The following is a 144,179-nucleotide window of genomic DNA, read 5'->3' on the forward strand; positions in this document are numbered from 1 at the left end:
AAAACAAAATACAGCACTTGACTGAAGAGAATTTGAGACTTGAAGATTTGAAAATGGTGGAGATGGAGAAGAGAGCAAGTGGAGGCAAGTGGGTTTCACAAGTGTGGTGAGTTAGGGTTCTGAACCCGTTCAGCCACATACCTCTTTCTTAAGTGGGCCTTTGGACTGGTTTGGTCCATTGGGCCCTTTTTTATTTTTCTGGTTTTTCGCAGGTCCGCTCAGCAGAGGGGGGTCCGCCGAGCGGATGACAGAAAACTGAGTTTTTCTGGTTTTTCTCAGACTGTCCCACTCGATTCTTTCTCCACCGACTTTTCAAATGTCCCAAAACACATAAAACAGAGAATACTTACAATGTTGGGGTGCCTCCCAACTAGCGCTTTGTTTAACGTCGGTTAGGTCGACGGTCCGAGGCGGCTTTACGGATCAAAAATCGGAACGGATTCCGAACTTCGATTGACTTCACCACCAAGATATGGCTTGAGTCTTTGACCATTCACAGTCCAACTTTCATTTGTTGTCGGATTTTCAAGCACAACCGCTCCATAGTCTTTTACTTCCTTGATTCGGAACAGACCCGACCACTTCGACTTTAATTTGCCCGGAAACAACTTCAACCTTGAATTGAACAATAGAACCATTTGGCCTTCTTTGAACTCCTTCTCCACAATCTTTATATCATGATATCCTTTCACTTTCTCCTTGTAGATTTTGTTGGATTCATAGGCTTGTAATCGCAATTCTTCCATCTCAAGCAATTGCAATCTTCTCATTTCACCACTTGCCTTAGGATCAAAATTAAGCAACTTCAAGGCCCAAAATGCCTTATGCTCCAATTCCACGGGTAAATGACAACTCTTTCCGTAAACCATTTGAAACGGAGTAAAACCAATCGGTGCCTTGTATGCCGTACGGTAAGCCCATAAAGCATCATCCAACTTGTGTCACCAATCCTTTCTTGATGAAGAAACTGTTTTTTCCAAGATTCTTTTGATTTCTCGGTTGGACACTTCGGCTTGACCATTAGCTTGTGGATGGTAGGCCGTTGTTACTTTGTGCTTCACACCATATTGTTGTAAGACTTTTTCAAGCTGTGTGTTGCAAAAATGTGAGCCACCATCACTAATGAGAATCCTTGGTGTTCCAAACCTTGTGAAAATGTTTTTCTTCAAGAACTTGATTACGGTCTTTCCATCCGCCTTTGGACACGCTATTTCTTCCACCCATTTTGAAACGTAATCAACCGCAACCAAAATGTACTCACAACCAAAAGATGAAGGAAATGGTCCTACAAAGTCTATTCCCAATAATCGAACACTTCCACTTCTAACATATTTGTCAATGGCATCTCATTCCTCTTGTTCACTCCACCACTTCTTTGGCAATTATCACAACTTTGTGCATGCAAGTAAGCATCTTTGAATAACGCCGGCCAATAGAACCCGAATTGGAGAACTTTTGCCGCCGTCCTTTGTCCACCATAGTGTCCACCATAAGGTGAGTTATGACAATGCCACAAGATTCTAATTGCTTCTTCCCTTGTCACACATCTCCTTAACACACCATCCACACCAATTTTGAACAAGTAAGGATCATCCCACACATAAAATTTTGCATCATGAAGGAACTTCTTTCTTGCACTTTTACTCCAATCTTCCGGTATCCATCCCGATGCCTTGTGATTAGCCATGTCAGCAAACCACGGTCTTTCTTCTACCATGAACAACTTTTCATCAGGAAATGATTCCAAAACCTCTTCTTCTTTGTTTGTTACCTCCTCATTCACCAACCTTGACAAATGATCCGCCACCAAGTTTTCCGCTCCTTTCTTGTCTCTAATCTCTAAGTGGAATTCTTGTATTAACAATATCCACCTGATGAGCCTTTGCTTTGAATCCGGCTTGGTAAGCAAATAATTTATCGCTGCATGGTCAGTGTAAACAAAAACTTTCGAGCCAATTAAATAGGACCTAAATTTTTCCAATGCATATACAATAGCTAGTAGTTCTTTTTCAGTTGTTGCATAATTAACTTGTGCTTCATTAAGAACCTTACTAGCATAATGTATAGCATGAAAAATTTTTCCTTTTCTTTGACCCAACACCGCTCCTACCGCATAATCACTAGCGTCACACATGAGTTCAAAATCAAGTTTCCAATCGGGCGCTATGATTATGGGTGCGGTGGTCAATCTTTGTTTTAATTCATTAAAAGCTAAAAGGCATGCATTATCAAAAACAAAAGACTTATCTTTGTTGAGCAAATTGCTCAAAGGCTTTGCAATTTTTGAGAAGTCCTTGATGAACCTTCTATAAAATCCCGCATGGCCTAAGAAGCTTCGAATTCCTTTGACATTTGTTGGTGGCGGCAACTTTTCAATTACCTCCACTTTCGCTCGATCAACTTCAATTCCTTTGGAAGAGACTTTATGACCAAGAACTATGCCTTCGGTAACCATGAAATTGCATTTTTCCCAATTGAGGACCAAGTTGGTTTCAACACATCTTTTCAACACGACATCCAAATTCTTCAAACAAAGATCAAATGAAGCTCCAAAAACGGAGAAGTCATCCATGAAAACTTCCATTGTCTTCTCTATGAAGTCCGAGAAAATAGCTTGCATACATCTTTGGAAAGTGGCCGGTGCATTACACAATCCAAACGGCATTCGCCTATAAGCAAAAATTCCAAAAGGACAAGTGAACGCCGTTTTCTCTTGATCTTCCGGATTGACCGAAATTTGGTTGTACCCGGAGTAGCCATCCAAGAAACAATAAAACTCTTGACCCGATAACGTTTCCAACATTTGGTCCATAAAAGTTAAAGGGAAGTGATATTTCCTAGTAGCTTGGTTAAGCTTTCGGTAATCAATGCACATCCTCCATCCCGTTACGGTCCTTGTCGGAATCAACTCATTCTTGTCATTTGTGATCACGGTCATTCCTCCTTTCTTTGGTACCACTTGGACTGGACTCACCCAAGCACTATCGGAAATAGGATAAATCATTCCGGCTTCCAATAGTTTCACCACTTCCTTTCTTACAACTTCTTTCATTGTAGGATTCAACCGGCGTTGAGGTTGAGCTACCGGTTTAAAATCCTCCTCCATCATAATTTTATGCATACAATAGGCCGGACTAATCCCTTTTAGATCGGAAAGAACCCATCCTATCGCCTCCTTGTTAGCTTTCAACACATGAATTAATTTCTCTTCCTCCTTGTTAGACAATGAACCACTAATGATCACCGGCTTCTTACCACCTTCTTCAATTCTAACTTAGTTTCCTCCACCTTTGGCTCATCTTTCAACTCCTCCATCTTTGCTTCAAAAGGACTTATCTCTTCAAAAACATCAAGATCTCGCAAACACTCTTCAATCTCTTTTTCTTCTTCTTCATTGAGAACATCAAGAGCTTTGGTTAATGTTTTCTCAAGAGGATTAAACACATGATCTCGACTTTCAACTTGCATGATAACTTCCTCCATAGCATCAATTATAAAACAATCACCTTTATCATTTGGATGTTTCATTGCTTCCGAGAGATCAAAACACACTTCCTCATCTTGGAACCTCAATTTCATCAAACTATCATCAATGTCTATCATCATCCTTGCCGTCTTCATAAAAGGCCTTCTTAGAATCAATGGGGTATCCACATCTTCCTCCATATCAATGACAACAAAATCAACTGGAAAGAAGAACTTGTCAACTTTCACAAGCAAGTCTTCCGCTATCCCAAAAGGCATAGTTGTAGACTTATCGGCTAATTGAAGTGTCATTCTTGTATTTTTCATATCAACAATGCCTAACCTCTTGACCATGAATAAAGGAATCAAATTGATACTTGAACCCGTATCGACCAAACCTCTTCCAATATGAATATCGCCAATAGTAACCGGCAAAGTGACTCTTCCCGGATCTCTTTCCTTCCTTGGTAAAGTACTTTGAATGATTGCACTACATTTAGCATCTAGGACAACCGTTTCGGGCTCAGTGTAACTTCTTTTCTTTGTAAGGATGTCCTTCATAAACTTGGCATATTTTGGCATTTGCTCTAAAGCTTCACCAAAAGGAATATTAATTTGTAATTGCCGAAATATGTCCAAAAAGCGAGCATATTGCCTCTCATTATCTTTCTTTGAGGGAGCATGAGGGTAAGGTAGATTACGAACGGGAGGACTCATAACTTTCTTCTTTCCCTCTTGAATCTTTCTCTTTTTCTCTCTATTTTTTTCTTTTTCTACCTCACTTTTTTCTTCACTCTCATTTTCAACTAAAACTCCCTTATTTTTCTTTGGTTCTACTTCACTTTCTACCTCTTTCTCCTTTTCTATCCTAACTTCCTCCTCATCCACCTCCTTCTCCACTTCACTTTCAAGCACTCTCCCACTCCTAGTTACAACCACTTTGCAATGCTCCTTAGGATTAGTTTGAGTGTTTGCCGTGAATGATGGTCCGGTTTGCTTCTCGGCTAGTTGTTTTGCAAGTTGGCCGACTTGAGTCTCTAAATTCTTTATTGCCGCTTCATTACTCTTTTGATTCGTCATTGATGCTTGCATGAATTGATTTAGAGTCTCCTCCAACTTTGAAGGCTTGTCTTGAGAAGGTGGTTGTTGTTGATAAGGACTTTGTCTTTGTTGATAATTGTCTTGTCTCCACCCTTGGCCATATTGTGGTGCATTAGGCCTTTGTTGGTATCCACCTTGGTTTTGGTAAGGAGCTTGTCTTTGTTGATAGCCTCCTTGATTTTGATTCGCCATATAATTCACTTCATTCACCGGTGGACAATATCCGGTAGGGTGGTCTCCACTACAAAGCTCACACAAAGCAATTTGTTTATTCTTGTTAGGATCTTGTAGCTCTTTGAGTTGTTGAGGTAACCTTGCCATTTGTTTTGTAAGCTCCTCCACTTGTTGAGAAAGAAGCCTATTCTGAGCAAGAATAGCATCATTGGTTCCTAATTCAATAAGCCCCGGTTTCTTTTGAACAACTCCTCGGTTATGTTGTACCTGATGATCATTTCTGGCCATTTTCTCAATTATCTCTATTGCCTCCTCTGCTGTCTTAGCCATCAAGGAACCTCCAGCAGTAGCATCTAACAGAAGCTTAGGTTGTGGTTGTAAGCCATTACGAAAAATGTGAATCTGAGTAAGTTCATCAAATCCATGACTAGGACACTTTCTCAACATTGACTTATACCTTTCCCATGCCTCATTGAGAGTTTCATTCACACCTTGAGAAAACACTGAAATTGTTGTTTTTGCTTCAAGCAACCGTGACTGAGGGAAGAACCTATCAAGAAACTTTTCTTCTAACTCATTCCAATTTGTCATGGTTTGAGTGGGTTGGTCTAGATACCAATCCTTTGCTTTGCCAATCAAGGAGTGAGGGAATAATCTCTTAAACACCTGCTCTTCCTCTCTTTCAGGGGCTCCGACTGCTCCGGCAATTTCATAAAACTTTGTCAAGTGTGTATATGGGTCCTCATGATCAAGACCTGCAAAGGGACTAGCATAAAGTAGCTGAAGAATGCCAGTCTTCATTTCAGAATTTCTTGCATTGTTGTCATTTCGTGCAAACTGGGCTGCTCTTCTTGGACTGTTAGCACATGGTGGTCTAGGCGGTGGTGGTGGTGGTGGATCTTGGTCTCCATGCCCTGCCATCTCTCCTTCTATAACTTGTGGTGCTGATGAAGTAGTTGCTTCTTGGGCTAATCTTCGTTCTTTGGCTAGTTTCCTTCTTCTCCTAGTTTTACTATTCAGTCTCCTTGCGGTTCTTTCAATTTATGGATCAAAAAGAAGCTGATCCACTGGAATACTTCCTCGCATAAACCAAAGATGAAACACTAACCAAAAAGTGAGCAAAGACTAGGCAATAATAATAATATTTATACTCAAAACACACAAAAACTATTGCTATGCTTATAATATCTTAACGCCAATCCCCGGCAACGGCGCCATTTTGTTAGAATGTATAGGATAAGTATATCTAGTATCGTCTCCTTAGGGATTGATGCGATATTATCGCCGTTCTACAGCTTAGTGTATCTTGAGTTAGGTTTTGGGTAACAGTTTGGTGACATGAAATAATAAATGCATACAAAGTAAGTAAAGAACATAAAATAGGGTTTGAAAATGATTTGAGAAACTGTGTCAAGATTAGTGTTCATTAGTTTGCTTCATGCGTACTCTAATGATCATATATATGAACCTGTTAATGATTAATACAACCACGTATCCTCTCGATACCATTTATCTCTAAAGCAATATCGTGATTATTATCATATTAACCGTCAGATGATCTCTCATGCCGACAATCAACGTGATAATCTTTAAAAGCTTGATACATGTGATTATCAACTCACAAATCTATCTGTAGAGTTTGTTTATTGATAGATGAATATCTTTTAGGTCTAGCTTTGAAACATATCTCTCAATAGTGATCCAAAACAATAAATGAAACATAAACAACAAGATATTCACCATGTATTACTCATTAACCAAGTTCATACATAATAGATCAAAGAAAGTACATATTTACAAACTAACTACCTCTAATCTTGACACAAGATGAAACCTAGCCCTCCATATCCATGGAAGCTTCAACAACAAGCAACAAACCAAGATTTAGTGACATCAAACTCAAGAAGATTGAAGAAAGATGTTTAGAAATCTTGATTTTCTCTTAAGGAAAATGGTTTTTCTCTTCTTCTCTTGCCCTAGCTTTTTTCTCCAAGTGTGTTTTATCATAAAAACTATCCTAATCTCCTTAATCATCAATTTTATGTGGCTAAGAACAAAAGTTGAAAAAGTAGGTCCGCTGAGCGGAGCAGCCAAAATATCTGATTTGTCTTCAAGGTCCGCTGAGCGGAGCCAACTTTGTTGCTCGTCCCTGCCCATGTCCGCTTCAACTCCGCTGAGCGGACTTGCTGATGGAAATTCTCTGCCTGGTGTGAAGGCAAACTTCTACAACACTATGTTTTGATGAAGACAACTATCATAAGTATGCACCAATAAAGGATGAGCAAAAAGATCAAATAAGCAATGGATCAAGTATTTTTAAAAAAGAAACAAGATTCAAGATTTCCTCAATGGTTTCAAGCTTGGTTGATCTAAGGTATTAAGATTTATGGCAAAGCAAGTCTATTAATGCATAACAAGTGTTCTCAAACATTCATACATGTTCCATAATATTTGCAAGTCATTAGAAAAGCATTCAAATCATTAAAAATAAGTTTTTGGCATCAGAGCAAGTTATAGGTAACTTGTTCCTAAAGATCCAGAATGGCTTCCGCAAATCAGAATCCAGTTTTTAGAGATGGTGGTAGCAACAACAAGCCTCCATTATTTTGTGGTGAATACTTTGACTTTTGGAAAATCCAAATGAAGGCTCATTTAGAAGCAAAAGGAGAAGAAGTATGGGAAGCAGTCCAAAATGGTCCCTTTGTTCCTACAACTATCGTCGATGGTGTTGAATCAACAAAGCTTAAAGTTTCATGGAACGATGATGATAGAAGGAAAGTTCTTGCTGACAAAAAGGCGATCAGTCTTCTTCATGGTGCTCTTAGTATGGATGAATTCTTCCGAATATCAACATGTACAACATCAAAGGAAATTTGGGATACTCTTGTAGAAACTCATGAAGGTACCGCTGAAGTTAAAAGATCAAGATTGAATACCTTAAGCCAAGAGTACGAACTATTTAGAATGAAGCCCAGAGAAACTATTCTCGAATTGCAAAAACGATTCGTTCATTTGACAAATCATTTGAAGGCACTCGGTAAGACTCTCCCTACCGAAGAACTAAATTTAAAGGTGCTCATATCTTTAACAAGAGAATGGCAACCGAAAGTAACGGCGATATCCGAGAAAAAGAATCTATCAAAGATGACTTCCGCAACCTTGTTCGGTAAACTTCAAGAATATGAAACAGAACTCGGAAGACTTGAAACGCATGAAATTCAAATGAAAGATTCAAAAGATATTGCCTTGAAGACAAGAGTCAAGCATCATGATAGCAATCAAGAGGATGAATCCACTAGTGAAGAAGATAATGAGTTTATCAAAAAGTTTGAAAAATTTCTAAGAAAAGAAAAGAAAAAGGAGATCATTAAAGAGGAAGCACCAACAAGGAAGATTAAATGCTTTGAATGTGGAGAAAGAGGACATGTCAAAAGTGAATGCCCTAAACTTGAAAAGAAGAACAAATACTTCAAGAAAAATAAGGATAAAAAATCAAAGAAAGCATATGTAGCATGGGATGACAATGAAATAAGTTCATCTTCAGATGAAGAACATGTGGATCTTGCGTTGGTAGCAACCCACCACTCCGATGATGAAGACAATGAGGTTAGTAATGAATTTTCTCTTTTTGATAAAGATGTTCAAGATGCTATAAATGAATTGTTAAATGAGTGCAAAACTCTCTATAAAACTATCTCATCTCAAAAGAAAATAATATCATCTTTAGAAGAGAAGGTTAAGATAATAGAAGAAAAAGATGACAAGGAAAAAATGATAAGTGTTCAAGAAGATAGTGTTGCATGCAAGAATTGTGAATCATTTTCTTTTGAAATTGTTCAATTAAAGAGAGTCCTTGAAAGGTATGAAAAAGGACAAATTGGGTTGAAAGGTGTCCTTAGGCAACAAAGATTCCCTAATGATAAAAGTGGTCTTGGATATGCAAAGTCTAAACCAAGTACTAGTAAAACTATCTTTGTGAAGGCAAGTGAACAATTCAACAAATTGGATAAGGCACAAAAGGTTCATCATCATCCTAAAAGGTTTCCTAAAAAGAAACCATATGTTCCTAGATATAAAAGCAACTTTGAACCTACTTGTTTTTATTGTGGTATTATTGGTCACACACCCAATGCTTGTTATGTAAGGAACTTTAGTGTTCCTAGTGGACATTATGTATGGGTGAAGAAAGGAACTAACTTTGATGGACCCAAAGCACATTGGGTACCAAATCAAACTTAATTTGTTTTGTAGGTTTGCTTGAGGACCACTTAAAATCTATGGTGTTTTTATCAAGTGGTGGTTCTAAGCTTTTGATGGGAGACATAAACTAACTTTCAAATCTAGTTTTTAAGTCCAAGGGTGATTTCACATATGGAGAATACCTTAAAGGAAGAATTCTTGGCATTAACAAAGTTGGATCACTAACTTTCATATCCATTGAGGATGTACATTATGTTGAAAGACTAAAGCAAAATCTTCTAAGCAAAAGTCAACTTTGTGACAAAGGCTTCAAGATCAAATTCACTAAGGAAGAATGCTTGATCATTGATGAAGTCACCAATGAGGTAAAACTCATGGGTAAAGATTTATTTGTGTTCATATTTTATAATAATTTATCTTTTTCCCATCCTTTTTGATAATGACAAAGGGGGAGAAGATATTTGTGTATATGTGTATGCTTGCTTGTACCTAACATTTGCAGCCACAAAGAAATAATATTTCTCAAGAATCAAGGGAGAGCTTTGATCAAGGGGGAGTTATCAAATTTAGGGGGAGCATTCACATAAGAGCATTACACTTCATATTTCAAATGTTGTCATCATCAAAAAGGGGGAGAATGTGAAGGCAAGCTTCTACAACACTATGTTTTGATGAAGACAACTATCATAAGTATGCACCAATAAAGGATGAGCAAAAAGATCAAATAAGCAATGGATCAAGTATTTTTAAAAAAGAAACAAGATTCAAGATTTCCTCAATGGTTTCAAGCTTGGTTGATCTAAGGTATTAAGATTTATGGCAAAGCAAGTCTATTAATGCATAACAAGTGTTTTCAAACATATATACATCATCTATAAATCTTACATACATCCTAGAATCATTTCAAACCTTTCCATAAAGTTTTTTGAGTTTTTCATTCTTAGGAACCGGGTTCCAAATTGGAGGAACCGGTTCCCCAAGACTTCTGCCAACTTTTATTTGCGCTAAAAGAGTCAGGAACCGAGTTCCAGATTTTGGGAACCGGTTCCCCAGTTCAAAATTTGAATTTCTTTTTAACGTTGGGTTAGGGAACCCGGGTTCCAGATTTTGGGAACCGGTTCCTCTGTGCGCAGTTTGAAAAATTATATTTTTTCCAACAGCTTTTATGTCATACCTCTTCACCCTTTGTATTGGCAACCTTCCATGGATTATGATCTTTTGTAGGGGTGTTTTAGAGGCTATAAAACACAGATTTTCAGATTTATCAAATCACCTCTTTCATTCAAAAATTCATACAAATCTTATACATCAAGAAATCTTCATATAAACACCAAGTGTCATATACTTCAAATTTCATTGAAATCTCTTGCATATATTTTCTTTTAATATTGCAAAGAAACATTTCATACCATTCATAAACACTTGTGTTACATTAAAAGATTTGTTTACTTGAAAGGGAAGATCAATCAAGTGATTGATTAATTGTATCAAAACTTCTACTCAAAATATATTTTGTTATTATTGATTTGCTATCCAGGATTGTTGGAAGCAAGAGTCTTTGATTAGTGAGAGGATTGTTCTCATAATCAAGTTGATAAATCCAAGAGGATTGTTCTTGGTAGTTGTAACCTTGTTGTCCATAGTTTTGGAAACAAGAGGTATCCTTAGGGAGGGTGTTCTCTTAAGGACTTATTGAAATCCAAGAGGATTGTTCTTGGTGGTTTTTGTTAGAAGATTGTAGGAGGAGTCTTAGTCTAGGCTTGTACAAAGATCTAACAATAGTAAAATCTCTTTCGTGTTTGAAAGGGGACTGGAGTACTCTCGGATTGTGAGGGGAACCAGTATACATCATTGTGTTCTTTACTTTTCCGCAATTTACCGCTTTCATCACTATTATCAAGAAAAGAAAAGAACCATTCAAAAACCTTCAAACACTTAACCAAAAATAAGTACAAGTATTCAAAAAACCGGATAAATCTTTGAAAACCTAATTCACCCCTCCTCTTAGGCGCACTCTTAAACTTACACCTGGGTCCGCTTGAACTCCGCTGAGCGGACCTTCTTGCACAAAACTCCTTCTTTTGGTCTTCCAACCTCATTGCAAGCTTGTTTCAACTATTCTTTTCATTCCATCTTGCCCACAAATTGTTAAAACCTAAAGAAAACATTACAAGAGTTAATAAACTAACTAAATTTAGAAAATAAACACAAAGTTATTTATTTACATACTATTATATTAAAAGGTAATCAAATTTGGCACAAGAGTTTAAGAAATACCATAAAACTTATATACAAAATATACACAATTGAGATTCTAACAGATACTAAAGAAAACTTCACCCTTACCAAACGTAGGTTATATTCCAAATACTCGTTACCATACCCTAACTTTTGCCCCTACTATCCCACCTCATTTACATCTTTGTATTACATCAAGATCACATGCTTGGTTACCTTTTAGCTCTCTTTCATATTTGAGCTCACATATGTAGGGATCACCAAGTACCTTATTGTGTATCTTGAACATTTTGTCTTTATATGCCTTATGCTTTACTAACTACTAATCAAGATACAAAAAGATGTATGGTTTTCTGTTGTTTATTTTGCAAGGACAAATGTGAATCAAGTGGATCAAACAAGTTCCCTCAGCTAGGGCTTTCATTTGAACAAAGTCAATAGTGTGGTCAACATTGATTTTCAAGTCTTATTCATAAAGGATTGATCTATTATCTTAAGTCATATCATCTTCAAGCATCATTCAATCTCAATTGGTCAAGAATTCCTCAAAGACTTGATTGCTTGTTCCTTAAGAAAGTCAAGGTTCATGTGTTTATTTACACGCCTTCATCATCAAGCAACCTCAAGCTTTAGCCACATTCAATCAAATCTCAATCAAGAATACATCATACATAGCTCATATGTGCATCAATGTAGCCTGGATTGCAAGCAAAGTTCAAAAGATTCAAGTTTGATCAAGGAAGTTTGACCTAAAAGTTAACATTTCAAGTCTAAGTTCAAAGTATCACAACTTGCTCATGGTTCAACATTTTTTAGTGCTTCTTTTTGAAAATGACTCTCTTTGACATCCTCAACAACTTCTCTTCACAAGTCAAGAGCTAATTATTCATGGAAATTAATCAAAGATGGAGAAACATTATAGGTCATTTTGTTGATTCAAGTGAATTTTTTCCAACTTCCCAAGATCATAACTCCTTTAATATTCAACATTTTTAGTGCTTTTTTTTGCATAATGTCATTCATGATGTTCTCTACAAGTTTTCTGCAAGGATCAAAAGCTAAAAGTGCTTGGAATAACATGAAAATTTTGAAAAGATTATAGGTCATTTTGAGGCATTTTGTACTTAGAAATATTATAAGTTTTAAGCATTGCTTTTGTACCAACTTTCATATGCCATAACTTTTTCCAAAAGCATCCATATGCAACCTATCATACCCTACTTTTTGAGCCTAAGATTCCCCAATCATTTGCATTCCTACCACATATCAAGATCACAATCTTGAGTTTGGCCTTTGGCTTTGAGCTCATCTTACCTTCGGAGGAATCACCAAGCACCCATGTTTGTTTAACTTGTGAATACTTATTTGTTATGCTATATTAACAAAAATACAATATATATATATATATCTTGTGTCTTTAATTGCTTTGTGCATTGTAGGTGTTGAACCAAGTACATTCATATCTGTCATACCCCAAAATTTTCCCATCATATTTTGGCTCACATGACTTTCAACTGCTCAAGACTATACAAGATTTGGGCATACTTACCTATCTCCTAAACAATCAACCCACAATTAGGGTTTTGATTCTCTCAAGGTCAAATCAAGTTCTAAGACCTCAAATGGATCCCATGGTCTCTCATATTCCTCAAAGGATCCTCATGCCAAATTTCAAGCTCTGATTCCCAAGATTGCTCATTCAACTGCTCAAACGGTCAACAGTCGACTAGTTTGACCTAAAAGTCAACTATGGTCAAATCACAGTCAAAACTCCTGATTTTTGGTCAAGATAAACATTCTGAAGTTTAATTCATCATTTGATCAAGGTTTGATCATGATTCATCAAGAAAAGTTTAGAAATCAACAAAACCCAAAGTTTCTAAATTAGGGTTTTTGATCTAAAAGTCAACTGAATTTCTCTACAACTTTGTCTCTCTAAAGCAAAAGCCAAAAACGCTTCATTTGAGAGATATGAGCAAAAACATTACAGGTCCTTCAAGAAGCTCGCAAAAAGCTGTTTTTGTCAGGAGCCATATTTTTAGGATAAAATTATCAAAGGCAAAATATGTTCCAAAGTGGCTTGTAGAGGACATCTTGAGCTTTCCGAAAAGTCCTAGAACATCTTCATATCATAAATATTGAAGGAGTTATGATTTGTTAAGGTGAGCAATTTTGAGAAAATGCACATAAAGCAAAATGAAGAATTAGGGGTTTTTGAACCAATGGGCCTAAGATATGGATTTCAAACTTGACTATGGGCCTTATAATGACTCTTAAAATAATTATTTTATTTTTATAATATTTTTTTTATTTATTTGAATTTTAATTCATTTAAATATTGATAAATCATATAAAATTGGAATCATTTGTTTTAAATCAAAGATTTGATTTCCAATCAGTGACAATCAATCCAAAAGGCCAAAAATATGATTCAAATTTGTGCATGGAAGATTTGGAGTGAAAAGATTGAAATTGACCAATTTTAGGAATTTTTGTCATAACTAATTTCAATCAAGTTTCTATCAAATTTTCCATCATCAAGGAGCAAGATTTAATTGGATTTTTTTACAAATATGTTTACCTAAATCCATCCCATATACATGCTGAATATAATCATAAGCAGGGGAGGATGAATTTTGGAGGACCAGAATCCTATTCTAAGGCTTGCACAAATCGTGAACTAAGAGGAGATAGGAGATCCAATTTCAAGTCGATTCTGGCTGGGCAAAGCATCACAATCAATTCCTTGGAGCTTAATGAACGTGACCCAACCTTCCTCATCAACCAGACCGCACTGCAACACATCTCCATAGCCACAGTTTGCTTCCAGAAATTTTAAATCCAAATTCATTCATATACGCCTCATGAATAAATTTTGAGTGTTTAGTTGTGTTTAAAATCACATTTGCAAGCTATTTGGGCTGTTTAATTTGAGTTTTGGTGTAGATTAAAGGATCCACCATGGTTAGGGTTCATGATCTCCAAATTGGGGAACCTTAGCAAGGGACCGAATTGACCAAAATTAATGGTCCCATCGTGTTCAGAGCATAGCCTTTAATTGATTGGGGTGCTTAATTGGGATTTATTTAGACTATATAATGAATTTGATGCTTGCAGGGATATAGTGATGTTAAAAACCGTAGCTATAGGCTTTAGCAACATTTTTCGTCCGTAGGTAAAGCTCCTGGTAAAAATAAAAGTTTGAAGACGAAGGGGATGACTGCAGCGCGCGGTTAATTTAAATTTGAATTTTTTGTGGTTTGGTATATATAACTTGTTGGTTATTTCTTTAACAGCGAAGAAAAGTGGCCTGGCGGCGAAGGTGTTGGTCCTAAGTGCTTGACGTGCAGGGGTAGGTGTCGCACCCCAATTTTTGACCTACGTATTTCGTTCATTTGATAGTATCACATTCATATTTCATGTGCATTCATAGTTCAATCGTCGCATCGTTGCATATTTTAGAAAAAATAGACTTTTTATTAAAGTCAACAAAAACAGCTTTTACATCCACATCTTTGCCTATCATCCAAGTTTCGTTTTAAAAATATATATAAAAAGTTTGATTTTAGGTTTTAATGTAAATTTTATTTATTTATTATTTCTTGTTTTTAATTAGATTAATGTTGTTTTTTTATTTTTATTAACCAAAAATATACAAACAAAAATGGGGGCTTTGATATTTTGGGCCCAAGTTCTATTCATAAGGTCCATTTACACTCTTCTTTTTACATTAAAAAAATATAATACAAAAAAAGTAATACAAAAAAATAGAAAATTGTTGAGTTTATCTCTGCTATCCCACGCCTCTTGTTGCTGCTCTGCATCTTTCTCCAACCACCACAACAGTCCAAAATCGATGCTGTCCATGCCATGCCAATTACAAAGCTCCAAAAATCTGTCCCAACAAAGCCAAATCTTGCACCAATTTGTTCCTACACCACACCTGCATTATAAAGCATAGAATCAGGATACCATAAAAGTTCAAATTTCATCCAAACTTTCCCCCCTAAAATCCATTCATTCTATCTATAAAAGCTGGCCAAGAAACGCAACAGAGGGGGGCCACAGCGAGAAAAACAGAGGAGAAAAGAAAAAAAACAACTCTGAAAAATTCAAAACCTCCTCTCTGCCCAGAAAACCGAAATCACCACTACACCTTCATACATTCCTCACACAAAACACGCTTCAAATCTCACCACCGTTGCCACAAAACACATAACCTTGAACCCTCAACTTTCAGCCTTCAATCATCATACTCCTTCACTTCATCAATTATACTCAGCGCCCTCACCCTGACTCAACTCAGGCTTCACCAACATCATCTCACGAAACCGATCACCATACACAAAAACCTTCAACTTACAGAACTAGCATCTTCAATCATACAAAATTCTCAAAACCTCCAAAAACCATAAACAAATCCTTTAACCATTCAACCTCACAAACTCCAAGCATCAACCGTTGCTCACAGTCACTTAACCTTTCAAACATTCTCAAACGTTATCCCCTCCAAACTCGAAACACTGTTACAAACTGAGTCAACTCACAACTTCACCAACGCTCATCCAACATCAATCATTACCGACGTCAACGTTTCTCTTAACCTGCAGAAAATTTGAGAAAAAACGCAACCGACGCAATTGAGCACAAAGCAGAATCCAAAACAACAACTCCACGGCAACCACACGCCATAACTTGCATCTCCGACGGTAACGCTTTCCTTTTCAAATGTTTAGTAACCGTTGAAATCGTTGTATTCAGTGATGCTTGAACTATTTTGTCACTGTTGTATGTGATTTTAATCCTTGCAAGAATCCCTTGTTTATCTGTTTATTGCGGTTTGTCTAGGTATGATAGTTTGAATTGAATGAATCTGAGTGATTCCCGAGAGAGGTGAGAGCTATCTTTGTCTTTTGTTCATCGTGAGAGAGACCATGAGCGAGAGAGATATAGCGAGAGAGGCCGAGAGTATTAAGCGAGAGAGCATGCGAGATTGAGTGAGATTTGCAGAGAGATACCGAGAGAAAGAGCCAAGGATTAGAAGCGGTTTATGTGAGAGCAGATTTTGTTGTTTCTAGAAAGAAAAAGCAGAGATATTGAATGAGTAGTGTAGTGGTATGTTCATTTTGATCTGAAATTGTTATAAACAGGGGAGAGAGTATTGAATCGTGAGAGAGAGATGAACAGAGGTGGCCGTTTGAATAGTGTGGGGGCGGACTCCATCTTTTTTTTGTTTAGGGTTTCTAGTTCCAAATACTTTTGTGGGCTTAAGTTGTAGAGCCAGATCTATTGCCATGTATACTCCCAGTGGTCCGTAAAACCCCCTTTTGATTGACAATTTTATTTTTCTTTGGGCTTTGATGTTAGTGGCCCAACGTTTTTCCTTGCTTATCACCATCAGGTTGCAATCCACGCATCCCTTATCTACTTCTTTTTGTGGCCCATCTTGTTTTATTTTATTTCCTTTTACGTGTTTATATTTTAATTTTATTTTACAAATTGTTTTATCTTCCTAACATATAAAAAAAAATATACAAAAAACATATTTTTAGATTAGATTGTATTTCTTATATTAAAAATTCAAAATATTAAATTAATTTTTCAATCCAAAAGAACAATGAACCTTGGTCCAAAGTCAAGGCGATTTCAATAAACTTCTCGATCCAACGTCGAGTTTCTTCTTTTAAAACCTTTTTCTTAACCATACCGAAAGATCGTGTGACAAGGGGTGTACACCTCTTGAATACCTCGATTCTTTTGGACTAACACTTCCTTTTTTTAAACCTTTCTTTAATAAAACCGAAAGATCTTGTGACAAGGGGTGAACACCTCTTGAATACCCTGATCTTTTGAAACTAAAACACATTAATAAAATCAAAGTGATCAAGTGACAAGAAGTGCACACCTCTTGAATACCTTCGATCCTTTGAATCAAACAATAAAAAACTTTCTTAATCAAATCAAAGAAATCAAGTGACAAGAAGTGCACACCTCTTGAATACCTTGATTTTCTTGAACCAAAACTCTTTAATTAATCAAAGTGATCCTGTGACAAGAAGTGCACACCTCTTGAATACCTTGATCCTTTGAATCAAAATACATCAATCAAACCAAGAGATTGAGTGACAAGGGGTGTACACCTCTTGAATACCTTGATCTTTTGAATCTAAAACACTTAATCAAACCGAAAGATCCTGTGACAAGGGGTGAACACCTCTTGAATACCTTGATCTTTTGAATTAAAATACATTAATCAAACCGAAAGATCTTGTGACAAGAAGTGCACACCTCTTGAATACCTTGATCTTTTGAACCAAAATTAATTAATTTGGACAACAAGTGAAAATGGGGCTAGCTCCTGTTCAATACCTTGGGTAAAGACGCGCTAGGTGAACACCTATGCTCAATCCTTTGCTAAACGTCCCTTTAAAACACAACTTCAATTTCATTCAAACATTTTTGCCTTATGGCTTTTAAATCTCTTTTCATAAACGAGACACTTATTCAATTTCAATACGAACATACTTCCACATGTGAAGATTCAATATCTTCCACTCGAATGCGATGATGGCCAAAATCATGTCTTATCTTGATTTAGTCATCCATTCTTGTAGTGATATCATATCCATGTGCGCGTAGTATCTCCATTTGAAAGCGATCGAGTACCTCTAGCTAAAATCAACCAACAAATCTTTTCGTGGTTCCTAGCCCGAACTACGATTGCTCTGACTTTCCCATTGCACTAGGGAATACGTAGGCACAAGATACAAACGTCTTGGCGAGCATAATAATAAAAAATCTTTTCTTTTTTCTTTATAATAATAAAAACGCTAAAAAACATTTCTTTCATCTTTTCTCGATTAATAAGCTAAAGAACACAAACATCATGTAAACACTCAAACACGAAACTAACTAAATGGGTCCCATCGAATACGATGGAAGTGAGGGGTGCTAATACCTTCCCCTTGCTTAACCGACTCCCGAACCCTAATTTGGTTGCGATGACCAACTTATCCTATATTCTTTTTAATTTGTGGGTTTTATCGATATTTCCCCTTTCCTTCTTGGAATAAATAAAGTTCGGTGGCGACTCTGTTGTACTTCGAATGCGTGAAACGCGTCGAGTCACATTTTTACCGCTACAGAAAGTGGCGACTCTGCTGGGGACTATCCTAAGAGAGTCAACCCTAGTTTAGTTTGTTTTGTACTTGAGTGTTTGCTTTTGTTTATTCTTGTGTTTTTTATGCTTATGTTCTTTATGTTTATTCTTGTATTATTTATGTTTCTTTACACTTGCTTTATCGCTTTTTATTTATTTCTGTATATACTCAATTGTGGGTATGGGAATGATATTTGAGTGAAGCTCTCAACCCGAGCTTTGAAAAACAAGAGGAAAACATAAGTTAGGAGGTGGTTGTGTAGTGCTAGTCCCCAAGGTGAACACCTTGAATGGCTAATACGAGAACCCCACTTGGAGGAGACTTAGTCATGAAATTTGTCATAAGATGGTTCGCCCATCGCATGGCAGAAATCTGATTTCGTCGTTAACTCCAAGGACCTTTAGAACCCGTTCCATCTGTAGCGGTTATGTTATATCCAAAAACTATAGAGCTAACCTTGTGAGGGGATTCTTGGGTAAAAGAACATAGAACTGTCTTATTATAAGAAGCTTTCCTCAGTAGGTTCTGTTATCCATTTACATTTATCATTCATTCTTTGTATAACATCATGTTGCATTCCATATCACATGACATTGCATCATTCCTACATGAAAAAATAAAAAGTTCATGCATCTGCATTCATGCATTCAAGCTGTCAATAAAAGACTCATTTCGTCTGTCTTCATCCTCAAGTGGTATGTCTACCGTCATGTTGATTCCTCAACACATTGAACTAGAGGCATGAATCTTAAGACTATGAAAGAACTTCAATGAGGCCAAGATTTGTTAAGAATACAAGTTATCCAATTGAAGAGCCAATATATCAGATAGGACTGTTCATCCTCGTCACTGATTATTTCACTAGGCCATGTTTCCTTACTGTTTGCAATTTACTTGTTTGTACTGTGTGCTGCATTGAATGTTGTTTGTTTCAAAATGTTAATTTTAATGAAATGAGCATTGCATATTTGAATCAATTCATTTACATCCATTGCGTGCTTCTCTATGCTTTATCTTTAAACAAAAAACAGAAAATATATCTCTTGTTCGCTTTCTTCTATCAAACTTGTGTTTTGTGCAAAGATTGGAGGGAGGATGATGAAAACAAAATACTCAATAGTTGAACTGTATGCTTTCAAATAGAACTTTGCTGATGATGTAAAGGCATTGTTTCAATCCCCAAACACTGGAGAAATAAGGAAGTTAATCCCTAGTCAACCCCTTTGAGCCTTCGAAGTTGGAGTTTCTTTTTAAAACGAAAACCCGCAATTTTAACCTGGGGCAGGGTAGTTCTCAGTTAATTTGTTTGTGCATTCAATTCAAGAAAATCATTAAGTACACCTTTCAATAAGGGTTCCGATCAAAAGTGACCAAGATGGTTATCATTAATCATTTTCAAAGCAGTCACTATCCTTCCAAATACAAAAAATATATTCAATGAAAAAGCCCGCTAAGTTAAAACCTACGAAGGAGACTTAGGCAAAATTTGGGCATCCCGCTGGCTGTAATCTCAAATGGAACAGTTCAGGCAAAAGTTAGGGATATAAAGCAAAAAAGAGAAGTCAATAAATTCCTTGAACAACCATAAAATGTTGTGATTATCGAAAGGAAGAAGTGACTGCAATCTCAAAGATTCCCTTGGCCTTTAAACTATCATCATTATCATAGGTGCAATTCCAAAGTCTCTTGGAACCTGAATGCATAATTTGGGTTAACTGAACATAGGATTGAAGTTCATCGCGAAGAATGGGGTGGGTACAAATAAATTTTGAGCCTATATCCTTTGTTTCTGAAACCGTGAACCAAGCCACGTTACAACCTTCAAAAGACCTAATTGAAGCAAGGTTTGTTTTGAAAGCATACTATAACAAGGTTGCGTTAACCTGACTCCTAAAGATCTTTGAAAATCGTTTGTTTTATCATATCTTTTTCTTTATCCATTACTTTGAATGTCTAGACTATCATGTGTGGACATTTGATTCATTTTCTTTACATCAATAATATCATTCCAACAATGATTTTGATTTCAAAATATGCTTTGAGCGTTGCATTGAAATTACCATTTTTGAATGAACATTTTATTTGTAAGTACTCATCTTCAAGCAAGTTCAAACAGTCGAGAAACTTGATTAGTGATCCTATCAGGGGCACGTTACTTCAAGATCCTGTTATTCAAAAGTTATATTGGGTGCAAGTATTACCAACATTCATTTCAAGAACTGAAGCAAGGATCATTTAGCAAGCAGTCAATCAGGGGCAATTTTCTTCAGCGATCCCCAAGAAGTTTATCAGTCCTTCCCAAAAGGATCATCAGTGTGACCTAACAGAGTCAGCGATGTTCTCGTGTTGAGGAATCTGAGTTCCAATCTTCCTTCACAAAAGAGTCTACCTCAGTTGTCATAACCAATTGCATTACATTCATCATTCACATATCATGCATAAAAAATTCAAAAATCATGCATCTAAACAAAATTCATACTCATTTACATCTTACCTTGAGATCAAAGCCCAACTTGCTTGGCATCTACCAAAACGTTGTTTGTCCTTTCATCCGAAGCTAGTCATTGGATTTCTGACCTTTCATTGCCGTCCAAAGCCTGTTATTGGATGTCATAATATTTCATTGCCATCTGAAGCCTGTTATCAGATGTCATAGTCTTTCATTGCCATCCAAAGCCTGTTATTGGAAGTCATAATCCTTCATTGCCATCTGAGGCCTGTTATCAGATGTCATAAATCTTCATTGTCATCCAAAGCCTGTTATCGGATGTCATTGCCATCTGAAGCCTGTTATCAGATGTCATAATCTTCTTTCATCCAAAGCCTGTTATCGGATGTCATTGCCATCTGAAGCCTGTTATCAGATGTCATAATCTTTCATTGCCATCTGAGGCCTGTTATCAGATGTCATAAATCTTCATTATCATCTGAAGCCTGTTATTAGATGTCATAATCCTTCATTGCCATCCAAAGCCTGTTATCGGATGTCATAACCTTTCGTTTCCATTCAAAGCCAGTCATCAAATGTCATGTTTTTTGTTGTCATCCAAAAGCGAGTAATTGGATGTGACAATCCCTAGTAAAGTGTTTTAACCTCATTCAATGTCATTCTCGAATTTATCTGATTTTTGATGTCGTCTAATGCCACCCTTAGATGTTCCTACTATCTTTTTACCCAGAGTTTTATCCCTCGTTTCGAAGCCTCTTCATCATTAGTTTGTCTCTTGTGGCACTATATTCCCCACAGAATTCAGAGTGTCTCAAATCATATTGCATTAAAAATAACAAAAAAGTGTCCATTGCATTCATGTAATAAGCATTGTTGCGGTGATCTTAGGACAAAAATTGTGTACTTTGTATTTAAGTCTCTTCACATCTTCGATAGAAGAAACTTAAATAGGGGCATCTGTCGCACCCCAATTTTTGACCTACGTATTTCGTTCATTTGATAGTATCACATTCATATTTCATGTGCATTCATAGTTCAATCGTCGCATCGTTGCATATTTTAGAAAAAATAGACTTTTTATTAAAGTCAACAAAAACAGCTTTTACATCCACATCTTTGCCTATCATCCAAGTTTCGTTTTAAAAATATATATAAAAAGTTTGATTTTAGGTTTTAATGTAAATTTTATTTATTTATTATTTCTTGTTTTTAATTAGATTAATGTTGTTTTTTTATTTTTATTAACCAAAAATATACAAACAAAAATGGGGGCTTTGATATTTTGGGCCCAAGTTCTATTCATAAGGTCCATTTACACTCTTCTTTTTACATTAAAAAAATATAATACAAAAAAAGTAATACAAAAAAATAGAAAATTGTTGAGTTTATCTCTGCTATCCCACGCCTCTTGTTGCTGCTCTGCATCTTTCTCCAACCACCACAACAGTCCAAAATCGATGCTGTCCATGCCATGCCAATTACAAAGCTCCAAAAATCTGTCCCAACAAAGCCAAATCTTGCACCAATTTGTTCCTACACCACACCTGCATTATAAAGCATAGAATCAGGATACCATAAAAGTTCAAATTTCATCCAAACTTTCCCCCCTAAAATCCATTCATTCTATCTATAAAAGCTGGCCAAGAAACGCAACAGAGGGGGGCCACAGCGAGAAAAACAGAGGAGAAAAGAAAAAAAACAACTCTGAAAAATTCAAAACCTCCTCTCTGCCCAGAAAACCGAAATCACCACTACACCTTCATACATTCCTCACACAAAACACGCTTCAAATCTCACCACCGTTGCCACAAAACACATAACCTTGAACCCTCAACTTTCAGCCTTCAATCATCATACTCCTTCACTTCATCAATTATACTCAGCGCCCTCACCCTGACTCAACTCAGGCTTCACCAACATCATCTCACGAAACCGATCACCATACACAAAAACCTTCAACTTACAGAACTAGCATCTTCAATCATACAAAATTCTCAAAACCTCCAAAAACCATAAACAAATCCTTTAACCATTCAACCTCACAAACTCCAAGCATCAACCGTTGCTCACAGTCACTTAACCTTTCAAACATTCTCAAACGTTATCCCCTCCAAACTCGAAACACTGTTACAAACTGAGTCAACTCACAACTTCACCAACGCTCATCCAACATCAATCATTACCGACGTCAACGTTTCTCTTAACCTGCAGAAAATTTGAGAAAAAACGCAACCGACGCAATTGAGCACAAAGCAGAATCCAAAACAACAACTCCACGGCAACCACACGCCATAACTTGCATCTCCGACGGTAACGCTTTCCTTTTCAAATGTTTAGTAACCGTTGAAATCGTTGTATTCAGTGATGCTTGAACTATTTTGTCACTGTTGTATGTGATTTTAATCCTTGCAAGAATCCCTTGTTTATCTGTTTATTGCGGTTTGTCTAGGTATGATAGTTTGAATTGAATGAATCTGAGTGATTCCCGAGAGAGGTGAGAGCTATCTTTGTCTTTTGTTCATCGTGAGAGAGACCATGAGCGAGAGAGGCCGAGAGTATTAAGCGAGAGAGCATGCGAGATTGAGTGAGATTTGCAGAGAGATACCGAGAGAAAGAGCCAAGGATTAGAAGCGGTTTATGTGAGAGCAGATTTTGTTGTTTCTAGAAAGAAAAAGCAGAGATATTGAATGAGTAGTGTAGTGGTATGTTCATTTTGATCTGAAATTGTTATAAACAGGGGAGAGAGTATTGAATCGTGAGAGAGAGATGAACAGAGGTGGCCGTTTGAATAGTGTGGGGGCGGACTCCATCTTTTTTTTGTTTAGGGTTTCTAGTTCCAAATACTTTTGTGGGCTTAAGTTGTAGAGCCAGATCTATTGCCATGTATACTCCCAGTGGTCCGTAAAACCCCCTTTTGATTGACAATTTTATTTTTCTTTGGGCTTTGATGTTAGTGGCCCAACGTTTTTCCTTGCTTATCACCATCAGGTTGCAATCCACGCATCCCTTATCTACTTCTTTTTGTGGCCCATCTTGTTTTATTTTATTTCCTTTTACGTGTTTATATTTTAATTTTATTTTACAAATTGTTTTATCTTCCTAACATATAAAAAAAAATATACAAAAAACATATTTTTAGATTAGATTGTATTTCTTATATTAAAAATTCAAAATATTAAATTAATTTTTCAATCCAAAAGAACAATGAACCTTGGTCCAAAGTCAAGGCGATTTCAATAAACTTCTCGATCCAACGTCGAGTTTCTTCTTTTAAAACCTTTTTCTTAACCATACCGAAAGATCGTGTGACAAGGGGTGTACACCTCTTGAATACCTCGATTCTTTTGGACTAACACTTCCTTTTTTTAAACCTTTCTTTAATAAAACCGAAAGATCTTGTGACAAGGGGTGAACACCTCTTGAATACCCTGATCTTTTGAAACTAAAACACATTAATAAAATCAAAGTGATCAAGTGACAAGAAGTGCACACCTCTTGAATACCTTCGATCCTTTGAATCAAACAATAAAAAACTTTCTTAATCAAATCAAAGAAATCAAGTGACAAGAAGTGCACACCTCTTGAATACCTTGATTTTCTTGAACCAAAACTCTTTAATTAATCAAAGTGATCCTGTGACAAGAAGTGCACACCTCTTGAATACCTTGATCCTTTGAATCAAAATACATCAATCAAACCAAGAGATTGAGTGACAAGGGGTGTACACCTCTTGAATACCTTGATCTTTTGAATCTAAAACACTTAATCAAACCGAAAGATCCTGTGACAAGGGGTGAACACCTCTTGAATACCTTGATCTTTTGAATTAAAATACATTAATCAAACCGAAAGATCTTGTGACAAGAAGTGCACACCTCTTGAATACCTTGATCTTTTGAACCAAAATTAATTAATTTGGACAACAAGTGAAAATGGGGCTAGCTCCTGTTCAATACCTTGGGTAAAGACGCGCTAGGTGAACACCTATGCTCAATCCTTTGCTAAACGTCCCTTTAAAACACAACTTCAATTTCATTCAAACATTTTTGCCTTATGGCTTTTAAATCTCTTTTCATAAACGAGACACTTATTCAATTTCAATACGAACATACTTCCACATGTGAAGATTCAATATCTTCCACTCGAATGCGATGATGGCCAAAATCATGTCTTATCTTGATTTAGTCATCCATTCTTGTAGTGATATCATATCCATGTGCGCGTAGTATCTCCATTTGAAAGCGATCGAGTACCTCTAGCTAAAATCAACCAACAAATCTTTTCGTGGTTCCTAGCCCGAACTACGATTGCTCTGACTTTCCCATTGCACTAGGGAATACGTAGGCACAAGATACAAACGTCTTGGCGAGCATAATAATAAAAAATCTTTTCTTTTTTCTTTATAATAATAAAAACGCTAAAAAACATTTCTTTCATCTTTTCTCGATTAATAAGCTAAAGAACACAAACATCATGTAAACACTCAAACACGAAACTAACTAAATGGGTCCCATCGAATACGATGGAAGTGAGGGGTGCTAATACCTTCCCCTTGCTTAACCGACTCCCGAACCCTAATTTGGTTGCGATGACCAACTTATCCTATATTCTTTTTAATTTGTGGGTTTTATCGATATTTCCCCTTTCCTTCTTGGAATAAATAAAGTTCGGTGGCGACTCTGTTGTACTTCGAATGCGTGAAACGCGTCGAGTCACATTTTTACCGCTACAGTAGGGGTTCGATCCCTGCCTCTTGCATTATTCTTGAAACATTTCTTTGTATAAACCTGCAGATAGATCCACCGCGCGCATCCTCATCAGCCATATGGTACACCCTCACATCACACCCCTCGGATCATATCAAGACCAGATCCAACGCCCACAAACCTGATGGTACACCATGGAACTCACCAGCCAACCGCACTGAATCACCTCCTGGTTTTAAATTCTTTTATTTCTTTTAGTTTGCTTTTTCTTTTTTCTATTTTCTTTTTTTACCTAAATATTTTTCCTTTAAGCATAAAAATTATTTTTTTAACAAATTAGGTTTTTAGGATAGTTAAATTAATTAGTTTTTATTAATTAGGATAATTTAATTAATTAGGATAGTAATTATATAAAAAAAATTAGTTTAAATAAAAAAAAATTGTAAAAAAAATTTAAGTTTTAAAAAAAAGGAATTTAATTAAAAAAGTTTTTTTTTTGTTTTTTAAAAGGAATGAAAAAAAAGAAGAAAACAAAATAAAAAGAGTAAAAACCAGGTGAGTAGCGCAGGTTCTGTAATGAAGAAAGAAAATACACAAAAATGAAAACAATTTCCCCTAGGTATCGAACCCAGGTTTATATGATTCATGAATATCCCTTTTGCCAGCTGCGCCAGATTCTTTATTCATCAATAGAACTGCCATCAGAAAATAAATACGAAAATGAATCATAAATGGAAAAAGATTCAACGCGTGGGCCCTGGACGCGTTGAATAACCAATCATGGATGGTGAGAGAACTTGAAAGTGCTGACCGGCCAATGACAATGCATGTTTGTGCCACGCGTGAAAATCAACTTCCTCCAAGGCACTGTTCATCTTCTTCTTCGTGGGGCCTGCGGAATTACCTGCGAAATTCCCCATGGATTTTCCTGCGGAGTTTTCCGCATGTGCTTCATTTTCCATGGCTGCCATTTGAGACCTGTGAAAACACGTCAAACAAGAAGAAACAAACGCCCAGGTCACCTAAATTGAGCCTTGCGAACACAATGGTGATGTTTTTTTCCATAAAAACGCCTGTAAGTACGAGAATGAAGGTGCATAAGTTTCATGCCCTAGCCATGGCAAACTTCGGTTTGGGCCTCAAACTTCATTGAGGATGGTTTTATTCTCCCCTAAAACATTCCATAAACTCAAACAAATGGTTAAATCACGTTAAAGCATGGTAGTTTATGGAATACGAAAAAAACAAAATATGCATGAATATGGGGATTTCGGTACCCGAGTCTGGAACATGTTTACATGCTATAAAACATATAAGATTACTCTTTGATACCTTAGGAGTTGAATGAAGCGATATTTTGGCTTTAGAAGTGGCTGCAACTTGTTATCCAAACTTTGCACTTTTATTGAATTTTTTCTCACGAAACCCTAGTGTTCTTGGCTGCCCAACTCGTCCTCTTTGTGGTTGCCATGTTATGTATATATAGTAGGGCGATTCTAGGGTTTGAAACTTGAATGGAATCATGTGATTGGAGATATTGAAATTTGATTGAATTTTCATTTAAAATCTTTCTAAATTTGGATTCTTGAATCAAATCTTTTACCAATCATGCCTTGTACGAATTTTAAATCAATATTTGATGATTTGGTCACTTGATATGATTGAAATAAATCCTTTGATCTAAATCTATTCATCTTATATTTTATTTATTTTGTTTAACATTTAAATGAATGAAGATTCACATAAGTATAAATAAAAGCCATAAAAATAAAATAATATATTTAGAGGTCTTGAATTAGCCCATGGATAAGTTTAAGATCCAAAATTTAGGCCCAATAATCCAAAATATCAAACTTCTCCATTTTACATTAAGTGCATTTTCTCAAAATTGACCAACTTGTGCAAGCTATAACTCATTCAATATTTATCATATGGAGATGACCATATTTTCACCGTTTAAATATAATTTTGCACCGCATCTTCTTGAAACCATGAGAACTCTTTATTATTCTTCTTCAATTTTTGAACGACAAAATAAACGTCCTTCATGAACTATGGCACAGATAAATATGGCAAATTTTGCAGTGCAACAGCTGCCCCTATTCAAACTTTTTAAACCTAACGAGTGAGAAACGAAAGTTCCGAATAGTCGAGTTTGAAGGAGATTGAATACTATAATGAACTCAAAAATTTGCGCTCTTGATAATTAAATGTCCCGACTCTCAATAAGAAGGAACATGCAACCCCACTGGTAGGGGAGAAACTTTAATTGATCTGGGCATCAAGAGAAGGTCGACATCTTCGATTGAGCTGCACATCAAAACAAAATAGACGTCTTTGGCCGATCTGAACATCGAAAATAAGAATGTCTTTAAATGATCCGGGAACATCATGACTGAGCAGACGTGTCTTCTTCTGACGAAAATAAATCGTCAGATGGGTGGATATCCTCAACTGATCGGAACCATCAGGAATATGTCATTTTACTAATCTGGGGTTATCAGGAAGGAAATGGATATCCTCAACCCATCTAGGGACATCGGGAATCAAGACCGTCTTTAACTGATATGTGAACATCAGGATTGAGCAGACATATCTTCTTCTGAACGAAATAAATTTTCAGGGGGTAGATATTTCCAACTGATCTGGAGCATCAGAAGGCTTGCTCTTTTGGAATATATTAGAGATCCGGAGGCGTTTCCTTCTACTGATCTGAACATTAGGATAGAAACAAATATCTTCAACAGATTTGGGGACATCGGGAATAAGAGTGTCTTCAAGTGATCTGGCAATATCAGGAATATCATACAATCATCTTCTGATAAAATAAATCATCATGAGATATCTCCGAGTGATCTGGTGCATCAACAGGCTGTCTCCTTAGGAAGATCTTAGACATTCGAATGCTATTTTTTCAACTGAAGTGGATATAAGGATAGGAACAGATATCTTCAACTGATCTGGGGACATCGGGAATAAGAATGGTTTCATCCGATCTGACGATGTCAGGGATAAGGAGACAAACTTCTTCTGATTTAGGCATCAGGATAGGCGCCTATAATGATTAGGCGAGTTGCTCTTTGGGAGGCATTTGGAGATCTTGATAACTTTCCTGTTGAAAAAAACAAATATGATTTATGCATGATGCATGTATAAATGTTTTATGGAATAATGTTCCCGAGAAGGGAAACACTACACGTTTAGAGAATGCAATGCGAATGATGCATGATTCGGGCGCTGCTAGGGAGACATCGGAGAAGCATCGAACTGTTGGAGAAGTTCCGGAGAGTGTAGAACATTTCTATTTTTTTCGTACTCTTATATGTTGTTAATAATTTAATTTTTTTTTATATAAATTATAGCCAAATGTTTACTTTACATCGCTTCAAAGTTCTCACTCTTCTTCAAATCAACTCTGTTTCTCCGCTATTGTTACTCCTCTCAACTTCTATTCAAAACTGCACATGCCCTTATCTTCTGAATCCAAACTCAGTCGAAAAATCAACACGATTTAAACTTAAAAAAACACGAAAGAAAAGTGGTGTAATACCTACGTCAGAGTAAGAGATTTCCGAGTATTGTAGTCTATTGTAGTTGTCGATTGAATCTGCAGGTTGGAGACTAATGATATTTCTACTTTGCAAAATAGAAATCACGATTGATTAAATGAAGTTATCGTGGCTGGTGCAAAGGAAAGCTATTATGTTATTGGGAGTTATTGTGTAGAAGGTGATTAGAAGTTTTTTTTTGCAGGTTGCAGATCTGAAACAGATGAAGGTTATTGCATGTTTTCGGTTCGTTGAAGGTGTTGTTATGATGTAAGTATGCGGTGAGAGTGTATTGTATATTTTTTGTAAGTTTCCAGATGTGTTTCCATTGCGATTTTGCGGTTCTGCAGGTTTTGGTTGTGATGGAATTTGAGATTCGTTGTTATTGTTCTACTGCGTTGAAGGTTGTGAGTTGATGAACGCGATTTGATGTGAATTGATGAAGGTTGAATTCAATAGATGTTACATTTTCTTTTTAAAATGTACAAACGAGTATTTCTAGGGATCAAATCAACCAAGAAAGTAAAGTTTGACAAAAGTGCGGTAATTTATTTCTAATTTACATTTGCTGTTAAATATATTTTATATTGTATTTTTGTTTTTTTTAATATTGATTTTGATATTGTGAGTTTAAAATGGACAACAATAATGATACACTATTAATATCAATATTGTGAATAAGATGCAATCAATAATGATATCAATATTGGCATTGTATCTACCTTGAAAATAATTGATTTATTTCAATTTATATTCATTCCTTTAACTTTTCATTAACTCACATATCTCATGCACCTTCCCTCACTATATTGGAATTGTATATTTCATTTATTGTCTAAAAGTATTTCCCTCACTATATTGGAATTGTATATTTTATTTATTGTCTAAAAGTATTTCCCTCACTATATTGGGATTGTATATTTCATTTATCATCCATTTTTGCATTGTTTTAAAAAGTGGGTTATTGAATTTGTGTGGAAATTCCAAAAACCAAATAAATTTTGTAGTATTGATTACATACTTATTATACCTTGGTTCCAATATCGTAGCCGTAAAAATGAAATAGATTTAAATAGATTTACTAATGATTTTATGTCACAACCCCTACTATTATGTTGGAATCAAAGTGGAGCTGTAAAAAATCTCGTTATTCAACGAATTTATTTATTGCAACAACCAATATTAATGTTTAAGAATCATAGCAAATTTTTTTCAAAGTGTAGGAAGTCTAACAGATATCTAACATTTAAATCGAGATTAATTAGAATAAAATAAAATAAAAGATTAAAATAGAGATTAATCATTAATTAAATATTAAAATAAATTAAAAAAGACTAAGAAAAATATGATAGTGACACGTCAGACTCAATAAATGCCAAATGAATGAGAGTGAAACAATAGTTGAATAAGTCACATATAACCCTGAAATCAAAAAAGTTTAGTCATTTAATCAGAAGAGTATACTTGGTTTTTCCAGGTACTTTACTTTTTATATATTTATATAATAGATTAATTACTTAATTTAATTATGTTAATGGGAAATTTAATGCGACAGGGGTTGTGCCCCATAGTATCCACCCTTTGTTTTTTTTTGTTTATCACCACCGGTTTAGTCCGGTTCGGGGGTCAGTTCTAACATCAAGTGGTTCCAGCTCCCTCCCGATCGCAGTTGCGGAGGGCTGAACCATGGTTCTTCCTACCAAATCTAGCGCCAATCACCACTAGATTATAATCCTAAAAGTTCTTCCTGCCAAAATCTATAATAAATAATAATAATAATAATTATTATTATTTATTAATAAATAATAGGGTTAATAGCCATTTACCCCCTGTCATATAGGCGAGTTTTGATTTACCCCCTCTTTAAAAAAAAGTTTTGGATTACCCTTATAATATTAAAATTCTAAGTCTTTTGCCCCCTAAGAGGAAAAAGTACCCCCTTGTAAAATATATATTTTTTTGATTTACCCCCCTGATTTTTACACGCTTACGGGGTGCCAAAAAATTATAAGGCTGTAATCCAAAACTTTTTTTCAAAAGGGGGTAAATCAAAACTCGCGTATATGGTAGGGAGTAAATGACTATTAACCCTAAATAATAATTAGTTAGTTAAATTAATTATAAATCAATAAAAATATCCATTCACAATAATCCCACTAAGCCCCAACATTAAGTAACTAACTCAATATTAATTTTTTTACTCCTAGAAAGGGAGCACATTCACACGTTCCCTTCAATAAATCAATGCATTCTTTCTGTTTGTTTTTTTTAAACCCATCAAAGTTCCACGTTTAATAAAGCCTAAACCAATACTTCTATTTTATGACTTTATAGTATAAATAAGAAGTTTACATCTTCCCTTTTATAGGCAACTCCAAGAATTTCTCAAATTCCTCTAAGGTTGGGGTCAATTGAAAGTCTTGAAGCAAGGAACATCAAAGATCGGGATCATAAAACTGAGCTAACACAGTGATAGTGTAACACCCAGTGGCTCAATTGGTAGCAGGAATTGCTATGAATATGTACTTAACCCCTAGGTACATGGTTCGATTCCTGCGGGAGGCAAAAACAATATTTCCTGGGCAGCCGATAAGCGGACCTAGGGGGGATTATTGATTAAGCCGGTAACATGCTCGGTTGGCCGACACGGTTGATGCGTGCAGCGGATATCGGGGTGTTACATTAAAAGGCGCCTTTTTTTAATGTAACACCCCAATATCCGCTGCACGCATCAACCGTGTCGGCCAACCGAGCATGTTACCGGCTTAATCAATAATCCCCCCTAGGTCCGCTTATCGGCTGCCCAGGAAATATTGTTTTTGCCTCCCGCAGGAATCGAACCATGTACCTAGGGGTTAAGTACATATTCATAGCAATTCCTGCTACCAATTGAGCTAAGTAGCTCAAGTGGTAGCAGGAATTGCTATGAATATGTACTTAACCCCTAGGTACATGGTTCGATTCCTGCGGGAGGCAAAAACAATATTTCCTGGGCAGCCGATAAGCGGACCTAGGGGGATTATTGATTAAGCCGGTAACATGCTCGGTTGGCCGACACGGTTGATGCGTGCAGCGGATATCGGGGTGTTACATAACACAGTGATAGCCTCATATTAAACTGTGGTGGATAGGAGGTCCAATATCTTCCCATATTTTCCTTCTAAAGCTGTCCGGAGGCGATTTGATCATTTTCTTGCAAGCTTCTTCAAGTCGGGCAAATTGGCTATGAACTTTAGAGTTTTCCTCTAGTTTGGATTCATCTTTACTTTCTCTGTCATGCAAACGACTTCAAGTAAATATAATCCATGAAGCAAACATATATGTTTGTAAAAACATTTTTCATGATGGCATGATGTTATGCATAAGAAAATGTACGAGATGATAACAGAACAAATTAATTGGACAAGTATCTTATAACGGGATAGTTTTACATATTGTTTACCCACGAAGCCCACTCACAAGGTTAACTCTAGAGGTTTTAGATATAAGGGCTCCTAGAGTCATAGACCATAATTAAAGTTTTATCATGAGACAGCGAACCATCTTATGACAAATTTCACGAACAGACCTCCTCTAAAGGGGTTCTTTGTATTAATCATACTAGGTGTGCTCCTTGGGAATCAATACATAACCACCATAGTGTTTACGGTGATTTCCGGTAAACAACCGCTAGTCCTCCAAACTATGAATATACTTTGGTTACTTGCAGGATCGACTAGATTAATCCTAGGACATGTGTCAAAAAGTTGTCTTTTAGGATGACTTGTTTCATACTCTCTTGGTTTTAGTTTCTTTTATGATTTGATGGTATAAATCTATGAATAACTACGAACTAAAACTAAGTAAAAATGCAACGAAACATAAATTGGTTAGACATTAATCATAAATAAATTTCGACGAGAATGTAAAGGAAATTAAACTACGAATATGAAAAGGCTTGACAAGAAAGTAAAGGAAATTAAAGATACTTCGATCTTATAATAGAAAGACAAACATATATAAGGTGTTGGTGTTACACATACATTTCTCAGCGAAAACTCTTTCTCTAACACTTGATACTTGAGTGATTTGTGAGTAATTTGTATAAAATGAACACCCTGGATCCTACTACTAAGACCCTTATTTATACTAATTCGACCCTAACGGTCCTACACTAACGAAACGCCACGTTGTCTGTATGCATGCGCTTTGAATCCCTGGGGCTCCACCTGTCCTCCTTGATTCAAACGAAACTTTTCAAATTTCAAACCTTCCCGCTCAAACCTTATTCGATTCGTGACAATGTATCTTTCGTGAGAATGTATTAAAATACCTTAAGTCTCAACAACCTTTGTATTTCGAAGACTACTCAAGGCTTTGAAGACTATCTGTCTCGATTCAGCTTCGATTTAGGAACCTTCATAATACATAACATTCTCAAAAATAGCCATTCAAAGCCATTCTTTCTCCGAAACTTACATCTTTGAAGAATATACACATTATTCAAAATCTCCAGCTAACACATTGATCGAACGGGTTCTAAAGGTCCTTAAAGTCATTGACCAATTCGATTTTTGTCTTGCAACAAGCTAGCCATTTTATGATGAATCAGATTTTTGTCTTGCAACAAGCTAGCCATTTTATGATGAATCTCATGAGAAGGCCTCCTCCTCCAAGTGGGGTCTTGGTATTAACCATTCAAGGTGTGCTCTTGGGTACTAACACTACACATTCACCACCTAACTTATGTTTTCTCTTTTTTTTCAAAGCTCGGGTGAAAAATCTTCCCTCAAGTATCATTCCCAATTCCATAAATGAATATATACATAAATGAATGAATAAAAAGCGGTAAAGCAAGAATAAAGAAACATAAAAACATAAAAACATAAAAATAAACAAAAAAAAGCAAATAGTTTAACACAAAACAAACCAAACTAGGGGGACTCACATAGGATCTAGTAGAGTCGCCAGCTATCGTGGTTGGCCAAATCTCACACCGCGAGCGCATCGCATGCTCGAGGTACAAAAGAGTCGCCACCGATCTTTATTGATGGCAAATGGAAAGGAAAAATTTCAAATAAAACCCACGAAATAAAAGAAATGGATAAGATGGTCGTCGCTACCAAGAGCGGGTTCGGAAGTCGGTTATGCGTGGAACGGTATTAGCACCCTTCACATCCGTTGTATTCAACGGGACCCATTTAATTAGGTTATGAATGGATGTTTGTGTGATGTTTGCATTCTTATACTTCTTACGAGAAAAAAGAAAATAAATGGTTTTAGGTTTCTATTATTGTGCTCGCCAAGACATCGCGTATTGCGCCTAAGTATTCCCTCGTGGAATGAAAAAGTTAGAGCAATCGAAGTTCGAGGAACTAAGAAAGTAAACAAACAAAAGGAAAGCGATAAAATTATTTACACTTCATGGGAGTGGGGGTACATTTGTTCAAATGGAGATAATGGTAAGCAATAAACACACAAGCCCGCAGAAGGTGGCGTGGATAAGCTAATTGAATTTAATCATCAAAATTAATCGATTTAAAAATTAATTCGATAGATTATTCAAACTAATTAATTTTAATTATAAAATTAAATAATTAAACAAATATTTAATAAATTAATTTGATAAAATTAGAAAGAATTAAAATGAAATAGAAATAGAAAGGGATATGGAATTAAATGATGGGTTTGCAATTAGAAAAGAGATAGGCCCAAAAGAACTAAAGTCCAAAAGCTAAGACTAAATCCTAATTTGAATTACTAAAAAAAAAACACATAAAAAACAAAAAAATATGATGAATTTATAATAATAATAATAATAATAATAATAATAATAATAATAATAATAATAATAATAATAATAATAATAATAATAATAATAATAATAATAATGGGGAGAGAAATAATGGCACGCCTCCCAACCAAATTTCTCTCTAATATAGTTTTTACTTAAAAAAAAAGAATAAAATAAAATAAAAAACAACTAAACTAGTAACAATTAAAAAAAACTAATTATATAGGTTTAAAAAATAACCAAAAAAACCATTTTTTCTGAAAATTTACTAAAGTGTGACAAAAAATTTAAATATTTAGGTTTAAAAAAAATACCAAAAAAACCAGTTTTTCAGAAAATTTACCAAAGTGTCTAGGTTTGGCACTACACCATGAGGTATGCGACAAACCAAATGGCGTATTGGTACAAAAGTTTGGTGAATGAGCCATATGAAATTGCGCAAATGTGGAAGCCACATTAGGTTAGCCATATCAAATGGCGCCTATGTGGGCTTCCCTTTTTTTTTATAAATAATAATTGGGGACCCATTTGGACTACCAGAATCAGCAATTGAAACAACGATTGAAATAAATAAAGCCGGAAGTAAATATTTTTATTGATTTGAACTGAAAGATACAACGAAAACAACAACTGATAAACGGAAACTTAAAAAACCCTAGTGTCTGTCATCACCATAACGCCCTCCCGTTCCGCATCTAGGTGCACGTGTATCACGTCGAGGACGTGTATTACCGCCGCGAACCCTAGGGCCAACCCTACCCCTTTCCCTTTGTGGTTCTTGTTGCGTCTCTGTAGATGGCCATGGAATTGTGTTGTCCCGGATGTTACTGTCAAGGAATTCGTCAAGGCCACCATAATGTCCGAGAAGCCGGCTGTTGTAAAGTCGGTTACCCAAGCCCTCAAATGTGCTAAATGGTGGAGGGGGAGTAGTTTGAGATACGAATTCCGGTTGGTAGCACTCAGTGGCACTTGAACTACCTTGATAAAAGCCAAATTGATTGGTTGGTGTCGCAAAGCCAAATAGGGTACGGTGGTGAGATGATTGTGATATTAATGGGTCGCGGGGGTCATACTCATCAGGTGGACCATCATCGGGATTCTTGATAAACCAACCTCGTTGTGTTGGCTGAATGACCTTGAGGAGCATGCCTCTTGGTATTGGGAGGGGTGTCTAAGGCTTTGGCGAGGTGGTTGACTACGAGGTTGAAAAAGTGGTTGGGAATGGATCTGATATGGGTTATCATCTTGGTATTGGTTGTCATGTTGATAGAGTGGTTGAGACTGAGTTTGGAACGGGTTCAACTGTTGGTAGTTTTGTTGTTCGGAGTGGTAATGGTATTGGGGGTATTGTTGTTGTTGTTGTGTGTATTATTGTTGTTGTTGTTGTTGTTGTGTCTATTGTTGTTGTTGTGTGTATTGTTGTTGTTGTTGTTGTTGTTGTTGTGTGTATTGTTGTTGTTGAGGTTATTGTTGTGGGATGATATAATTTTGACGGTGGGGGTCTATTAAGTAGAATGGGTCAGCCAAAAATAAATCCGGGGTGGTAACAGTTCTGTACCAACTCATGTATTGTGGTGATGGTTTCATTTCATGAATACTTACAGGGAAGTCGAAAACATATTGGGCACGATCTTTCCATACTTGGCGCCATTCGGGAGCGAAATCCTTCCAATTTTGGACATTCCATTGATGGTTGACTCGTTTAAGGTGTCATTCTCCCAAATTAGTTGGAGGATCAGGGATACCTTGATGCATCCCGAACTAGAGTTTCACTCGGTCACTTTGATGCATCTCGACGATGTTGTACCGAATGATGGTTGTCTTTGTTGTCCAAACATCGACATCTTCAACTCTAGGTCCATGATCGCATTCCAAACATGGTCTCCATATAAACTGCATGTATAAAACTTATAAATTATTTCGGTCATATGCTAAAATAAAGGATTGATAAAAGAGGAAAGGATTAGAGATTATACATCCTTCGGTCGTAAGTGATCCAGAAGCTGGTGGTACATCGTGATATTTGACCTCGGATTCTTTGTGTAGTCCATCCCTTTTACGCAAAATCTAAAATGCAGTATATATATATACATATATTTGTTAGTTGAAGTAAATCTTAAAGATTTTATTTGAATTAAAATATGATTAAAATACTTAATTTGTTGCGTAGGGGGACGTCCACTGGGTTTTGTTTTCGGGGGCCAGTATAGGCATTCTCCACCACCCCACATTTGAACTAAGAGAGCACATCCATAGAACGTGCAAGAATCCATCTTAGCATTCTTACAAAGGGATTGATACAACATAGCCAGGACAGCAGGCCCCCAGCTATATTGGCCCACTCTATTAATGCCCATAAGCAAACGTAAATACATAAAATTTACTGTATTGTCAGCACTGTCTGGAAATAACACGTTACCAAAAAAGCAACACCAGGTAGCACCTTGTTTTCATTAGTATTCTCTCTTCAAACGAATTTTCGTCCAAATGAAACATACTATAATATAGCTTTAGGGCTTTTAGGTTGACACCCTGGCCCCTAGAACCTACAACACCTTCTATCAGATTGATGCCCAATGCTTGTTTGCAAAGGGCATTGGCTTGTAGTACAGCCCCATTAACAGCCTTACCTACTATCGGAAGGCCCAACAACATGTACACATCTTCCAAGGTTATTGTGCATTTCTCGGTTGGAAGATGGAACGTGTGAGTCTCTGGCCTCCATCGTTCTAACAAGGCCATCACAAATTTTAGAGCAATGCTTGTTTCTGTGATGCTGATGATGTGTCTGAAACCAGCCCTTTGTAAATATGGTATTATAAATTCATCAGGAGCGACGACAGCGTGACTACGGGTACGGAATTGGGCAACATCCTGAAAAAATTAACACAAGATTAATATGCAGTTAAAATAAAATAGAATGATAAGCATGACTAAAAAACTTACACATGTTTCGATGTTTTCTTCATCCTCGGTGCTTGTTTCCCATTGTTAAAAGAGACATACTTGGTATTTACAGACTGAAAATAATTAAGAAGCAAGATGAAATGAAATTTGGAGACTGCAAATTTGATGAGAAAGATAAGGAGAGATTGCAAGTATATATAATGAGAAAGATGAAACAGTAACATGCTGCATGCTGGACATATCACAACATGTAGTAATGTTAGGTGTTGCTTGTGTAGACTAGGGTGGCATGCATGCAATATAGGTGTAGGATAGTCTAGGGTGGCATGCACCTATATTGCATGCATGCCACCCTAGTCTACACAAGCAATACCTAACACTACTACATGTTGTGACATGTGCAGCATGCAGCGTGTTACCGTTTCATCTTTCTCATTATATATACTTGCAATCTCTCCTCATCTTTCTCATCAAATTTCCAGTCTCCAAATTTCGTTTCATCTTGCTTCTTAATTATTTTCAATATGTAAATACCAAGTATGTCTCTCTTAACAATGGGAAACAAGCACCGAGGGACGAAGGAAAACATCGAAACATATGTAAGTTTTGTAGTTATGCTTATCATTCTATTTTATTATAACTGCATATTAATCTTGTGTTAACTTTTTAAGGACGTTGCTCGATTCCGTACCCGAAGTCACGCTGTCGTCGCTCCTGATGAATTTATAATACCATATTTACAAAGGGCTGGTTTCGGACACATCATCAACATCACAGAAACAAGCATTCATCTAAAATTTGTGCTGGACTTGTTAGAACGATGGAAGCCAGAGACTCACACGTTCCATCTTCCAAATGGGATATGCACAATAACCCTGGAAGATGTGTACACGTTGTTGGGCCTTCCGATAGCAGGTAAGGCCGTTAATGGGGCTGTACAACAAGCCAATGCCCTTTGCGAGCAAGCATTGGACATCGATCTGATAGAAGGTGATGTAGGTTCTAGGGGCCAGGGTGTCAACCTAAAGGCCCTAAAGCTATATTATAGTAGGTTTCATTTGGACGAAAATTCGTCTGAAGAGAGAATACTAATGAAAACAAGATGTTACCTGATGTTGCTTTTTGAAAACGTGTTATGTTGCTTTTTGAAAATGTGTTATTTCCAGACAGTACCGGTAACACGGTAAACTTTATGTATTTACGTTTGCTTATGGACATTAATAGAGTGGATCAATATAGCTGGGTGTCTGCTGTCCTGGCTATGTTGTATCAATCCCTTTGTAAGAATGCTAAGAGGGATTCTTGCACGTTCTATGGATGCGCTCTCTTGGTCCAAATGTGGGGTGGTGGAGAATGCCTATACTGGCCCCCGAAAACAAAACCCACTGGACGTTCCCCTACGCAACAAAGTAAGTATTTTAATCATATTTTGCATTTTAGATTTGCATAAAAGGGATGGACTACACAAAGAATCCGAGGTCAAATATCATGATGTACCGCCAGCTTCTGGATCACTTACGACAGGAGGATGTATAATCTCTAATCCTTTCCTCTTTTATCAATCCCTTTTTTTAACATATGACCGAAATAATTTATAAGTTTTATACACGCAGTTTATATGGAAACCATATTTGGAATGCGATAATGAACCTAGAGTTGAAGATGCCGCTATTTGAACTGCAAAGACGGCCATCATTCGGTACAACATCATCGAGATGCATCAAAGTGACCGGGTGAAACTCCAATTCGGGACGCATCAAGGTATCCATGATCCTCCAACTGATTTGGGAGAATGGCACCTTAAACGAGTCAAACATCACTGGAATGTCCAAAATTGGAAGGATTTCGCTCCCGAATGGCAACAGATGTGGAAAGATCGTGCCCAATAAGTCTTCGACTTCCCTGTAAGTGATCATGAAATAAAACCATCACCACAATACATGAGTTGGTACATAACTGTTACCACCGCCGTCAAAATTATATCATCCCACAACAACAACAACATCAACAACAACAATACACACAACAACAACCACAATACACACAACAACAACAACAATACACATAACAAAAACAATACACACAACAACAACAATACCACTCCGAACAACAAAACTACCAACAGTTAAATCCGTTCCAAACTCAGTCCCAACCACTCTATCAACATGACAACCAACACCAAGATGACAACCCATATCAGACCCATTCCCAACCATTTTTTTTTACCTTGTAGTCAACCACCTCGCCAAAGCCTTAGACACCCCTCCAACTACCAAGAGGCAGGCTCCTCAAGGTTATTCAGCCAACACAACGAGGCTGGTTCATCAAGAATCCCACTAAGTCTCAACGATGATCCACCTGATGAATATGACCCCCGCGACCCATTAATATCACAATCATCTCACCACCGTACCCCGTTTGGCTTTGCGACACCAACCAATCAATTTGGATTTTATCAAGGTAGTTCAAGTGCCACTGAGTGCTAACAACCGGAATTCGTATCTCAACCTACTACCCCCGCCATTTAGCACATTTGAGGGCTGGGGTAACCGACTTTACAACTGTCGGCTTCTGGGACATTATGATGGCCTTGACGAATTTCTTGACAGTGACATCTGGGACAACACAATTCCAGGGCCATCTACACAGACGCAACAACAACCACAAAGGGGAAGGGGAAGGGGTGGCGCTAGGGTTCGCGGCGGCAATACACGTCCTCGACGTGATACACATTCACCTAGATGCGGAACGGAAGGGCGTTATGGTGATGACAGACACTAGGGGTTTTTTAAGTTTCCGTTTATCAGTTGTTGTTCCCGTTGTATCTTTCCGTTCAAATTAATAAAAAATGTTTACTTCCGACTTTATTTATTTCAACCGTTGTTTCCATAGCTGATTCCGGTAATCCAAGTGGGTCCCCAATTATTATTTATAAAAAAATAAAAATAAAATAAAAAATAGGAAGCCCACATAGGCGCCATTTGATATGGCTAACCTAACGTGGCTTCCACATTTGGCAATTTCATAGGGCTCATTCACCAAACTTTTGTATCAATGCGCCATTTGGTTTGGCGTATACCTCAGGGTGTACTGCCAAACCTAGACACTTTGGTAAATTTTCTGAAAAACAATTTTTTTTGATATTTTTTTAAAACTAGATATTAATTTTTTTTCACAATTAAACAAACCTGAAATAAATAGGGAGAAGTAACGTGGGAGCCTCCTGCCTCCCCATAATATCTCTCTAAATTATTTTCTTATTACTATATTATATTCAACGAAAGAAAAAACCAATTAACACATTTATTTAATTAAAAAAAAGAAAAGAAAATGGGAGAGAGATATGAGATGTCCGCCCTTTCCCTAAATTTTCTCTACATTTGTTTTTGTTTTTTTATATTAAATGAAATTAATAGTAAGTAGGTGACCAAAAGATATAAGAGAAAAAAGAATATACACAGAAAGGTCTAAAATAATTTTAGACTATCAATCAATCACGATTAAGTGCCAAATCAATGTGTTATTTTTAAAAAAGTTATGTGACATGACTGATTGGTGAATTCCAATTGATTGACAGTATAAAATTATTTTATATTGTTAGTGCACTACCTTTAACCTCAGGATATAATTAGTATTTAATGAAATAATAAAAGAGGTTAAAGATAGTGACCTCATAGTGTCATTCAAATTATTAGAGTTCATCAATAAGCTGTGTCACATAACTTTTTAAAAAAATAACAATATAACTTGATACTTAACATAATCGTGATTAGTTAAAAAAATAACAATATGATTTTATACTTAACATAGTCGTGATTGGTTACCAGTGTAAAATGTATATATTTTTTTCATAATAAAAAAGGAATGGGGAGATAATGAGACGTCTACTCTTGAGTTAGTTTTTTTATTTATCATTTTTTTAAAGTTTAATTATAAAAACTAAATAAAGTAAGACAAAAAGAGATATGCACCGATAGTGTAAAATATTTTTACACTGTCAATCAATTACAAACATGTATCTAATTAAAACACAATTTTAATTTAAAAAACTAATATAACATGATAAGTGTAAGGATTTTGATTGGTTGTATATGCAAAGTTAATTTACACGGTTAGTGTATTACCTTTAAACTCATAAAATAAATTATTTTAAAAAAGAATTAAATATGGGAATAAAGAATAGGCCATTAAAAAACAAAATAAAAGAATTAAATAAAATAAAAAATAAAAATATATGGGGATAAAGAGATTTATTATATTCTATTTCAATTAATTGCCAATAAACCCGTTTAAAGCTTAATTAAAAGACTAGTATCTCTCATGAACCGTAGTCTCTCTCTTATCCTCAAAGTTGCTCTGCAACTTACCTTATCAGAAGCACCGCGCCTCATCGGCGAAGACGGTGGCGAACCGGCCATGGCGGCGGCGCCACCTCTTATACCAGCGGCTAACCTCATCAAAAACCAAAAGTTCTAAAGTAGACTCCCCTTAAATTCCACGCTCGTTTCAAATATGCCCTCAGAGTTTCTCAAATCACGACGAAACCGTCGGATCGGAACCTCAAGTTCCGAAACCAAAACCTCAACGATCCACGGCCAAAACGGACTTGAAATCCCTCACCACTAACACGAAACCAACTCCAAAATTAAGCAAATACAGAGCAAGACCAAAGAAAATAGAGCATAGATTTGCAACGTAAAAAATGTGTGCGCAAATTAAAATATCACTAAGGCTATGTTTGGGAGTTGGAGGGGAGGGGAGGGGAAAGCTTCCAAAAACAAAATTTTTAAAAAATGTAGGAAAATATTTGACATTTTTTTGAAAAAATGAATTTGTTTAGAATGATAAAAGAGTTATTATCATTACTAAATTTTTAATTTTCAAAATAGTATAACAACCTAAAACATATTTGGAAAATTTATGTAAGCCCTTCAAAATCCTCGAAAACCCTCCTTCAATACAATTTTTGAGTTCCCCCATTTTATGGGGTTTTTGGTGTTATGAATAAACTCAAACCCTCCAAAACCCTCCTACCCAAAATCTTTTTATCTTTTTCACCCAATTCCTCCTATTTTTCAAAACCCTCCCCTCCCTTCCCCTCCAAACTCCCAAACATAGCCTAAAGCTTATACAAGGTTCACCTATTCTTGCAAACAAAAGCGACAACTGACATGGTTTAGAGTCATAGCAATCACATTCAGAGGTTAAAAGCGTTACCTATCGGTGACCTTCCGACGAGGCTTCAATGAAGGTATGTAAAGAAACCCACTGAGATGTATATTATGTATCGTGAAATCTTCTTTCTACTCCTTATGTAATGTTGTGCTACAACTTGTTGTTTGTTGTGATCTTCTGTGTGCAGGGTAGTCTAGCTCACCTCTATCAGAGTTTTAGTGTGAAACTCTGAAGAGGTTTAGGAAAAGAACTTTGGTAGGGTTTAGAGAGTACTCTTGCAAATGCTGCTCTTTGTTGTTACTGCCCCTTTCAATGAAATAGTAGGGGAATATATAGTGTGTAGCGTTGAAGTGATTCTAGGGTTGGATGGGAAGTTGTTAGATTCTAGGGTAGCAGTCTGTCTTTCATGTGGCAGTCTGTATTTTTGTCATTTTCTTGCTATTTCTCTTTCTTTTTTTTTGCTTTTGTCCTCTTATGAAAATTTGAATTTTTTGCCCTTTTATGAAAATTTGATTTTTTTTGAATTATGTTGATGGATCTTAGACCACCTCAAACAGGAGATTTTTCACATGAGTTTGACAGCATGGCCATTGAAAAGTCTAAAAGTTGAGTAAGGGATTCAAATTGAAGGAGTCCTTCAATAAAATATAATATTTATTGTATCATTTAATTTTGTTTTGTATTAATATTTCATTATGCTTTTTGTTTGTGTAGAAGAGTGCTAGCAACACTCTCTTTTCAACATTCTCTCTAATACTCGCTTTCTTATTTGTTGAAACATGTGTCAGTCTCTCACTTTATAAATGGATCCCACATGAAGTGGTAGGACCCACACATGTTTCAACCAATAAGAAAGTGAATGTTGGAGAGAGTGCTGAAAAGAGAGTGTTGTTAGCATTTCTAAATTACTCTATGGAATAAACATATTATGATAGCTTCATATTTAATGCTTAAGTTCGAATTTCAACTATATGATCATTAAAAATTATGACCGTTGTACAAGAAATTAATATAGTAATACATTTTTTTAAGCTTTATAAATTCTTTTTGTTATAAAATGTGATCATTTAGAAAAGTTATCAAAACATTCCTATCACAATTTCATCTCTTCTCTTTTTGTTTCAAAATAACACTAGTTTATTTGAAATGGATCCAATCAATACAATTATCAACAAGCCTTCTTGCATTTCATGCAAAATCATTAACATGGTGACTCTCAAAATTTCCAATTTTTGTCATCGACAACAAATCCTGCTTTATATCAGTCATCACCAAATTCGCTCTTCGTCATGAACATGAAACACCGATTGGTTCTATGTCCGAATGCCAAGTGTCAGAATTTTCAACTCAAGTTGGTATTGAAAATATTGCACTTGAAGATAAAGAAATGTCATCGATTCAAAAAAAATCTCGAGAGCTATTTACAAGGGATGAAGATACACTTCTTATTCAATCATGGCTAAATGTTTCAAAGGATCCTGTTGTAGGAGTTGATCAAAAAGCTGAAAGATTTTGGATAAGAATTGCTGCTAATTACAACTACTATCATGGACACTCAAGAGAGAGGCAGTCTGGTCAATTAAAATCTCGATGGCATCAAATAAATGGTCCGATTCAAAAATTTGTTGGGTGTTACAAACTAGTTGTTCATGGATAGAAAAGCGGCACCTCAGAGAAAGATATAATGGCTAATGCACATGCTTTTTATGCTCAAGATGAAGGTGCACCATTCAATCTTGAGTATGCATGACAATTGTTAAAAGATGAACCTAAATGGATGGGAGCATCAAATGAGAATTCTTCCAAAAGAGCAAAGACTTCATCTAGTGGAGCATACTCATCATCGCCTAACCTTGATACACCTTTAAGTTATGAATATAACTCAACATCTCCACTAAAGCGTCCAATGGGACAAAAGGCGACAAAAAGGAAGGGCAAGGCGGAGGCAAATGCATCTGAATCACCTTCAAATGTTGTGCAAGATACATGGAATAAAAAAGTAGCATGCATGGAAAGACTAACTCAATGTAAGGAGGACGAGATGGAGTTTAAGGCAATTCAATTACTCTCGAAAGACACTTCTATGATGAATGATAGTCAACGAGATATTCATGAAAAATATTGTAATAAGTTGAACAAAAAATATGGACTTTAGTCATGATGAAAAGTTCAATTTAATTTGTAATAAATATTATGTTGTTATTCAAATTAGCCGTTAATAAAACTAGCCGTTATTCAAACTAGTCGTTATTCATATATCACTATATATATGACCACTCTTCTCATTCTTCTTTCATTCTTCTCTCATTCTTATTTCATTCTTCACTCACTTTAATGGATTCAGACAGTTCAGATGATCTCTTTTGGGACTTAATTGAAGAAGAATTTATGGACAACACTGATGAAGAACTACTAAAGTCAATGCTCGAGAAGGAACATCAATCTGGGAGTTCCTTTAGGCCAAAGAGAAGAACAATGATAGATCAAAGTCGTGAAGCACGGCACAATCGTTTATTCAATGACTACTTCTTTGAAAATCCAGTATACACATATGTTCAATTTCGAAGAAGGTTCAGAATGCATAGGCATGTGTTTCTTCGAATTGTAGCCGCCCTTGGAAATCATGATGAATATTTCCAAATGAGGGCCGATGCAACTAGTAAAATGGGTCTTTCACCATTGCAGAAATGCACATCTGCTATTCGTATGTTGTCATATGAGTCTGCCGCTGACAGTGTAGACGAATATGTTCGAATCGGTGAAAACACTTCAGTTGAGTGCTTAGAAAGATTTGTCTAGGGTGTGAATGTTGTATTTGGGGAAGAGTATTTGAGAAAGCCTAAAAACACAGATGTTGAACATCTTTTACAAATGGGAGAGTCACGTGGCTTTTCAGGAATGTTGGGTTCCATTGATTGTATGCTCAGGGAATTGAAAAATTATCCTGTTGCATGGAAAGGACAATTTTGTGGATGTGATCATGGTAAGCCCATAATCATGCTTGAAGCAGTGGCATCACAAGATTTATGGATTTGACATGCATTTTTTGGTATTGCAGGTTCATACAATGACATTAATGTGCTAAACCAATCCAATGTGTTTAACGATATTTTGGAAGGACATGCTCCCACTATGAACTATACAATCAATGGAACACCATATTATATGGGATATTATTTAGCGGATGGTATATATCTTGAGTGGGCTACATTTGTCAAGATCATTTCAATGCCGTAGGGAGAAAAGAGAAAACTATTTGCTCAACATCAAGAATCAGCTAGAAATAATGTGGAGTGGGCATTTGGAGTGCTCCAATCTCGATTTGCAATTATACGTGGCCCAGCGCGTGCCTGGCATATGGAAACCCTCAAGCATACCATATATGCTTGCATCATATTGTACAACATGATTGTTGAAGACGAACGACACACATATGAAGGTGATTTTGATTACTCTTATGATAATGTAGATGACACGTACTCAACAACATAAACATTTAACGGTCCTCATCCGAATCTTGCAAAAAGACTACAAAGAAGAGCAAGTCTTCGTGAAAAACAAGTTCATCGCCAACTTCAAGGAGATCTAGTCGAACATATTTGGGAAAGTTTTGGACATGAGAATGATGAAAATTAAATTTGAGTAATTCTGTTATGTTATTTATTTTTATTATTTTTAATTATATGTCATGTATTTGAGATTAATTTTAATTAGCATTTTAAATTTTATGTTTAATTTTAATTTTATTTATTTTATATTAATTTTAATTTTAAATTATTTTTTAAATCAAATAAAATTTAATTTGAATAAAATATTAATATATAAAATAATGATGTGGGACCTAATATGGGTTCTTTACAGTTGCACCATTGGAATGAAAATTGAGTGAGTTGCTTCAAGATGATGTGGCTAAATGGGTCCCACAAAAAACCCAAAAATGGGTTGCACAATTGAAGATGCTCTTAGTTGTGAGACTAGAGCATCTCCAATGGAAGAACATCATTTGCTTGTGTCATATTTTGTGGATCCAAATTGCCACATTTCATTTAAGCAATTCATAAGCAATTGTTATCAATTCTACTCCAATGGTGATTATAAATAAGCAATCTAAAATTGTCCCCACAAATTTATATTATTTTATTTATTTTAAAAGAAAAATATTTTTTTTTGTGTAAAAATAATTCACTTTTTCATGAGAAATAATATTTTAACGACAAGCAATGTGTCCTTGTGATTGCTTATTTGGGTAACATTTCTTATTTTAAAGCAAGCCTCCATTGGAGATGTTGTTATTACTGCCAAATTGTGAATGATGTTGATGTTGTGTTGGGATTGATATCATGTAATGGCTTATGGTTTTCTTTTGGAAATTTGATGTTCCTTCTGTTTTTTTATATGAATTATGACTACCTAAACAACTTAATGGGCATGTAATTGTTGTAAGTGCCATGTCTGTTGCATTGATGTCATGTGAAGAAATGCTTGATATTATGTGCAATTAATTCATGCAATTTTTCTCATGGTTTTATTTTCTTATTTGTTGGTTTTAAAAAATAACTCATTTGATTCACTCTTGTTTCTTTCCTTGATTCAAGGTCTTGTTTCATGGAGATAGTTGGATGGACTTAGCTAAAGCTTGAGCAACAAAAGACAATCCGAGCCAAGATGATGAAGAAATGATCATGGAAATAGAATTTTGATTCATGCATCTTGGCATGTGACCTTGAATGGATTTGGTAGCTTTTGGTTTAAGCCTTTAGGAATTAGCACTTTAGGTAGAATTGGAATGTATTTTTCTTGTGTAATTTGAACTTGTAAAATGGAAAAGAAACTTGCAATTCTTGTCATAACTCTTTCCATTGGAGGATTAAATAGAAAATTAAATTTATAAATCTTTGCTTAACCATAACATTTTTGCAAGTCTTGAGAAATTGGATGATGAACAAATCTTTGGCCATTTGTAAAGTTCTTTGACAAATTCTCCTTTAAAAATCTCTAAATCTCCAACTTTCTATTCATGTGCAAAAGTTTGAAATTTAAACTTGAATTTTCCTTGAAAATCACGTGACTTCACCACAAATGCATTACTTGAATAAAAACTCTTGAATGGAAGATGGAAACCTTGATGATAAATCCTGTTTGATGGTAAATAAGTTGAAATGTCTTGATCAAGAGAATGTGTATCATCTCTAAACTTCTTCCATTGAAATGTGAGCAATAAACCCATCTTGAAATCAAATTAGGTCAAAACCAATAATACCATGCCTTGTCTTCTATTTCAAACACACAAAAAGACCTAATCTTGGGCACACAAGGAAAAACAAACCTAGTTGACTAATGAACATTGGGAAAAAACCTAGTCTTGATTGAGATACATGCCATGAATCATGTGGAGAAATCTACTTCAATCTCTCCAAAACCCTGATGAATGATCTTCAAATTTTATATGCAAAATACACGCTTCCACATACACCAAAATCATAGCTTAAAATTTTGCTGAGAAAACGTTGGTCATAATTTGCAACACAAGAAACAATGATCTATCCTTTGTGGTCAAATGCAGTGTCTTAATTAGCACCAAGCCTTGGCCAAGAAACCCTAATCGCTGATTCAAGCCAATCATACCCATGCTTTGAGCTGTGCTTGAAACTTAGCATAGAAAATAACCTCTTGTGCAAAAACATCAACAAAATCACATGCAAATGAATGTCAATGAATAATTGATGAGAAATATCAAGGTGGTATCTTAGGGGTAAAAATTAGGGTATGACAGATAGTAGTTCAGATGAGGGGACTACTATTGTGTTGCCAATGCATGTTATTTACGGTCAGAAGAGGGGCCATAAACATTTTTGTTGGTGTTACATTGACTTGAATGATATGCATCATATGTTGCTGTTGTTGTGAAAGAGGCGAGTCACGGATCAGCGTCGCTAGGCTCACAGCCATCTGTCTATGCCGAAGCTGAATGAATTCTCTAGCATGTTCTCTCCTTTTCAAGTTGGCTCTCACCTCCTTCTCCAAAAATACACAAGGGGGCATAGGGACCTCAGAGAAAGTTATTCCTCCCCTAACATTCAATATTAGGGCATCTAATGACTCAGAAGAAAAAGTTTCTTCCTCTAAAGAATTCCAAGATATTCTTTCTGACCCAAAATTGTCAAATACAATTATGATTTCTGGTCATATGTCATCACTACTAAGAGAGGGAAATGTAAAATCGGGAAATGTCCCCATTGCAGAAGCAGATGCAGTTTTAACTTCAGAATCATTCACTAAGTCGAAAGTATTATCACTCATCCTGACTAGAAAACAGGAAATGCGAAAGAAAAAGCTTGAGTTAGAAAGGTACCTGATGAGGGGATATTGATGAAGCAGGAGGAATGAAAAAAGGCGAAAGCTCTAAGTGAAGCAACAAATCACTTCTAATGATACTCTAAGAAAAGAAGGAGTGAAGACACTTTTTTATAAAGTAACTGTAAGCTTGAAAGGTAGAAGGTTGCAAACATTTCCAAATACTCTACTCACTCTGTTTTATGCAACAACAGGTGAAAGATGATGACCAACTAGGGAAATAAATGACAAGATCAACGACTGTATTTCCATTCATGGATCCACGCTAACTCGAGTGCACTCAAGTACTTTATAAATTGCGTCATACCCGAACAAGTTATGTCAATACATGTGCCAAAAAGGATGATGAAGCGTTTTGATGATGAGACTGCATTAAATGTGTCTGTTCCCCATTACTTTTTCAAATTTGATCCCAAGCGATTCAATTACATTCTGCACCGGATCAAGACATGGAGGTCGTTCAATAATACTTAAGGCTTCCCCCAAAAGTCTTGGGGGAAACTGTTTTGGATCGACCAAAGGCCCAATTGACCATGGCCCGATCCATCTCAAATCCACTTTACTTGAACTAAATTATAAAAGCAGCTCATATGCTAAGAGTAAGGTAGAATCTCTGATCAACACTTTCATTATACTCATCTTGAATCTCGAACTGACTTAGGTGTTGGAGTGTTAACCATGCAAGTTCATCCCGCGCTACTATAAAGGAGAACAAAGCCACCGTTCAAGATCACCAGTTATCCAACTATCCTCATTTCTGGTTTATAAAGCAAGGTTAGAGCATCCATTTTCGATTTTCAAAAGGAACAATAGGTAAATAGGAGCATAAATGTTAGGTTTAACCAATGAATGGTTACTACATAAAACCTAAGTAAAAAAATGAAATACATTGTTTTCTCCTTGCATGCATTCTATCCACTTCTTTAAATGAAAAAGATGAACAAAAGTAATCTATAGACGTTGACACACAACGACGACATGGTCTCTAAGTGGACAGAAGCACATGTTGAAGAATATGCTAAAGGTCATTAAATATTTTTTCAATTTAAGAAATTTCAAGTTTGAATTTATTATTTTTATTTTATTTTTTATCAAGTTTTTTTAAGATCTTTTTTAAAGATCTATGTTTGTTGTTAATCTTTGACTCGATTGATAATGATATGTAGATTTGAGCTGTGTTTGAAATAAAAAAGTTATTTGAGATTTCTTTTTTTAGGTTTGTATTGATTTATGTATTATATCAACCGTTAGTTTGATGAAAGGACCAAAACATGTGTGGCAAAGGCAGTAGTATACATAAAGCTGCTAAGGATCCAAACTCTTTATCTTTAGGTGGACAGTCAAAGGAACTAGATCAAGCGCTGCGAAGAAAGGTCTCCACATGGTGCCGTTTTAGTCATTTATACAAAGGACCACCAGGAAATGACACATCCACCATCGTTACGTCTCTTCCATCTCCAAAGGAGACTGATAATTCTATTGTACATAATGCACGAGTCATAGAATCGTTGAATGCCTGAAGATCCATGTCTTTGTTAAGTGATAGTCTTCTTTTGTCTAGCCATAACTTCTTGAAAAGACTGGCGTACATGATGTCGCATGAGCTTCCTTTGTCAATTGGATTATTGAAACTACATGAATTTATATTGTGGTGTTTATCACTAATGGAACCACTTCATTGGAGACTCCATCCACCTTTTCTTTATCACAAAATCCAAGGATTAGACTCTCGTCTTTTGGCTCTCGTTCATTCCTCTACAATTTTGAGCACCTCTCTTCATAAATATCTTGGGTGGCTTCTTCAAGTTGGGTGATATTTCGGTAATCAATGAGATGATGAATCTGGTGTTGGGATAGAGGTTGGTATCGACGTGGCAATTATGATAGCAAGGTCAAAGCTTGTGGTTGTCAATTGAAAGAATGAGCAGCAAAAACACTGCATCCAAAATATTTGATGATTCGACGTGGAGTTTTCTGAGATTCATAAGAAGTTTCCCACAAACAACATCATTATTTTGGTGTGGAACATAATATCAGTGATATATGGACAAATACTTTTTTTGGTACGATGGTACATGCCTCCGATGCAGTGGAGTGAAGGTGTGCTTGCAAGGTTAACACTCTAACGCTCATGTTTGTGAGATCAAGAGGTGTAACTTTGCAAGTATGAATGAAAAGTACTTGTTAGGTGCGTATAAGTGTTTTTATATGATGTGTGGTTAAGTTTGAAACCTCAAATTTCTTGGAAAAATAGAGGTTGAAAACTTTATAAGTGAACATATCCATATATTTAATGTCTTAAAGTTTTTGGTGAATATGTGGTGTCTCTCAACAAGAAGATTTTTTTTTTATATGATGGGTAGTTAAAACCGCTTCTAGTTGGCCCGACACGTAATACGGGAGACCGTCTGATTAGATCACTACTAGAAATATTTGAATTTCCTGCGGATTTACCTGCGGATTTAAGCTTAATTTCCGCAGGAAACACGTTACCTGCGGACTTTCCTGCGGTTTTGCGTCCCCAGCTAAAACCTTCGTGGGTAATATTTTCGGCAGGAAATTCCGCAGGTGATTCCGCAGCTAATTCCGCAGGAAACTATCCGCAGCTAAATCCGCAGGTAAATCCGCAGCAAATCTAAATTCGCAGTTAAATCTGCAGGAAATTTTCATCTTAAAAAATGAATTTTTAATTTTAAAATATTATAAATTGTATACTAAAATAACCATAATATAAAAATTAAAATTTAAAATACTTTGAATTTAAATAAGACAATTTTATAGAACAACTTGTTACTATAAAAAATGCTACAAAGTTAATAACAAGTACTTACATAATCACATTACTAAAAATGAGTCAAATAACCAAGCTACTAATGATCATTTGTCCACCCAAGTTAAAAAAAATACACCAAGTCAACAAGAAAATACTAATGATCATTTGTCCACCCAAGTTAAAAAAAATACACCAAGTCAACAAGAAAAACAGTACAAATCAGAATTTATTTCTAAGGTCTTCTTCATCTAATTCATCGACGCCATCTTCATTTGTTTGATCACTTTCATTAGTGGACTACTAGCTTCGTCCTCTCCCGGAATAGTTGGATTTTGAGAAGAAATCCCCAACTTTGCTCTGAGATTCATATAGGCAAGTTGAGAAAAAATCTCCAACTTTTCTCTGAGATTCATATAAAAGTTGAATGTTCATTTCTGAGATTCTACAACTCAGCCATCATCTGCCTTTGACTCTGCTCAAGTTCTTGAATAAAAGCTTCAAAGTAGCACTCCATCTGGTCCATTTGTTGAATATAATATAAGAAATAATTAACAGATATGATGAAATCTGAAGAACTGGCCCTTTAAATGTGCAGTCAGCTGGCAGTGTACTATAATGTGAAATACTAAAAGCGACATACCCCTGTAAATGTGCTGAAACCTCCATTCCAGGTTATGCAGATCAATAGCTACAAGCTCTTGAGAAGGTCTCTTGTAGTCTACAGCCTGTAATCGATTATTAGCCTCACGATTAGTCTTCCAAATGAAAAAAAAAACAAAATACTCATTACGAGTCAAGATTTTGTAACCAACCTGCTCAATAACATCTTCAGGCTTTGCCCATTTCCACTCTACGAATTCTATATGAATTTTATTATCATTACTAATTTTATTGTCACTTAATTATCAAAGTATGGTCAATGGATTCATATGGTGTAGCGCTAGTCTCTTAGAGAGGGATGCCGTATGTAATAAAAATGTCATGCCTATGACGTAATATACACCACTCGTTTAAAGATAATATTCAAACTTGGCATAATCCATAAGCATGTACTATATAAAGACTGACTTTGGAGTTTGTGAAGGTACTAAACCTTTGTTACTTCACCAAAACCAAATAACATGTCTTCTGCACCAGAAATAGGAATATTCAAACTAGCAAACATGTACATAATGCCAAAGCACAGTGACCACCCCCTGTTTACAATTACTCCAGAAAGACAGTCATATTATTGGTCACGGTAATATATAGGAACCAATATTTTCGACCAGAAATATACATTGAGCAACAAATGTCAAAATATTATGATAATACAAAATATTATATAACAATATGAAAGATCATGAGATACCTCTAAATTAACAAGCCAGCTGTTTGCTCCCAATCCGAATCCACGGTCGAAATGATAAGCAGGCAATGTTCCATCCAAACAAACTGCCAAAAACAAATACTCATATTCAGCCAAATCAAATTGAAATGCATGGATTCAGTTGCTGGTTATGAAAGCATTGACATTAGTCATCTTTGAAATCTTGAAGCTCTGGATGTTCGTCGAAGGATCCCAAACGGACAGAAGTGACATAATCTGTAGGGAAATGAGCTAGTACTCCTGGGAATGTCAATCCAACAAACCTGAACATCACCATGAACCAATTCTGTTTATAGTCTTTACCTACAAAAAAAAGGTAGTAGGAAACCTCTAATCACCTCCCAAACTGCATTCAACACCTTGGGTATCACCCATAACAGAGAGTAATAATTCTTGTTTGGCTCCTCCTCTAGAACCTGTATTTCAATGCATAAAAGACCACTCAATCAGGCTATAAATGTAACACATAAAATAACATAATCAATATTCAAATTTCATACCTTCCCTTGGTACAAGCTATTGTAATAGAGGCAAGGGCTGAAGTGCTTATAAAAGAGGGATTGATCATCATAAGTATGTCAAACCATGAGATATCTATGTCTGTTTTCCATTGCTCAGCATCAAATGGAATTGTTCCTCTAAATGCAACCAGAATCAAGTTGGGTTCAGATTTTGTATCTTTAATAATAACCAGCAACATAAACAACATAAACAATTATTGAGAAGCACTAAAGCATGTGTCAACAAGTTTCATCTATGAAACAACATAAACAATTATTCTTGTTTTCCACTTGTCAATATCAGTTGAAGAACATATTAAAGGAAAAATATTGACCACAACTTATGCTGAAAACTTAAGCTTATAAACATATTTTCCTAGTTTGGCATTAAAAAGTTCTTCATCAAAACACCAAATAAGTCCACCGAAAATAGAGAACAGTTAGAACACCATGCATACAACAAGAGCATAATTATAAATGAACTTTGACTCTACCACTCTTTGAAGCTAATAAAAAAACTAAAACCACATGTGCATAAATAGAACTAATTCTTATAAAATAACAAAACAAACTACTGTTTACTAACAACCATCACCTTCAACTAACAACAACACAAAAATCCAGTGTCAAAAGAAAAAGAAGGGACTTGGTTGAGAACTTTTATCAAACACTATGTGTGCAAGATAAAAGCTCCATGTTTCAAGAGACTTTTACAACAATCATGTCGAAACAGTGACAAAGCAAGAACATCTGAATCAGAAAGGAAGAGAGACCCATCGCAACACCATACTACTGCCTAGACCATCAAGCTCCGACGAAACCGCGACGCTTCAGCCAAAAAACGCAACAACAACTGCCGTAGCCGCAGCCGCACCTCCTCTGGCCTGCAACCAGTCGCACCACCGCGACCTCCCTCCCACGATGACCGCAATTGTTACCACCTATCAACTTTGATTTTTGTGTTTTTGCATTTTCGTTCTCCTTACGCTTCACTGTGTTGCTTTCTTTAGTTTCATACTTATCTGTTTCGTTCTCCTTGATGTGTGGTTAGGTTACAATACTATGTTTATTATTTTATTATTATATCACATGTGGGTTTATGGTCATCAACAATAAACTATATAATTATTATTAGATACTACCACTCTTCTTAATTTATCCTTTTAATTTTTTGTGTGGTTTAATTAGACTAATCTATTTATGTGAAATTGAGTCTATTTACTAGTAGTTACTTAACAACACCATTATTTTATTTTTTAATAATATTGTAAGCATTAAAAACCTTAGAATTTAAAAATAACACAAATCACAGTAAAAAAATAATTAATATAATAATATTAAATAATTAACCATTAGAATTTTATTTACTTTTTTATATAGGTTTTAGGAAAAACATTAAACAGATATATAAATTATACTGATTTTTATTCATACACACACTAATCTATTTATAATGAATAAATATTTTTACACTAAATAATTATTAATTTAAAACATTATTACCTTTTATTAAATCTATTAATTTTTTATTTATTTTTTGCAAAAAACACATTTTATTATATAAGAAAAATATTTCACATTATTTTTAAATTAAAAATAATATTAAAATATAATAAAAACAAAATCCGAAAAAAATATTTCCTGCGAATTTTCTCATATATATTTTCTCATATATATATGAGAAAAAATATGTTCTCATATATATATATATATATATATATATATATATATATATATATATATATATATATATATATATATATATATATATATATATATATATATATATATATATATATATATATATATATATATATATATATATATATATATATATATATGGATGGTGCACTAACACTCTCAATTCTTAACCAAAATATATTTAATTGATACCCACAAAGATCTTTTTAAAAAGAGTCCTTCCAAAGATGTATCTTCGGAAGTTGGGGGCATAAATGAAATTTTGCGTGGTGCCTAAAAGATCTACGAGATGCATTGAGAAATCGTCAACCATGTTTGGAGGTGTTTTTCACCTAGTCGTTATTCCATATGGCGCCACATACTTTTTAACAAAAAATTCTGCAGGTAAATTTGCAGGTAAATCCGTAAGTAACAGTAAATTCACGGGTTATTGAAATTTAAAAAAAAAAGGAAGCGCAATATAGAATGGCCAAACATGATTATTAAGATAATATTTTGAAATATGAGTTACTCATGTATTTTTTAAAAAAATTGGTTATTATAAAAAAATCTTTGATACCCATTCTCAAAATTTTTAATACCTTTTATTTCATTAAAAAATTAAAATGAAAATTTAAAAAATAACACAATTCACATAAAACATTATATAATAATATTAAATAATTAACCATTAAATATAATGATTAAATTTTTTTAAAAAAATTTAGACAAAAATTACTATTATTTTAAGAAAATAGTTAAATTTGCAGCAAAATCCGCAGGAAAGTTTCCTGCGGAATTACCTGCGGATTTTGTATAATAGTTTGGTTTTATTGAAATAGCTTTCCGCAGCAAAAGTCGCAGGAAACTTTCCTGCAGATTTACCTGCGGAATTTGCATTACAGTTTCTTTGTCTGTTTGAAATATATAAATCGCAGCAAAATCCGCAGGTATTCCTGCGGAATTTTCTGCCAATTATGTATCCGCAGGAAATCTTATTTCACTTAAGAAATTCCCAGGAAAATCCGCAGGTATTCCTGCGGAATATTTTCCGCAAGAAATTCCGCAGGTAATATGTGTATTTCTAGTAGTGGATCCAATAACTGATAATGGACAAGCGGTCTAGATATGCACCATCTTCCAAAAAGGGTCTACCTATTCGTCGCTTCTCTGCGAGAGTATTTTGAATTAGACGTTGGGCCAACTTTGCTAGACTGTTTGGCCGGCCTGAAAGAGTTAATTACCAGGCGAAAACATGTTGAGAAACTTCAGTTTTAAAGGTTCAACGTGAATTATTTTAGAATCTCTTCAATATATTTATGTATCAATCATCACCTAAATATGTACACAATTTCAAAGTAGCAAGTACCACCCACGTCCATTGCCGCGTAACCCTTGTCACTTATATCATCAACATTTCTTGGTAGGTTCAAGTCAACCTCTATGAATAAAAAGGCAAACTATATAATACACATTTTCCACATTATTCCTAATCTAAAATAAGTTTCATTTGTATAGAAACTACCACTATAGGAATTTTTAACCAAAAATGAGATATTTTTAGTATTCAATATGACTCTAACTTTCTATAGTCAACTCTTGTACACATATTATCAAAACGTGTCTTTAAGAACCATAACATTTAATACTCTATCATTCAAACACAAATTTCACAAACAAAAATAGTAACAAAATGTTGCTGGTCACAAAAAACCATTACCAAACCTTATTTTCGTTTGCCTGTTTGTCATATATTCAGAATTCTCATGTGCCGCTTCAACTTCCAGAACTAGTATTAAACATGGTGATTTCATCAAGGACAAAGAAGGTGAAGCTTTAGTCTCCAATGACTTCAACTTCGTGATGGGTTTCTTCGGTTTCCAAAACTCGTCTTCTCGTTACGTTGGTATTTGGTACTACAACATACCTGGACCCCAAGTTATTTGGGTTGCTAATAGAAACAAACCCATCAATGGTAACAACGGTTCCTTCACTATATCAACAAACGGCAACTTAGTTATCCTCGACGAAAACGAAACACAACTCTGGTCTACAAATGTTTCCATTGCTCAAAACAACAAAAACAACTCCCGAGGTTGTTCTTAGAGATGATGGTAACCTTGTTCTTTCAAATGAGAAAATGGTGTTATGGGAGAGCTTTGAAAATCCAAGTGATACTTATCTACCTGGCATGAAAGTTCCTGTAAATGGGAAGAGGAAGAGTTTTTTCTTCACTTCATGGAAATCAAGTACAGATCCTTCATTAGGGAACCATACAATGGGAATTGATCCAGCAGGGTTACCACCACAGATAGTTGTTTGGGAAGGAGAGAAGAGAAAATGGAGATATGACAGGTAGTTTTCTTCATGGTTTTGTTCTTAATTGGGATACTAATAATGGAGATAGGTATATGAAGCTTAGGTGTATGAAGTTACCCGATTTCGCGAATGTGGTTGTTACTACGGATTGCGAAGGGGATTGTTTGAAGAATGGTTCTTGTACTGCTTATGCAGAAGTTATTGGAATTGGTTGCATGGCTTGGTATGGAGAGTTGGTAGATCTTCAAAAGTTTGAACATGGAGGGAATACATTGCGTGTTCGTCTTGCTCGTTCGGATTTAGGTAAGATACTCCAAAAAGTCCATTTAGCTTTGTTTTTGTGTAATGTAGTTCTTTGATTTTGAATCTCATTTATCAGTTAAGTACTATTTTTCAGGCGACGAAAGGAAAATCAAGAAGATTGTGATAATATCGGCTGTTCTCGCAGGGTTAATCTTCTTAGGAATGTTTGTATGGTTGGTATGGAGGAACAAGAGAAAACTCAAAGGTGAAATATTCATATTCATCGTATCGTACCTATTTTTTACTACAAGATGATAGAAAAAAATGTACCTGTGAATTGCTTTTCTGATATAAGTGTTAGTAAAAAATCACTTAAGCATGTTATTCAAAGATTATAAAATACGTATATGAACACGAACATGAATATAGGATCATTTATCATGTTGATCCATTAAAGATTAATGAAGAGTAAGGAATCAAGGAATACCTGGATCCATTGTAGAATTACTCGTTGGCTATAGCTCTTCCTCAATAAGTACTCCTCACGCCTCAGTACTCTTCAGATGGGGAGAAGAGTGAATATGCTTTTCGTACTGATATATTGGGGACCATAGCCCATTATATAGGTGATGACCCATTAGGGTTCCCATTATCCCGAAATGGGCCATCAGACATCCACCCAATTTGGCCCATATCAATTAATTAATAAATAAATAATTATATAAATAGAAAACTAATTAACCTTATTACATAATTTTGACCACTAAATCAATTAAGGCTTCATATTGATAAATAGCTAATATAATCAATTTAAATACATATGCCCACATAATATTATTGAAATATTTTATTTAATTAAATATTCTAACAATCTCCCACTTGGGCAATATATCTTAATGATTATATCATTATTCTTTAGGCGCGCATCTGAATGCTATTTATCCTTAGATTTCTCCTTTACAATCTAGTTCACCTCATTCATCAATAAGGGACCACCGCGGCTATCGTCACTAACTTAAGACGTGAAAGAACCCCGATGACCACCACATCAATGCATTTGATAAAATAGATCGATATGGATGAGTGGCATGGAAATTTCATGCAATGTGATCTCTTTATCATGTCTATTTCCAACTGGTCCAACTAAAGTCTTTAGTGAGATCAAAACTAAAGTTCCTAAAGTGTAATTTAAAACAAAATATTTACACATAACCAAAACATAATGTTATAACAATAAAGATTAATAAACTTTATTTCTGCAGAACTTCAAATATATCATAGATTGTTCCGGAAAAAAACTGAAACCAAAGTATAGAACATATAACAAAAAAGAAGTAAGACTCCCACTAGTCCAAGGCAATATCAAAACCAAGACCCATGTGAGAAACATGCCCATGAAAAGACTTAGGCGTTAAGCCTTTGGTTAGTGGGTTAGCTAGCATTAAGTCTGTCCCTATATGTTCTATCAAGATCTGTTTCTCCTGAACTCTTTCTTTCACAACAAGATACTTGATATCAATAAATTTTGATTTTGTAGCGCTCATGTTGTTGTTTGAGTAAAGTACAGCTGCACTATTGTCACAATAAATCTTCAAAGGCCTCTGGATGCTCCCAATGACGCGTAGGCCCGTGACAAAGTTTCGCAGCCAAGTTGCATTATTTGATGCCTCAAAGCAAGCCACAAACTCCGCTGCCATGGTGGAAGGAGCCACTAAAATCTGTTTTGCAGACTTCCAGGAGACGGCTCCTCCAGCCAAGAGGAAGATATAACCAGATGTGGACCGTTTGCTGTCCGGGCATCCTACAAAATCAGAGTCAGAATATATGATCTCCAAGTTATCTGACTTCTGATAAGTGAGCACAAAATCTCTAGTTCTCTTCAAGTAGCGTAAAACACGCTTTACTGCCGTCCAGTGCTGCATACCAGGGTTGCTCAAATATCTGCCAAGAACTCCTACAATGAAAGCTAAGTCGGGACGAGTGCAAACTTGAGCATACATGAGACTCCCTACAGCTGAAGCGTAAGGAATCTTATCCATATCTTTCTTTTCAAGATCCATAATGGGGCACTGTTTGAGACTAAATTTGTCTCCTCTAGTAACGGGTGTGTCTCCTGGTTTACTATCTTTCATGGAGAATCTATCCAGAACTGTATCAATATAGCTCCTTTGTGATAATCCTAAGATACCTAGAAAGAGGTCTCTAATTATTTGGATTCCTAAGACAAAGGAGGCGTCCCCAAGATCTTTCATCTCAAAATTTGTTGTGAGAAATCTCTTAGTTTCGTGCAATAAGCCTATATTGTTGCTTGCCAAAAGGATATCATCTACATATAATACCAAGAAAATAATTTTACTCCCACTGAACTTATGGTATACACAATCATCAACTGGATTAGCCTCAAAACCACAAGAGGATATTACTTGATGAAATTTGAAATACCATTGACGAGAAGCCTGTTTAAGGCCATAGATGGATTTCTTAAGTTTGCAAACCATAGACTTTGGATCTCCCGACACAAAATTTTCTAGTTATATCATATATATCGTTTCTTCAATGTTTCCATTTAGAACCACTGTTTTAACATCCATCTGGTGCAGCTCCAAATCAAAATGAGCCACTAAAGCCATTATGATTCTAAAAGAGTCTTTCGATGAAACTGGAGAGAAGGTCTCTTTGTAATCGATGCCTTCCTTTTGAGTAAAACCTTTAGCGACAAGACGAGCTTTATATCTCTCAACATTACCCTTTGAATCCCTTTTGGTTTTAAATATCCATTTATAACCAACGGGTTTCTTTCCTTCAGGTAATTCAACAAGATCCCAAACATCATTGTCACCCATCGATTTCATCTCATCCTTCATGGCATCAATCCACTTGAGAGAATTAGGACCCTGCATAGCTTGATGAAAGTTGATAGGATCTTTTTCAGTCAAGCCAATGCCATCCTCATGTTCCTGAAGAAATACAACATAATCATCTGGAATTGCACTTCTCCTCTCTCTAATGGATCTTCTTAATAGTGGCTGCTCTTGAGGTTGTTGAGTTTGAACTATAGGTGGTGCTTGAGGAAGAAACTCAGTGTTGTCTTCTTCTTGAGGGATGTTAGGAATAACATCTTGATTTGTTTCTGGATCCATTACCGGTAGAATGACAGGTACAAAGACTTGTTCATGCTCAGTAACAATTTCTTCATCAAAAACAACACTCCTTATGCTTCCTTCCCCTCCAAACTCTACATCCTCAAGGAATCTTGCATTTCCCGTTTCAAAAATTGTTCTAGTGATGGGGTTGTAAAATTTGTGCCCGCGAGAGTATTCAGTGTACCCAACAAAGTAGCAACTAACAGTCTTTGCATCCAACTTACCTTCATGAGGCCTATAAGGTCTCGCTTCAGCTGGACATCCCCAAATGTGTAAGTGCCTAATGCTGGGCTTTTTTCCAGTCCATAACTCATAAGGGGTTTTAGCTACTACTTTACTAGGTACTCTATTAAGAATATAAACTGCAGTTTTTAACGCCTCTCCCCAAAGTGACTCTGGTAGGGAAGAATGACAAATCATACTTCTCACCATATCCTTAAGAGTCTGATTTCGTCGTTCTACAACTCCATTCATGTTGGGTTTCCCCGGCATTGTATATTGCGGAACGATTCCACACTCCTTAAGGAAACGCGCGAAGGGCCCAGGACGTTGTTCTCCTGATCCATCATATTGACCATAGTATTCACCACCACGATCTGATTTGACGGCCTTAATTTTCTTTCCAAGCTTAAGTTCAACTTCAGCTTTGAAAGACTTGAACATGTCTAGGGACTGAGATTTCTCATGAATTAAGTACAAATAGCCATATCTAGAGTAGTCTTCTATGAACGTAATAAAATACTTTTGTCCATTCCATGAACCCGTAGGGAAAGGACCACATATATCCGTATGAATTAGTTCTAAGACGTCTTTAGCTCTATCAGCATCAAAATTTCTTTTGTTTGTTTGTTTACCCTTAATTCTTTGTATGCAAACTTGAAAATTTGTCAAATCTAAGGGTCCAAGAATACCCTCTGACACAAGCCTTTGAATTCTCTGTTTAGAGATATGTCCTAATCGCTTATGCCATAAAGTGGCAGAACTTTCATTTAATTTTCGTTTTGTACCATGTGACTCTATTTGCATTATTTTGTTATAAGGACGTTCAATTTCAAGCATATAAAGATTATCATTTAAAGACCCGCAACCAACAACACTTGAATCAAACGAGAGACTAAATTTATTATTTCTAAATGAACAAGCATAACCAGATTTGTCCAAAACAGAAATAGAAATTAAATTCCGCCTAATAGAAGGTGCAACATAAGTCTCAACCAAATCCAAATGAAAACCAGTCTTTAACAATAATCTAAAAGTCCCTATAGCCTCTACTGCAACTTTATTGCCATCGCCCACATAGATGAATCTTTCGACATCACTTGGCGGACGGCTCCACAGGCAACCCTGCATGGACATACTAATGTGAGTAGTAGCACCAGAATCTACCCACCAAGTATCCTTAGGTACATAAACTAAATTAATTTCAGAACAAACAAAAGTTAGAAAATTACCCTTCTTTACACGCCATGCGGCGTACTTGGAACAATCCTTTTTCATGTGTCCAGATTTCTTGCAAAAGAAGCAAGTGGACTCCTTAGGTTGTTCCTTTGCCTTCTTGTTTTAAGAAGAATTCCCTGCAGTTCTTTTCCTTTTGAATTGAGAGTTAGTAGCCAAATGAGCACTTTCAGTCTTATCTTTCTTCAGCCTCTCTTCCTCTTGTACACAATGAGATATCAGCTCATTGAGGGACCATTTGTCCTTCTGAGTGTTGTAGCTCACTTTGAATTGCTCAAAGTGTGCAGGAAGAGAGATCAAAACTAAGTGCACAATTAAGTCCTCAGGAAGTTCTAACTTCAATGTCTTAAGTTTTGAAGCAAGATGAGACATTTCCATGATATACTCTCGTATGTTCCCTTTACCTTTGTAACCCATCGAAATTAGTTTTAACAAAGTAGTGCTTGTCTCAACCTTATCATTTTTAGCAAAAAATTGTTCAATGGTTTCCAAGGAACTTCTTAGCACTCTCACTTTCAGCAATCGAGCCCCTAATAACTTCAGGTATGGATCTTTTGATCATCATGAGGCACATTCGGTTGGAGCGGTCCCACTTTTCAATTTTTGCTTCATTTGGATTCTCATCAGTGGCGATCGGGCATTATTCCCTCAAGGATAAATCCAAGTCCATGCATCCAAGAACAATCTCAACAGATTCTTTCCAAGACTTGAAGTTCATCCCATTCAGCATAGGGATGGAGTTAATTTGAGCAACAAAGTTGGGAGCGGTAGCAGCAACAACTAAATGAGTGAACAATAAACATACAATAACATTAGTAGACATGTCAAAATAACCGTAGAGACATGCACAATAATCTTTATATGAAAATTAAACAAGACCTTAACAAGATACCAAACGCACCATTAATTTTCAATCTTTGGATTGTAAAAAATTAATTGCAAACGGTACTCTCAATGTAACGATCAAATATTGATAATAAGTCCGGTCAAATAATGGTTACCTTAGGGCAGCCCATTATCCACATGGAAAATAAATTTATAATTATCACATATTTACCATCACAAGTATAAAATTACACGGCCAAATTGTGTCATGCTTCGGGCCGACTACAACTCGCATGAGTAATTACACACTTCATCTTTTGTAAACTCAATTGAATTAATATTATGCAATAGAGGTTACTTCGGCAACATATTATTTAAACTAATTCAATAAAATTTACTAGATAAATTAATAAATTAAATGGGAAGGTCTTAAAAATTTTCATGAACAACACTTGCAAAATGCAATGCCAATTGTATGTTTATATTATATTATTATCTAACGATTGTGTTTATGTCATGTACATACCAGAATAATAAACCGATATTATTAAATAAAATAAACAGTTTTATTCATAATTATAATATAAAAAAAATTCATATAATAAAACGTATAATAAAAATCATAACGTATTGAACAATGAATTCAAATAAATTTTTATAAATTTAATTATAGAATTATTATATTTTAATGAATGAATACGTTACTTTTAAATTATTTGTGAGAAGATGGAAAAAAAATATAATGTCATCAATTAGTATTAATGACATAGCATTAATGATATGTATTTCTTGATGAACCCGTTGGTATCGTCAATGTCATCAATTAGTACTAATGACATTAGTATCAATGTCATCAATTGTAGTATTAATGAAATTTCCATGCATAATGACATAGAATTAATTGATATGTATTTCTTCTTAATTAATTATCGTACTGAATGATGAGAAAATGAAAAAAATAAATAAACAAATTCATTCCAATCTAAATAGCATACTGTTAATTAACTCACGGAGACAATATAAAATTAAAAAAAAACTTTTTTTTTCTCAATTGAATAAAAGATGTATAATAACAACATATTAAGCTTGGAAAGCTCTGTACCGATTATAATATCATAAGGGGGGGGGGGGAATCAAAAGCTAACAAATAGGACCATCAAACACAATTAGCCTAATCTCCATAATACAATTAATCCCAATAAATCAATCATGATAGTGGCTCTGGTACCAATTGTTAGTAAAAAATCACTTAAGCATGTTCTATACAAAGATTATAATATATAATCACTTTAGTGCGGAAGCTATAAAATACGTATATGAACACGAACATGAATATAGGATCATTTATCATGTTGATCTATTAAAGATTAATGAAGAGTAAGGAATCAAGGAATACCTGGATCCATTGTAGAATTACTCGTTGGCTATAGCTCTTCCTCAACCAGTACTCCTCACGCCTCAGTACTCTTCAGATGGGGAGAAGAGTGAATATGCTTTTCGTACTGATATATTGGGGACCATAGCCCATTATATAGGTGATGGCCCATTAGGGTTCCCATTATCCCGAAATGGGCCATCAAACATCCACCCAATTTGGCCCATATCAATTAATTAATAAATAAATAATTATATAAATAGAAAACTAATTAGCCTTATTACATAATTTTGACCACTAAATCAATTAAGGCTTCATATTGATAAATAGCTAATATAATCAATTTAAATATATATGCCCACATAATATTATTGAAATATTTTATTTAATAAAATATTCTAACAATAAGTTGTATATATATATATATATATATATATATATATATATATATTTTATTCTCTTCTTGGCAGTTTCTACAACTTTGCATCGTAAAAGTCGCAAAAATAGTGATGTAATACCGATGTTTGATGCAAGGAAGAGCAGAAAGGTGTCAGCAGAAATTTCAGGATCAGGTGAACATAGTTTGGAAGGAAATCAACTAAGCAAAACTGAGCTTCCATTTTACAATTTTAGTTGCATGTCAGCAGCAACCAACAATTTTTCTGAACAAAATAAACTCAGAGAAGGCGGTTTCGGTCCTGTCTACAAGGTGAAAATAAAATTCTTCTATATTTAAAACCATCCTTCATTGATTCAAGGCCTAATAAAGTGATTTAATATAAATTTGATGTTTAATTTATCAGGGAAAGCTTCCGACCGGAGAAGAAATAGCTGTCAAGAGGCTTTCGAGACGGTCGGGCCAAGGTTTAGAAGAGTTCAAGAATGAAATGATGTTGATTGCAAAATTACAACATATAAATTTGGTTAGACTAATGGGATGTTCTATTGAAGGGGAAGAAAAGTTGCTTGTATATGAGTTCATGCCAAACAAAAGTTTGGATTGCTTTTTATTCGGTATGTTTCTTCGCATTAGTCCTGCACATTTTCTTACTGCATTTTTATGATTAGTATGAAAATAAATTATAATCACATTTTCTGGATGCAGATCCAATTAAGCAAGCACAATTAGATTGGGCGAGACGTTTTGAAATCATTGAAGGAATTGCAAGAGGATTACTCTATCTTCATCGCGATTCAAGACATAGAATTATTCATCGTGATCTAAAAGCAAGTAACATTTTGTTAGACAAAAACATGAACCCAAAAATATCTGACTTTGGCTTGGCTCGCATATTCGGTGGAAATTAAAATGAAGCCAACACAACCAGAGTGGTTGGTACATAGTAAGTATTATTTACTTTCGTTTCTATGCTCATTCTTTCCCGGTGTTGGCTAATATCAAATAACTCTACCACCAGCAATGGTTATATGTCTCCTGAATACGCTATGGAATACCTATTTTCAGTCAAATCAGATGTATATAGTTTTGGCGTATTGCTACCAGAGATTGTGAGTGGCCGCAAAAACACTAGCTTTCGTCATTCAGATGATTCGAGTCTCATAGGTTATGTGAGTATCTCCAATAGTCTAATATATCAAATCACTTTTTTAATTGAAATGCGAAAAGCTAATGTAATTGTGATGGAATGGATGTAGGCATGGCATCTTTGGAAAAAATGGAGAGCAATGGAACTTGTTGATGGTTGCATTCGCGATTCTAGTCCTGAAAACAAAGCATTGAGATGCATACACATAGGAATGCTATGTGTACAAGATTCAGCAGTTCTTAGACCAAACATGTCCAAAGTTGTGTTGATGCCTGAGAGTGAAGCAACAACTCTTCCTTTACCTGTGCAGCCTTTGATTACTTCCATGAGGAGATCTGAAGACAGAGAATTTTACATGGATGGTATTGATGTTTCAAATGATCTCACAGTCACAATGTAAGTAGGGAGATAGAATTAAATAATACACTTTATGAGTCATTTTTGTTTGCTTACGGCTCATAGTTTTGTTATTTTTCTTCATTTTTGCCTCTTGAATTGAAACTAGATAGCCTTGAAAGTGAATACATTGTGTATAGATTAAATTTGTAATATTTTTCTATAGAATATAATCAATTTGTACTTTGAGACTTTTCAAATTCACATGTCTTTTTGGTTGAGTTTCAAACATGGATTTTCCAAATCAATAGGTGGCTCATTCTACCAATATCATAAACCTTAATTCAAAAATATTACCTTAATTTTGGCAATGGTGCCATCATAGAAGCAGCCAATATCCATTTGAAGCTTCTGAATTTTGGATCCACATCACCTGTCCACACAGGTTTCTTTCTTACTCTCGGGTCTGAATTTGGCTAGTTAAATTCCTAGACCCAGTCCACAATACTTTCTGCCACCAACTGAGGAACAAAAGCACAAAAGCTTCCTTATTGAAGATAGCTTTATTCTTGGTAGTCCAAATACTCCACAACATGACACAAACTAACTGAGTGCAATAAGGGTCACTGACATTCAACCACTTAAAGTATTCCTCTTACAAGCAGGTGATATGCCGTTTTAACCGAATAATCCTCATCTTTTTCGTAATGCCAGATCAATTTATCATCGGGTTGGCTCTAGGAAAATGGGATACTTGTGATTATGGCACCAACCTTGGGATTAAAACAAAATTTTATGAGATCATGCTTCCAGCATCAAAGGTCCTCATCAATGAACTTATACTCACTACTGTGTCTCTGTCAAGTCCTCGAGCAGGACCGTGGATCTTAAATTCAGCAGCATTGGAGAGCCAGTTATCATACCAGACTTTCACTTAGAGGCCATTACCACTTAGAGGCCATTACCAGTTCTCCATCTCGAGCCTTCTTCCACAAGTTCCTTGGAGCTAGCCTAAGATACTTCTCTAGGCATAACTAGGAGCGAATCCCAGTTTTGATTTTCTGATGGTGGTCCTTGGTTAGTACCTGCTATTGAAAACCCTTTCCAACGACAAGGATCCTTGATCGGGGTGGTGATATAAGGTTCGAGTTTCTTTTTAGTTAAACAAAATAAATCGGGAGTTTTGAATTGGTTTTGATCGAACAAGATTAAATAACAACAAAATTAAAATAAAGTAGAAAATAATATGAGTAAAGCATGCTAGGAATTAGAGTTTGATCATGAACGCAATAATAATCCTAACTTGTCCTTGTATCAACTTACTTTATCTTCACAAATTACCGTTCTCAAGTGTATCTACTCCTAAGTCCTAAGTGAGTAAAACTTTAAACATTCAAATTAACTCTTATGTCCATAGTGAATTATAGATGAACTTAAGCATTCAATTATCAAGAACATATACTATAGTCTATCAAATCATATAGGTTTCTAAATTATATCCTGAGTCCTAGGTGATATCTAAGATAGAATATTTCCATCAAGCGTTATTGTTAACAATCCTGCCTAACAGATACCTATAAATCATCATCAATTAGTCTGAGAAAGAAAGCATTAAACTCAGAAAAGAAATAAATATATTAGAAAATAAAGCATAATTCAATACAAGGATCAAATTTGAATTATCAACAGAACCAATCTCAGGTACCCATCCCTAGCTCAAATGAGCTTAGCTACTCATACTAATGAAAATAAACATCATTAAAATGTCAAACATTACAAAAAGAGGAAGATGAAGAGTCTTCAATGGCAAAAATACTTTGAAGATGATGCTCCACCTTGATCCTCTGTGTTCTTCAACTCCTAATTCACACTTAACCGTCAAAAATCAAGTCCAAACCTCAAAAACCGTTTCTTGGCGTTAAATATTAAAAAATGGGCTTTTTTGCGATTCTGGGCGCATGGGGGCTGTCATACGTGTATGTGGGCTTTTATACACGTATGCGTGGTGTTTTGGGCGTATAATAGGCTCCCATATGTGTATGGTTGGCTGTTATACCTGTATGGGCAGAAATGCAAAAATTTGTAGATTTGATACGCGTATTAGCAGAAATGCAAAAATGCAAAAAATCGTCTTTGGTGTCTTCATGAAAGTTTGTGCTCTTGATGTTAGCTTTTATTTTCTGTCAATCCTACATCATTTAGAGTTACGACACTCTAGTTATGATCAAAATACCACACATCTATCATGATGTAAAACATGCTGAAAAATAGACTTTGTGAATTCTTCTAAAAATTCATCGTGTCCCTTTTCTGGCCATTTCTTTGACTTCCTCCAACCTATCAAAAATACTAAGAATAATTTTAAAAATATACAAATTCGAAATTAAAAAAATTTACATATAAACCACTCAAACATTATGGAAAATGCAAATAACTCGTGTACTTTATCCTGTTAAAATGATAATAACTATAGCAGAAATGGTGACTAATCACAACCCCAAAATTATATCGTTGCTTGTCCTCAAGAAACTTTAAGAACTATCTACTCATGAAAACTCAGATAAAGTTTTTTTTTTGAAAATATCAACCTTTGGGATATTCTATGGTCTTCTTTTACCATGGCCTTAAGCTTTGCCTGTTTACTGTGGTCAATTGATCTTCACCATTTTCACTTGATGATCCTACTTCACTTGTCACTTCATTGCACAGTCTCACCAAATCTCTCAGGTGTTTATGCGTTTTCACTCAAAATTCATACTATGCAACATTATATTGTATACTTGAATAGATTCTAACTAGATGACAATATGCACAATACACACAGTTTTTGAGGTCTTGCAGGTTGTAATAGGGATGGGGCTCTGGTAATATATATTAGGAGAGTAGATTGATACTTGGAGTAAGGAGTATTATTCTCATTGACATTGTCTTCTTAAAAACTAATAGGGGGTATTTCTTTCAACTAAGTTCTCTTTGACTTTTGATTTTCACTTTTCTTTGAGTACTTTGTTATAATTTTTTAAATTTTTTCTTCAAGTTTGTTGATTTCATACTCACTTCTTCTTTTTTCAAATTTGTACTTATATTTGATTCCTTCAATTTCTAATTGATACCCCAAACTTATTGGTTGTTATTCCAACAACAACCTCAAACTTAAATTCGACGCATCTTTGAGACGTAATGCTTTTACTCCAAACAAAAGGGAAACATGCTTAAAGGGGTTATGCAAGGGATAAAAACAATTAAAAATGGATGGCTGAAAGGCTCAGGGCTAAAACAAACAATGTGCCTCAGTGTGTGTGATCATGAAAATGACATCAGAAAAAAATGTACACAAGTTCTAAATAATAGATACATACTGAAATACTCTCTCATGATGAAACAATATATTTGATTTTTTCTGTCCTCACCATGTTGGGTAGAGATGACAATCTATAAAGTACCTCTTGTTGGATGAGGCTTCTCAACTATTTACAGTAAACCTGCTTAACCTTCAGTATAGCTCAATTAAACCAATCAGATCATTCAGAATTATATTAAAAATAGTTTGACGAGTTAGCATGCGCAGAGGACACATAAGCATTTAGTATGGGTACTTTTTCACACAACAACTTCAGCTATAATTACCTTATCACTATATAAAAGTAACAAACCAGAAAATGAACCAATTGAAAACAAAACAAAACTAAAAAAATTAATTTAAAAAAAAACCATAAAATAAAAAAGTTTTTCTTCTAGTAATAGCTAATGAGTCGACACCAACCCAGACGTATTTACATGCCAATAACTCCCCGCAAGAAATCACAGCAAGCATAAAAGCTTTTTCATGCTAAACAAACCTATATCGCAACGAACCAAAATTGAGAAATCATAAGCCCAGTATGAAAGCGATAAGGCTATGAAAAAGAAAAAGAAAACATTGTTGTGATGGCATCAACCCAAACATCTTGAAAACTCCGTATCTCAATAAATCTAGTTAAGTCACACCTCCACCAACCAAAAAATTAAAACAAACCCTTGCATATTTTTAGGCCGAAAAAACCATAAATGCTCTGAAGTAGATCGAAACAGACCCCAAAGAACCACTCAAATGAAAATAGCGAACAATAGTCCGTTGGAGAATTACCACAAATTCGATGCCGGAGGCAAATGAAGTAAAACCTTCAACGGAACAAAAGGGTGGTGTAGAGGAAGGAACTAATCACATCACCAGAAGGGAAACTACACCTAGGGATGAAAAACGGGTCCGCCCTGTCGGACATGTACGTTTTTCCCACACATTTTTGCAGGCACGGACCAATGTTTTAAGCTTGCACTCTCTAATGTGTCCGGTGGTATCAACATAATTTTTTTTTTACAATTTTAAGTTAAAAATGCACAGCACCCGCGTGTTTGCCCTACCCCATCCTCAATTTTTTGCCGGAAAAACCCCCTTGAGTATGATTGTCCCGTTCATTTATTTTTTGTGGATTTTTACGAGATAACCCTAAACAAAGTGGGTATATCTGTTTTCCACCCCTACTTACATGAATAAATAGAAATTTTGAATTTTAGAAAAGAAAAAAAAAAGTGGAGGCTAGATTAAAGTAAGGGGGAGAAGAGAGAGAACTAAAACACTTAAAGGGCTGGTTGATGGTGATAATTTGATGCATCACAAGGAAATTTGTTAAACTTCAATTAAGCTACTAATCAATGCTTAATCTTAACACATTTTATTTTTAAGTATAATTTTCTTTTTTAGTGGTCAAGATTAAATTTTATTTATGACAAAATTTAGTTTAAATAGTAATAAAATGTGCTATTATTATCATAGTTTTATTGTAATACTCGTCATGTTTTTATGAGGAACACTTGTAAATTAGGCAGTTCATACTAAAATATAAAAACAAATATAGACTATATAATAGGACAGTCAAAATATAACTAAACTATCGAAAAGGACATTTGCGGACATATTTGCTTATGTAGTCAATTAATGCACATGTAATTGAACTTTCTTTTGTGACTTAATTTTCGTTCATGTTTTATGTGGGTGTTTTCCATTCATATTACATGGTTTGATCGTGAATTACCCGTCAACAAAAACTCAAAATTCAACAAGGATCTAGAAACCACCACCAAAGTAAGAAAAATTTGGCATTTAAGTCAAATATTATTTAATGAAATGGAATATGTAATCAAGTCAGTCTACCATTATTTAACTTGACCGTCGTATCCTTTACTCAATATGTGTAGAATAAAATAAAATCAAAATTTTGCAAGGACTTATCACTTGTTCCCACATCATTTTCACTAATAGTATTACTACGATTTCATATTCTAGTTCTAGCTCTACCGCACCTTTGAATGAGATTAAAAATACTTGCAAAAGATATTTTGATGTCTAAGTTAAACATTTAGTAAGTAAATGACTGAGTTAATTATGCAATTGACTCTAATATGATGTGAGAAATCACATACGTCAAACAAACCAAACACGCACACATACATACAATTCTCCAACATGCGAGGAGGTTACTTCTTCCTCTTCTTCTTGTTCATCACAATCTCAACCTCTACAGTCACAGACACGTTAACCTCATCACAAATTCTCAGAAGAAATCAGACCCTTCAGTCTCTTAAAGGATCATTCGTTCTTGGTTTCATCTCACGAACATCTTCCAACATTTATTTAGCCATATGGTACAAAGACATCCCAGACACTGTTGTTTGGGTCGCTAACAGAGACAACCCTCTTCAAAATTCAACAGACAGCTTTCTCAAAATCACTGACGATGGAAACATAGTACTTCTCAATTCATCATCAGTTTCCAACAACAACAACAACAACCTCGTTTGGTCTTCGAATCAAACGAATGCGAAAAACCAGGTTCTTGTTCTTCAGCTATTAGATACTGGAAACTTAGTACTCAGAGAAACAAACGTGAATGATCCAACAAAATATCTATGGCAAAGCTTCGATCACCCGACAGATACTTTGTTACCAAACATGACCATGGGTTGGAACATCAACGACAAAACTGAAAAGTACTTAACATCATGGAAGATCACAGGTGATGATCCTTCATCAGGAGATTATTCATTCAAAGTTGATTTTCATGGTTTACCAGAAGTTTTCCTGCGGAATGATGATACCATAATATACCGAAGTGGACCTTGGAATGGTGAAAGATTCAGCGGTGTACCAGAGATGCAAAATAGCACAGATTCAATAGTTTTTAGTTTCACATCAAACAAACACGGTGTGAACTACTCATTTTCGATTGGAAATAAGTCGACTTTTTCGAGACTTGTAGTGAATTCTAATGGTCAACTTCAACGTTTAACTTGGGTTCAGAGTAACAAAACATGGACAACGTTTTGGTATTCACCTAAAGATCAATGTGATGAATACAAAGAATGTGGTCCTTATGGTGTATGTGATTCCAACGCTTCGCCAGTTTGTAAATGCATGAAAGGCTTCCGTCCTAAGAATAAGCAATTTTGGAAACTGAGAGATGGATCTGATGGATGTGTGATGGATAAGGATTTGGATTGCGACAGTGATAAATTTTATCGAATGGAGAATGTGAAGTTGCCTGATACAACGTCGGTGTTTGTGAACAGAACAATGGATATTGATGAATGTGGTGAATTGTGTCATAGGAATTGTTCTTGTACTGGTTATGCTAATATTTATATAAGTAATGGAGGAAGTGGTTGTGTTACGTGGAGTGATGAACTTAATGATATTAGAAGTTATCCTGATGGTGGACAAGATCTCTTTGTTAGATTAGCAGCTTCTGAGCTAGGTATTTTTCTCTCTCTTTCTTTTAACTATTGTAGTAAAAGTTTTCTTTTTTTTGAAAGCCAAGAAATAATATCATTAAAATACACAGGCATAAGCTATGCCTGCTAATTACAACACAATTCCACCAAAATGCTGGACAGATCAAATGAAATTAGAGGATATTACAACTCCCACCCAAACCCATACATCAATAGCAGAGTAAAACAAGTACAAACCAGAAACAATAACAGCCCATTACAATAGAACAAAGATCAAAAGCAGAACTAAAAATACAGCTAGGAATAAATAGAACCAGCAGCTATGAACTAGAAAAGGATGGTCGCAGGCTACAAAAAGGCAACGAAATCAGAATGAGACAGGGCCAGAACCACTCCTATTCAGACACACTGCCGGATTAGTCGACCAATGATAGAAATCGTAGCTGAAACCCGCCGCCTTGCTCTTTAACCATTTCCAGACACCCTAAAAACTTTCCTGTTTCAAGACCTCCACAAAGCCCAGATGCACGCAAACCAGATAACGCTAAGTGACGTCTAGATGGTCTTTCCGCCGCTAATTAATCTCCGGAACTGATATAAATTATGCAAAACATTATTATGAAAAACAGAGGAGAGATTAAGCCATCTTAGGATCTCGCTCCATGTCGAAAAGGCTATCGGGCATTCGAAGAAAATGTGCACGACATTCTCTTCCATACCGCAGCCAAAAGAATATGAATTTTGAGAATCAACTAAAATGCCTCTTTTGATAAGATTATCTCTTGACAGAATTTTGTTCTGCAGAACCTTCCAAACAAAAATCGAAACTTTTAGGGGAACTAGTTTGTTCCAAGCAATTGCGTAGACCTTATCTTCATTGTTTACAGCAACAACACTATCTAGGATATGAGGATAAGCTTCTCTAACAGAGTAATCAGCCCTGAACCATCTCCACATATCCTTAAAGTTCTCTTTTAAAGCGATACTCCTCACTATTTCACGAATGCAATTTTCTAACTCTTGGTTTCCTTCGTCTAACGGGACGGACCTGCCAGCAGTCCATGTACTAACTCCTCTTTCACTTCTTAAGGATTCAAATATCGTTTCTTCCTTAGCGAGAGCTAAGACAAATAAGTTTGGATAAACGTCCTTCAACCTTTTCCCGTCCCACCAAGGATCTAACAGAAAAAAGACTATTTTCCGTCTCCTATTTCTTTAGACAGCTTCTCTTCAAACTAAGAAGGCTTGGAACCCCCTTCCCCGAGTTCAATCGATAGGATATCTCGCCACCATAGAGAACTGAACCTTTCGCTTTTATACGACTCAAAACCAGCCCCCCTGTATTTACACTCTAAGATTTTAATCCATAACTTGTCCTTTTCGGTAAGGAGCCTCCACTTCCACTTGCCTAACAGAGCTAAATTGAAGGCCTTGATATCTTTTAGGCCTAACCCCCCAACTTTCTTATCTCTACACACCTTATCCCATTGAACCCAATTAATTTTTTTACTTTCCGATCCCCCGCCCCATAAGAAGCTTTTGAAATTGTAGTAAAAGTTAAAAGAGATAAAATTCCTAAAACCAAGACTTAAAAAATTGAATAAGATTACCTTCGATATAAAATGTTTTGAAAATCATATTAATGCATAGTTTATAATACTACAAATAATACTGTTTCTTTCGTCTTACAAAAATATCTTGTTTAAAATTTTTATACTTTTTAAAATAATTAAATGATTAATTATGTTGATTTTAACGATAAAATGAATATCATTTATTAAAATAACTTTATTAATAATAGATAGTAAAATATTTACTTGTTTAAAATATAATAAATAAGAATAAAAATAAGAATAAGTTTGAGAAAAAAATAATAAATATATTATTATTTTAAAGAAACAAATAATTTAAAATAAATAAATAAAATAACACCTATTATGAGATGGAGAGAATATCGACCGATTAATGAATTCCCAAATATGGTTGGTTATACTTTGATGAAACACTACCTAAAAATTTACAAGGAAGTCGACAAAAACATGTGCAAGTCACATTCACTTTGAAAAAAGAGAGAGAAGTATTCCTTTTGTCGCATAACTAGTGATCAATTTGATCATTTTCCACATATTAAGAAAAAAATTAGATAAATGAAAAAAAAATAGTATTTTTACTAAAATAATCTTAGTATTATGTATTTTGATTTTGTTTGGCAAATTTTATTTTGAACTTATAGTTTATAGCTTATAAACTCGTATGATTATAAAATATCTGTTTAGTAACAATCTTATTATTACGAGCTTATAGTTTATTTTATTAACTTATAGCTTATTTTCTAAAGGCTATTATAAATAATGTTTTAGTTTATAGCTTATAGTTTATCATTTTTTCTTCCATTATTACCTTTATAAATTTTAATTATTCTAAATATATATATATATATATTTAATTATTAATTAAGAAATATCTTTTTATGTCATTTCACATTTATCAGGTAATTAAACCGCTAATTTAATCAAACACTTTAAATAGTTTATCAGCTATCAATCATCAATCATCAACTATAAGCTATAAATTATTAATCATCAGTCATTAGCCATAAACTATAAGCCATCAATTAGCTTATCAATCAACCGCTAATTTTACTAAACATAATCTTAGAATTATGAAAGTAGTACTAATAATTTAAGAGTACTGTCAATGTTCAGATAAGAAGAAGAGTTGATAGTATCAATGGTGAAGAATAACAGTTTTTTTTCAATGGTGATTTAAATAGAAGAAAGAAAATTGATACAAAATGGATAGGGGGACATCGACCAAAATCCTATCAAGAAGAAACAAACCTAAAGAATGGCAATCCAAGCCGATTCTTTATAAAATCTTCCCTTAAACAAACAGGGATAGAATCAAAATAATAAGAGAGAGATTTAGCCCTATGTTAGCAAGTGCATCTACACAACTATTACCCTCTCTAAAAATATGATAGACAATAAAATTCTAATTAGATATTATGTTCATACAATTCACCCATCTATTCCTAATATGCCAAGGCACCAAAAAAGGAGGCTTAAACGCCTTGACTACGGCCATTGAATCTGATTCCAACCAAAGGTTATGCCAATTTTTCTCATGGGCGAACTCAATTGCAACCATTGCACCAGAGAGTTCGGCAATGAGGGAATTGGACATACCCAAACCAACAGCAAAAGCATCCAAAAAACCTCCATCACTATTTCGCGCGATTCCACCACAAGCAGAAAAAGAAGAAATTGCAGCCCCATCACAATTAATTTTGATCCAATTTCTAGGAGGAGGTTTCCAAAATACCTTGATTATGTTCGGTGCTTTAGGGGGCGTATGACCACCCTAAAACCCTTAAGGATTTCAAACCCCTGCATATCCAGAAAAGAGGAATCTGCAGCGCTAGCAGCGAGAGCAACATCCTCCATGATAGCAGAAATTGAAGAAGAAATAATGAAGCTTAAATGCTGAAATCTAACCTTGTTTCGAGCAGACCAGATGACGTTGAAAACAAAAATAACGGCAGCGAAGAAAGTGATTCGATGTTGACCCGTACCATAGCGATTAAGGAGGCTTTCAACATCGGGCCAGCCAAGAATACGACCATGGAACTTCGACTTGTCTCCTAACCAGCGCCACAAATCAATAGCAAAGTTATAGTCAAAAAATAAATGATGCGTAGATTCTTCAGCGAGAGGGAAAAGTAGAGTTTCGTCGTTTCCAATGGTGAAGAATAACAGTTAGAGGATAAGAAAAATGATAAAATCTGTTATTCACACATAAAATGGATATATATGTTATCTGTACAAAGATTCAATGACTAATATATGTACACGTGTCTATCATCTAAATCTAAAAACAAAAACAAAACTATATATATAAGCTAATAAGTACAATTAAAAAAATTATATTATAAATAAAAATAAATCATTTATTTTAGAATATATAGGATAGGATTAGAGGGAGAATTTGCAAAGAAAAAACTAACGTCTCTTTATTAGTGATGCAAACACATTAAAGAGAGAAAGATTATAGTTGAATCTCACCATATTTTGTATTGTTCTCATTATAGAGAAAAGAAAGAAAAGAGAAATGTTTAATTTTTTTGTTACCAATCAATACCCTTATTTTATAAGTTATGTTTATTTTTCTAATGATAGCTCAACAAAATCAATTTAATACAGGCTTTGGATTACTGTGGTTTACATTTGCCCAAAGTTAAAGTTATTGTTTTTTTATTTTATTACATGCTAGCCTATTTGCTTTTCTTAAAAACAAATAAATTTTATAATTTAAATAATTGATATAATAAAAATTAATTAAATTTAAATTATTAAATTTTATTAATTTTGATTAAAATATACATTAAATAGATAGTGATAAAAAATATAGTTTTTGATAACATAAAAATTTGTACCATTATTATTTTTTAATTTAAGAATTCTTTTATACTTTCAAAATTAGTTCAACTATTTCTCTCATAACAAACAATACACTTTTTCTCTCTTCTATCTCTTTTAAATTTTATCACAATCAAACAGACTTTTAATATATAAGTGAGAGACACCACTTATTCATTCCAAAATTTTAAAACGATAAGTGTATAAATAATTTTATTTATAAAGTGTTCAACCTCCACTTTTTTAAATAATATAGAATTTTCAACTCATACTTATATACAACACATTTAGTCTATGCTTGTTTTCGCAGTAGAAACTTTGCAAATGTGGGTTTATACGTAGCTACTATTTATAACTTTTAGATTTCCCAATATGCTATTGAAAAACCGATAAAAATGTGCGGCGGTGGTGGTGGATAGAATTGTTTCCGAACATACACTCAATACGAATTAAATTTTCAATCCGGGACTTAATATCTCTATATCCTCTACAAACCACTTAAATTTTCAATCCGGGACTTTTTTTTTTGAATTCGAACATCTTATATATTAAGAACAAGCCAAAGAGGCCAAAGAGGCCAAACATACATCAATGTCCATAGCATTAGGAATGCTGCCTAGCCATGTTCTAGCACCAGCGACCTTCCCAACCTTCACCATGTGGTGGGCATCAGAATTGAAAGTTATACAAAGATACAATAAAGAAGCATTTCTAAAAGTACCAAGAAAATTTCTACAATCTTTAATTATTGAATTTAATGCAGCATTGACATCGGTTCCGTTCACACTGTCAACTATGCCCATTGCGTCCGAATAGAACAAAACCTCCTCAAGCTTTAACTCCTTTGCCAATTTCATTCCCCATTGAATGCCATTGAGCTCTGCAGAGGCAGGATCCTCATGACTGTTATACTTTTTGCTTGCTGCCAGATGAATATCCCCATTCGGTTCTCGAATTACACAACCCAGAGCCACAACGCCATCATCAAAACACCCAGCGTCAGTCTGCACCGACCAGTGACCAGTAGCTTTTCCTTCAATCCGGGACTTAATATCTCTGTTTACAAACCACTTGTACTAGTAGTATTTATGGATCACTCTTGACCATTCTTATTTAGTTAGAATTTACGTGGTAACATGTACATATAATCTATAACAATATATTTATATATAAAGGGAACTTTATTTTTTTTTAAGCTTATTTTCTTTACTATTTTTATTCTTATAATATTATGTAATTTACATATTGATATTATTTTTAACTTTCACATAATTTCTTATATAATTTTCTGCTATTAACTTTCACATGTTATATTTTTTAAAAATTAAATTTAAATAAAAAATACCGCTTATATATTCACTGATGCGCAATAAAAAAAGCAGATAGATTGGACGCTAATAATATTAATAATAATAAAAATAATAATTTTATAACTAAGTAAATTGAACTATTATGATGAGTTTATGAAGGCAAGCATCTCTCTAGTGCATGGATCAATAGGATTAAAGATGAGAAGTAAGTTGTTCAACAAAATGATTGTCATGTTTATGGTATTTTTGGCCTAACTTGAAGTTGTTATATTATTTTATGTTATACTATATGTTTACATAATTTACTCTTGAACTTAAGGTTAAACAAATTGAATTTGAATTAAACCTTGTTATCAATTGTAAATACAGATGAGAATAGAGATGTAAAAAGAAATGTTAAAGCAATCATCATAGCTACGGTCATAGCAGCAACATTTATTGTTGTCATTTGTACCTATTTCTTATGGTCACGAGCTTCTAAATATTCAGGTATTTGTATTTCTAAAATTCTTATGTTCTCTACACGAGAAATACTAAAAACATTGTCTTTTGAACATTCTCTTTTAACGTTTATTTTTTTATTGAGTAAAATGCATGTGTCTTATCACTTGATGTAAGATTATTTTTAAAGTGAAAGACTTGTGTGTATTTAACCTAATAAAAGAATGAGTGTTAGAGAAAATATTAAAAAGAGAATGTTCTTAATATTTATCTTTAATCATTACTAGCATATAATTTTATATTACAACAACATGAAATATACTTTTTATTTACCACTTAACATGCATGATCAACATCAATATAAGCCTTCATAGTTATACTTCAATCTCTTTTAAACAACAGTTTTCTCCCTATATTAGATTTCAGAGTAGAACACAGTCTATATCTTATAAGTGTCTCATCCTTAGATCATTTATCATTTAACTTATCATATATTGATTTTATATGCCAAATCCTTTACTTGAATGAGCTACCTCGATTTCCAAAAAGAATTTGAATTTTCTATGCTCCTCCATCTTAAACTCTAAAAATAATTTCCTTTTAGTAGTTGTGTCTCAATTAAATCATCTAATGTAACAATAATATAAACTTAGAGTTTTTAAAAGGATATGTCCACAAACCTCCTTATAGAAGGAAATAAAATTTTAAGGCTAACAACGAACAAAGCTTGCAATGGTTATCCTCTAAACCAAACTGAGATTTTTTACGGGCTGATCTCAAACTAAGATAGAGTTTTGAGTTATTATCCTTTGAATAGAACTGGAGTTTCGCACTGTCTCACCAAGAACCGAGATGAAATTTTCCCCAAGCTAATATCGAACCAACTAAGACTTTACTAGGCCAAACTCAAGAAACATGTGATATTTTAATTAGGCTAATCTTGAATAGATAAAGCTTTTAACTGTGCTAAGCTTAAGAACCATGTGAGATTTTAACAAAGCTAACCTCGAACCAATAAAGATTTTAATTTGGATGAGCTCAATAACCGATAAAGATTCTAACCTTGAACAAAATATAGGTTTTCTTCTTGAAGAAACTCACAAATCAAACAAAGACTTGAACAAAATATAGGTTTTACAATTAAGCCCTCACCCAGAACAAATATCCTCACTTGAACTCAAGAATAGTCTAGAAGGTTTTAATTTTGTTGTTACCAATCATTAAGAGTCTCTTTGAGTTGATTTTAGTATAAACTTAGTGAAAATAATCAATTAGGTCATTAGGTAAAATTGATTATTAGGTTAAAAAAGGTCTTTCAATAAAACATGAGAGGTTTCTCAACTATTTTCAGTGTGTGTGATTTTGCTATAGTATTTTCAGAAACACCATTGTGTCTTTACAAGACATTGGTCACTTAGAGGGACATGACCAGGTAAGCTTTTAAACTTACTCTCTTTTACAACTCTAAATCTTCAAGTCTGGGCATCATTATCTTTTACTTTAGCATCACACAAAAGTTTCGAATATTCTTAATGAGGCTTGAGATATCTTCATGTTGAATACCATCATTAGAAAGTTGAGAGGTTAAACCACCGGTGACCTTGAAACATAAGTCTTCACCTAAATTTCGTTTGACCAAAATGTTAACTTGTCTTAATCTTCAAGAGGATATTTTGATTAAGGAGGATATCTTAATCAACCATCTTGAGTATCTTTGACCTCTTGAGATATCTTCACCAAATAAAGACTTCCCCTGATATCATTTGCTATTAGGTGTTGTCATCATCAACACTAAATAACTATTTAGATGACTTGCAACTTTTCTATCCATAAATTTCAGCATACTGGATGAAATTGACAATACCTACAAGCAAACAAATCCATAGATATGTATCATCGTAATCAATGCCATATGTTTGAATATGATTTTTTTTCCCACTAGTATTGCCTTGTAACGATCATGTTTTCCATCTTATTTATGCTTTACAACATATTTCTATCTGCATATAGTAACCTTCTAGTCTCCCTTCCTCTCAACAAGTTCCCAAGATATTTTGTCTTTTCCCAAAGCGATTAGTAAATAATTTTGAGCAATATCATAAGTATAAGAAAATTTGAAAGTCATTTACAATACTTAGCTTCAACTCAGGTTATTGAAGTTTCTTATGTAGTATATCAAATTACCTATATCTTTGATACATTATAATTGATGTTGAAGGTGTTGATTCCTGTAAAATTGAAGGCAATGGAATAGCCAAAATATGACCATGAGTAGACTCAAGACTATGATTAGGAGTAGGGTTTACTCATAATAGGAATTAACTCATATTTAGAAGTTGTCTTGAAGCTAGGAGTAAACTCAATATGACTTGGAGTATATTCACTCAAAATAGGAACTAAGACATGTATTTTAGGGAAGCTATGACTAAGGATAAAAAAATTGGATCAAATTCAGAGTCATTCATTTTCTCCAACTAAGGTCGATGAGTGAATTAAGACATATTTCACTACTACAAAGTATATTTTAACTCGGGCGCAAAAGAGATTTTACCTCAGTTACACAAGTAAGGTAACGAATGTGAGGGTGTGAAAAACACCAGAAAGGGGGGGGGGGGGGTTGAATAGGGTTTTTAATAAACAAAACTTGATTTAAAAATCTGCCCTCTTAAACAGCAAACTTTTTACTCTTGATAATAACTATAAAGTGCAAGAAGGAAAGAACAATGTATGTTTATAGTAGTTCACGTGAGAAATTCTCAAGCTAGTCTGGTCCACCCGCCAAGGTGATTTCGCCTCTCTCAATCGAGGTCATAATCCACTATAACCAAATAGATTACAATTACACAAGAAAACCCCGGTGACTAACACTGCACAAGCAACCGCAAGTGACTAACTACAATGCACAAGCTACCCGCAAGTGACTAACCCTGCACAAGCAACCGCCTGTGACTGACTCTGCACAAGCAACTGCCTGTGACTAGAGCTGTCAATATGGGCTACCCGGCCCATATGGGCTTTGGGCTTTTTAGGGCCGGGCCCAAAAAACCCATTTTTAAATGGGCTCTAATTTTACTAACCAGGCCCGACCCTGTCTGGGTTGCGGGCTACCCGGCCCTAAATGAGCTTCGGCCCTATACGGGCCCATTTCTATATAAAATTAAATTTTTCTCCTTATTTTTATAAGTAACCATATAATTGCATGCAAGAATACATTATATATATATATATATATATATATATATATATATATATATATATTAAATTTTATATCCAAAATTATAATTTCTAAATAATCCATATAAGTTAATAATTAAAATATAAAACAACATTAACTTAATTTAAACTATCCAAAATACATCACGAATTATATAATGTAGCACAAATAGTTAAATAACTTGTTCCGAAAAATTTTAAGTTATAAATATTCATGACAATTATAATTTTATGATAATTATAACAAGAAAATGTTATAAATTTTAATTATATTAAAAATATTTAATTTTTTCGGGCCGGTGGGCTACCCATGGCCCATACGGGCCGGCCCATATTTTTTAGGGCTTTTTAGGGCCGGGCTAAAAAAGTCCCGGATGTTAATAGGCTCGAAAAATGAGGCCCGGGTCCTAAAATTTTTCGGGCCAAATGGGTCGGCCCATGGACTTCGGCCTATTTTGACAACTCATGTGACTAACCCCTGCATATGTAGCCGCCTGTGACTAACAAACTTTAAGATTCTCTAGTCCTAAACTTCCCAAGACTACTGACCAAAAGGTCTCTTGAGGCAAAAATGAAACAACAGTTTGAATCAGAGTTATTTACAATATGAATGCTTATGCACAAGCTGAATGTAAACGATATATTTCAAAAATAGACTAAGATTATAAGCTATGAACAGTCTTATCTAATTGGGTATGATCGTGAATTAGCGGCTTTCTTCTTAGTCTTCAAGCTCTTTATATAGCCAATATAATAATATATCCGTTGAAGGGCAATCTTGGAACTTCCAAAAAAATGGCGGATTGAACATAGTGGGAGACAAGATAGTACGCAACGCCTTTCCTTTCTTGGTAGTGGAACGAAACATTCGTGTGTACCTTGTACCTCGTACTACATAACATTATCTTTTATTCTTCTTGAGCTTAAGAAGCTCACAACATGAGTTGGAAGAAAAGAAAATAAGCTTTGAATCTTTAGAGCTTCAAGTCTTCAGAGTCTTCAGAACCAGGTCTTCAGAGTCTTCAGAACCATTTGTCTTCAGAAACTTGAGTCTTCAAAACTTCAAGTCTTCAGAGTCTTCAGAGCCACAATTTTGATGACACAATTTTGTACATAATCATAAAAAATTTCAGAGTAGAGGTTAATAAATACTTGTCCTTGTATGTGTACTCCCCCTGAGTCTGAGACTTGAGAAAGATCAGATATCCTGATTATGAACCGATATGGGTGTCTCCCCTGGTTCCAATAAATCAAATACTATCTTTCGAAGTCTTGATACATGAGATCTTCTCATATTCAAAGCCTAATTGATGATTTCATTTCAGAGCCTGATTTCCAATCTGGAAAGCTCAAAGCCTAAATGAATTCTTTCAGATCCTGATCTATTTTGTCTCAATAAGATCTTTCAGAATCTGATTGCTTAAATGAGATTTTGATGAACATGGAGTCTGCTTGTCAATGTCTGATTTTCAAATTGATATTTGTAACTTTCATAGTCTGAAGTCAATCAGAGTTCATGATATCCTGAAACACGAAGACATTTCAAACACAAATAAAAGTTTATATAAGGGGTTAGAAAATCACATAGTCTGATTGTCAACGTCTCATTTTCAAATTGATATTCGTAACTTTTAGAGTCCGAAGTCAATCAGAGTTCATGATATCCTGGAATACGAAGACATTTCTAACACAAACAAAAGTTTATATAAGGGATTAGAAAATGTAACCAGTTTTTATTTCAAGAATCTGATTATTGATCATCAAAAATTTGACTTCCAAATATTAGCTCCCCCTTTTGGTCATACTAAAAAAGTGTAAATATGTGTGAAAAACATAAGACATAGGAGTCAATAGCAGAATCAAATCTTAAAAACATTGTCAACCGAAGTTTTAAATTATCATAAGAACAAAAAATAATAAGCCATAGAAGATCCTAGGGTTCAGATAGCAAAAGAAACAAAATAAAGTATATCCTAGGGTTCGGAAAATGAAGTAGAGGGCAACCTGGCAAGAATCTGCTGCAACATGCTCTGAAGAGTTTCGTTTGCAGCCTTTTGCTCTGAGAGGCCCTTTCTGAAAACAGTTTGTTCTTCTCTGATTTCACCAATAGCTTGTTGTATGCTCATGAGGACTGGAACAGTGGGAGTAGCAATAACTGCAGCGTTTTCGACTTCCTTTTTCTTTCCTTCAACATCTTTGTGAAGCTTTGCTTCTTCCGCATCTTGAATAGCTTTGAGCCTTTCTTCCTCAGCTTCTTTGGCTTCATCCTTTTTTGATTAGCAGAAAGTAAATTAAGACGTCTGATTATTTCCCTCTTTTCTTCTTCTTTTTCCTTCACAAGTTAAACACCTGCAGTCCTAGACGCTTCTAGTAGTCTTATCATTCTTTCAAACTCAGATGACATCCATTTCCGAAGATTCTTCCATGAGTCATCCAGAGCCTGATAATCACTACTAGTGCTAGTCTATCCTCTAACTTTAACAATCTTTTTTTGAGCCTTTATATTGAACATTTTGACACATTCATCTAAGGTTTTTCTTAAGGGTTTCTCATAAACTATGAGAGGCATGTTTGATGAAGGATAAGAAATTGGTATTTCAGAGGATGTTGATACATGTGGAATTTATGGTGTAGGATTCTGTTCAGAAGGATCAATTATTTCAGAAGATGTGAAGGTTTCAGACATAGAAGTTTCCAATGTCTCAGAATTAGTCTTCTCAGACTCATTACCAAAAACATTCTCTGTTGCAAAAGGAAAATTTGAGAAGATTCGAGGCATTGGATAACATAGGTATTTCATCACTAGGAAGCATTTCAGAAGCTGGGACAGATATATATGGAATATATGTATGAACATTAGATGGGATAAGGATAAGCGAAGTGGTTTTGAAAATAAAAGTTTGAGAAGAGAGGTTTAAAGGAATATATGGTAAGCAGGATGTTTGTGGTGTTGAGGTGGATGATAATGAATTAATCAAGTCAGAGACACTATGGACATGTCTTGTTTCATAGGCAGACTTACTTGGAAGTCTTCACATTCTGATATTGATGGAATTTTAACACCTGAAACCTTATTCTTTTGTTTCCTTTTCTTTTTTCTTTCAAGCTCATTGACTTCAAGGTCATCAAAAGCGTCCATCTTAGCTTCTAATAACTTCCTTTTTGTGACAACAACATTATAAGGAGTATCAGCTTCTGCCATGTCTTCATATCTAAAGCAAGAGAAATCATTACCTTATGTCGCCATCATTATAACATATTCAGCTACACACGCTTGAATATCGCCTGTGGTGAACAAGGGAAAGTGTTCAACATGATATCTTTTCTTAGGAGTGTTAATGGCGGGTACCATGAAAGGGAAAATTGTAATATCCTTGATCATTCTCATATATTTGAGAGTTTTAGCATTCAGGGGTTCCCAAATGCTTGGTTCCAAATCTTCTGTAAACTTAGCTTTTTCAGTCAGATACTTGATCAAGCCACTTTCAACAAATATATCAGATAAGAGTCACCCGAATGGAATGTATGTTGGCTTTTTCTTTGTTGAGCTAACATACTTCCTTTTCTTTATGATTGAATCTCTCATATAGCTGAATAGAATGAAGGGAAGACATAGTTTCTGATTTTTCATCATGTAGTACATCATGTACTTTTGGTCGACGTTGAAATAATCTGATGAACTTGCTAGGGGTCTTGGATTTACACAACCCAAAATGATTTTGTGCCAGATTCTAAGTTCATTGAAAAGATCCATAGTCTTGTATTCTTCCTTTTTTGAGGAATAGGTCTTGTAAATAGTTTTGCTCAAAGGTCCTTTTACAAATGGAGATTTCTTATCCATTCCGTAGAATCTTTTCTCGACCAGATGTTCCATACCTAGAAAGTCTACAATTGATTTCTTAGTGATTACTCTTTTCTTACCCAGAACGTGAGAAACAATATGCAGGTTGTCACAATCTGCTTGAATCCAGAAATCTTTTACTAGATTCTCAAACACAAGACCATGCAATCTCTCAAAGAAATGTTCCCAACCTTAACTGTGTATAGTGGGTCTAAGATCATGACCATTGGAAACCAGATTGTTAAAATCAACCAAATTTTCATGAAGAACAGTCAACTTTTGTAGAGGAATATCGCAGTGAACTAGAGTGGGTTTCTGAGTGACATGATTCTCATTAATGACTGGAGCAGTTGAAGATGAAGGAGATACGATTGCCGTTGAGAGAGAAACTGTAGATGATGAAGATTCAGAACAATTCAAACTTAGTTTGTATTCCTGTGCAAACTTAATAGCTTCTTGTTGTTGATGATTCATGATGATGTTGTAGGAGAAATTGCAAAGCTTGATGGAGTCGAAGAATAGTTCTTTGAAAAGAGGATGAACAGTGGAGAGTATGGGGGTTTAGGGTTTCTAACAAAAATGTGTGGTGGTGGAAAGTGAGATTATGGGTGAACATGTATAGTGGATTTTGGAAGAGAGAGAAAACATAAGGTAGTACAATCATTAGGGGAAATAATTGATAGTCATAATTTTAATTTTAATTTTAATCAATTCCAAGAAAATACATTACTCAAGTGTTATTAAGTAAGATTAATGATGAGTATAACTAGAGTTACACGCGTTAACCATGCCATGTGACACGTTTTAATATACTCAGAGTCTGGAAAATCTACCAATTTCCCTCTGATTAGAGACGTTTCTGACCGAAGCATCTTCTGATGATTGAGGTTCTAAATAAGATAATATAACAACAACATTATCACTATGAAATAGAAACGACTGTCATACCTTCTTACTTACCTCTTCAGAATGCTTATTTGATGCATTGAAGCCTCTATTACTCTGCACTCAACCATGTTGAGCTTCTTCAGGAACTTTCTGATATGTTGGCTTCTAATGAATGTAGATGGCTTCTGATCTTTGATTAACATGAAATTTCAGAAGAACATTTACCTATTTAGATTTCTGAACAAGATCATCATACTTTGAAAAGTTGCAATTCTAATATTCTTTCTTTTGTTCAGAGAGATCAGAAGGAACAACAACAGACTAAACTAAATAAACTTTTCACAAACTGTGTTTATTTGTTTTAGATTCTGTAGTCTTTTGTGCTATTACAACATCCTTAACAACAAACACTTTTTACCTTTGGTTTCAGAGTCAGTAATCTTGTCTTTCTAGTTACCTCTAAAACCAACGAGATCTCCAGGCCTGAGTTCCAGATTTTGGAACGTACGCATTTCTTCTGTCATATGTCACGAACAACCATTCTTCTTGATTGTCAGAATCTGATGCATCTTCAGTTATCAGTTCTTCCTTTGAGATTACTTCACTTGTATTGACTTTATCCATGAGTGCCACATTGGCTTGTTCTTCATAAGAATCTTCTTATTCTTTTATTGACTTTATCCATGAGACCTTTCTTAGCTTTTAACACTTTCTTAGGTTTGTTTTCTTTCCTAAGTTTTGGACAATCATACTTGTAGTGTCCAGGCGCATTACACTCATAACATATAACTTCCCTTCCAGAACCTTTTCTTTGATCAGATGATGACTCAGTTCTGTCTTTTGATCTTCTTTGTCTTTTGAACTTGCTCTCTCTATGTTTCCATAGTTGATTTAATCTTCTGGATATTAGAGAAAGTTCATCTTCGCCTGAGTCTTCTTCAAATTATTCGGACTCTTCTTCTACTTGAAAAGTCTTTGTATTTTCAAACTTAGACTTTAGAGCCACAGATTTAATTCTTCTTTGAGGTTCATATTCATGAAGCTTAATCTCATGAATTCTTAAATAACTTATCAGTTCCTCAAGACTGGTGTTGTTCAGATCCTTTGACAGTTTTAGCGCAGTTACCATTGGTCTCCATTTCTTAGGAAAACTTCTGATAATCTTCTTAACATGATCTGATGTGGAGTATGCTTTGTCCAGAACCTTAAGTCCTGCAACAAGCATTTGGAATCTTGAAAACATCGTTTCCACAGATTCATCTTCCTCCATCCTTTAGGCTTCATACTTTTGGATTAGGGCAAGAGCCTTTGTTTCCTTAACTTGAGTGTTGCCTTCATGAGTCATTTTGAGATAATCAAATATGGACTTAGCAGTCTCTTTATCAGTGATCTTCTCGTACTCAATATGAGAAATAACAAATAAATAAATAGACCTAGCTTTGAAATGATTCCTGTAAGCTTTCTTTTGGTCATCTGTCATTGCACTTCTTGCAATCTTGAGACCATTCGCATCTAATGGATATCTGTAGCCATCAACTACCAGATCCCAAAGATCAAAATCAAATGCCATGAAATACGTTTCAATTTAATCCTTCTAATAGTCAAACTTCTCTCCAACAAACATAGGAGGTTTAGCACTATAACGCTCTCTATCGGTATTATCAACAGTAACATTATTAGTTAGAGTTTCTGTGGAAGAAGCCATTGTTTTTCACACACTCTGGATCAGTACTGAACACTGTTAAGTGTCTGATAAAGATTCAAACTCTTTATCACCACTAATAACCGGAGCTCTGATGCCAACTGAAAGTGTGAAAAACACTAGAAGGGGGTTTGAATAGGGTTTTTAACAAACAAAACTTGATTTAAAAACCTCCCTTCTTAAACATCAAACTGTTTACTCTTGATAATAACTATAAAGTGCAAAAAGGAAAGAACAATGTATGTTTATATTAGTTCACTTGAGAAATTCTTAAGCTAGTTTAGTCCACCTGCCAAGGTGATTTCGCCTCTCTCAATCGAGGGCTTAATCCACTATAGCCAAACTAATTACAATTGCACGGGCAACCAACGATGACTAACACTGCACAAGCAACCACAAGTGACTAACTACAATGAACAAGCTACCTGCAAGTGACTAACCCTGCACAAGTAAACTCCTGTGACTGACTCTGCACAAGCAACCGCCTGTGACTAACCCCTGCACAAGCAGCCGCCTGTGACTAATAAACTTTAAGTTTCTCTAGTCCTAAACTTCCCAAGACTACTGATCAAAAGCTGTCTTGAGGCAAAAATCAAACAACAGTTTAAATCAAATTTGTTTACAATATGAATGCTTCTACACAAGCTGAATGTAAACGATATATTTCAAAACTAGACTAAGAGTATAAGCTATGAACAGTCTTATCAGATTGGATATGATCGTGAATTAGCGGCTTTCTTCTTAGTCTTCAAGCCCTTTATATAGCCAATATAATAATATATCCGTTGGAGGGCAGTCCTGGAACTTCCAGAAAAATGGCGGCTTTAACATAGTGGGAGACAAGATAGTACGCAACGTCCGTCCTTCCTTGGTAGTGGAACGAAACATTCGGCTGTACCTTGTACCTCGTACTACATAACGTTATCTTTTATTCTTCTTGAACTTCAGAGGCTCACAACATGAGTTTGAAGAAAAGAAAATAAGCTTTGGATCTTCAGAGCTATAAGTCTTCAGAGTCTTCAGAACCAGGTCTTTAGAGTCTTTAGCACTTGGTCTGCAGAACCATTTGTCTTCAGAAACTTGAGTCTTCAGAACTTCAAGTCTTCAGAGTCTTCAGAGCCACGTCTTCAAAGTCTTCGGCACTTGGTCTTCTGAATGGTTCTTCAGACTTCGTATCAGAGTAATTACTTCAGATGCTTCTGAAGCTTTGCTAGTGTTCATCAGAACTTGTGTAGCCCGGAAACATAACTTGTTTGTTAAGTACTCAACAAAACAAACGTTAGTACAAAAAAATTGTTCATACAAACATACTCATTGTTATCATTAAAACTCAGAGACATATTGCAGAACCAAATCTTGCTCTTACAGAAGGGCGTCATGGAAACTTGTTACTTTACCCCTCGATTTATAATTAACTGAGGAGATAGTTTAATGGTCATTGGTTTGATCACCAGCTACAACATTTTTATTATTTTAAAACTAGCGCCACATACCTCTCAGTTTCTGTCAAAAACTAAGGGAAAACAACTTTAAAAAAAAAATAAAACTACATTGTTTACATAGAATATTTAATTGCATTGTTTTGAAATATCCTTTTTTTATTAAATTACAAAGTTTCTTATTCTTGGAGAATATAGTAAATCCATATTTTGACAAATCTCATTCATTATCATCGCTCTTAATCTTGGAGAACAACAAGTCCATAATTTTTTGCATACCCATTTCTTTTCAAGTTCAATGGTTTTGAATGAATCCAAGTTATGATACAACATAAATTAAGCTAGATAAATAACACAAAAATCCAGTTAAAAGATAAGATACTATGTAAGAACACCAACCTTGGAACAAATTTTTTCCTGCACTTTCAATCCATCCCAAAGATTTATTCTAAGCTTTCATTATCAATGTTTTCATGACAAATGCTTCCACTATCAATGTTTAAAATACACAAGATAAGACCCAGGATATATAGCGGTGGTGTTTGTGTTCTTATTGGATGTAGTAAGTTTCTTGTGGATTGATTTGCTGGCAATATCTTGAGTGTTGTTACTTTACGATTATATGACATAAATTCGTTATAGGTTAACTGAGTAACAATATCCCTCGTTTCTTTAATAAATCCAATGGAAAATGTTATATCTTTTTTAAATTAAAATAAAATAAAATAGGAACTTCCCCACAATTTTATAAAATAACCAAAGTAATATATTACTTGCAAAAAGATGGTGAATGGTAAAAAAAAATTGAAAGTAACATGTATTGTTTCCTTTTTCAATTTTTTTTACCAATCACCATGTTCTTTGTGTGTTGTTCAAACAAAGAACTTGTATTGTGAAAAATTATAATATTACTTGCAATTTATAGTATGTTTAGAAATAAATCTCTTAATATTGTCAATCCAGGAAAATAATAAATTATGGAGTGTTTTCTTTGATTGACAACATAAGAAAGGTTATTCCTAAATATATCAATGTCCTTGCAAGAGGTGGAATCAACAAGAACCACAACATAATTATGTGAGATAGATTGTAAGTGAAGGAAAATGTTTTGTTCAAAGTGGATGGTAGAAGAATAATATACAACACAAAACCTTATAAGATTTTTTTTGTCTTGCAATCTATCCCAAAGAATGATGTGTACGAGTTTGGAACGACTGCCGATGAGTTAGATTTAAGGTAAAACTTAATTAACAAGTGTTTTTAAATAGAATCTAATTATCTAATCCCTCGTTTATTAAAGAAACCAAAGTAATATATCATTTCTCCGATCAGGCGTTTTACTCTCTCTTTATCACAATAATGATGACCTACAAAACCTAAGTATATAGAAAATGTCATTTGATCACACACAATATGTGGAAAAAAACGTCTTAGTTGGTATAAGAGTTACTCGGGGTCTAAATTTTCCGATCAAACGTCTTAGTCTTTCCATATCTTAACAAAGAGGACTTTAGAAACCTAAATATCTAGAAAAGGTCTTCCTATCAATCCTATCTTGGTTGAAAACTTTTTGGTGTCTTTTCTTGTTCACCATGTTCATTCACGTCTGATTAAAATAAAAGTTACTCGAGAGTTAAAATTTCTCAGATCAAATATTTCAATCTCTCCTTATCATAATAATATTGATTTAGAAACCTAATTATCTAAAAAGGTCTTTCATTTACACTTAATGTAAAACTATTTAAATTTTCTCGTTCATACCTGTTAATAATTCTAACTCCCCATATTGATTCTCTAATAACAATATCAAATTAAAACTGAATTAGCTTGCAAGAGACACGAAGGTGAAGAAAAAATTACCTTTAAATTTAAAAATATTTAAATTTGATTCTATTTTTTAATAAAGTAACATGATTTATATTAAGTAAAAAATAAAATTTAATTATAAAAAGTATTTAATTTTATTTATAATAATCATTAAAATCACATATAATTTTTCTAGATAAACCCCAAGAGTTGGCATATATTGGTAGGCATGGAAACATGGAGTGGGTTTCAGCATTAACACCCCTGCCCCGCCTCTTTGTACTAGCCCCACGTCCGCCTTCGTCCCTAGTTAGTAGTAAAAAGTGACCACCCACCCGCGCTTCTTCAAGGAACGAGTTTTCCTGCTCTGCTCCGCCCCACCGCAAAAATAAAAATGCATACTTTTCCATAGTAAAAAACTTAATAATTAAATAAATATTTGATCATTTAACTACTAATGATAATATTTGAAATTTTTTATTTGATTTAAAATTTCAAAAAACGAAGATTAAGAAAAATAAATGGATAGTAAAATTATTAAAAATAATGATAATAAAAATGAATTTAATATGTCGATGTGGGGTGGGAGTGGGTGCGGGGTGGGACTAGAATTCCCCGTCCCCATAATTAAAATTGAGTGTTTGAATTTGGGAGTGTGCTCATCTCAAATTCTCATGTTTAAATTAGATACTAACAATTTCTCCTTATAAGGTTCTAGCTTTAAATAGGTCCCGCAAGTGGACATTATGATTAAAAAAAAAATCAATAATAGTAAAAAAAAAAAAAAAAAAAAGAATATTATAAAGACTATAAACAAAGTAGTGAAAAATAACACAATTTAGTTTATACATGCCTCCTTGTTATTTTGGACTTGGGAGCAGTTTTAAGAAATTAACAAAAATAACACAGTTTAGTTTTGCTAATTTTGTTAATAAATTTAGCAGTTTTAAAAAGTTATATATATCGCAGAGAAAAATAAATTGCATTGGTGTTGTACACAGGGAAAACCAATCAAGAAATTGAAGTTAAAGTTGAGGACCTTCCTATATTTGAATTCAAAAACATTTTAACAGCAACAAATAATTTTGATTTAGCTAACAAGATTGGCCAAGGCGGTTTCGGTTCAGTGTATAAGGTACACTAAACTTTGTGAAATTTTAAATTTTATTAATATTTTGTATTATATATATTATAATCTTTTCATTCCTTTTGAAAAACATTAATAGGGAGAATTGCCTGATGGATTAGAAATAGCAGTAAAAAGGCTTTCGAAAGCTTCAGGACAAGGACAAGAAGAATTTATGAATGAAGTGATTGTAATTTCGAAGCTTCAACATCGAAATCTTGTAAGACTTTTAGGTTGTTGCATCAAAGGGGAAGAAAAGATGTTGGTCTATGAATACATGCCTAATAACAGTTTAGACTTTTATTTATTCGGTAAGTACTTCTTAAATTGTTCTTCCTTGTTTGTGATTAGGGTGAAGTAATTTTGAATATAAAAAAATAGAAATAGTAGTAACCCCAATGAGTAGTAATTACATAAAGGAATTAGTTATAACTACCAAACCACTATATTAACAAACTTTTACACAACTTAAGATTGATTAACTAACAACATGCTCCCTTAAATAGTAATTATGCAATATTTTTCATTTCTTATCCTTCATATAAGAGAATTATGGCGTTTTTTCCCACGGCTAAATTGAGTGTATAAAGTGAAAAGTATGAAAATAGTTTTTAATTTGAGCTTTTTAAAATCATGTTAAGTGGCAAAAGTGGAATTAAACCTATTTTTAAATGTTTTTCTAGATCCAATACAAAAGCAGGTTTTAGATTGGCAAAAACGATCATACATAATTGAAGGAATCTCCCGAGGATTGCTTTATCTTCACCGAGATTTAAGATTAAGAATAATACATCGAGATTTGAAGCTAGGTAATATTTTATTGGATGGGAATTTGAATCCAAAAATATCAGACTTTGGCATGGCCAAAATCTTTGGAGGCACCGAAAATGAGGGAAATACAAGAAGAATCATGGGAACATAGTAAGCATACTTTTTATATATGTATATAGTTTAAAAGCCATATTATATTACATTATGCCACGGTATATAGTTGTTTTGATACTGAAATTAAAATGCAGTGGATACATGTCTCCTGAATATGCAATGGAAGGATTATTTTCAGAAAAATCCGATGTATTTAGCTTTGGAGTTATGCTCCTCGAAATAATAAGTGGTAAAAAAAATACAAGTTTCTATAATCACGAAGAAGCAATCAGCCTTTTAGGATACGTAAGTCTTTCCAAATTAAGTAATTTCATATTTTGATTCGTATTAAGATAATGATAATAACCTTCTTTGTTTGATTTTTTTTAGGTATGGAAACTATGGAAGAAAGGGGAGATAGTATCTTTGATAGATTCAGAAATATATAATCCAAATAATGTGGATCACGTTTTAAGATGCATTCATATTGGACTTCTTTGTGTGCAAGAAACTGCAAAGGAGAGACCTACCATGACAAAAGTTGTTTCAATGCTTAATAATGATATTGATAAATTTCCTCGTCCATGTCAACCTGCATTCGTTGAAAGACAAATTGAGGATAGAGGAGAATCATCTCAACAAGTTCGTGTCTTGAGTTCGTTGAATGATGTCACTGTCACAAGCTTGCATGGCAGGTAATTAGCGGACACATACGATGCCATGGTTGAAATAACTACATTTTTTAAACAATAACAATATTGGTTCCTTAAGACTTTAAACTAATATATAAATTTCTATGGTAAATATCTCTGAAATCTACCTGCCTAAGCAACAAGACATGTACGCTTGGCTGTAGTGTAGAATGATTATTACTGGAAATATGAGTGTGGCATTGAATAGAATGAGGAAGAATGATTAGTAATCATTTTCAGACTAATATACTCACTTTTATAAGTCCATATATAGGATACTCCTCCATCTGTCTTTGTTAAAAGTTCAAACAAATAGATTGCTTATGGACGGTTCATATGGATCTCTAATAAAAGCCCAAAGCTGTTCGTAGAATATCTCAACTTAATAAACCAAAAATAAAGTAAATTGGTCCATGCGGTTTTCCTAAGGGATATTACGTTATTCTTTTTCTAGTAAAAGACACATTAATTGACACCATGATTTTAAATTGTCGTTGTGGATACAATTGTGATTGCATATGTTATGACTTATGATTGTGGCTATTGTTGTTGTAATGCCCATTGCGGATATTGCAAGGTAATTTCTAATTGAGAGGTGATTGAAATACACAACTAAGAAATTATTAAAGTTAAGGTTTTTCTTTATATTAGAGGAAGATTGAGATTTGGAATAACAAATTTTAATTTTTGATGAGAATTTTTGAACAGAGGGTGGATGGAATTGTCTAATGATATTTCTTATGGGAATCACACATAATATTTTAAATCATAGTGCAATTGTGGCCTGATGTGGTAGCAGACGCTATTGGATCAACAATATTGTGACCACAATTGCTAATGTGGACTGCAATTTGACAATGTACTTGTAAAAAAGTAAAGGAGTGTATGGTATCTCTATGCGGGTATAGGATAACTAGAGGCCTTTGTAGTTAAGGGTAGTTAGGGCTTGATTATGATGACGAGTGACCATATTTGGTGATGTTTACGGTGGTATGAAAGAGCCAGCTCAAATGAGGTGAGAGGTTATGTGTAATGCCCTAGACTGCTTTGAGGATTACTGACCAACCCACAAACCAATATAGGTCTTTTCAACATGTTTTGTCCTAAATCATAAGCATTACAAAAAACTGAAGGATAGAAAAACACTTAGAAAGGGGGGTTTGAATAAGTGTAGCTTTAAAACTTGTAAGATAAAAACAATTTACACGATGATTTTTATCCAAGTTCGTTGTTAACTAAACTACTCCAGTCCACCCCCTTGGAGTGATTTACCTCACCTGAGGATTTAATCCACTAATCACACAAGATTACAATGGTTTTCCACTTACACAACTTCTAAGTCTTCTAGAGTATACTGATCACAACCTGATCACTCTAGGAACAAACTGCTTAGATACCCTCTAAGACTTTCTAGAGTATACTGATCAACAACCTGATCACTCTAGTTCTTACAACTTAATGTAAACAAATTCTTTTAAGAGTTACAATGCTTCTTATAAAGCTATTATCACAACTGTGATTTTCTCTTAAGTTTAAGCTTAATCTCACTAAAGTATTACAACAGCAATGTAGTGAGGTTGATGATGAAGTTTGAGAGCTTTTGATTTGAACAGCGTTTGTGCAAGTTGGTTCAGAATTCGCAACCTTGCTTCTCATCAGAACTTCATATAAATAGGCGCTTAAGAAGATGATCGTTGGGAGCATTTAATGCTTTGCGTAATCCGTACAGCATTTCATTTAATGTTTCACTCTTTTGTCAACTACCTCGAGCCTTGCTTTCGCTGTGTCTACTGACATTGCCTTTAATAGCTTCTAACTTTCCTTTTGTCAGTTAGCGTAGCCCGCAGTCTAGTACTTGCTTCTGATCTGATGTTTGTGTAAACAACGTTTGAATATCATCAGAGTCAAACAGCTTTGTGCAGAGCATCTTCTTGTCTTCTGACCTTGAAGTGCTTCTAAGCGTGATACCATGAGAACTTCAGTGTTTCTGCTTCTGATCTCAAGTTCTTCTGATACTTCCATAGACCCATGTTCTGATTCTGCTTGACCATCTTCTGATGTCTTGCCAGACCATGTTCTGATGTTGCATGCTGAACCTTCTGAGTCAGTGCTTCTTGCGCTGATATTGTGCATACTCTTTATATAATTCCTAAAATGGAAATTGCATAGTATTAGAGTACCACATTATCTCATACAAAATTCATATACATTGTTATCATCAAAACTAAGAATATTGATCAGAACAAATCTTGTTCTAACAAAAACTTCCTAGAAGGTCACCCATCCAAATACTACTCTAAGTCAAGCACGCTTAACTGTAAAGTTCTTATGTGTTAGGATACCAAAAAGAAGATGTATCTTATTGATATAGGTATTACCAATCAATCCTAATAAGCCTTCATTCAACTATGTATTCCCTTCTCTTCATAATCTTAGAGTCCCTCTCATTCCGATGTAAATTTAATGACCACTCCTCGCTCTCTTTGACCTTGGGAGTATCTCATTGTCATGCCTCGGGCCCCGACAACCACCCATCGCCCTCGTTGGACTTAGGTGTTACATGCCCATCAGTTTCTACTTGGTTCATCCCCAAAACCACATCGTACTGTGAAAGGTATGCTCTGATACCATTTGTAATGCCCATGCTGCTTTAAGGATTATCGGCTGACCCCATAAACTAATACGGGTCTTTTTGAGAATGTTCTGTAGTCACTCACATGCATTCTAGAAAACTTTCCATAAGGTTACCCATCCAAATACTACTCTAAGTTAAACTGTGGAGTTCTTATCTGTTAGGCTACCAAAAAGAAGATGCAACTAGCTGGTATTGGTAGTACCAATCAATCCTTATAAGCCATCCTTCAACTATGTAATCCCTTATTTGCACAACCTTAGGATCCCTCTCATATTGATGAGATTTCGGCTACCACTCCTTGTCCTCTTCGACCTTGGAAGTGTCTCATTGTAATGCCTCGTGCACCGATAACCACTCCTTGCCCTCGTTGGCCTCAGGTGTTACAATATGCGTTTATGCATTATGTTGGGTCAATCGTGGTCTATCCTTGCCTTCAAAGGGTAAGATATTTATAGAAGCTCGTGGGCGTAAAGTTTACAAAACCTTAAGAGGTGGTAACCACTCCTCCTTGGCTGCGGAATAATATTGACTACCTATTTTTTAAGGAGTCATGATATGACTCCGTTCATGTGAGTAATGAAGGGATAAGATTATTTTACATGTCTACCCTGAAGACGAGCTCCCCGTGTCATATAAATATAGCACCCAAGCAATTCTTCATGAGGTGGGGACCCATGTGTCACCCTATTTAGGACTCTCACAAATATATCACTCCATAGTCCCTCAAGAATGATGACTTTTAAAGGGAGAAATGTTTTCAGGCTTCTTTCGATTTATGCTTTGTGGTTAGGGGCGAGTCCCTCATTTGAAGTTAGTTTTATTGATGGGAGGCGAGTTCCTTAGCTTGGGGGCGAGTGACTCAACTGAAGGAGACTCCTTTTAAGGGTGGCGAGTCCCTTAGCTTGGGTCGAGTCCCTCAAATGAATTTGACTCCTTCGATGGGAGGCACGTCCCTCAGGTTGGGATGAGTCATCCCCTCCTTGTCAAATTTCTACTAAATAGCCTAAATGTCATTTAGGAATGTCAAGCATCAATCACTCAGATGGACACACATGATTTTATTTAATGTAAGCAATGATGATTTATTCTCGAGATGCTAAACATGAACGAAACATGATGGAAATATGTTGAGTGTTGCACTCCAAAATTTAAGATCATGTCAATCAATGATTGATAGTTATTAACAACAAAGTAGTTTAAAAATAATTAAAAGTAGTTACTTTAATATAAAGTTTTATCAAGGATGAACATTTTTTTAGAAACATGATAATATCACATGGAATGCAAAATAGTCCTCCATTCAAGAACAAATTAAGTTCCTTCCGATTTATTAAAAATATTGTGTGTCTCGAAATTCGACATGACGAGGGGTAACAGTCAGACCCTAAAAAGACATGTGAATAAAGGCATCAGTTAATAAAAATGATAAATTTATATAGATATATTGCACGCCATAATCTATATGTATATTAATAAAACAATAGAGAAGGAATTGAAAATCACAGCAAATATTAATATCTACCTCAATATAGATGTGTAGTGGTGAGAATTGAGACTTGAGAGAGAGATCATTAACTAGAGATTAAGCTGAATAGAATTCATGTAGTTTTTGAAAGATATAAAGTAAAAGAAAACCTTGCATCCCTTCATCAACTCGAACTACAACAAAATTTCCATGGTAAAAAATTGAACGAAGAGTTGGTGAATCAATTCTAATCTCTTACAAGTCCTGACATCCAACGATTGTCAATTTTCTAAAATGTTTATTTTGTTTAGCAGATAAGATCATTTTATTAATCATAGAGAAATGAATTAAATCAATAGTTTGAATCATTTTATAATTCTCAATAAACACATTAAACACATCTTCAGTTATATCGAGGTTACATAGATTTAATTTTTGCAGAAATTGTAATCCACTTGGAACCACTAGTAATTGGATTACACAATTAACGAATTTTAGTGTTTTTAACTTTTTGTAGTGCGTTTAATACACTAAATTCTATTGTAAAACATGATTGGAGAAAATGCAATTCAAGATCTTTTAATTTTTTTTTAATGCATATTTGTAACAATCTCCTAATATAATTAATATGTAAATGAAATATTTTAAATTCACCACCTTTCTGCGAATTGAATACATGGTCAATTATTGTTGTCAATTTCAGTTGATGGTATTGTAAATAAAAATCTATACAAAACAATAAACAACGATTATAACACCAAGATCTTTTGTACTTATAGTGGACAAAACTGACGCAACTGCATTTTTGATAAACAAGAGAGCTAAAATAGATTGAATGAAATCCTCTAGAAAATTATTATATGATTGATTTTGATTTTCAAAAATGACCATTACTAATAAGACTAAAGAAAATATTGATAAAAAAAATATGAACAATCTAGGAGTGTTGAATTTTATAGACTAGAATTAAATTGAAGAAATGAGAAGATCATGTTTCTTATAATTAGTGTTTAAAACAACGATATTTATTTTTACTTAGGATATTTAATTATTTGGAATATTCTAGGAATATTGATTATTAGAAAAATATTAATTTTTTTGGTTTGAGAAGGAAATAAAAATCTCACTATCATTATTTGGTCAAGATTCTTAATTTTTTTTAGCTAATGATTTCTAGATTCATGAATATTAAGCGGATTTCACCATATTTTGTAACTATTTTAAAAAATTAATATTGCCAACAAAATAAATATTTATAAATTAGCTAAAGTTATCCTTTTTTTGAAATTATTAAAAATATTAATTTTAATCTTTAAATGAAAATGTATTTAATTATTATTTAAACAAGAATTTTTAATAAAAAAATACACAAGAATAAACCAATCCAAATAATAAATAAATGATTAATTAATTAAAAAAGCCATTTAATTGGGCTGATATTGTTGACCATGTAAAATTATGAACATAAAGAGCCAATATAAATAAAAGCAAATTTATATAAAAATAAATAAAAGGATAAAGCTAACATGTGCCCCAAGGACACATGTTAAGAAACCTAAATATAGTAAATTTGTATTGGAAAACTCAATAAACACATTAATTACAAATTTTTTATAAAAACAATGCACAATTTCTAAATAAAAATTTCATATTTAGTTCTTAACATGTGCTCTTAGGGCACATGTTAGCATGACCCTAAATAAAATATAAAAAATAAGAAAGGTAATAAGTGATGTGACATTTGAATCTTAAATTAAAATTGTATTATACCTAGAGGTATTTGAGATTTGGTGTATAGCTGGTTAAATTTGTAGAGTCAAGATACTAAAATCAATATCTTAGTGCTCAGTCTCTTTTCAAGTTTTAAGTTTTTCTCAAAGGGTAAAACTTCGTGCTTTAAAGAAGGATTTATTTGGATCACAACGGTGTAGTATATTGGAATATTAGAACTTCATTATTTTCAATAATGAAGTGGGAGATATTAATGAAATGGTGTTTAAAATCAAGATGCATTTATGTGGTAACTCCAAACTGATTCTAATCGATTAAATTATAATTTTTATAAGTGGTGTAAATATCCTTTTGAATATATTTGATGCTTCTTTTAGTTGGATTGCAGGTGTTTTCCTTTTTATATTCGAGTTCGACTCGAAATTTAAATATAAAGTTGTTTATAAAAAAATTAGTGTTTTTCTTATATTTTCTTTCTCAGTTATTTGAATATATACTTTTGTCTAGTTTTGTTTTAATTTACCCATAAATTAGTTTTGGTATGAGAAAAGTGTTATAAGTACCATATATATGAGGTTGTTTTACATTTGATAATAGAAACCATGATGCATGTACATTAATTGATTTAATCATTTAGTTTTCTTGATAATTCTAAGTTAATTGTTTTAATGATAGAAGGTATATGTGTTATAAAAAATGTTACATGTTTATTGTGTTGTAATTGCCAGTAATCAATTTGCGGATATAACTCTAAGGCTCTGTTTGGTAAGACATATTTTCGAGCTTATAGCTTATCTCTTATGTCTTATAAGTTCATATGATAATTTAGACCCGTTTGGTAATAGTCTTTTCATCACGAGCTTATAGCTTATTTTACTAGCTTATAGCTTATTTTCCAGACGTTATTTCAAATAGCGTTTTAGCTTATGTCTTATAGCTTATTACTTTTTCTTCCTTTTTTATCCTTATTATTTCAATTAAAATCCATTTTTAACCCTTATAATTTAATTTAATTTAAAATAAAATAATTATATATTAAATATCTTTTATGTCATTTTACATTTATAAGTTAATTGAACCGTTAATTTTACCAAACACTTCAATGAGCTTATAAGCTATCAGCTAACTTATCAGTCAACCGCTATTTTTACCAAACAGACCCTAAATGTTATTTGTAACTATGGTTTCCATTATACTGCATTTGTTTGATATTTGTTTATATATTTATTAAGATATTGAATATTGTTAGATATATTAAATATACAGGTTTGTTGACTGTATATATGGTGTAACGGTTTCAGTTAGTAGTTGGTTAGAATATGCTTAGCTGGCATAATGTGTATGGACCTATATATATATATATATATATATATATATATATATATATATATATATATATATATATATATATATATATATATATATATATATATATATATATATATATGTTGTAATCTGTACACGTGCAATGTAATCAATTCACATACAGAAAATCTTATACTTTACATAGCTTCTCTTCTTGCATAGTAATAGAAGGTACAATCACCTTCAACATGGTATCATTCGCCTACTAATTCAATGTGCTTCCGCTCCGTCTTCTAGTTCCTTTCTCCTCTTCGTCTTCCTCGCGCTGCCGATGCAACATGGATTCATCTGAACCTGCAACTTCCGTGGGCAAAGAATCCACCCAAACGAAAGATTTCTCGTCAACCTTGGGTGCGTCCAAAGTTAACAATTCCTTTGGTCCCAAGCTCTCGATCAAACTCCAAGAAAACAATTATCTGCTATGGAATCAACAGGTTGAAGGAGTGATTCTCACTCAGAAGATGCACAAGATGGTGGTAAATCCGCAGATTCCTCAGAAGTTTCAATTGGATCAAGATCGTCTCACAGGTACGATCTCCGCTGAATATGAATCGTGGCTTGTCCAATATCAAGCTGTCTTCATCTGGCTGCTATCCACGATTTCTGAATCAGTGTTACCTAGGGTTTTGGCTTGCAAGCATGCGTTTGAAGTTTGGGATAAAATTCATCAATACTTCAATGCTCAAATGAAGGACAGGGTTCGTCAGTTGCGTGTGGAGCTCAAGTCTACCAAGAAAGGGAAAAAGACTATCACTGAATTTGTGTTGAGGATCAAAGACATCGCTAACTCTCTGTTAGCTGTGGGTGACCTCATCACTGAGCAAGATCAAATTGATTCAATCTTGAATGGACTCCCTAAGGAGTATAGTCCATTCGTTAAGCAGATGTATGCCTGCCCAATTACACCAACCTTATGTGAAGTTGACGCTCTCCTATATGTGCAAGAGGCGCAATTAGAAAATTTTCTCCAAGAATTGGCTACCTCAAGTGTTGCTGTGAACATGGCTCAAACAAGTGAAGAAGCTGGGAGCTCCGGAGGAGCTTACTCAAGTAACAAGGGCTGTAACAATCGTTTCACGCGTGGTCGGGGCCGTGGCAGAGCCACCAATCCCACCTGCAATCGTCCTACATGTCAATTGTGTGGCAACTATGGGCATTCAGTCATGTCATGCTGGCATAGGTTTCACGAAAACTTTGAACCACCTACTGCTACCAATAATTAGTCGAATCATCCAAGTTCTTCATGACAAGAGGCCATTAAAGGTGCTCCTTAAAGCTCTCAAACTGTAGCCATGATGGCCACCATGAACAAATCCTCTGCCTTCACTCAGGAGTGTTCCTTGCCATCGGAGCTGGAATCTCAAGCCTGGTTCGCTGACTCAGGTGCCTCACATCACTTAACTCCTTATGAATTCTATTTGCATAATAAAAAGCCTTATCTAGGATCTAATAGAGTGTTTGTGGGAAATGGTCAAACCTTAGAAATTCAATATGTTGGATCATCTCAGCTTTATTCAAAGAGATTTCCTAATCATAATCTTGTCCTTGCTAATATCTTACATGTGCCCCTTATCACTAGAAATCTCTTGTCTGTTTCGAAATTCTCTAATGATAATAATGTTAGCTTTGAGTTCCTGCCTGATAAGTGTTATATAAAATCTCAGGCTTCTAAACACATTCTAGTTGAAGGCACACTTGATGCAAGTGGACTCTATTGTTTTCCTCAACTATTGCATCAATTGAAGCAATCAGATTCACAATGTCAGAATAAAGCCTTGAGTACTCCTTTTGGTGTTAAAAGTTATGTTGCCTCTCCTATTAATTCTACTATTCATTGTAATTCTAGTAGTAAACAAGTTTGTGATACTAGTGTGCTCTGGCACAATAGGTTAGGGCATGCTAACTTCAATTCTGTTGCTCGAGTACTCAAACTGTGTAATATCTCTGCTTCTAATAAAAATAGTTCATTTTGTTGTATTGCTTGTAATCTTGGTAAGGCACATAGAATCCATGCTCCCTTGACTGATACTGTCTATTCCAATCCCTTTGATGTTGTATATACTGATTTGTGGGGTCCATCTCCCTTACCATCTAGCTCAGGTTACAGATACTATATTGCCTTTGTTGATGGCCATACTACCTGGCTATATTTACTCAAGGAAAAATCTGAAGCTTTACATGCATTCAAACTTTTTCATATGTTCGTTAAAACACGGTTTCTAACCACCATAAAGGCTGTTTAGTCTGACTTTAGTGGAGAGTTCAGACCATTTACTAAATTTCTAACAGACTTGGGCATATCACATAGGCTTACTTGTCCTTATACCTTTCATTAGAATGACACAGTTGAGAGGAAACACAGGCACATAGTTGAAATGGGACTAACCCTCTTGGCACATTCATCTCTCCCATTGACCCATTGGGATCACAATTTCTCCACTACCACACACTTAATCAATAGACTGCCTACTCACACTTTGCTTAGGCACAGTTCACCTTTTTATGCTCTATATGGTTAACAACCAGACTATAGAACCTTAAAGGTCTTTGGTTGTTCATGTTTCCCATTACTAAGGCCTTACAACAAACATAAGCTTCAGTTCACAAGTCAAGAATATGTTTACTTAGGGGTGTCCACTCAATATAAAGGCTTCAAATGTCTTAGTAAAGATGGCAAGATATATGTCTCTAAAGATGTCACATTTAATGAATACACCTTTCCCTTTTCCACATTGTTCCCTACTGAAGTGACAAGTGAAAACAATTCTGCCTAGAGGTCAGTACCTTGTCCTAACATTACTTCTTCAGTACCTATGATAACTGCTCAACCTATTGTACCATTGCCTGCACCCTTGTCATACCCTAATTTTTGACCCCCCTGAGATGACATATCTTCAGGATTTTTCATCAGGTCAAGACAAGTACCCAGAGCAGTCATTTCTCCATCTGGTACCCAATCGAGGATGCTCAAAGACAAGAAAGCTCAGGCAAAGGATCAATCAATACAAGGATTAGTCCCTAATACAATCATGAGGCTCAAAGACTTCATTTTTCTCATTTATGATTGATTAGACATCCAGTCATATAAGTACAGGTTTACTCAGGTCGCCAGACTAGGGTTTTGAGCCTATCAAGGACTAAAATCAGGGATCACATTTGGGAAACCCTAAAAAACCTCAGAGGGTCATTCAAAGACATCAATCATCTTCAAATAACTCATATTACAAGGTCTACTGGACATCACACTTCAATTCAAAGTCTACAGTCATTACTTTCACATGGTCGACAAATTAGGGTTTTTGACCTAATTCATCAAGATAGTTGACTTCTGATCAGGGCATGAATCCAAAACTCAAGACATGATTCAAGGATCTCTACTACCTCCATATAATCCATTTATATCATCCATTTGTGGAGAAGATCTTATTTCTACACAAAAGCCCAAAAATTCACTTTGTCAGGAAAAAGTCAACTGTGAAGGATCATCATTGACTTTTAAGGTTTTTGGTCAAAAAATGACTCTCAAAGATCAATATCATCAATATATGGATGTCAAAGTCATTTGGCCAAAGAAATCCAAAGAAATTCATCAAGGAGCGAAAAGTCGGGAATTAGGGTTTTTGAAGGCATGGTGAGATCTCAAAATTTCACCTACACAACTCAAAAAACTTCCAACATGAAAGTTGTAGATCTTGCAAAATAAAACAACATCTTACAAAGGAACTTTTTTCAAAAGATCAACCATTTATGAAGTTTTGGAAATTTTGAAGTTTAGGTCATAAACACTTAGAAATTTTTCTAAGTGTTTTAACCTAGTTTTCATCCAACTTTGGGCTCATTTTTCACAAATTTCCTAAATGATTCTGAAGAAGACATAAACTAATGATTTGAAGTAGATGTTTAGGGCTTTCCAAATTGTGTTCAACCTTCTCCAAATTCAATTTGAGCTAGGAGTTATGCTTGTTCAAAGTTGGCCTCATGAAGTAAAATTATAGGTCATGGGCACTTTTGGACTTTGCAAATTTTGTGCAAATAACCTCTCTTATGGATGCTACACGACCCATAACACATCTGAAACCATGCCATGCATTCATTTTCACCATGCCATAAGGATTGAAGAAGATTCTAAAAACAAGAACATGTGATTATGTAATGATTACATTTGTGAATTTATGGCAAATTGATGAATCACCCAAGGAATCTTCTCACCAACCAATTAGAGCTCATTTCTGGCTCAGAATTGTCCCCTAAGATCAAGCAAAATCGAGGGCTAGGGGATTGATCAAATGGAATCAAAATTCTCATCATTGCATAAGAGATATTTGCAAAATTCCTTCATGGCTAAGAAAGCAAATCAACTTCACTAAGGAAGCTCACTCCTCTGCAGCTATACTGATCCATTTGCCTATAAATACAGATGCATTCCTCATTCAAAAACACACCAAAGCAACCATATTACTTGCTTTCTCTTTCTCTCCTCTTGTTCATTGTTTTTCAAAGTTCTTTGGCAAGAAGAATCGATTTCTTCAAACCAAAGCTTATCTTTGGGAAGTGAGCATTCTAACATCTCAAGGGAGGTCTTTTGAGGTGATCCAAGCACCTGGATCACTTCTGTAGGTGGAGGAACACCATTGTTGCTCTCACTTTGGAGCATTTGCAGTTGGAGGTCCATGGAGTGATTCAGAAGGTTTCAGGGCAAGCCAATCATCCAGACACACTCCTCAGGTCATAGTGAAGCTAACCAGATGGCTGCAGCTCATCTGTAACTCAGGATTCAACAACCTCCATGTCCACTTGAAGCTCAAATCGAGGGAGGTCCATAGAACAATTCAGAAGGATTCAGGCTACAATAAGCATCCAGTTAGCATCATTGAGTCTCAGGGAAGCTATTGAGATCATTCATTCAAACCCAGGTGCTCTCAATCATCCTCACGATCTCCATTTTCAGAGGTAAGTTTCTGAACTTCACCTCTCTAATTTAAGTACCTTTTGTGAAATAGCTCGATTCTATTTTGTTCAGCATCATCAGAGGATTGAAAACCCTCTATCATCATCCATTTATCTTTCAGTATAGTCATTTAATTTGATTTTGAAATTTTAGGGTTCTTCACGATTTCTGATAAATTAGTTAGATGTAGTTAATGATAGTTCATGTTAGTTACATATTTAGAATCGTGAGTGAAATTAGAGCAAGTTTCGTGTTTACATCATGACAAATGGTTGAGAAACGAGTGAGTTCAGAAATCCAAAAATGGAGAGCTTGAGGTTGAAGACGAAGATGGTGGTGGCGCGCAAATTTGAATTCTCAGGGCAGGGTTTATTTTATTTTGAATGGTATGCGTTTTATTAACGACTAAACAACTTGCCCTAGTGGCCACACATGCGCCCTTAGTATCATCATGCCACAAGTCTGGGGTTCGAATCCCCCTCGCCCCAGACTTTTTCATCCTTTTATTTTTTTCAGATTTTTCTAACTTGCTTTAAAACAAAACCAAATGCGCGCGTGTTATAGTCACCAACTGGCGTTTGGCTCAGTGGTATTGTTTTGAGTGTGTGGCTATAAGGGCGTGAGTTCAAGCCTTGCTAGGACCAAAACCTTTTTTTTTATCACTTTTCTAACTTAATTCCTTTACAACTTTAACCAATTATTTAACTTATCAAATTAATTCATTTTGACTTCATTTTTTAAACACTTGTTGATTAATATATATATTTTATAAATAATCAAAAAAATCATAAAAATATTATTTATTTCATGTATTTTAATTAGGTTTAAAATAGTATGTTTTAAATGTTTTCTTAAATACTTTAAAATATATATATTCATTTTGTTTTAACCTAATTACTTTGTGAATAATGTTATGATAAAAACCCTATTTATTTAGGTCTTAATTAGGTATAGATTTCATCTTTGCCTTAATTAAGTTGACTTTTGTCAATCTACAAAATTGTTTTCAATCTCCGATTAAACAGACGATTAAGGTTTTCAAACAACAAAACCTTATATCATTTCAATCTTTTCTTCAACTGTTTTCATAAACAGTAAATCATTTTTAAGTGGGCCTCTAATAGAGTGTAAGTCCCAAAAACCTTCTCTTCTTAGCTTGTTTTCAAAACTATATTTTCAAAATCTTCTTTCTGTTTTCAAAACATTCTTCTGGTATTTGAAGGGCATTATTCCCGGTGAAACTCTTCAGATACCTATGTGACCTTTGTCCATCTTCACTTCTTCTGTTTTCAAAAACCATTAACTGTTTATCATATACATTCAACTGTTATCAACAAAAACAACAAAAATTACTGTTGAGGCTCTATACATACTTCTTCAATGGCCTCCACTCCATCCAGGTTAGGCTTTACAAGCTTTCAATTTACAGTCTTTATTTAAATTACTGTCAAATATAAACTGTGCATATATTAGTTTAGAACTGCGTTTGAGTATAAACCTTAGGACAGTTAAACTATATATATATTATAGGAATATGACCTAGGATTGAGAATGTCTTCCCGGTGAAGGCTCTTTCCTAATTAGAGATCTGTAGTTCAAACCCCCAAGATGAATTATTCCCGGTGAAACATCTTGGCAAAAACCTTAGAATCCAAATATAGGACACATCCACCCAAAGAGGAATTATTCCCGGTGAAACCTCTTACCCATTTGCTTAGAGCCAAAATAAGTTCAAAGCTACATAAGCTTTCTCTTGTGCTATAACAAGGACCCTCGATTAGCCTCCTCTTGGGCTTTGTACAAGGACCCACAGGCTTCTTAAAAGCATTTCCAGCTTCCTCTTGAGCTTGTATACAAGGACCCATCAGGTTTCTTATAAACATAGGAACAGGTCTTTAGTCACCTTTTAGCCTACCCTGGTGAGTTTCTTCCAATTTAAACCAGACTTAAAACAAGCTAAGTTTGTCTCAATTTCACATTGAGTACATTTTTGGAATGAGAGACATGGACAGTCTCTGTCACCCTTATCTTCATCAATCCTCCTTAGTAGAGTCTAGGATCTATGTTTTGGTCATCCTCAGCATTGAGTCAGCCTTCATCTTGGGCTTTAAACAAAGAGTCTCCACTAGATAATCTTTCTGCCATCCACTTTTCAATCATAAAACCCCTGGAAAGGGTTAGCCTCCAACATCTGTCTAAAATGTCAAAATCCCTGGAAAGGGTTAGCTTCCACACATTCCTTCATTTTAATTAAAAAACCCCTGGAAAGGGTTAGCCTCCAACATCTGTCTAAAATGTCAAAATCCCTGGAAAGGGTTAGCTTCCACACATTCCTTCATTTTAATAAAAACCCCTGGAAAGGGTTAGCCTCCAAAGTCAATTAATAAAAAGTCAAAAAATAAAGATTCATTTCTCTTAGGAGATAATTTCCCCAAAAGAGTCAAAACCCCTGGAAAGGGTCAGCCTCCAAAAAACATGATAAAGTCAGTCTTTTAACAGACAAATTCACCACCTGAGTCAAAATCCCTGGAAAGGGTTAGCTTCCAAAGAAAAACAGTCTTTTAATAAATAAAATCTCCTCAGTAGAGTCAGAACCAACAAAAATAGTTAGCCTCAACCTTGGGCTTCATACAAGGCACCCAAACAATAAAACTCCCATGTCAAGAGTCAGCCTCAACCTTGGGCATTGTACAAGGCAGATAATAGAGTCTCCCCAGAGAGTTCTTCATCATTCAGTAGCCACAACCTTGGGCTTTGTACAAGGCAGATAAACCATATTTTCATGTGTCAAAGATTCCTAACACCTAGGATCTTTTCCCCATAGAGTCATCCATACTCAATTCATTTAAGAGTCCGCCACTACCTTGGGCTTTGTACAAGGCAGAAAATAATGTTTTCCCTAGCTAAAGTTAGCCACAACCTTGGGCTTTGTACAAGGCACATAAATAGAGTCTCCCTAAGTAGAGTCAGCCTCAATTCTGGGCTTTGTACAGAACACAAAAATACCTTGTAATTAATCCCCAGTGGAGTCATCTCCCAGAGTCAATAATATTAATTAATCAATCAAAAAGCCTCAAGCTTGGGCCTCATACAAGCCAGCTAAAGTCAAATCTTTTATACAGTAGATAGACATAGCTTATCTCTATAGAGAGATATTTTTACTACTCTACCACATTCAAACAAACAAACATTTCAATTTCAATTTTAATCAAGTCTCCCATTTAGGATTTTGAAAGGCATGAGCTGGCAGTAAAACCCAGACATGTGGTAACTTTCCCTAATTTGGATGAGCATCTTTCTTTCATTTAAGAGGCATTTGACTGGTATACTTGCACATACACAAGTAAGGCCCCCCTCTTGAATGAAATGAATTCAGTTATTCTGTCACTCCTTTAAATGTTTGTGGTAGAATAGTACAAATACCTCTCTGTAGAGATAATTTCATGTCTCTTTACTGTAAACAGAGATTTAATTCCAAGCTTCAACCTTGAGCTTCAAGCAAGGCACCAAAAACAATTAATTTCCCTAGTTAGTTCCCCGAACTACATTAAGCTCTGACTTCCACTAGGGATATGTAGGCATGAGGTTCACAAGGAATCTCAGCGAGCTAATAAAATACCAAAAATAGTCAGTCTGTCTATCTGTCTGTCTTTTAAAATCAATTCAATTCCTTCTCCTAACACAAAGGAGAAACTTTCCCAATCATTAGCAGCAAACACAAACACAATGACACAGAGAAGGTTCCTGTAGAGTACTACAGATATGTAGGGTGTTTAAACACTTCCCTATGTATAACCGACCTCCCGGACTCCAGAATTTCTAGTCTAGGTGTAAATCCCCACACTTAGCAAACTCCTAGGGTTTAGTTGAGATCTTTTTTCCCCTTTCCTACTCGTAGGACCAATAAGAAAGTTCGTGTGATATCGTAGGAAGAACTGAAATAAAATTCATCCCACCACGGGCGCATTCTCCTTCCAAATTTCGCGTGAAGGGTTTAGCGTGCCGTCCTCCCAAGTGAAACGGGGAGGTAAAAGAAAACGACACCACAACCCTTAGCAGTTGTCTCTTCAAATGATCAACACTCATCAGAAAATACCCCATATGTAACTCATGTATCTGAATCTGTCCATATCAGTCCGCAGGCCTCTCAGCATAATGTCAGTTTCCCTAATGACTCCTCTTTAAACTCTCAGGCACTTCATTTATCCACTGAGTCTTTACCTGTTCATAATACCTCTTCCCATAATTCAGGGGAAACTTTGTCCTCTTATCCTCAGGATAATTTCATTCTTCAGTCTCCAAACACAGTTCACAACCCTGAGGGAATTCATAACAATCAAAATAATGAACTACAAAGTAGTTCACCTTTAGAGCCTAATGTTATAGATTCTTTCACTCTACCTCACTCCTCAAATGAACTCACTATTTCTTCTCCTATCATTGGCTCTGCATCTTCAAATTCACCTTCCATCAACACTTCCAACAACTCCATTCCTTTACTAGTCAATGATCACCCTATGCTCACTACAGCTAAAACTGGGAAGTCCAAACCTAAAGCTTTTGTTGCTATGTCCACTTGTGAACCTACTAGTGTTAAACAAGCCTTAACCACACCTGAATGGGCACAAGCTATGCAGCATGAATTTGAGGCACTTCAGGCTAATAATACCTGGACTTTAACTCAACTTCCTCCTGATAGAAAGGTTGTGGGGTGCAGGTGGGTTTCCAAGCTAAAACAAAATGATGATGGTACTGTAAACAAACACAAGGCCAGGCTTGTTGCCAAAGGCTTTCATGAAGAGAAGGGATTTGAATTTACAGAAACTTTCTCCCTTGTAGTCAAGCAAACAACCATCAGGGTGGTTCTAACTCTTGCTCTGACTTATCAATGGGACATTCAACAAATTGATGTCAATAATGCTTTTCTGAATGGTGTGCTTCAAGAGGAAGTATGTATGACACAACCTACTGGCTTTGTTACTACTGATAAATCCCTAGTGTGCAAACTTCATAAAGCTATATATGAACTCAAGCAAGCCCCTAGGGCCTGGTATGAGAAGCTCACTCAAGCACTCTTGGAGTTTGCTTTGTTGCTTCAAGGTGTGATACTTCTCTTTTTGTATACTCTAAACAAGGTATCTCCCTATATGCCCTTGTTTATGTTGATGATATCTTGCTATCTGGTTCTAATGCTACTCTTGTGCATGAGCTTATCAATAATCTTCATCACAAGTTTGCCCTGAAAAAGCTTGGCAGACCAAGCTATTTTCTAGGAATTGAGGTCAAGTTTCAGGTCAATGGCACTCTCTCCTTAACACAAACTAAATACATCAAGGATCTCTTATCCAAAGCTAAGATGGTTAATTCCAATGGTGTTCCTACTCCAATGATGAGCACTTGTAAGCTGAGCAGACACAGTGCTAATCTCTTCTCAGATCCTCAACTATACCGGTCCATAGTAGGAGCTATTCATCATGTCACATTAACAAGACCAGATATCTCCTTTAGTGTTATAAAGCTTTCCAGTTCATGGCTAGACCATTGGATTCACATTAGTCTGCAGTAAGACGAATTCTCAGGTACTTAAGTGGGACTGCTTCCTATGGTCTTATCTTAGCACCATATGTTTCTGATTCAAAGTTTTCCATTCGTGCCTACAGTGACTCTGATTGGGCCAGTGACCCTGATGACAGGAGATCCACTTTTGGGTCTTGTCTTTACTTTGGTCCCAATCTGGTAGCCTGGAGTTCTAAAAAGCAATCTCTGGTAGCTCGTTCTAGCACAGAAGCAGATATCGTGTGTTAGCTCATACGACTTCAGAATTGTTATGGCTGGAATCTCTTCTTGCTGAACTTAGTATACCCTTTCATACTCCTATTTTACTATGTGATAATCTTAGTGTTGTTCTCCTTTCTCATAACCCGGTTCTTCATGCACGTACTAAACACATAGAGCTGGACATACACTTTGTTCGTGAACGTGTTGTTGCCAAACATATGCTAATACAACATGTCCTAGCTGCTGCTCAAATTGATGATACTTTAACTAAACCATTTGGGTTTGCTGCCTTTGAACAGTTGAGAGACAAACTCAAGGTTTTGTGTTCACAATCCCCTTAAGTTTGAGGGGGGGGGGGGGGGGGTGTTAGATATTTTAAATATATAGGTTTGCTGAGTGTATATATGGTTTAACGGTTTCAGTTAGTAGTTGGTTAGAATATGCTTAGCTGGCATAATGTGTATGGACCTATATATGTTGTAATCTGTACACGTGCAATGTAATCAACTCACATACAAAAAATCTTATCCTTTACATACAAAAAATCTTATCCTTTACAGAGCTTCTCTTCTTGCTTAGCAATGGAAGGTACAATCACCTTCAAAAAAATGATGTCTACATGATTACTATCTTCTTTTTTTAATTTCACTAGTAATTATATCTAAGTTATTAAGTTTCATATATTATATATTATTTCAAGATGAGGATGTAATATTTATTGAGTGTAAAACAATTAAATATAAGTATTTTCTATCATTTAATATACTTATAAGCGTCAAATCTTATTTTTTAAATTATTATTTTAAGTATTAGCCGTGATTTATATTTATGTGTTGTTATTGATGTCATGAAATAATATTTAATTTTATTTAAAATTCTTTTAACTTTTACAAAATTGGTGAGGTAAATTACAGTAAATAATATTGTTATTTTCTTTTGCATTGAAATTGTTAAGAATGATGTATGTATTTCATTATTTTGATTTATTATGTTAAAATATCATGCTATGTCAAATTTCTTTTCACATGTTATGTTTTAATGAGTGTGAATATTTAAACTATTTGCGAAAGGTTTGGTGATTTTTTTCAATTGATATGTGATTATTAGAGTACGTGATTCTAAAGGGGTTATACTTCTCGAAGATAATAATCTCTTAACTCAAATATTAATGTTGACAATTTTATTAAACCTTTTGTTTTGGATTGTGATAAAGTTTAAGGTTTGTATTCATGAGATTTAGATGATAACTTTGAATTTATTGTGAACGTTGCAAGTTTTGGATAAAATGATATGAAAGTGTAAGTATATATTTATGAGGGTTAGAAATAGATGGAAATATATGTGACTCAATACTTAGATAAATGATACTTAAAATTTTAAGTACAAATTTTTGTGCAATTTTCATAAGAAGTTGATCTAGTAGATTGACTTATAGGCAATGAAAATTGGGCTAATCAATGATGTTAGAAGGTGTGGATGTAGTAAGAATCTCAATGTGATTGTGTATGACAATTTATTAAAAATGAAATAGATACGTGATATGAAATGGTGTATTATACCTCGATAGAAGTAACCAATGACTAAAATATCCTTTCTTATGGAAGAATAAGATGGTTTAGTTATAATATAAACTGACCCTATTGCTGTAAATTATCAACAATAATTAATAATATGAGTGCTCAAAAGTTGACAACACTTCATGAAGTGTTGCAGAATGAAAACATGCAACTCTTGGTAAATGTTGCAATAGGTCAAACAATGTAACTTTTAGAAAAGAAATTGTTTTACCGAGGATCGTTACCTTATGAAACAATATTAAAGTGGTCTATAAAAACCTCATTCTGGATTCATAAATTCAATAACAAAAATGTACATCTAATAAGCCTATCATATTCACTAAAATTCCAGACACTCTTTGTTACATCCGAGTTTTCGTCGGTCTTACGCAAATTCGATAAAAGGCTGAATTATCCTGGGTATTCCCGCGTTCCAACTCTAAGACATATTGAGAGCGCTTGAAATACGTATAAGAAAAGTAATTTCGTTCACGATTCTAGCCTCGATCCATTTGATTGAAATTAATTTTTTAACAATCTTATAAGTATTTCAAAGATGTAGAATTTTGAGAATCTTATAATTTTCTAACAATCTTATAAGATCATTTAAAGATGATTCATAACGAGATGTAAAATTTTGAGAACCTTATCGCGGAGGATAAGGAATTCGAATTTCCTACAAATAAGAACCTCGTTAGGAAGGTTCTCTATGGATTGTTGAAACATAAACCGAAAGTTCGTCAATGATTATTGAAATACAAATCGAACTTAAAATAAGGAGAAAGTCTAAAAGGCTAAGGATCTAGGACTGAACAAAATCAGTTGTCAGCATATTTCTTGTATCCAATAGAAGAAAAATGTGAGAATTTTGTTTGTAAGATTCCTATTATTCTTCGAGTGGAAGATGATCCAAAAGAGTTACAATGAAGATGTAATTTCAAGGGACTTTTCTTGGAATGAAGTTATCCAAGAAGAAATAAATTCAATAATGTCAAATAACACTTGGGAACTTGCCAATCTACCTAAAGGATAAAAACCCATCGGATGAAAATGGATGTTGAGAAGGAAGTATCATAGTGATGATACACCTACAATGATAGATTAATGGCCAATGGTTTTATACAAAGGGAATATGTTTATTATTTCAACACATATGTACCACAAACAAGGATGGTGATGATTAAAAGTATCGCTTAAATTAGTTTCTTTACATGATCTTATTGACCAAGTAAATGTCAAACGACATTCCTAAATAGAAATCTCAATGAGGAGATTCATATGGGGAAATCGGAAGGTTATGTACTTCCTACTAATGAACAAAAGGTGAGGAAGCTTGTCAAAGCTTTGTAGAGATTAAAACAAGCTTCGAAACTATGGCACAACAAGTTTGACTCTATCATTGCAAGATTTACAAATTCAAGGGGAGACACACAAGTTAAGGGGAGAATTTTCAATCTTATCTAAATAAGAACGCAAAGAGTTTGCCATCATCAAAAATGGGGAGATTATGAAGAATATATATCTTATATCTACTTTTGATGAAGACAAAGACTATCAAAGAAGAAAAATGATCAAAAGTGTCATGCACACCAATGATGAAGTTGATCAAGAAGGTTAAACATATAAATTCAAGTGAATATTTGAGACAAGAGAACTTAACTAAGGTACTCATTGCAATTTATACTATACTACTTTAAATTGCTCATAATTTTATCTCTCACTTCATCTAAAAACCTTCTTGCATCATCATGCATGATTATCTAAAAACCTTCTTCATCTACATTCTTCTCACAAGTGTTTGTACACAAAGTTGTGTGAGAATAGTGTGATAATTCGTTGTCTCTATGTTGATTACATGCTAATCACTAGCAACGAGATGAATGAAATCTTAGAAATAAAGAGGTTTCTAGCTTCCACATTCAAGATGGAAAATCTTGAAATAGTGGACACTCTTTTCGATCAAAGTGAAGCGAAAGAGTGAGGTTTAAAAACATATTGAAAAAACTTTCACATTCAAGATGAAATATCTTGGACTAGTTGACACTCTTTTGGGGATCAAAGTAATGCTAAAATAGTGGTGGTTATGAACTTAGTCAAATACACTTTGCTGAGAAAGTTCTTGATAAGTTCAAACTGTCACGTTTTAAAAAAATGAATATTCAATTTGATCGTAGTGTCAAAATGATGATGGAAGAGTTATGGCTATATTAGAATACACAAGTGAAATTGGTTTTCTAATGCAATGTACTATATGCGATATAGCAGTTGCAAATAGTAAATGAGTAGATTTACTAGCAATCCAAATTGTGAGCATTGGAAGACCATCACAAGGATTTTTATTATCTTTTAAAACCAAAATTTTGATATTCATTACGGTAGGTTTCCTACCATATTAGAAGGATATACCAATAAGGTTTGGATATAGAATGTTGGAGATCATTAATTTGGAAGTTCCTACCATATTCGTGGATATTTACACTAGCTAAGATCTAATTTCTTGGACGAGCAATAAATAAACACGCATCACTTTTTAAACCATGGAATTAGAGTTTGTGGCTCTCGCTTCCGCTGGTCAAGAACTTGAATGGTTGAAGGATCTTAAGCTGGAAGTTCCATTGGCTAAAGATAATGTTTCAAACGTGTTAATACATTGCAAAAGTCAAACTAAATTAGCTAGTGCATTCAGCAAAGTGTATAATGGAAAGTCTAGGCAATGGGGCCTTAAACATTCTTTCATGAGAAAATTGATTAAAGATATAATCATTTCACCCACATATATACGATTGATCTATAATTTGGGAAATTCATTTTCTAAGCCACTGGCCAGAGACTTGGTAAAAACAACCTCGAGAGGTATGAGGTTGAAACTCCTTGAGTAAGAGTTCTGACAGCGGCGGCAACCCAATCTTACGTTAACAAAACATTAACCTCAAGATTTTTCAATGGGTAACAACAAGTCGTCGATTTGGATAATTGTCAAATATTTCGTGATAATATTGACCTTAAAACGAGGGTTGAGTTTTATTTCAAACTCTTAATGAAGTTTAATACCGAGGGTACGTGTCTCGTGGAAAAGTATACAATTTGAACTTCACCTATGTGACTTTCGAGATGGTGCCGTCTCAAAGTGAGAGTTGGAGTTTCTCTCATGAAAAATTCATGAAACAGGATAGCATATGGCTATAAATAAGTGCTAGGCGAGAAATATTGGCGAAGAACCCTTAAAGAATGTGTGTAAGGTAACTTCGGTCTAATCCCTTGGATCAATGGTTTAAAAGCATTGCTACCTAACATTCCGATTAGACTTTGTGTTGTCCTTACTAAGACAAAGTTTAAAATCGAAAGATACTTATCTGTATTAACATTCTCAGTTTCCCTTATTCTGAAATTGGACTTGTCATTATTTGAACAAGTGGGGATTGTTGTAAATTATCAACAATAATTAATAATATGAGTGTTCCAAAATGACAAGAAAATATGTTAGTGAATTTGAATTTTAAATTCGAAAGTTGGAAACACTTCGTGAAGTGTTGCAAAATGAAAACATGCAACTCTTGGTAAATGTTGCAATAAGTCAAGCATTGTAACTTTTGGAAAAGGAATTGTTTCACCAAGGGTCGCTACCTTATGAAACAATACTAAAGTGGTCTATAAAAACCTCATTCTGAATTCAAAAATTCAATAACAAAAATGTAAATCTAATAAGCCTATCATATTCACTAAAATTCCAGATACTCTTCACTACATCCGAGTTTTCGTTTGTCTTATGCAAACTCGATAAAAGGCTGAATTATGCTGGGTATTCCTGCGTTTCAACTCTAAGACATATTGATAGTGCTTGAAATACTTAAAAGAAAAGTAATTTCGTTCACGATTCTAGCCTCAATCCATTTAATTGAAATTAATTTTCTAACACCCAAGACATTACGTTTTAGGATCATCAATGAATTTTATGTCATTTAACATAAGGTATATTAATATTTTGAATGTATCTAATTCACGATGTTAATCATATGATATAAATCATATGTTATATCGTATCTCATATACACAATAGAAACTAAGTTGAATTTAAGAAGCCTTAAGTTCTTGGGGAGGTTAAGATAAACCTTATTTCCCTCATAAAGTCTCGGAAATTTTGATGATGGATTTATTTTTAACGAGGGGAGAATTGTTGCACCCAATATATATATATATATATATATATATATATATATATATATATATATATATATATATATATATATATATATATATATATATATATATATATATATATATATATAATTATTTTAAAAAATAAAGTATTTTACCATCGTTTACACAATCAACCCTAGTGAAAAATGGCTCACCAAATATAATTAAATCATGTTATGGTTTGGAATCAAACCCCCGACCTTTAAATATTTCACGACGTTTGTTTGTAATAACCATGGTGATATGTGGGGCCAACTAGTTTTTCACCACCGTGATATGTGGGAGGTCAGCTAGTTTTTCAAGCATCTAAAGTAACATGTTTAAAACTAGCTGACCCCCACATATCACCATGGTCATTATGTGGGGGGGGGGGGGGGGGGGGGGGGGGGGGGGGGGGGCAGCTAGTTTTTCAAATATAAAAAACATTTAAAAACAATTAAATAATTTAGTGATTCAATTAATTGTACATTCTTTTTAAACCGAGTCAGTTTATATATATATATATATATATATATATATATATATATATATATATATATATATATATATATATATGTAGAAATTATCCTTATAAAAGTGCTGTGAGATATTGGATCGAACTCTAGTATGGTCGAAGGGTAGCTTCTTGGTTCGACAGGATTAAGCATGAAGTCGAAGGTTGTTCACATGCTTGTGTCAAAGATGCTAGGGTTGTTAGCATGTTAAATTATGTTTTAGTGTTTAAACCCTAATTTGTTAAGTTAGCTTGTGTAACGGGCCTTGTGGAAAAAGCCCATTAGTTAGTATGTTAGGTTTTATTATAAATAGCATACTAGTCTCTCATCATTGTTAAGCTTTAAATCCTAACATGCTCACATGATGAAGATCAAGCGTTGTTACTATTGTGTTCTTTGCCTCGATCACATGCTCACTTCAAAGAAACTCTCTTGTATGGAAGGGAGTCCCTGGCGTTTGAAGAAGTTCAATCAGCCTTGTATTCTAAGGACTTGAATGAACGAAAGGAGCATAAACCTTCGACTGTTGGTGAAGGTTTGGCCGTTGAAGGAAAATTCTTGTGAAAGGATGGTAAGTTCGACAAGAAGAAGGGCAAAAGCCAGTCGAAGTCTTATAGTGGCGAAGCATCTGGTATTCGATGCTATCATTGTAAGAAGGAGGGTCACATGAGAAAGGTGTGCCCTGAACGCCTGAAAGATCATAGAGGTAAGGATAATGGCAATGCGGCCATTGTTCAAGATGATTTTGACTCATCTGATGTTCTTGTGGTTTAAAGCAGTGACTCGAGAAGAGAGTGGATTATGGATTCAGGTTGCACTTGGCACATGACTCCGAACAAAGACTTGTTCGAGGAATTATTTGATCAAGATGGTGGATCGGTATTGCTGGGAAACAACAAGTCTTGCAAAATTTCAGGTGTTGGATCTGTGAGATTCAAGCTTCATGATGAGTCAATAAGGTTGTTGACTGAAGTCAGGTATGTTCCTGATTTGAAGAGAAATCTACTTTCTCTTGGTGAATTCGACAAGAAAGGATATGTTTTCCAAGGAGAGAAAAGTATCCTAAGAGTCATGAAGGGGTCGAAGGAAGTCTTTAGAGGCGTGAAGAAACAAGGCTTGTATACCCTTGAGGCTGAAGTTGTAAGTGGTTCGACAAATGTTGCATCCATGAAACCTTTGTCGAAGACAGAAATCTGGCACATGAGATTGGGCCATGTCAGTGAAAGGGGTTTGGTCGAATTAGGGAAACAAAATCTGCTTGGTGGAGACAAAGTCGAAAAGCTGAAGTTTTGTGAACCCTGTGTACTTGGAAAATCTTGCAGAGTGAAGTTCAACAGAGGCAAACAAAGAACACATGGATCCCTTGATTACATCCATGCTGATCTTTGGGGGCCTGCAAGGTGTGCATCACATTCTGGAGTGAGATATTTCCTATCCATAGTAGATGATTATTCCAGGATGTTATGGGTATTCATCCCGAAGACTAAGGATGAAACTTTTGAGAATTTCAAAAGTTGGAAGACTCTGGTCGAAAATCAGACTGGCAGGAAGGTCAAGAGGTTGAGAACCGATAATGGCCTTGAATTTTGCAATGAGGCATTCGACAGTTTTTGTGATGCCTCTGGTACTGCAAGGCATAGAACTACTGCAGGTACTCCACAGCAAAATGGTTTGGCTGAAAGGTTTATTCGAACTATTTTGGAGAGAGTCAGATGCATGTTGACTAGTGCTGGATTAAAGAAGGTGTTTTGGGCTGAGGCTGTTTCGACAGCAGCATATCTGATAAACAGATGTCCTTCGACAGCGTTAGATATGAAGACACCTGAAGAAGTTTGGTCGGGACATCCACCTGATCTCGACAAACTGAGAGTATTTGATTGCGTAGCCTATGCTCACATTAGGCAAGACAAGGTCGAACCTAGAGCTCTGAAATGCATGTTCATGGAATACCCTGAAGGAGTCAAAGCTTATAGGCTATGGTTCCTAGAGCCAGGTCACAAGAGGTGTATCACCAGTCGAGATGTAGTTTTCAATGAAGCTGAAATGGCTTTTAAGAAAACTGATGATGTTGGTCCAAGTACAGAAACATCTGACGAAAAACTGGAACAGGTAGAGATTCCTGTTGAGGTAGAGCATGTTGATGCTGAATTACATATCCCTGATGAAGTCGAAGAAGCAGAAGATGCTGAGGAAGTTAAGGAAATTGACGATGACTACCTATTGTCGAGAGATAGGTCGAGAAGAGTCATCAAGGCACCTCAGAGACTTGGGTATGTAGATCTTATAGCTTATGCCTTAATCTCTGCAAGTGAAGTTCTAGATGAAGAACCTAGAGACTACAAGGAAGTTATGAGGAGTGGAAATAAGACTGAATGGCTGAAGGCCATGGATGATGAGATGAAATCTCTTCATGATAATCATACTTGGGAACTGATCAAGAAACCTGCTGGGGCAAGGTTAGTCAGCTGTAAATGGATTTTCAAAGTTAAGGAAGGAATTGAAGGAGTGACGCCGAAAAGATACAAGGCAAGGTTAGTTGCAAGGGGTTTCACTCAGAAAGTAGGTGTCGACTTCAATGATGTATTTTCTCTTGTTGTGAAGCATATGTCCATTCGAATGTTGCTTGCCATGGTGGCACAGTTCAACCTTGAACTGGAACAGATGGGTTGCGTTTTTGTATGGTGATCTAGATGAAACGATCCCGATGAGGAAACCTGAAGGGTATGTCGAAAAGGGGAAGGAAGATTATGTGTGCAAGCTAAAGAGATCTTTATATGGACTGAAACAATCTCCTCGATAGTGGAATAGGAGATTCGACAAGTTCATGGAACACATAAGTTTCATTAGAAGTCAGTTCTACCACTGTGTTTACTTCAGATTTCGACCTGGTAATTCATTTGTTATTTTGTTGCTTTATGTGGATGATATTCTCATAGCAAGCAACAATGTCGATGATGTGATGAGGGTGAAAGCTGAACTCAATAAGGAGTTCGATATGAAGGATCTGGGAGCTGCTTCCAGGATTCTTGGAATTGGCATTCGAAGAGATAGAAAGAAGTCGAAGTTATGCTTATCTCAAGAGGCATATCTACGACAGATTCAAGAAAAGTTTGGTATGTCGAATTGGAAGCCAATTATGACTCCAACAAACCCTCAATTCAAGCTGAGTATTGATTAGTGTCCCAGTACTTATGTCGAAAGGATCTATATGAATAACATCCCATATATAGTTGGTTCTTTGATGTATGCTATGGTCTGTACTAGACCCGACATAGCATATGTAGTAAGTCTTGCAAGCAGGTACATGGCGAATCCTGGAAAGGCTTACTGGCAAGCATTGAAGTGGATTTTAAGGTACATAAATGGATCTCTGAACAGGGTTCTAATTTATGTTGGAGCCTTGGGTGAAGATAATAAAGCAGCAATTGAAGGATATGTCGACTCTGATTATGCAAGTTGTATGGATTCCAGAAAATCTATTTCTGGATATGTTTTCACTATGTTTGGCACTGCAATTAGTTGGAAAGCAACACTTCAGAAGGTTGTTGCTCTATCAACCACTGAAGCGGAGTATATTGCCCTAACTGAAGCTGTGAAAGAAGCATTGTGGCTTGAAGGTTTTGCAAAGGAGCTGAAACTTCAAGGTCGAGGTATCACTGTTAAATGTGATAGTCAAAGTGCAATACACGTGTCGAAGAACTCAACATATCATGAGCGAACTAAGCACATCGATGTGAGGTTGCATTTCGTCAGAGGAGTAATCGAGCGTGGAGAAGTCTTCTGAAGACAATGCTGCTGATATGATCACTAAGACATTGCCAAGTTGCAAGTTTTTCCACTGTATGCAGTTGCTAAAGCTGCATGAAGAAAGCTAGTTGTTCCCTTGATGTTGTAGAGTTAGATCCAAGGTGGAGATTTGTGAGATATTGGATCAAACTCTAGTATGGTCGAAGGGTAGCTTCTTGGTTCAACAGGAGTAAGCATGAAGTCGAAGGTTGTTCACATGCTTGTGTCAAAGATGCTAGGGTAGCTAGCATGTTAAATTAGGTTTTAGTGTTTAAGCCCTAATTTGTTAAGTTAGCTTGTTTATTAAGTTGGCTTGTGTAATGGGCCTTGTGAAAAAAGTCCATTAGTTAGTATGTTAGGTTTTATTATAAATAGCATACTAGTCTCTCATCATTGTTAAGCTGCAAATCCTAATTTAGGGTGAGAGAGGTTATTTGTTATTCTTGTAAACTTGTAATCTTGTTTTAAGAGAAAGTAAAAGAATAGCATTTATAACCAATTCTTGTCTTCTTCTTCCTTGTTCTTTATTCTTCCCTTGCATTATACTTTGTTCTTGGCATCGAATTCACAACAAGTGCGAAGAGTTACTGACTCTACGTTTCATCATCTTCTCTGTGCGATCCAACTTCGTCTCTTCCTCTTTCGATTTCCCATAACGTTTCTTATTCTCCATCTCTTATTGATGTACCTACCCCCTCTTTGTACTTGATCGGAATCATCTTTATTCTAATCAAACTCTTCTATGTTAAGGATTGATGTATTATAACGAATTACAACAACTGGTCATTGTTGCACCCCAATTTTTGACCTCTGAGATCCCATCATTTTCTAAGTGTTATGATCATTATTGTTATACCCTAAAATTTGCCTGCGTTTTTTCTAAAAAGAGAAGTCAACAGACTTCTGTCTAAAAATTTGGAGTTTTATACAATCTTGGATTTTTATTTCATAAATATCCTGATTTTATAAATACTCAATTTTTAGAATTTTTTATACAGTATTTTGGTTCGCTGTTAAATTTGTTCTTACATAAACGCCAAATACTGTTTATCACTTCATACACTGTTTATTTGAGATTTATTTTCAGATAAATAATGCTGACACAGTTGGTGCAGAATTAAAATTTGCAGGCGCGGAGTCCGGGTTTCAGATTATACTGGTAACAATTAAATTATTATTGGTTTTATTTCCCACTAATTTTTATTTTTATACTGTATTATTTTTTCAAAATCTCTTTCTTTCTTTTCAAATATCTTCCTTTCTTTCCAAATCTCTTTCTTTCAAATCAAATCCTAGCTTTATTCTATACCCCTTTTCTTTTCAAAAACCTACCATACTTTTTTTTCAAATCCTACTAGTATTCAAACGGTAACACTCCATTTCCAACGTCTCTAGCTCTCTCTTTTCACACTATAAATACTCCTCATTTTTTCCATAAATTCTCACATCAAATTTCACTCATCTCCCAAATTTCTCAAACTTCTATCTCATAATTATTTCCTCTTCTTCCATGGCAAAAATGGCAAAGTGGATGGATACACTTTTTCTTATAGTCATCACTATTTTTACGGTGATCATGTCCTTCTTCTGTCTGCATAGTCCTGAAAAATGTGGACCTGCAATGGTTACACTTCCGATCATCTATTTTCTGTTGTTCATAGCATGGATTATTAATCGTCATTTTTAAAGTTTGTCGTATCTTTTATTCTCAGTTAATGTACCGTTTGTTTGTCGTACTGTTCATTATATTATGTAATATTTGTACTGTTAGTATTAAATGTTGTACTATCTGTTGTACGGTAGTTTAATTATCAAGATAATATTATGTGTGTTAAATATTTATTTTTCTGTGCATTAAATATTTTTTCAAGGTTATTATCGGTAATTTCGTATGCGTACAGTATATTTTATTTATTTATTATGTTTGTGTTTTTCTAACAGCTCAGGTAAATAAATTTTTCACCATTAACACAACAAAAAAACAAAAAGAAAAAAATTAACTTTAACTGTTAAGTTTTCACTTTAACTGTTACGTTAATACCCGGACGAACAGTCAATAGCTCGAACAGTCAACAGACGACCAGTTTGACCAAAAAGTCAACACACAGTCAAAAATGCAATTTTTTGTCAACATCCATATTTTGTCAAAAGATTCATCATGTGATCAATGGTTGATCATAATTCATTAAGAAAAGTTCAGAAATCAACAAAACTCAAAATTGCAAAATTAGAGTTTTTTACCTAAAAGTCAACTGAACTTTGACCGACCATAACTCTCTCATAATTTATCAGAAAAATTCCAACCAAAGCTCATTCTCAAGGAAATTCAATTCTCTACAACTTTGATGTTGGAACCAAGGTCAAGAAATGCTTCCGCCTAAGAGATATAAGCCAAAACATTACAGGTCATTTTCAAAGTCAACAAAAAGCAGTTTTTTGTCAAAGCCCATATCATCAAAATAACTTCTCCAAATGCAAAACCGCTTCCAAAGTGGCTTGTAGAGGACATCTTGGGATTTCTAAAAAGTAAAAGAACACTTTCATAGGATCAAAATTGAGGGAGATATGCCTTGATGAAGTTGACCTTTTTTGGAAAATTGCATGAAACAAGTAATGACCAAAATTTGATTTTTTTTTTCAAAAAGGCCAATTCTTTTGTGATTTAATCTTGATTCTCATATGTTTAAAGATATTCACAATATATCCATGATTCATGACATTTTTATTTCATTTTAATTAAATTTTATTCATTTAAAATTTAATTAAAGTGAGATAATTCAAAGATATTATCCAAGATGCTCATATGATACAAGCAATGATCCAATTCATCTCTAAAGGCCAAGATTCCATTCAAGATATGCAATGATCATAAGTTGGAAAGAATAATAAAACACTTGAGATTTTAAACCATGGTTAGTCTTTTTAACTTAAGGCATTAAATGCTAATATTCCATTTTATCTTCAAAGTTCATCATCACATATTTATCAATAATTATCCCAAATACTATCATCATTTTTTTTTTGTTATAATAGAATATTCTAACTAACCATTTTTTTTCCACCATCATTTTAATAGTTTATCTAACCATCTTATCTTATATTTTTCTACAAATCTTCATTCTCAATTTTTATTTTAGTTGATATTATTTTAATTAACCATTTTTTTGTTTAAATTTATTTTATTAGTTATGTTATTATTATTATTTCGTTTTTCTTTTTTTTTTTATAATATTTTATATTTTTAATTTCATTTTTGTTATTGTCTTAAACCAAAATTAGTATTTAAGTTTTATTTTGATAATTATCTTATAACTTGATTTTACTATTTTTATTTTGATATTATCTTTAAATGTTATATTTTAATTTTTATTTGTGTTATTATCCTTATATCATTGCATACAAGTTTTTCCTATAAATAGGCAACCATATGTTCATAATGAAAGGGGGGAGGACACCAAAAAAAAACATTGTCAAGTCTTTGTTTTCTCTTTTCTTTTCTCTCTTCCAAGTTTCAAGTTTCAAAGGGAGTAAGAATTTGGAATTACAAAACTAAGAAACCTCCACTCAAACCAAGCATCATTTGAAGGTAAGTTTCCTCACTTTGAAACTCTATAAAATATGCATCATTTATATTTCATTTTAATTCAATAGTTTCTTTTATTTTCCAAATATACTTTGATTTATCTAAGTATTCATCCTTGTTTCCTTTTTTACTTGATGATGTTAAATATTGAAATACTTCTTTGCCATTGATCAAGCTCACCATGATCCATCATAAACTCACCACACAAGATCCTTTTATTTAATTTTCTTCAATATCTTTTAATCAATTTATTTTCTTTGCATAATTAATTAAAAATACCTAAAAACCCAAAAAAAATATTTTTCCTTTAGATTTAGGTTTATATATTTATAATCTAATTTTTGACATAAAAAAGAATATTTTTCCTGTTAAGTTTAATTATTTGTATAATTATTTGTTTAATTAGTTTGTTAATTAACTTAAAATCAATTCCAAAAAAATCACAAAAAAAAAATATTAAGTTTAATTTGTTTTATATTTATTTTTGTATATTATTTGATATTATTTCTTTTTTTTTCTTTGTCCCGAATTGGAATAAAAGATCAAATATGGCAGAGATTGTATGCAGTTGATTTAAGACTTGGAAATTTATCGTGTAGTCGCTATGATTCTATCAAGCTTCTGATAAATTTTCATTAACTTTAAATCCGAGATCATCATTCACTCACCATCGATCTTTACTAACATCGTGAATATACTTGACTAGCTTCAAGATGATTCACGTGCTAACATACTAACAATTGACTTTAATTTCCGCATTTTATTATATTGTTCTTTATATTTCTTGCTTTATACTTTATTTTATCATTCATATTATTTATGTTTCTGTTATTTTCTCTTTGTCCATTTGGACATATTATTTATGTTTCTGTTATTTTTTCTTTGTCCATTTGGACATATTATTTATATTTCCGTTATTTTTTCTTTATCCATTTGGACATATTATTTATATTTATGTTATTTTTTCTTTGTCCATTTGGACATATTATTTATGTTTCTGTTATTTTTTCTTTGTCCACTTGGACATATTATTTATATTTCTGTTATTTTTTCTTTGTCCATTTGGACATATTATTTATATTTCTGCTATTTTTTCTTTGTCCACTTGGACATATTATTTATATTTCTGCTATTTTTTCTTTGTCCATTTGGACATATTATTTATATTTCTGTTATTTTTTCTTTGTCCATTTGGACATATTATTTATATTTCTGCTATTTTTTCTTTGTCCATTTGGACATATTATTTATATTTCTGCTATTTTTCTTTGTCCACTTGGACATATTATTTATGTTTCCGCTATTTTCTCTTTGTCCATTTGGACATATTATTTATGTTTCCGCTATTTTCTCTTTGTCCATTTGGACATATTATTTATGTTTCCGCTATTTTCTCTTTGTCCATTTGGACATATTATTTATGCTTCCACTATTTTCTCTTTGTCCATTTGGACATATTATTTATGCTTCCGCTATTTTTTCTTTGTCCATTTGGACGCATTGTTTATGTTTCCGTCATCTTCACTTCTTCTATTTTTAAATCAAAAGTGAGCTAAGCAATTAAGAGCCCATGGATACAAAGGGGGCTTAAAACCTTCCCTTTGTATAACCAACCCCCCAAACCCAAAATCTGTCAAAAGGTCTTTCCTGTTCTTTTATGCCTTTCCTATTTGGATAAAATAAAAGTCGGTGGCGACTCTTGCAAAAATAATAAAAAAAATCAAAAAAAAAAAAAGAAAGAGCAAGGAGTCAGTTCGCCTCAAAAAAACCGAGTTACAGAACTGGCGACTCTGCTGGGGATTTGAAAAATCTTTTTAAAAGAGGGGTTACCTTAGAGTTTTTGATCACTTTAATATTTGCTTATACTTGTTTATTTTGTTTATTTTGTGTTTTTTTTTGCTATTCTGGATATATGTGTGGTTCTGTTACAAGTGATACATTATGGACAAATCCTAACCCGGATTAAGTACACATAAGAATTAGGTGGAGGGTATAGTCATGTACAGGCGTACGTGAGAATCCTTCCGCTCAGTGGAGGTTCCTTGTTGGTAATATATGTTTAGCATGTTTCGTAGCGAAGACATTATTGCTTTCATTGAACTGTAGAAGCTGAGTTGGCCGTAGAACCCCAACCCATCCTGGCCTTATTAGGTTGTGGCGCAGAAACTATTCAGGTGAAGACTTGGATTAGTTGTCATGTGGAGAGCCACACTCAGACGAGTTTTTCTTGAGAATATTGCTAGCTCACAAGTTCAGTTGTGCAAGCCGGTAATATCCGAAAGAAGAATGTGGACTCTGATGTATCAGTAGAACATGTTATGCAGGTGATTAACCCTTAGTACTATCCCATGTTTGGTTCTTTGACCTCATGCTCGTGACGTTAAACTTTGGAACCTACCTCATGTGCACCATGTTTGTGTTACCATTTCTGTATATGTGGCATTCATGCATTCATACATTCATAAAAATATTTTCCTTTGATTTCCAATGAACTCAGAGATCTTTTTTTGTAAACATCGTAAGTTTCATCAAACTCAATGGATCTTGGGTGTTGATGGGGTGAAAACTCTAATCCACCAAAATGGATGATTGATTTTGATGATAACTTGATCAATGCTTTAATCCAATGCTTGAATGTTTGCAAATTAATATCTTAAGTTCTTTGAAACTCAAATAATATAAACAACAATTGCATCATTTGCATACATACATTCAGGTTACCCAAGAAACTTATCCTTGTCTGTCTCCATCCTCAGAATTGTCTATCTACCGTCAAGTTGATTCCTCCACACAAGTACGAAACTAGAGCCAACATCAGATTAAGAATGGAGTATCAAGAGCAACATAACGTAGAGGTCAGAATGGAAATAGAGGATTTGAAGTCAAGTATGACTAAGCTCACTGAAATGCTGCAAGTTTTGATTGCTAGAGGGGAACCGCCTCAGAAGACTGTCATTGTTGAAGTCCCAAGTGCTGATGTTGACCCTCAACCCACTCAACAACCACCTTCAACATGGCCCGAGTTTGGTTTGCCACCTGATTTTACTCCTCCCTATGAGAAGACTCCTGGTATTGGTCAATCATCACGACCTGTGATAGGTCAAACTTCAAACCCAGTTATTCGTGCTCCTATCATGACTGAATCTCAGCCCATTGTGCATACTGTTGCTCAACATGCTTATGAGAATCCTCTATTTGAATACCAAGCTACCAATTCCCAGAATGGAAGCCTAGGGGATGCTGGAGATATTGAAGATGTCAAAGAACAGTATCAGACTTTGGAAAAGCGATTGAGAGCCATGGAAGGCAATAATTACTTTGGGGTTGCTGCTAAGAATATGTGTTTGGTTTCTGATGTCGTCATGCCTGCAAAATTCAAGACTCCCGAATTTGAGAAATACAAAGGAAACACCTGTCCAAAAAGCCATTTGATCATGTACTATCGCAAAATGGCTGCTTATACTCAAAATGACAAACTGCTCATCCATTGTTTTCAAGATAGTTTGAGCGGAGTTTCGCTAAAATGGTATATGGGACTCGAGAGGAGTCGTATTCAATGTTTCCAAGACCTAACTGATGCTTTCATTAAGCAATATAAGTATAATTTGGACATGGCACCTGATCGCCGACAACTACAAAGCATGTCCCAGAAAGAGAAAGAGTCTTTCAAGGAATACGCTCAACGCTGGAGAGAGCTTGCTTCTCAAGTAGAGCCACCTTTAGTTGAAAAGGAACTAACAGGCATGTTTATGGATACTCTCTCACCTTTCTTCTGGGAGAAGATGATCGGTAGTGTATCTTCCAACTTCACAGACTTGGTAACCATTGGTCAGAGACTTGAACAAGGAATCAAGAATGGGAAAGTTACTCATGTTGTTGAATCCTCTAGTGGGGCGAGGAAGCCTTTTGGAAACTTCCAGAAGAAAAATGAGACGAATGATGTGTCGGAAGACAGAAGATCTCGTCATAGACCTCATAATGGTGATCAACCATATGTGGCTGCTGTTGCTCCTGTGCGAGTTCAAGCTCCTCAACCTGAGGTTGCTAACCAAAATCAGATTCGTAATAGGGTTGACTTTGACCCCATCCCTATGACTTATACTGAATTGTATCCTACATTGGTTCATAAAGGGTTGATCACAACAAGAACTATGCCTCCTCCTCGAAACCCTCTCCCTGATGGTTTCAGATCTGATCTTCATTATCCTTTCCATCAAGGGGCGGCGGGCCATGATTTAGAAAGATGTTTCCCTTTGAAGGCCAGAGTTCAAGAGTTGGTTAGATCAAAGATGCTATCTTTTAAGAATGTTGGTCCCAATGTTGTCACTAATCCTTTGCCGAACCAGAGTGGCTGAAGACAAGTCAAAGGCAATTATCTTCCTAAAGCCAAGTGTTTCAGACGGGATAGCTCATCCTTGTTGCTGATTAGTCACTAGGCCTTGTTTCTTTACTGTTTGCATTTCCTTAATTGTGCTGTTTACTTTTAGACTTTGTTTGTTTATGAATGGTGATTTTAATGAAATGAGCATCGTATGTTTGAATTCATTTTCATCTACTATGTCTATGTTTATGCTTCTTTTACAAAAAAAAAATTATATTTTGCTTTCTCTATCAAACTTGTGTTTTATGCAAAGATTGGAGGGAGGATGATGACAACGAAGTACCCAGGTTGTTGAACTGTATGCTTTCAAATAAAACTTTGCTGACGATGTACAGGCATTGTTTCAATTCCCAAACACTGGAGAAATAAGGAAGTTAATCCCTCGTCAACCCCTTTGAGCCTAGAAGTTGGTGTTTCTTTCTATACGAAATAACCCACATTTTAACCGGGGGCAGGGTAGTTCCCAGTTAATTTGGTTGTGCATTCTATTTTAAGAGAATCATTCAATACACCTTTTAACAAGTATTTTAATCACAAGCTTTCCTCCACTTACATCAAAGAAATGTTGGAGACGCCGAGCAAAAGTCGATGATGGTTCATTATAATCATTAAGCAAGGTAGTCACTATTTTTCAGGAAAAAAAGTATCAAAAAAGAAAATCAACGAAAATCCTGCTAAGTCAAAATCAAAAATGACTTAGGCAAAAAGTAAGGCATCCCGCTGACTGTAAGTTCAAAATAAACAGTTCAGGCAAAAGTTAGGGATATCAAAAGAAGGAAAAAAGAAGAGATAAGTCAATAAATTCTTGAACCACAAAATGTTGTGACTATCAAAAGGAAGAAGTGACTGCCATCACTAAGTTTTCTTGGCTTGTGAACTATCATCATTACAACAGGTAAAATTCCAGAAGTCTCAGAGAACCTGAATGCATATTTTGAATTAACTGAGTTTAGGATTGAAGATCATCACGAAGATGGGGTGGGTTACAAAAATTTTGAGCCTTATACCTTTTATTTTTTAAACCGTGAACCTGACCACGTTACAACCTTCAAAAGCCCTAATTGAAGCAAGGTTTATTTTGAAAGCATACTACAACAAGGTTGCGTAAGCTGACTCCCAAGAGATTTACCAAATGTTGATACCATATCTTTGCTTTATCTTTCACGTTGATTGTTTTAACCTTTATGTTTTGACCAGTGATTCTATTTTCTTTACAAAGTGACTTTGATTTCAAAAATATGTTTTGAGCATTGCATTAAAATTACCATTCTTGAATGAACATTTTATTTGCAAGTAAGCACTCATCTTCTAGGAAGTTCAAACAGTCGAGAAACTTGGTCATTGATCCTATCAGGGGCACGTTACTTCAAGATCCTGTTGTTCATATGTTTAATCAAGATTTGTTGATCAGAATATCCTCTTCAAGATGTATACTATGGCAAGTCTTCCCAACATTCATTTCAAGAGTTGAATCCGTGATCAGTTCATCCCCAACATAGTTCAACTGAAGCCATGATCAGTTAACTTGCAACAATTATTCAATCAGGGGCAATCTTCTTCAGCAATCCCCAAGCACAATTTACCAGTCCTTCTCAAAGGATCATTTGTTTGATACAGTTATCAGTGTGACAAGAAGTTTGTTCAAACATCTTCCGAAGCAGAGTTGGTAGAATTTCCGTGTTGAGGAATCAAAGCTCCAATCTTGCCTCACAAAAGAGTCAATCCCAGTTGTCATAAATAACTACATTGCATTGAGCATTCATCATGCATAGAAAAAAATTCAACATCATGCATAGAAACAAATTCATGCTCATTTATATTTTTCCAAGTCTTGTTGTTATCAACATCTTACCTTGAGATCAAAGTCCAACTTACTTGGCATTGACCTTTAATATTATTCAATCACGCTTTACTCTTGATTGATCTTTATTTATATTCAATCATGTTTTACTCTTGATGTTGTTTGATCGTGCTTTACTCTCGGTTGGTGTCTCAATCATGTTTTACCCTTGATGTTGTTCAATCATGTTTTACTCTTGATGACCTTTGATATTGTCCAATCATGTTTTACTCTTGATTGTCTTTTGATACTATTCAATCATGTTTTAGTCTTGATTGCCTATGATGTTATCCAATCATGGTTTACTCTTGATTGCTTTTGATACTATTCAATCATGTTTTAGTCTTGATTGCCTGTGATGATGTTCAATCATGTTTTACTCTTGAATGCCTCTGTCAATTTATGCTCCTTTCCAAATTCATTCATGTTTTACTCTTGAATTATTTCTGATATGGGTTCTAGAGATTTTTCTTTCTGAACGTCTCTATTGATTTCCCGTCCAGAGTTCCTTTCACGTTTTATTCCTGAAAGCTTCTGTCAACTGTTTCTTTCTTTTGTGAAGTCCGATTCTATTCCTGGATGACTTATACCTTTTCCCCAACGGAGTCGGTTTACTTCTCCCTTGTGGTGTCCTGTTTCCATCTCGTGGAAATCATATACATTCATAATCATAAGCATTACATTGCATCTCAGGTTCAAAAATTGTGTTTTTATATATATTTAAGTCTCTTCAATCACGTCGAAACGAAGATTTCCAATCTTCACATCTCCGGATAGAAGAAACTTAAATAGGGGTGTCGCACGCTCGCGAAATGAACAGAGTCGCCACCAATATATTTATCCCAAAGAGGGAAAGGAATATCAGGAAACCTAAGATGAATAAGAACGAGGTCTTTCGACCAGAGATAGGGTACGGGAGTCGGTTACGCAAGGGGAAGGTGCTAGCACCCCTCACGCCCATCGTATTCGATGGTATCCACCTATGTTTGTTGCTATCTAAAGGGTGTGTACTATAAATCTAGAGCTTAATGTATAGGGAATGCATGCAAAGGAAAGAAAAAGAAACACGGGGAAAAAAAAGGTTTATAAATAATTGTGCTCGCTTAGGCCCCGCGACCCAATGCCTACGTATCCTTTTCAGGAATCAGAGCGCCGTAGTTCGGCTCTTTAGTTTTTGTTTGTTTTTGTGTTTTTTAGTGGACGAAGTTACATTCGCACTCCGCTGCTCGACCTCTGGAGTCTTAAGCTGGGAATGGAGCGGAAATAACGTGTCCGATTAAAGAATGCCTCGGAGGCGAGATAGAGAAGAGAGTTTGAGCGTTCAAGTGGCACCCTAAAGCAAGGGAGACTCGAGTTGCTCTATGGTTTGTGTTTTTTAACGTTGGGAACTTACGCTCGAATGGTTCCCTAAAGCAAGGGAGATCCAAGCACTCGAATGATTCCCTAAAGCAAGGGAGATTCAAGCTTCCATTCCCTTTTTATTAGTCAAGCATTTATTAGTCATTTTTTAAGGTGTTTTCTTTGTATCTTTTAAGGGAATTAAAATCAAGCATTTGTTAAGTGTTTTAAAGTTGAAAAGGAAAAGAAACTAGCCTAAGCAAACTAGCCTAATATGAAGGGAATTTTTACCTAATGTTATCATGGTTTCTACCTAAGGTTAGGATTAAAAGAAACATGAAAATTAAAGTCATATCATGAGCAAAATTGAGTAAGGATACAATGGTACAAAAATTATACACAAGTATGAATTAGCAAGTAAAAAAACATAGTACAAAATGAATTAAAAATACTACTATTTTTTTTATATTGATTTTTATGGGAGAAATTGAATTACAAGTCAAGTAAAAAGACTAAAAACAAATAGCCTAAAAACTACTATTTTTTATGATTATTTTTATATGTCAAAAATTGTGTACTAAAGTCTAAAAACAACAAGAAAAGTTAGCATTTTTATTACTAAAAGAAGTGACAAAAAATCTAATTAAAATCTAAAAGAATCAATAAAAAAAAGGAAACAGGGGGTGCAATCCTGAATTGCAAGGTGTAAGGAGTAAGGGTGCTGAGCCCACTGAGTCTGGCCCAGAATTGTTATTGTTTTCAGAATTTCTTCTTAAAAAAACGTGACTATGGGCCCAAAGGGAGTGAATCAGAATTCATAGGCCCAATACAGTAGTATGATTCGTTTCTATTGTAATCCAGATTTTTATTGTACTAATGCCAATCAGCCCAATTAATAGAAGTTAAACCTTATATTATATTCTAATTATACCAATTAATTAATCAGATTAATAACATTAATAATAATAATAAAATGAAAAGGAATTAGGGTAAAGGGATGTGACGGTTCAACTTCTCACGCTCTCTCACTCTCGTTCTCGCCTCTCTCATACTCAAATAATTCCGCCGGAAATCGCCTCCCGGCGGCGACCACGGCGGAGATGCCTCCAAACACCAAAACCTAGCATAGCCTTGTTCTTCTCCTTCGGCTAATTTCGAATCCACCATCATTTTCTCTCAATCTCCACTCGTTTTAGCCTGGATCTAAGTAAACATCTAAAACCCTAGGTTATACTAAAAAGCTCAATCAAACGGTAATGGTGGCGAATTGAAGAGCGAGACCATGGGGGAAATGTTCACAGATCGTCACTCTTCACAACAGTATCAAGAACAAGTAAAGAAGACGAAGAATGAGTGTTCGTAGAACTCACCTGAAGCGAAGGTCACGGTTATGTCACTATTGGCGAAATAAACGCGAGGAAGACTTCACGTTAGGTATGCTTGCTTACTCTGCTCCTTCTTGCGCTATCTTCTTCTTCGTTCTTCTTCGATTTCTTCTTTTTGCCTTTTGATTTACGATTCTGAATTGAGCCTCGTTGGTTGCGTGATGTCGTTGTTGCCGGTGAAGATATGAAGGCGATGCGAGGGTGATGAGGATTGATGAAGAGAGTGTAGCGGAGGGAGTTCAGGGATGAAGATCGAATAGAGTGTGCGAAGGTTATGGTGATTGAAGGTGATGAGTTTGTTGTTGTTCACTGTGACGAAGATGATGAAGGCGATGCGAAGATGATGATGATTGATGAAGAGAGTGGATCGAGAGAAATTGCAGAGAGAAGGAAGACTGTGTTAAAGTGAAGATGATGGAGGATTGAAAATGATGAATGAGGTGGATATCAGAGATGAAGAGTGATGAAAATGGTGAGTGTGAATGGTGGAGAGATTCTCAATTGGAGGGAGTAAGATATATATAGGTGAAGGTGAAGAGGAGATTCAGTTGAGGTTAGTTGATCTCTGATTTCTGTTAACTGTTTCAGTTAAATTCTGTTAGAGTCCAGTAACTGATTCTATTTTGGGTTAGTTAGAAGTTATAGGTGGTTGAGAAATTTTGTTAGGGAAGTTGAGTTTAAACTGTTAGTTAGGAAACTGTTAGGAAGTTAGTTAGACGTTGGGAAAAGTGGAATAGGTTAGTGAGATGTTATGCAGCTGTTATGTTAAATGTCAATAGAATAGGGATGCAAGGTTAATTATTCTAGAAACTGTAGGTTAGCATTGGTTTTGTGTAAGTTGAATGTTAATAGCTGCTGAATGTGAAATCAATAGGTGGAAGGTCTGAATCTATCATGTACCGATGCAGTCTGGGTTTTGGTATGTGTATGTGACTGTTTTGAATTTTTATTTTGAATGCATGCTGGTGTGAGGTTCGATGGTTGTTTGGGATTACGCAGGGCTGCAATGTAAGATATGGTTTTTTCATTTTTGCTTTTGTTGTGGATTCTGAATTAAATTACGGCTGCCTGCAGGTATGGACACTTTTGGATTTGCTGCCAGTGAAGTTTGAGTGTGCTGCTGGGAGTATTGATTTCTGTATTCTGAATAGACTGATTGCTTTTTATTCTGAATGATTTAGTTTACGGCAGCATTACAACATCGACGCATATAACAGTTCGATTCAAATGTACTTGGCCGGTCACGTACAGAACAAATGGATCATGGTTTGAAGAACATCTTGCAAATGGAGATGGAGAGCAATGTTTCTTTTGGATATGACTTGGAATTCAACAAGCTGTGTAATTGCTTTAGTGTAATGTGATTACAGGATGTGTAAAGTTAACTTGAAATGTAATAAAGTATCTTTTTCTTGTAATGAAGTCTTGGAAGATTGTAAAGAATGGATTTTGAATAATGCAATTCCCTTTTGGACATGTACATTCTTGTAATGAATTTATTTTTTATAATGACATACTTGTATTTTCCTTCCAATTTGCTCTTTTTGAGTCAAATCTTCTCTCTTGGAATCGATGCTCCATCTAATTTGTGATACAGGCAAAGAATAGATCCAAACTTATATGAATGAACCATGTCGAATCGAGAATCAATCCACACTTGCACTTTTAGCCTCCTCAAGTAAATTAACTTCATAACTTGTAATAGAAGCACCAATATAAACCAATTGCTTGCAATAGAAAGAAGATGCACGATCCACTATAGAACTGATAATTGTAAGCCAAGAGGATTGCAAGGAATACCATAGACAAATCCCAATTCCCATGAATATATTATGATTATTAACTTGAGAAATAGACTCTAAATCTTCATCCTTACTCAGAACGATTTGTTAAGCTCAAGCATAAGGGATAAAACCCTAATATTTCAAAATACTCGATCCATATCCAAATTTATTAATTATGACGCATGATGTTAGATGACCTAATATGCGAATGATTGTAAAGCAATAAGCCAGATATAAATAAATTTAGATGGGCAAATTTTGGGGTGCAACAGCTGCCCCTATTTAATCATCTTAGATCTGAAGGTGAGATTGGCGTCAGCCTTTCGAACCTCCAAGATAAAAGAAGATTAAATACCAATGAACCTGAAAATTTGCCTGATTAGGGATGTGATCCACTGAGGAAGAAATGGTGTCAACTCCATTGAGGAAGGATGTATCAATTCTGGATTGATCAAATTAACTCTGAGTTAGAAATGAACTGAACATCAACTCTGGGTTGAAAAAGAAAAGGGAGGCAACTCTGGGTCAAAGAATAAAGGGAAGTCAACTCTGGGTTGAGAAAGAAAGGAAGAAAGTCAACTTTGGGTTGAGAGAAGGTAGTTGGATAATGACTGTGGGTTGAAAGCAGAAAGATGAACAATTAGAAATAACCGTCAACTCTGGGTTGAGTAAAAAGATAATCATCAACTCTGGGTTGAGTGGGAAAGGAAAAATATAACCGTCAACTCTGGGTTGAGTAAAAAGATAACCATCAACTCTGGGTTGAGTGGTAGAAGGATCAACTCTGGGTTGAATAAAAGATAACTGTCAACTCTGGGTTGAGTGGGAGAAGGATCAACTCTGGGTTGAATAAAAGATAACCGTCAACTCTGGGTTGAGCGGGAAAAGGAAACAAGAGATACCGTCAACTCTGGGTTGAGTGGGAAAGGACAAAATATGACCGTCAACTCTGGGTTGAGTAAAAAGATAACCATCAACTCTGGGTTGAGTGGTAGAAGGATCAACTCTGGGTTGAATAAAAGATAACCGTCAACTCTGGGTTGAGTGGGAGAAGGATCAACTCTGGGTTGAATAAAAGATAACCGTCAACTCTGGGTTGAGCGGGAAAAGGAAACAAGAGATACCGTCAACTCTAGGTTGAGTGGGAAAGGACAAAATATGACCGTCAACTCTGGGTTGAGTGGGAAAGGAATCAATTCTGGATTGAATAAAGGGTAACCGTCAACTCTGGGTTGAGTGGGAAAAGACAAGAGACAACCGTCAACTCTAGGTTGAGTGGGAAAAAGAGAGATAACCGTCAACTCTGGGTTGAGAAAAACATAACCGTCAAATCTGGGTTGAAGAAGACAAGTGGGTCAACTCTAGGTTGAAGAATAAAGGAAAGTCAACTCTGGGTTGAATAAGAGGTAAACATCAATTCTGGATTGAGAATGAAAAAGGAAATCAATATTAATGGGATGAGATATAGGCATCAACTCCGGGTTGAGCAAGGGTATCAACTCTGGGTTGAAGAAGAAAAGGAAGTCAACTCTGGGTTGAGAAAGAAAGAAGATCAACTCTGGGTTGAGAGAAAGAAAGAAGATTAACTCTGGGTTGAGAGAAAGTAATTCAACTCTGGGTTGAAAGAGGGAAGATAGACAATTAGTAGTAACCGTCAACTCTGGGTTGAGTGGGAAGGAGAAATAAGATCAACTCTGGGTTGAATAAAAGAAAAGATATCCTTCAACTCTGGGTTGAGAAAGGAACAAGAAAAAGATCAACTCTGGGTTGAATAAAAGAAGAGATAACCATCAACTCTGGGTCGAGAGGGAAAAGATAATTAACTCGGAGTTAAAAGATGAATGGAAAGTCAACTCTGGGTTGAACAAAAGTATCAACTCTGGGTTGAAGAAAGATGAACATGATTGACTTTGGGGGATGACACCACAATGGTAACTCTGAGTGATCCAGTGGAATATCAATTGATTGCTTGTAGGGACCTCATCTGATGAGTAACTTGGATTATGCTTCACATGCAAATGTTTGATTTATTTGTGCAATTCTGGAGATGCTATGCAATGATTGCTATATGCAGTGTACTGATTGGATGTTCAGGGTTTCTGCTTTGTGTGAGGGATATATTAGGTGGAGTTCTGACACTCTGTTTGAGAATCAAGGTAGAGTGGATGCCCCTGATTTGTTGATGATTGGATTATTGTGGGAGAAATGTCAATGAGAATGCAATGATATGCATGATGCATGCATGACTATGAATGGAATGATTTGTTTCCAAGATACAAGGAGTTGATGGAGGACGCCCTTGCGGAAAGGTTGTTTCTTGAAGGATAGAACTTGTGGAGGTGTTGAGCTTGACTCCTCGATATCTGACACTTGATGGAAGATGAAGAAATGAATTATTACTAGCTTGCCCCAGCTTGTATGATCTCTTGAGATTGAACTTTGATAATGCTTGAATCATGGCGATTTGTAATGGTCTGCCCCAGTGTTGATCATGGAATGGATGCTTCAGATATTTGCTTTGCAGATGACCAACCTTTGCCTTTGTAAGATTACTCGATGGAGTTTCAATGTTGAACTTTCCTTGGTATCAAGTACTTGCTTTCTGATTAGAGACTATTCTGTTTTGGAAGAGATAATGAGAAATGCAATGCACATGTTACTCTCAAAGAAAAGTTTTTATTTGTCAAAATGTTTTATTGATACTAACACAAATGACACAGCAACATAAGGAGTCAGTTTGACATGATCTTACAGTTTGTATGCTTTCGGAACGAACCCTACTTCAATTAGGACTTTTGAGGGTTGTAACGTGGCCGGGTTCACGGTTTGAGAAACAAAGGATAAAGGCTCAAGTTCTACTTAACCCACCCCTTCTTCGTGATGTCCTCCAGTCCTACGTTCAGTTAGTTTGACACGAGTATTCGTCTTTCAGGAAGGTTGTGATGAATGAGGATCTAGCTTTGATAGAGGTGGCAGTCACCCTTTGGTGCTTTTGTTGATGGTCACAACAACTTGTCCCTTGGAGGATTCCTTTCTTTTGCTTTGTCTTTTGCATTCCCTAACTTTTGCCTGGACAAAAAGTTTCTCTTGGTTTTGGTTTCCGTTGTCCAGCAGGGTATGCCCTAATTTTTTGCCTAATTCATTTGCTTAAAAGCTCTTTTTCTCTTTTTGACTTTTCTTTTGACTTAGCGGGCTATTGTTTCCTTTTTTTTTATCATGATTCATAACTTTCTTTTCATTCTTTTTTTTGTCTCGTTCGGGAACAAGTTGTATGACTTTGGTGATTGACTTGATGAAAAGGTTGTGACTGCCTTCTTCTTAGTGAATGAGAGACTTCCATTGTGGATTGTGCTCTTCTTCTTTTGTTGTGAGAGATGGGATATGATTGATCCTTTGATGGAATACCTGAAAGTTGAGCGCTCGGTCGCACTAACCGAAGACTACCCTGCCCCTGGTTAAGATTGAGGGTTTTGTATTTTTTGAAAAGAAACTACTACTCCTTAGGCTCAAAGGGGTTGACGAGGGTTTCACTCCCTTATAACTCCAGTGTTTGGGAATTGAAATAATGCCTGTACATCGTCAGCAGGATCTTTGTTCCAAAAGCATACAGTCAGTGATTCATGTTTTTTTTTTATTTTCATCATTCTCCTGTTTTAGTTGCTTAAGACAAATGAGTTGAATATCAATGAACATAATGACAAAGATGAAATGGTTTGAGAAAAACATGTATATTACATTATTTTTATTTATTCAAACAGAATGAGTTTCTTACAATGAGAAGTACTTGATAACAACAAAAGTAATACAGTTGAAAATGCTTGAGAAGTCTAAACAATGGCAAGATTGGCCTTATTATGATGTAAATGAAATGTTCTCTGACAAACACAAAGTCTTTAGGCTCCATTGGTGGAAGGTGCCCCCTTCAGGGGGCATGGAGTTTTCTGATGGTAGCTTGATCTTATTTGTAATTCCCCATGATTCTTCTTCTGTGAGCTCTTGTCAGATGTCGGTGTGGAGGAATCGTCTTGACTGATCTGATGGAGAGGAAGAGTGGTAAGAGTCTTGATAACCATGGATGCACATGCATGAATGCAAAAATGTTAATGAAGATGCAAATGTATCATAAATCAGGATCAAGGATCAAGGCCTCTTGGATAACAACTTCTCATGGTCAATAAGATATGGTCGAACCCTCCAGATTCAGAGGTTCGACGTTGCTCTCTGGATAAATAGCTTGTGCATAAGTCAAAGATGGTCGAACCCTCCAGATTCAGAGGTTCGACGTTGATTCTGATAGATAACTGAGGTAGAACTTTTGTATAAGTAAAATGTCCCAGGATCAAAGGTTCGACGTCTTTTATTGAATAGCAGAAATCCGGGTATGATGGAGGTCAAGTTTCCTGTCCCACCCCAATCTCACGGGTATGTAGTCTAGACACGGACAAGTGGTCCCTAATGGTCACCAGGGTCTACAGTTCCCATGGGGTACAAAGTGTTTGAGGCAACAAGCGTGCCAGACACAGTGTTCCATGAAAGAACCTCACCCAGTTGTGGTACCCCATGTCAAGCTCGATCGTAGCAAGGGCTACGGGAGTCGACATGAGCATCCACGCTAATCCTATGTGTCACTGGCCTGGGTAGTGGGCCTTTTACCTCATACAAACCCCCCACCTGCAAAACAGAACAGAAGACCCCAGGGAACACAAAATATAATCCATATGCATGATGTGCAAACAGAAATAAACATGATATGCAGGCAAAGAATAAGCATGCAAACATATATACAAGGTATAGACATAAAACAAGTAAACACCCAGTAAATAAACAAACAAACGCAGGCTAGGATCGACTCGCTAAGAATGGACCCGCAATAGGTCTAGCAACATCCCCAGCAGAGTCGCCAGCTGTCGCACGCTCGCGAAATGAACAGAGTCGCCACCAATATATTTATCCCAAAGAGGGAAAGGAATATCAGGAAACCTAAGATGAATAAGAACGAGGTCTTTCGACCGGAGATAGGGTACGGGAGTCGGTTACGCAAGGGGAAGGTGCTAGCACCCCTCACGCCCATCGTATTCGATGGTATCCACCTATGTTTGTTGCTATCTAAAGGGTGTGTACTATAAATCTAGAGCTTAATGTATAGTGAATGCATGCAAAGGAAAGAAAAAGAAACACGGGGAAAAAAAAGGTTTATAAATAATTGTGCTCGCTTAGGCCCCGCGACCCAATGCCTACGTATCCTTTTCAGGAATCAGAGCGCCGTAGTTCGGCTCTTTAGTTTTTGTTTGTTTTTGTGTTTTTTAGTGGACGAAGTTACATTCGCACTCCGCTGCTCGACCTCTGGAGTCTTAAGCTGGGAATGGAGCGGAAATAACGTGTCCGATTAAAGAATGCCTCGGAGGCGAGATAGAGAAGAGAGTTTGAGCGTTCAAGTGGCACCCTAAAGCAAGGGAGACTCGAGTTGCTCTATGGTTTGTGTTTTTTAACGTTGGGAACTTACGCTCGAATGGTTCCCTAAAGCAAGGGAGATCCAAGCACTCGAATGATTCCCTAAAGCAAGGGAGATTCAAGCTTCCATTCCCTTTTTATTAGTCAAGCATTTATTAGTCATTTTTTAAGGTGTTTTCTTTGTATCTTTTAAGGGAATTAAAATCAAGCATTTGTTAAGTGTTTTAAAGTTGAAAAGGAAAAGAAACTAGCCTAAGCAAACTAGCCTAATATGAAGGGAATTTTTACCTAATGTTATCATGGTTTCTACCTAAGGTTAGGATTAAAAGAAACATGAAAATTAAAGTCATATCATGAGCAAAATTGAGTAAGGATACAATGGTACAAAAATTATACACAAGTATGAATTAGCAAGTAAAAAAACATAGTACAAAATGAATTAAAAATACTACTATTTTTTTTTTATATTGATTTTTATGGGAGAAATTGAATTACAAGTCAAGTAAAAAGACTAAAAACAAATAGCCTAAAAACTACTATTTTTTATGATTATTTTTATATGTCAAAAATTGTGTACTAAAGTCTAAAAACAACAAGAAAATTTAGCATTTTTATTACTAAAAGAAGTGACAAAAAATCTAATTAAAATCTAAAAGAATCAATAAAAAAAAGGAAACAGGGGGTGCAATCCTGAATTGCAGGGTGTAAGGAGTAAGGGCGCTGAGCCCACTGAGTCTGGCCCAGAATTGTTATTGTTTTCAGAATTTCTTCTTAAAAAAACGTGACTATGGGCCCAAAGGGAGTGAATCAGAATTCATAGGCCCAATACAGTAGTATGATTCGTTTCTATTGTAATCCAGATTTTTATTGTACTAATGCCAATCAGCCCAATTAATAGAAGTTAAACCTTATATTATATTCTAATTATACCAATTAATTAATCAGATTAATAACATTAATAATAATAATAAAATGAAAAGGAATTAGGGTAAAGGGATGTGACGGTTCAACTTCTCACGCTCTCTCACTCTCGTTCTCGCCTCTCTCATACTCAAATAATTCCGCCGGAAATCGCCTCCCGGCGGCGACCACGGCGGAGATGCCTCCAAACACCAAAACCTAGCATAGCCTTGTTCATC

The 144,179-nt window shown here is 35.0% G+C and overlaps 2 protein-coding genes and 2 pseudogenes across 2 annotated transcripts; all 4 read left to right on the plus strand.

Annotated features, from left to right (window-relative positions):
• Window positions 1-44,673: 44,673 nt before the first annotated feature.
• LOC131597357 (uncharacterized) lies at window positions 44,674-45,051 on the plus strand. The gene has a single exon (XM_058870064.1). The coding sequence runs from the start codon at window positions 44,674-44,676 to the stop codon at window positions 45,049-45,051; it is 378 nt and encodes a 125-aa protein (XP_058726047.1).
• A 179-nt stretch (window positions 45,052-45,230) lies between these two features.
• On the plus strand, window positions 45,231-46,388 carry LOC131597364 (uncharacterized; annotated as a pseudogene).
• A 10,876-nt stretch (window positions 46,389-57,264) lies between these two features.
• On the plus strand, window positions 57,265-66,879 carry LOC131597371 (putative G-type lectin S-receptor-like serine/threonine-protein kinase At1g61610; annotated as a pseudogene).
• Window positions 66,880-72,189: 5,310 nt separating this feature from the next.
• LOC131645013 (receptor-like serine/threonine-protein kinase SD1-8) lies at window positions 72,190-95,532 on the plus strand. Its single transcript, XM_058915674.1, has 7 exons — window positions 72,190-73,606; window positions 79,681-79,800; window positions 93,643-93,776; window positions 93,868-94,078; window positions 94,451-94,688; window positions 94,787-94,937; window positions 95,022-95,532. The coding sequence occupies exons 1-7, from the start codon at window positions 72,319-72,321 to the stop codon at window positions 95,328-95,330; spliced, it is 2,451 nt and encodes an 816-aa protein (XP_058771657.1). The 5' UTR covers window positions 72,190-72,318; the 3' UTR covers window positions 95,331-95,532.
• Window positions 95,533-144,179: the final 48,647 nt, after the last annotated feature.

This window comes from Vicia villosa, linkage group LG1 (genome assembly GCF_029867415.1).
Source record: "Vicia villosa cultivar HV-30 ecotype Madison, WI linkage group LG1, Vvil1.0, whole genome shotgun sequence".
NCBI classification, from domain to species: domain Eukaryota; kingdom Viridiplantae; phylum Streptophyta; class Magnoliopsida; order Fabales; family Fabaceae; genus Vicia; species Vicia villosa.

Coding starts and splice junctions, on each gene's coding strand:
- LOC131597357 (XM_058870064.1), top strand. CDS start 44,674: ATGGGAGCATCAAATGAGAATTCTTCCAAAAGAGCAAAGACTTCATCT.
- LOC131645013 (XM_058915674.1), top strand. CDS start 72,319: ATGCGAGGAGGTTACTTCTTCCTCTTCTTCTTGTTCATCACAATCTCA. Junction 79,801..93,642: donor ACGAGCTTCTAAATATTCAG/GTATTTGTATTT, acceptor TGTTGTACACAG/GGAAAACCAATCAAGAAATT. Junction 94,938..95,021: donor CAATCAGCCTTTTAGGATAC/GTAAGTCTTTCC, acceptor GATTTTTTTTAG/GTATGGAAACTATGGAAGAA.